Source organism: Staurois parvus, unplaced genomic scaffold (assembly GCF_062004578.1).
Source record: "Staurois parvus isolate SC_StPar_1 unplaced genomic scaffold, SC_StPar_1.0 ptg000686l, whole genome shotgun sequence".
NCBI classification, from domain to species: Eukaryota; Metazoa; Chordata; class Amphibia; order Anura; family Ranidae; genus Staurois; species Staurois parvus.
In genome coordinates this window covers 4,634,285-4,777,251 of record NW_028318482.1, presented here as the reverse complement: position 1 = coordinate 4,777,251, position 142,967 = coordinate 4,634,285, and the positions used below count along the sequence as shown (strand labels likewise).

Sequence of the window (142,967 nt, the reverse complement as noted above, 5' to 3'; positions counted from 1 at the left end):
CACTTAGCGGAGCTCTGCAGATACACTTTTTGCCGGCTTGGAATTCTTCTTATTTTCATCCTACTTCTTCTTCTTCTTCTTCATCCTCATCCTCATCCTCAGAAGAAGAAGAAGAGGATGAGGATGAGGATGAAGAAGAAGAAGAAGAAGAAGTAGGATGAAAATAAGAAGAATTCCAAGCCGGCAAAAAGTGTATCTGCAGAGCTCCGCTAAGTGTATCTGCAGAGCTCCGCTAAGAAATAGCGGAGCTCTGCAGATACACTTTTTGCCAGCTTGGAATTCTCCTTCTTCTCATCTTTCTTCTTCTTCTCATCCTTCTTCCTCTTCTCATCCTTCTCCTTCTTCTCATCCTTCTCCTTCTTCTCATCCTTCTTCTTCTTCTCATCCTTCTCCTTCTTCTCATCCTTCTTCTTCTCATCCTTCTCCTTCTTCTCATCCTTCTTCTCATCCTTCTCCTTCTTCTCATCCTTCTTCTCATCCTTCTTCTCATCCTTCTCCTTCTTCTCATCCTTCTCCTTCTTCTCATCCTTCTCCTTCTTCTTATCCTTCTCCTTCTTCTCATCCTTCTCCTTCTTCTCATCCTTCTCCTTCTCCTTCTTCTCATCCTTCTCCTTCTCCTTCTTCTCATCCTTCTCCTTCTTCTCATCCTTCTCCTTCTCCTTCTTCTCATCCTTCTCCTTCTTCTCATCCTTCTCCTTCTTCTCATCCTTCTTCTCATCCTTCTCCTTCTTCTCATCCTTCTCCTTCTTCTCATCCTTCTTCTCATCCTTCTCCTTCTTCTCATCCTTCTTCTCATCCTTCTCCTTCTTCTCATCTTTCTTCTCATCCTTCTTCTCATCCTTCTCCTTCTTCTCATCCTTCTCCTTCTTCTCATCCTTCTCCTTCTTCTCATCCTTCTCCTTCTCCTTCTTCTCATTCTTCTCCTTCTTCTCATCCTTCTCCTTCTCCTTCTTCTCATCCTTCTCCTTCTTCTCATCCTTCTTCTCATCCTTCTCCTTCTTCTCATCCTTCTTCTCATCCTTCTCCTTCTTCTCATCCTTCTTCTCATCCTTCTCCTTCTTCTCATCCTTCTTCTCATCCTTCTCCTTCTTCTCATCCTTCTCCTTCTCCTTCTTCTCATCCTTCTCCTTCTTCTCATCCTTCTCCTTCTTCTCATCCTTCTCCTTCTCCTTCTTCTCATCCTTCTCCTTCTCCTTCTTCTCATCCTTCTCCTTCTCCTTCTCCTTCTTCTCATCCTTCTCCTTCTCCTTCTTCTCATCCTTCTCCTTCTTCTCATCCTTCTCCTTCTTCTCATCCTTCTCCTTCTCCTTCTTCTCATCCTTCTCCTTCTCCTTCTTCTCATCCTTCTCCTTCTCCTTCCTCATCTCCAAGGGCATTTAAATTAAAGGTACAGTGTTCTGCACTAATTTAAAGGCTCTCTGAAGCCTAGAAACCCTTTTTATAAGTTAACTTCGTAGCGAATTAATTCGCATCGAATTGAATTTCGGCCGAATCGAATTTTTGAATAATTCGCTCATCTCTAATTATTTTCAATGGATTTTCATTAGTAAACCGAAAATTACGTTAACCGAGGTGTTCGTAAACCGAGGTACGCCTGTATTATTATTATTGTACAAGATTTGTAAAGCAGCACCAGTTTGTACAGCACTTTACAATATGAAGACAGGCAGTACAAGTACAATACAAATCATGATGATAGTAGGGTCAGGTGGGCTCTGTTCATGAGAGCTTACAATCTAGTTGGCTTCTATGCCGATCCAAAGGCTCCACTGCTGCTTGAGTCACTGACCTCGCCCTTAAGAATTTCTGACACTTTTTCTGAAATGCATTTACAAAATGCATGGTCTAGGTCTAGGAGTCAAAACTGTTGACACCAGACAAAGGCAGCTAACATGCATCCAGGGGTGGACTGACCATTTGGAAACTCGGGCACTGCCCGAGGGTCCGGGGTCAGTAGAGGACCCCATGAGATGCCCCTGGTACCTTTTTCATAGGCTTTTTTGAGTTTGGGCAAGGACACAAGGGCCCCATGATCCCCTATTGCCCGGGGGCCCCATGAGTTGTCAGTCCGCCCCTGCATGCATCCCTGTAATTTACTCATGCAGGGGTCACTATTAAATGGTAAAAGAGTGTCTATATTCATTTCAGTTTAATTTTATATATTAATGTAACCAGCCTAAAGTAAAGAGCATTACTGTGCAAATGTCTTAAAAGCCTTGCTAATAACTTTCAGTATATATGTACAATTTATTGCTCATTAAGCATGAGCACTGTACTTCCAGTCTGGCAGATTAGTAAAATGGTTATGCTTTATCTTTCCTATCTTGGTGCAAATATATGGGCAGCTGTTTATTAAGCTTAACTTATGTCACATAAAATAAACTCAATAAAAGAGATCTGACTATATACTGTACATGGGCAGACTGACAACTTATGGGGCCCTCAAGCAATAGGGGATCATGGGGCCCCTGTGTCCTCACCCACACTCAAAACACACCCAAAAAAGCCTATGAAATGTACCAGGGGCATCTCATGGGGCCCCCTACTGACTCCACGGGCCCTCGGGCAGTGCCAAAGTGCCCAAATGGTCAGTCTGCCCCTGATACTGTACAATCCAGAACACAATAATTCACAATTGATCACCTCATTTTGGTTGTTCAGCAGAGTTGCTGATTGCACCGCCTAGCACACAGAAAAACTCTACAGGGAGCACACACACATATTTCTATATATAAAATATGAACAAACAAGCAAGAAAAACATAAAAACACTAGGGCTGATTTACTAAAAGCAAATAAACTTTGCAGTCTGCAAAAGATTACTCTGAGTGGCACAAATGCTACTGGGGTAAATGGAACACAGCCCTAGGCTTGCGAAGTCAACTTCTGCACCATCAGTGTGGCTTGTTACAGTCTCCATAAGGCTAGGCTCACACCTATGCATTTTCCGCAGCATTTTGCAGAAACGCACTACAGTCCATTTAACATGATTTCCTCTGAGACATGTTCACATCTCCGAGTTTTCACCCAGTGCATTTTTTGGAAAGGGTCAGGGACTTTTATAAATGCAAAAAGTTGCATTTTTGGTTCTATAGACTTCAATGGAGATGCCTCAGAAAAGCATGAAGTGCGTAATTGCTGCATTTTAATCTGCCTAGCAACAAGAAAAAAAATGCAAAACGCATCAAAACTGTGGCAAAAACACAAATCACATTGCAGAAATGGATCAAATGCAAACTGCATAGGTGTGAAGCTAGCCTTTCCCTAGGTTCACACTTAAGCGTATTCCGCAGTGTTTTGCAGAAATGCACTACAGTCCATTTACCATGATTTCTTTGGGACAGGTTGACATCTCTGCGTTTTCACCTGGTGCGTTTTTTGGAAAGGGTCAGGGACTTTTTTTAAACGCAAAAAGTTGCATTTTGGTTCTATAGATGTCAATGGAAATGCTGCAGAAAAGCATGTAGTGCATTTTTGCGACATTTTGTATGTGTTTTGCGTTTTAAATCTGCCTAGCAACAAGGAAAAAAAACCTGCAAAATGCATCAAAAACGTGGCAAAAATGCATGCGCAAAAACACTGCAAAACGCAATGCAGAGACGGATCAAAAGCAAACTGCATAAGTGTGAACCTAGCCTTATACAGATGTAAAGAAAAAGTCACAGTGAGACCATGCCCATGTTCTAAAGAGATCTGACTATATACAGTACAATCCAGAAAACAATAATTAATCATTAATATGCTCATGTTACTTGTTTAGTAAAGTTGCTGATTGCCCCACCTAACACACAGAAAACCTGTAGAGGGAGTACCTGTAATTTTTCATATAAAATATGAACAAAAGCAAGTTAAATATAAAAACAATGGGTGGATTTACTAAAGGCAAATAGACTGTGCACTTTGCAAGTGCAGTTGTACTAATTTTGCCAATAGCTTAGTTTAGCTGTGCTGATTTCCATAATCTAATCATGTGCACAAAAATGTTTTTATTTAATTTACCTTACACCTGAATGGATATTCTTTACAGTGAAGCTTTACCACATTGACATCTTCACTTGCAAAGTGCACAGTCTATTTGCCTTTAGTAAATCGACATCATTGAGTATTTTGGAAACCTTCCCTGGTTGGTGATGACAGGTACTGGCACCAAGCTGAAATGTTTAAGTTGGTGTTTCAGTAAATATAAGACTGTGTTGTGGCCAAATGAAATACATGATTAACTGCTGAGCTGTGGCAGTCAGCGGTACAGAAGTAAGCAAAGTAAAGTTAACTTTAATAACATGTTTCACCCATGTTCGGGGTGTAACATGTTACTAAAGCAACAGCCCTGCATCCCCTAATCCCTCATTGTGACAGTGGGCAGGGGATCCTCTCCCCTCATTGTGACAGCTGTGCAGGGCTCTGCCCACGCAGTCATGTCATTCACAAAGTTCTTGAGGAATGAATGAACTACAAGTCCCATCTGCCACTAAGGCAGATGGCTTGTAGTTAATAATGAACTGCGAGGGTACTGATGAGCACTCACGTAGTTCATTGATCTTCCTGCACATACGGGAGGCATGGGCAGACAGCTGTACTAAGTGTCTGCAGGAGCCAGATGTTACAAAATGCTCTGAAGGCTTTAAAAAAAAACCCCACATTTTTTTACTTGGAAAAAAATCCACATTTACCATTATCATTTTTTTTTTTTTTTTTACTAAAGTGAACTTCAAATGGGTTGTTTAGTCTCTCATTAGCTGCCACTTCTTCAATGCACTCTTTTTTCTCTTATTGTGCCAGAAGAGACCTAACATTTAACTTGAAGGTATAGATGCAGAAGTGTGACAATGGCTTGACCTAATATAGTTAGAATATAAAGTTACTAGTCTGTCAACATAATAAATAAATATTGTGTACATTGAGAATGAATACATGAGCAGGAAAATGTGACAAAGAGTAAACTTACCCTCTTGCTGTTCCCTATAGGAGGGAAAACAAGTAGATAAATTAGTAAATAGCATAGGTAGATATCTACAAGTATGAAAACAAACTGAAAGGAAAAACATATACGAACATAAACATACATATAAAATAAAACATGGCAGCTACCAAGCAACCAATTAAAAAAGAGTTGTAATAAATTAGCACATTGAAGTACTAACATTGGTAAATGACACTTCCATTGTATTTTTCATGTGTTTAAACCTGAAGTTTAGTCTGCTTTTATTTTGCTTTCCGATTCCTCCTTTCCTCCCTCATCAACATGCTAATGGCATTTTTTAAATAAGTATAGTCTGTGGGCTGCGGCGTTGACCACCCTAGCTGTTAAGAAGAGAGTCCAAAAAACCTGTGTCACTCATAAACCCACTGAAGAAAATGGTAACAAAAACATAAACATACTTGTAGTGCACCAGGGTTTATGAAAGGACTGAATACATGAAACGAATGGCATTTTATTCAGACATATAAATGTGCATTGTGGCCCAAATAACAACTCATGAGTCCATGTCTGCTGCAGCGTGGTTGCGGGAAAGAAAACTGTATAATATATGGTTTGCTTTAGCAAAAATAGGCACATATCAAATGATACCATGAAAAAAGACATTGTTAACATCACTACTGATGGCGATGGAAAGACCTGCTAAGACCTTTGAAGCAGGTCTTAGCTAATTGTCTCATTCTTTGAGCACAGCCTCATCAATGAATAGGGATTATTGGCAGGTGCAGTTAGCTTGCCTGCCCTTAGGTGGCTCTGTTGCTGTGGTATGGGGAAATCTATAAGTAGGTGTTAGCTCCCCTTTTAAAGAATTCCCTCCTCTAGTGATGTAATGGGTGAAGTTAGTGCCCATATAAATGCCAACTATGGGTGGGGCCCAGTCAGTGTTGGATATGGGAACAGGGCACCCCAGAACTATAAAGACGTAATCATGAGCTGAGCTGATTTAAAGAGCCTTGTGCAGATCCTCTAGAATGGTGCATATGGCCTTGGGGGCCTGGACAGAGTCTTCTTAATGTGAATGACAGTGAAACCTAGGCTTTGATATCATCAGGGAGCGTGCCTGGCTGGAATAAGCTATAAAAGGGACATCTGGAAAGAGTGACAGTATGCTAATAGAAGGACCTTGCTCCCCTGATCCTCAGCTGTGGGTCCTGTGGTTCTGTGGCTTTATTTTACAGATTAAGGCCTCTGGCTAGGGATTTCCTGACGGGCCAGGAGAATGACACAATATGGCAGACAGTTATTGCAATAAAAGGTGGGTGGTTGTCCTATCTAAGAAGAAGCATAACTAGACTGGTACATTCTGGTGCCAGCATCTGGCCAATCACAGGTTCCCTACAGGATGTTAAAAGAGAAGTATGGACAAAGCTTTTCAGTCATATTTCTCTTCTTGGTCACAGGAGTGCATTTACTTGTGCTCTTCTGTGACCCAGAATCAGCCCACTGTCAGCTGACATCACTGAGTTGCTCCCCTCTTTGGACGAATCCCAACAATAATGTCAGGATGCACCCAGATGCGTCTGAGAACCTGCTCTCGGCTGAGCACTGGAGGGGCAGAGCAGAGAACGGTGATTGACAGCCACAGCTCTCTGTTCAGAGCTGACTGAGAACTGGGTGATCAGTGGCCATGTGATCACTCAGTTCTCGGATGTAGAACCGGCAGGGCACAGCTGCAGCATGGGACTCATGCTGCAGCAGGGAGGTGTGTATGTATAGTGTTTTCTTTTTTTTAATTTCCACACTTTGCCTTTAAATATAAATCTCAGTAATGTTAAATTTCCTTTGGTTAATAATGTTATTAATTTGTAATCATGAGTTGATTACATCCCTTCAAATTCTCAAAAACATTGGCCATCTTCCAAAGGATTAAGTAAAGTGCATTGCTTCAATGGTAATAAAAAAATAATAAATATATAATACCCACTTACTGTATAATGTGTGAATAGACATAACCTATGTCTTTATATGAGACCTTAAACCATATTGTTCACATCCAGGGGCGGACTGACCATTTGGAAACTCGGGCACTGCCGAGGGCCCATGGTCAGTAGGGGGCCCCATGAGATGCCACTGGTACCTTTTTCATAGGCTTTTTTGAGTTTGGGCAAGGACACAGGGGCCCCATGATCCCCTATTGCCCGGGGGCCCCATGAGTTGTCAGTCCGCCCCTGTTCACATCTAGTGAGTGTGCATTTGGATTATTACAGAAGATGGCACTGTCAACAGACAATACAGGGGTTTCTAGGGTGGCACTTGTGTGAAGTATGATCTATTGACCACGTATCACTGGATTGGCGTTCTTTAACTCTTTCTCACAAGGGCTTTTATAGAATACATGATTTTGACATATAACATCTCATTTTGCATCATAGCACATTTTGGCACTAGTTGCACTTAATAGTGTAGGTTTAATTTACATACCCATTTTGTATGTTTTATGAAGGAAGGTTCATGAGGCACTTGACATTTTTTATTCACTATTGCACTTTTGTATATCTAATTTAAGTCACATATACAGCAGTTGGTGTTATAAGCTTCATTATCTTTTGTAATTTTAAGGTGTCATATATGGGTTAAGGTCGCATATAAAAATATAGGCTATGTCTGTTCACACATAAAAGGAGGATATTGTATATTTATTATTATTTCATATTCCTACTGAAGTACTGCACTTTAGGACCCTTTTACACGGAATGATCGGGTCCACATTTCTGTCCGTTTTTCAGGTGGACCCGATCGGACCATGCATTGCCCTCTATGGAGCAGGGGATGTAAATGGACATGTGTCTGTTTACACCCCCGGCATCCGATCCGATGCTATCTGCTAAAAATCCCCATCCATCTATTGGATTGGATGACAGTTGGATGTAAATTTGGATGATATGATTGGATGACAGGCGGTTCATTTACATCAGACCACCCCATAGGGAACAGCAGGCATGTCTGCTCTGCACAAGCGTAATGGACATGGACCTGTCAACCACCTTCTCAGCGAGGATCAGCAGACAGATCCCCCACTGAGCTGTTCCCGTGTGTTTAAAAACATCTATAGGTAGCAGCTGAGGAATTAATTCCCACATTTATATCTATAAGGAATGCAGATGCTCCTATCCATCTTCCAAAGGCTAGTAATGTAATGTATTCATGTAGGCTTAGAATGTTACAGATAGTTCTGCTTTAATCAAAAGACATGGAAACATACTGTAAGCTGCTGAATATAATCTCAGAGAACTAAAAGCCCAAAGACCTAATATTAGAATGCTGGTGGTCAACTGAAAGTCCCTTCATAGGGATGGAGCCAAATAAATTGTATAGTTCACTTGACTGTTAAAACATATATGCATATTCTAAATGCCCCACTTAATTTTTAATAATGACGTATGCCATTGTAGCACTACCCTTGTAAGGGCTGCTGTATTTGAATTGGGTTCTTCTAAGCTTTTCATGGCCAGTCAACACGCATTTCCCACACTTTGCACACTGGAGTCAGTAAACAGTCATCAAGTTCGGTTTTGTGATTTTATTGAGGGGTTAAACTTGGATAGGGTCTAGGGATATATGGGATGCCCGAGGAACTGTAGAGCATGAGGAAAACTCCTTAGAAACCATGTACAAAGATTCGGATTAGCAACAGTCTCTTCTTGAAGAGCACTAAAGGCTCTTAGGTGTACTTCCTTAGACCCCCGATGATTCTTTCTCTTCACCCAGCCCGCTGAGGGTATCCCTGAGCAAGGAGGCCCAAGAGCTGCCGATTGAACAGTCCCAGATGAGAAGCTAGCTGGATATTGCACCTGACGGCCCTCTCCCCTTATCTGGCCCAGGGGTTGTAAGAGTACTCACACTGTCCTCTCCTGTTACCTTAGTGGGTCGTTGATGGCTGCCTTCAGTCATTACGCTGGGCTGGCTTCTTTCCTACTACACAGGCTGTTATCCCCAGGAGACGATGATGCAGTGGTGATCCTCTTCTCCAGCAACCTGCCAGTAGGTGGGCTCCCCTCCCTGAGGCCCCCTCCCAGGCTCCACACTCCAACCTTCCTCAATCCATCTACCACCCAACACTGCACACCTCCCCCCAGGCTCTGCCACATTTGAGGATTGCCCTGGTCACCATGCCCAGTCTCCGACCAGGGGAATGGCTAGGGTCCCTCAAACATGCAGATCTGGGCCTCCTCCCCTACTCCACCCCTCTTTCAGAAAGCTCTCAGCTTTCTGGAAAGGTGGGAGGGCTCCAGAAGCCCTAATCTAATAGAACCTCCCAGCCTGTCCTGAGGTAACATCACTACCTCACTCCCCATGCTGACTCATCCCCAGGCTGCTATTCAGCCTCTGTCTAACAAAAAGCTACCTAACTAACCTGGAGGACGTTACACCATTATCAATATTTATACTTTTCTTTTAACATTCAGCAAATGTCCATTATGATTTAATCCTAAAGTTCAGAGACCTTATTTTTCCAATGGAAATATACTGTTTAAAGTACAAACATTTTACCAGATTTTAAGTTGTCAGCATTTTTCCAGATACTGCAGATAAAACAATATTTTATGTGGTTATAAAAGGTGACTTACTCATAATCCACTTCTTCTGTGTCAGACATGTTGTCAGGCGCTGAGCTCACCTGTAGATAAATAACTAGAGTTTAGAAACTCACAATTCATTAGGGATGATATTAATATAAAGACACCACAATGAAACAAGTACTGAACAAAAGCTAATATTTTTTTTACAAAACAATATTTCTAGAATTAAAGTTCTTGTGTCTATACTTACCTGCTGTGTGCAGTGGTTTTGCACAGAACAACCTGGATCCTCCTCTTCTCGGGTCCCCCGCAGGCTCTCTTGGCCCTTCCTTCATTTTGGGTGCCCCCACATCATGCAGCTTGCTATGGGGGCACCCGCTGCTCCGTTTGTCCATTCACACACGGAGCCTTGGCTTGGCCCCACCCCCTCTTTATTCTCATTGGTTCACTGGGTATGACTGACAGCTCCCGCTTCTGTCTCAGCCAATGAGAAGAGGGAGTCCCAGAATAGCTGAGACTCCAGTGCACATCGCTGGATTGAGAGGGGGCTTAGGTGTGTATTAGGTCACGGCATAGCCGGGGTGCATGTGCCCCCTACATGGAAGCACTGAATCATGTATTGGATCCAGTGCAGGAGAGCCGCTCCGCAACCATACTTCTACGTCAGAAAGTCAGAAACAATGGTGGGAGACCCCAGAAGTAGAGGTTTGGAACTGTTCTTTGCAAAGCCATTGCACAGAGCAGGTAGGTATAGCATGTTTTGTTACTAAAACAATGTTCCTTCGGTCCTCATGCACACTGGGCATTTTAAAAACGCATCTATTGTACTGTATAGAGTCACGTTAAAAATGCAAGTTTTTCCGCATTTTTTAGGGTTTTTGTATCAATGTTTAGCCGTTTTTTTACAGTTTTTTTCCTGCGTTTGCATTTTTTTTTACACAGAAATAATTTTTGCTAAAAAAACACCCAAAACACAGGTATTCCGCGTTTTTCCGCATTTTTAAGTATTTACCAGTGTTAGAGCATTTTTAGTCCTCATGCACACTGGGCGTTTTGATAATGCTAGTAACATTAGCTGTGTAAAGTCACATTAAAAATTTGAGTTTTTCATCTTTTTTTAGCATTTTTGCATTAGTGTTTAGCGGCGTTTTCCCAAGTTTAGCAGAGTTTTCCCGTGTTTTTCTGCATTTGCGTTTTTTAGCGGTTTCTTTTGACCAAAAAAAATGTCCAAAAACACCAGTTTGCAGCGTTTTAATGCATTTTACCGTGTTTTGCCAAGTTCTTCAGCTTTAGAGTGTTTTTCCAGCTAAAAAACTCCTCTAAAAACCCACTAGTCCTGGGTTTTTTTTTTGCCAGCCAAAAACGTCCCAGCCAAAAAACGTTGCTTACAGCCTATGTGTGCATGGACACAGGATAACATGCTTGGGGGGTTTACTAGCTGTAGAAAAAAAACAACAAAAAACATCAAAAGCCAAAAACAGCAACTGTAAAAACGTCCAGTGTGCATGAGGACTTACAGCTAAAGAACTCCTCTAGAATCCCACTAGTTCTGGGATTTTTTCCCAGCCAAAAAATGGCCCTGCAAAAAAAAGCTGATTAAAGTCTATGTGTGCATGGACACATAGGATAACATGCTGGGGAGTTTACTGGCTGTAGAAAAAAACACCAAAAGCCAAAAACAGCCGCTGTAAAAACGTTCAGTGTGCATGAGGACTAAATCACTTTAAGTTAGAACATTGTATCAATTTAACACACACGTTAATGAATTCCAACGTAGTTTGCAGTCAGCAGAGATACCAGACTTTGCAGCAAGCTAATATTCCATTTATCAGAAAGGATCTCTTTCTAATATGCAATACTCAATTTATAAATTACACTGTAGATTGTGAATATCACAACTATAATACAAAAGACACACCACCTGTCTTCTGAAGTGTCTGTTTGGGGTCAGCAATGTATGGGTTTTAAAAGTACAACTAAAGGTTCCTATATGAAAGTTTACATAAGTACCAAAGTAACTATGTGCTGACAGGCCTCATAGAGTAAACAAAAAAAATCCTTTACCATCTATGACTGAGCCAAGTTCTCCATTAATTGTGTCTCAGACGTTCCCCCTCCCTGACACTGCAGCTCACTTTGGGAGGGTTTCAGTAACAGAGGCAAGGTTGTCAGTCCAGAAAGCAGTGAGCAGGACTTGGTGTGGCCAGCTCAGGGGCGGACTGACAACTCCTGGGGCCCCCGGGCAATAGGGGATCATGGGGCTCCTGTGTCCTTGCCCAAACTCAAAAAAGCCTATGAAAAAGGTACCAGGGGGCCCCCTACTGACCCCGGGCCCTCAGGCAGTGCTCGAGTTTCCAAATGGTCAGTCCGCCCCTGGGCCAGCTGCTGACTGACATACTTCAGACTTGTGAATGAGTAGTGATAACACTGATAGCTCTGCCCCTTGCAACACTTTTTTATTCCATTGTAGTGCAAGCAGGCACAGCCTTCATGGCACAGGCACAGCCTACATGGCACAGGTACAGCCTACATGGCACAGGTGCAGCCTACTTGGCACAGGCACAGCCTACATGGCACAGGCACAGCCTACATGGCACAGGCGCAGTCTACATGGCACAGGTGCAGCCTACTTGGCACAGGCACAGCCTACATGGCACAGGCACAGCCTACATGGCACAGGCACAGCCTACATGGCACAGGCGCAGCCTACATGGCACAGGTGCAGCCTACTTGGCACAGGCACAGCCTACATGGCACAGGCACAGCCTACATGGCAACTTTGCTCTGAATTCAGAAGCAGTGCAGCATTTTTGCCACACCTTCACAGGAAGCTGCATTCAACGGGCTTCACTAGCAGGCTCAACAGGTATTTGTGGGACTTTGCAGAAAACTGTAAGTGTAGATGTACTTATAATTAAAAGAGAAAAGAGAAGTTGAGTTTTTTTAGACTTAGGCTCTGAGACTGAGAACTGAGCGCTCGAAGACCAACTGCCTTTCCAGACATCTGGGTGGATTCCGACTTTAAAGTCAGGATCTTTTCCCAGCTTGGACCGGCTGAGTGATGTCACCTGATGGAGCATTTTAGCCCGCTGTCAGATGAAAACGAGTCACAGGGTTGCAGGAGGATCTGCACTCCTGTGATCCACAGGAGAAGTAGTCAAACAAGCTTTGGTTGTACTTCTCCTTTAGGTGCTGCAGTAGTTTTGGTAAACTTATGGTAAGTTTCAATATATTACACTTTTGTTTTTTGATTTAATACTGCTTTAAGCTTCAATGAGGTTACCACTGCTCCAAAACAAGCAGCGACTCTATATTTAACAATCTCCCAATCAGTGCATAAAGTTTTGTTTCAGTCCTCATGCACCACTTGATGGTGTTTGAGCTTTTTTTTCTGCCTCTAAATGCCTCTCCAGGTTAACCTATGTGCAGGGGCGGACTGACCATTTGGGAACTCGGGCACTGCCCGAGGGCCCTGGGTCAGTAGGGGGCCCCATGAGATGCCCCTGGCACCTTTTTCATAGGCTTTTTTGGGTGTGGGTGAGGACACAGGCGCCCCATGATCCCCTATTGCCCAGGGGCCCCATGAGTTGTCAGTCCGCCCCTGCCTATGTGTCCTTGCACATATAGGAGTTTAGAGGAGCTTAAAGGCAGACAAAAAAAAGAGAGGAGCTTTTGAGCATAAAAAACACACAAAAGTGCCTTAACAGGCATAAACGCACATAAACACACATTAACATTAAATAAATAAATAAATAGTGCAGCGCTAAACCCTAAATCTAAAGTAAATATATATATATAAATAAATACAAAATCAATATATATCATATAAAAGTGCGACAGTGCAAATACAGTATTAATTAAATAAAGTGTAACACGTGTATTCCCTCCGGGAATAATCAAAGTGACCAAGTGATCAATTATATTTTTATATATATATAATATAATATAATTGATCACTTGGTCACTTTGATTATTCCCGGAGGGAATACACGTGTTACACTTTAATTAATACTTTATTTGCACTGTCGCACTTTTATATGATATATATTGATTTTGTATTTATTTATATATATATATATTTACTTTAGATTTAGGGTGTAGCGCTGCACTATTTATTTATTTATTTGACTCACATTGGTAGGAGGTTAAGTGTCAGCAGCTATAGGGATAGGGCCTCATTCTTAGCGTAGGAAGTCGTTTTATAATTTACACATTAACATTAGGTGCATTCCCATGTTAATGCGCTCTGAAGGCCAGAATTCAGGAACCGGTGTAAATGTGCATGAACGCACATAAACATGCATGCAAAAACACAGCTTTTCCTGCATTTTAGCTGCTGCTAAACTCCTCTGGGAGAAAAAAAGAGCCAATAGACTACAGTGTGCATGAAGCTTTATTGTTATGGGCATATTTGGTAAGGGATCTGAATTTGTCATTAATGCAATCCTAAAATCTCAGCTTACCACAGAGCCAGCCACAAAGAGAGATACGTCTAACAGCTGCATTAAATGTCAGGTTTATTTTGAAGATGTGTTCTTGCTATTGTGATATGCTCCTTTGTAATCTCACATCTCTTTATATATAACACATTCCATTCTTTGGTGGGTTTTAGTGATGCTGGTCAGCTTTATTCCTCAACGCTTGCTATAAAACCATGATTCACATCATCACATTCTTGAACAAAGCTAGAGTGATCATCTTACCAAATCATTTGTTCTAGCAGAACATATATTTTTAGTACACAGGTTCTGTCAGTGGTCTGCTCTACTTTAATCCCCAACTGAGCATGGTATGTATCTGCGCTGTCTCCTTCCCCAAGTCCTGATGAGGCCCTCGCTGCTGCTATTCCATTGCAGTATTCTCTGTATATTACTGCTGTGCTTGTGGACATTCACAATGTCCCTGTTCACTCCGTGATTAACCCTTTCCCTTCCAACACCGTTTTAGTGGGTTTTTTTTGTACATTTCAAAAATAATTTATGGCCTGAAGATTACCAAAACCCGCAAAACATTTTATATTTTTTGACAACCTGGGGAATAAAATAGTGGTCATTTCAATCTTTTAAGTAGAACAGTATTGGCACAGCAGTCAACTGCAAAATGTCAGTAAAAAATACACTAATGTAAACGCAATATATTACCCTTTTTTTTGGGGAGGGGGGAATGTAAAAGACGAGGTTGTGCCAAGTAAATACCCAACATGTCAAGTCTTAAAACTGCATGCGCCCGTGAAATGGCAACAACCTTTGGTAGCCTACGTTTTCCACAGGTGATGCTTTAAAAGCCTCTACAGGTCAGTTTAGTGGTAACCATGAAGAATGGACCATAGCTTAGTGCACAGGTGTCAAAAACAAGGCCTGTGGGTCGAATCCGGCCCTCCAGGCCATTTCATGTGTCCCTTGCTCTCCTGCAGGTACCCCCTTGTCTCCGCCCCCACTCTGTCTCAGCAGTCGGCAGCAGAGAGGTGAAAGTAACTCCTCTGCCAAATCCTGCACCTCTCAGTGCAGCTGCAGCACCCCGTTATCTCTGCTTCCCCTGGTCCCAGCATTCAGCAGACTCTGGTAACTGACTCCACTCCTCCTCTGGTCCTCCTCCAGACCCTGCACTTTCTGCTTTCTAGCTCTGCCCCCAAAGGGGGTGCACGCTTATGTTAGGGAGTGTGTGGGATTCTTGACATCTGATGTAATGGGGGGTGGGGTTCTCTGGACATCTAGTCTTACAGATAAAACCGGCCCTTTGTGGGCAACCATAATTCTGATACGGCCCGCTATGAAATTGAGTTTGACACCCCTGGCTTATTGTGAAGTCTTAGGAGCGTGGCTGTTCATTTATCTGCATTATTTTGGAACATGGACAGCTCCGTTCAGCCTGGCACATGATTCTGAAAAGAGACCGCGGGTAGTGGAAGCTTAGGAGCAGAGGAAACACATTGTTTCCGATCCTGAATACTTTTAAATTTAAAATAAAATGTTCAGCTGAAGCTTACACTTTTTATGCAGTTACAGCAACCTTTTTTTTTTAACCTTTTGGGACAAATAATTTACATAAATAAGTAAAAACTGTCCATTGTAAGCACCACTGTCAATGTTTAACTGTTTATCTCAACTCTCTAGCTGCATTAAAATAGAACTCCCGTAAAAACGTTTATTTTCCCATGCAGTGGGGCTGTACCTGCACTGCATGGGTTAGGTGCTTTGTCCAGGGGTTTAGGGAAAAGCTATACTTACTCTGTCCTCCGATCCTTTGGAAAACTGTACTCCCCCACATCCAGTGGTGGACTGTTCCTGCCATCCTCATGTCCGGAGTCGGTCTATGGCCTTGATGACAGGAACAGCCAATTCACAAGACCGCTAGTGTGCAGAGGGGGGGCAGGAGTGGCGGGGACCAGTCTTGCGCTCACAGAATCGGTAGATTAGGTAAGTATATCTTTTCTTTCCGAGCCCCAAGACAAAATCAAGCATTTAATCCATGCAGTGCTGACACATAACTGCCTGGAATTGTTCTTTAATAAATAGCAGACCTACTGGTCAGATCACCAGGTGTGAAAAGCTATAAAAAGAAAACTAATGCAGCCTCCACATCTAAGAATTGGTAAGTTGCAATATATTTGATCTGAATTCCAGGTATGGCTATTACTGCATAGTTGCATTGCTCCACCTTGCATGTTCCATGTTCCATACCTGGGTGATCCCTGTGGAAGTTGGAAATCCCTGTAGTAGGCACCACTATTACAGTGATTGCTGCTGGCTTCTGAGTCCCATGCTGAGTGGGGCACTATGAAAATGCAGTGTTCTATGAACGGGGTCCTGTGCAAGCGACTCCTCTGTATTCACTAAGTAACAGGGCAGCTGCTTGGAATGGGAACCTACGGGATTGCTTATATCCTAATATACTGTATGTCTATCTTTTTTTTTATCTGAGTGCTGCAGCAAGGGTTAATAAAAACCTGCGCTACCAGTCTGGTCTGGCACACCCCACTAGAAATGACCATTTTTGTGGGGCATGAACAGTTATGCTGCTGCTTCAGAGATCGCTTTGCATTTTCTAAGTTAATGCAAAGCATTTTCTGTTTGGACAAGGTGGAGAGGCAGTCAGTGAAGTCACACTCTCCACCTTATCCAATCAGAGAATGTTTTGCATTCATTGAGAAAGTGCAAAGTAATCTAATGGCATCCATGCCCAGTGGCTGACCTCCTGTGTTCAGAATGCATCAGGGTGGACGCTAGGCACAGGACCAGGAATAGCAGGGCTCCAAAGGAGAGTTATGAGCAAGATGGGAGAGAGGGATTGCTCCATGGAAACCCATTGTTTGGTTTGGCCAAATAGTGTAGTTTAATGTCAGAAAGTGCTATTTCATGAGTTTTTGGTCTGTGTAAGATTGAATGTTCAATTCTGGCCGGTCTAGACAACCAAACAAATTATTCAATAAGGATTGTATTGATTTGAAGAAATTCCTGGGGATATGAATTGAGATTGTTTGGAGAAGGAAAAAGATGCTAGGCCCATCACTAATTAGGGTCATTTTAGACAGGAGTCAATTAACCCACCAGCATGTCTTTGGAGTGTGGGAGGGAACCAGGGTACCCAGAGGATACCCATGCAGGCACAGATAGAGCATGCAAACTCTTGGCAGGTACTGCTGTGGTTGGGACTTGAACCTGTGCTGCTAGGGGGAAGTGCTAACCACTTAGCCACTGTGCTGCCCTAAAGTGTGTCCAGCAGCGATCACCAATAAGAAATGGCTGTGCAAAGAGCCATGAATAACTGTGTCAGCCAGCAGCCTGGTTGCACCTCAGACTGTCCAGGAGCTCAGTGATGCCTTGGTCCAGATCTGGGAGGTAATACCCCAGGACACCATCCGTCGTCACATTAGCAGCATGCCCCAAGGTTTTCAGGCATGCATACAGCAACGTGGGGGCCATTCAAACTACTGAGTACCATTTTGTGTTGCTGCAATGAATTTTCAGAAAAGTGGACTAGCCTGCTGCATCATTTTTTCACTTTGATTTTCGGGGTGTCTTTGTCTTTGTCCTCTGTAGGTTGATAATTTTCATTTCCATCAAACAATGGAGCATCCTTACGTTCCTAACACATCACCCAGTCCATATCAGTATAGATATCCAGCACAATATTTTTCCCCATTGATCTGATGTGTTTTCAAAGTGTTCCTTTAATTTTTTTGAGCAATATATAATTTATTTGTTCTTAGGTTTAGTTACTCATTAGGTTAAAAAGTGATTGGTTATTATGGAAAATGCAGTTTTTCATTTCTCAAGCTTTTATGTATCTGGTCACCTATCCTTTTCAGTAAGGTAGTGTAGAGCACACTGGTTGTTGTACTTTACAAATAACATTTGAACAATCCTATTGAATAACCCCTCACCACAGAAAAATGTCAGGAAGATAATTCATGAAAACTGGCCATGTTCCTAGAATAGTCTTAATGTTCCTATTAAAATCCATTCATCTGTTTAATTAAATGGAATTCACAAATGTTAATTGCTGTGTTCATCACCCTTTATATTAGCAAGTAAAGGTGCTAATTGGGCAAAGTTATTTTCAGTTCTTTGATATCTAGATTATTTTAGGCTTGTTGCTCACAGGTTTAGCTAAGAATAACATGTCTGATGACTTAAAAAATGTCAAAAGTGAGGAGATCATCCATTTTTGTTTCTTTTTATATGTTTTCTTTTCAGTTGGCTACTGTTGGTTAATGAAATAACGTCTTTAAAACCATTGTATGCCTTCCAACCTGGACCTTGTGTTTTTCACCAGCATAAGATGAGCATTGATCATGTAGTTTCATAGTCTCAATTGTTGCCCTGTATATGCAGCCAATAATACAGTAAATCTTTACATTCATGTATCACAAGTTTCAGTTTGTGTTCAAACATTAGGCATGCAGCATGGAACAGCAAACGTTAATACATGACCTTGCTTTCAATGTGAAAACTGACACTACCTGTGAACAAACTACAGTATTTTCTGGCGTATAAGAGTACTTTTTATACTTAAAAATATACCCCAAAAATTGGGGGTCATCTTATACGCGGGGTATAAAATGTGAACCTTGAGTTTGTTTGGGTCAAGCTGGCTGGATGTGTGGTAATACTGTACATACAGTATACCGCGCTGAGCCAAGCTGGCTCAAAACAAATGTCCCTATGACAGATTAATTTGTCAGCCCGCTGGATGTGCGGTATATACAGTATACTGTGCTGAGCCAAGTGGTTTCAAAATGTACCAGTACGTCCCTACTGTAATCAGCCCACTGGATGCGTGTATGTACGGTAGCTGCGGCTACATACAGTATACACTGGGCCAATCACGGCGAGTGATGTATTCTACTAATGAATACAAAGCCTGCTCGGATTGGCTGAGTCAGAGAGGTGGGCTGATGATGTCACAACCTCAGCCAATCCGAGCAGGCTTTGTATTCATTAGTAGAATACATTGCTCGCCATGATTGGCCCAGCGTATACTGTATGTAGCCTCAGCTACTGTACATACACACATCCAGCGGTCTGATTACCGTAGGGACGTAGCAGTACGTTTTGAAACAGCTTGGCTCAGTATACTGTATATACCACACATCCAGCAGGCTGACAGATTAATCTGTCATAGGGACATTTGTTTTGAGCCAGCTTGGTTCAGCGCGGTATACTGTATGTACATTACTGCACATCCAGCGGGCTGTATATATACTGTGTACTGTATGTAGCCAAGCTACCGTATTACCGCACATCCAGCGGTAACCATCTGATTTGGAATTTGATCCATATGATGACTGTCTTACAAATGTATCACAAGATGTCATTCATGAACTTATGATGTCAGAGGATGAACATGAGGATTTTGAAGGATTTTAAGTACCAGTAAGTCATAACCATTTCAATTAAAAAATCTGATGTTTTTAAATGGTGTTGCCTCGGAAGGGGGGTAGTCTTATATGGCGAGTATAGCCCAAAACCTATGTTTGAACTGGAAAATTAGGGGGTCGTCTTATACACCCAGTCGCCTTATACGCCGGAAAATACGGTACATATCCCACAATCCAATTTCAAAAAGTAAAATCTCTGTGCATACTGAAAACATTATCTAACTCTCAGGTTTGTTATTCTTTATAAGTGCAGATCAAGAATACTAGAGAGAGCTACAAATGTTGAATAGCTTGAGAAAAGAAAATTGCTGTAAGTATGAGCAACCAAAACAGAACTGATTTGAGGACAAAAAGAGCTTAGGGCAATGTTCCCTCCTGTAGTCCACCACCATCTTAAAATAAAATTTTATGTTACAAATGAATTGTACCTTGTGATGTTGTTGAATATGATTCAGATTTATGTGCAAGAATAATTGTGTTAGGGAAAATGTTAGTGCTCCTTTAAAGCATGTTCACAATGCAGCAGTTTATGGGTGCTTTGCTGGCAGCTCTGACCCCTGTAACCAACAAATCTAAAAGTGATTACTGGGTCTCTTGGCTTTGCAGAGAGGAAGGAAGCTGATAAACGTGTCAATTTATATAACTTTATATCATTTGTGTATCCCCTCAACCAGTGAGTCTTTGTTCCTTCTGTTTCCTACCAGCAGTTCATAGTGCCATTAAGGCTTGTCAGTATTTCTCAAGCTCTCATTTAGGATCCTCTTCAGATCATCTATCCATAGTCCCCGATGGTGCAGATTGTGGAGTTTATGTGATAACGCTGGCGCTGATCTGTGCTTCAATTTACCTTAAGTGATAGACATTATGCTGATGCTCCCTTATGCTCCCTTATGAGGGGTCCATTATGCCCTACACTTACAGTATATCTTCAGTTTTCCAAGGTTGAACTATGCTGGTCTGTTTACACAGCTCTACAGCTCAAGCTAAAATTTACAGTCGGAGTGAGAGGAGTGATTAATCACTTCATCAAAGATCTTCAGTTAGGCAAAGGAAGCCTTGGGTCAAGCCACTACTTCTGTAGGCTATTTACATAATCAGTAGTGCTCAGGGAATCCTTTGCAATGCATGTAAAGATTGTGTGTGTGTATATAAATATATATACACATACATATATATACATACACTCACACACATATATATATATATATGTGTGTGTGTGTGTGTGTGTGTGTGTGTGTATATATATATATATATATATATATATACACACACACATACATACATACATATATATATATATATGTATGTATGTATGTATGTGTGTGTGTATATATATATATATATATATATATACACACACACACACACACATACATATATATATATATATATATATATACATACATACATACACACACAGTTTTTGTAAATAGTCAACAGAAGTAGTGGTGTGACGAAAGGCTTCCCTTGACTGACTGAAGATACAGTATTTGATACACACACAAAACATGGCTATAAAAATTCAGATTAAAAAGCTACACACTTTAAAAATGACAAGAGAACCAGTTTAAGATAACTGATCAGTTCTTTGGCCAAAATAAGCTAAGAGTGGAGATGATGAAAAAAAAAATACAAAACAGCCATGGAGGCATAGCTTGGTAACTCCTTTGCCACTTCAATGAAAACTCCACATCATAGCTAGAATTTTCATAATCAACACCAAAGACTGCTAGATTGTTCATGGTCGACATCATAGACAGGTAGCTAGACTTTTTAGAGACAAAGATTAGATATGTTTCCATATTCCTCTTGGCACAGGTTTCCTTTAAATGTCTCTAAAGGGTATGGTTGTGGCATTTATGAGCTCTTCTCAGCTTTATCAACCCAGAGAAACATTAATTGAGATGAACCAATTCGACTTGATGGCTGGCGTCATTAGTGATGATCTCCCCTTAGATAATTTGTACATCTAAGATTGGAAGATAAGCTTTAAAGTGTTTCAATATTTATCAGTGAAAATGTTTGCTGTGCTTTGTATCAGAACGTTATAGATAAGACCTGCATTACAAAAAAATGGCCATAATGTGATGTTCTGTCAATACTTTGAAATCATTCCCTTGCTTCATATTACCTGTACATGTTTCATTAATTTGAGCCTATAAGTATGACATACGAGTATGGCATAGATACATGAATTACAGTATGTTTTCTCTTTTACATAGATTAAAATATTTTGCTAACATTGAGAATATTAAAAGATATGATGCTTATTAACTTACCTCCTAGACGTTTTCACAGTGACAATGGAATGAACTGACAAAGCAGGCACACTAATTCCAGTTTTGTAGTTGGGCTGGCCTATAGCAGGTGTAAGAGTTTGCTGGTAGAAACCAGACACCACTGTTCTGTACACTGAGATTGTATTGGATAAGTGGGATATTAAGAGTCAAAATGACAAAAGTGAAAAGCTGCATGTGCTATATACTATTTATGTCAACAGAATCCAATGTTATGATTAAGTTTTATTAGAATAAAATATTGAAATGTAATCTTTAATGGCAATTCCATCTAACTTTCTGAACATGACACTGTATGGGACAGCAGTGAAAGAGAGAGAGAGAGAGAGAGAGAGAGAGAGAGAGAGAGAGAGAGAGAGAGAGAGAGAGAGAGAGAGAGAGAGAGAAAACTATATACCTATCTTCATCTATATAATCATAGGCTACAGTAAGTATACCAAATGGAAAGTCTTGATTTTTCAACATATTTGAGCAGGAAAACATAAAATCTTCATCAGATAGTGCCAACAGGGTAAAGGTCATATACATGAACAAATGACACATTTTTATGATCTAAATTAAAGTGGTAGTAAACTTTATTTTATTTTTTTAATTGTTGATAGACAGAATATTGATGACAGAAGAGACTTCTGTCAGAAACACTTTCTTCTGTCTGTCAGCTGTCATGTACACTGAGCTGCACATGCGTAGTTCAGCGAACATTTACGGCCCCGATCTGTTCCTCTGCAATGTGACTCCCATGCGCGGGAGTGACATCATCATGGCCCAGCCATTCAATCTGCTCCAGGCATGGAACCTGGAAGGAAAACCGGGTGAAGATGGAAGCGCCCAGTACCCGCCAGATCGATCATAGTGCAGTGCTAGAGGCAGGACCATCTTTAAGGAGCGGCAAAAGGGGAAGCTGCCCAGGGCCCAGTCATTGTTGTGGGGCCCAAAGCAGCTGCCTCATATTTACCAACTGTAGTGGTTTACAATCCCTTGTACCTTGAAGTCTTTTTTTTTCGGACTGTGTCTGATATCTCAGTGTGAAGTACTGTCACTTACACTGGCCATCTCTGTCCTGTTGCCATGTTCAAATGACTCACATGTGCAGACCATGTCAGCATTCACATGGAAATAAGGCAGTATTCATATGTAAATAGCGGCTGCAATGTGGCATTCATATGTAAATAGCTTCAGCAATGTGGCATTCATATGTATATAGTGGCGGCATTCATATATGTATTCTGCCCCCCCCCCCCCCCCCCCCCCCGAGGTTCAATTCCAGCCACCAACACCTCTGCTGGTGGTCAGTATAAATTCCCCCTTACATTGGTGGTCAGTATAAAAATGTATTAGTTGTTGGTGTAAAAGCCCCCATTACATTGGTTATCAGTGTAAATTCTTCATTACATTGGTGGTCATTGCAAATCCACCATTACATTGGTTATCAGTGTAAATTTCCCTTTACATTGGTGGTAAGTGCAGAATTGCCCTTACACTGGTGGCCAGTGTAAATCCCCATTGTTCATCAGTTTTACTCCCCCCTAACATTGGTCCTCAGTGTAGAAATGTATGTCACCTCCTATCCCCATCCAGCACTGCCACTGATCCCATCCACCCAAAATACTGCCATTGATCCCATTCCCTCTTCAGCACTGTCACTCATCCCATCCCCCCAGCACTTATTCCATCCTCCCTACCATTGCCACTGATCCCATCAACCCTCCCCCTAGCACTGCCACTGATCATACCCTCCCCTCCCCCCCAGCATTGCCTTTGATCCCAAGAGTCCTATGATTTTTCTGTCTATTGGTGGGTCCCCTAACCTTCTCAGTCCATGGTGTGCAGGCAGTGAGGAGATGATGCGCTGTAGCCTTTAGCAACAAATCAGTGAGACGTAATTAAGTGCTGTAACCTCTAGCAACCAATCAGTGAGTGGTAATGATGTGCAGTAACCTCTAACAACCACTGGGTGAGTGGTAATGATGTGCAGTAACCTCTAGCAACCAATCAGTGAGCAGTAATGTTGTTGTGCAGTAACCTCTAGCAACTAATCAGCAAGTAGAAATCATGTGCTGTATCCTCTAGCAACTAATCAGTGAGCCGTAATGTGTGCTGTAACTTCTAATAACCAGTAAGTGAGCAGTGATAATATGCTGTAACTTCCAGCAATCAATTGCAATTGCTGCCTGATCTGTGGCAGTAAAGTGATTTAGAATTTAGCTGCTATTTATTGTATATCTCAGAGCAGGTGGAGGGCAAAATTGCATGGGGGGGGGGGGCAAGAAAATGTTTGCACAGGGTCAAATCACTATAAAACACAGCCCTGGCTAGAGGACTCAGTTTAAGAGGTAAGTCTGACATAGTGTGGTAATATACTGTGCATACTAGCATATTATGGCATAACCCACCTGGGGGCCCCTAAAGAGAAGAAATAACAGCAAACTTTACTACTGCTTTAATGAAAATACACATTTATGAAAAAATAAGCACATCCCTACATTTACCCCTTCTTCCAAAGAAATTAGAACAAGGTTAATATGTAAATGATTGGAGCCTGAGATGACAAGAGGACTGCCCTTACACCCCTGAGCCAGACACCAGTGGAGTGTAGCACATAAAGTGAGAGAGCACATAGTGGCATGGGTGCAAGAAGTCCAGTACATGGAAACTTCCCTAAGAAGGAAGTTTTGGCTGTGAGGCCAACAGGAAAGTCCCTGGGAGCAGCTAGACCAGCTGGCAGCTGTCTGGGATACTGGAATACACAGTAAGCTGAATGCAAGGTCTGGGCAGGTGGTGGTCAGTAGCTAGTAGAGAGGAAAGTAGAAAGCAGAGGGAAAGCAAAAACAGGCTGTACTAGTCGAGGTCAAACTGGTAATCAGCAGAGGCAAACCATGGATAGGAACTACTTAAAGTCAAAAGCAGAAAGGCAGGGCATAGACAAGTACAGGGGTAGGCTAGGTCAGCAATAGGGAAGCAGATCTCACTCAGAAACTGGTTAAGGGTTCACGTCGCAGGGTTACAGATGAAGACCATCCAGTAACTATCTGGTTTAGCTCTTTTGCTTAAATAGAACATCTGTACTAAGATTGGGATTAGATGTGCATGTCTGTGCAGCATGCCCATATGAATTAGCGAGTCTGCACAAATGTGCATGCACACATACACTCTAGAAAGTTTGCTATTGGGCATACAGACAAACATCAAACCTTCTGGAACATTGTGCAGAAGACTGATCCATCAAAGATAGAGTTGTTTGGTCACAGTAACAGTAGATATGTTTGCCACAAACCGAAGACAGCATTTTGGTGAGAAGAGCCTTATAACAACTGTGAAGCATGATGGTGGAAATGTGGTGGTGGAAATGTTATCATTTGGGGTCACTTTGCTGCTTCAGAGCCTGATCGGCTTGCAGTCATCGAGCAAACTATACATTCTGCGTCATTTCCAAGACTGCTTGATAAGAACACAAGGCCATATGTCCAAAACAAGAAAAGAGAAAATCTGGAATCCGCTTATATAAAAAATATATTACATAAAGTGTCGGGAACAAAGAAAAGTTAACACGTTTCATGCTTAGAACTAGCGCATACTCATAACCTCACATACACAAAAAAATAAACAACATATATACACTCCATATGATTACGGGACTGCCCTCACCTGGTCACAAAACTCCTCCCCACCATGGGAAACACAGAATTCCCCAATCAACCAGGTGGCACAGCTCCCAATGCTCATATATCACATCATATCGTGTAACATCAGTTTGCTCAAAACAGAGAAGTTTGTTCAAAAAACAGAAAACACCAGAAGAAAACATCCATGCATCCATGCATAGTACAACATTATATTAAAAAGACAAACGGGATAACCCAGTAAGTTTATTATAAACCCTCAAAAGGTAAATCGAAATGGATGCATGGACCATAACCTGGTGAATCCACACTCATTTTACAGTCCTTTAAAACAAGCCATATTTGTATCAAAAATAAAAACAAACAATACAACACCTTACAGACTCTCATAATGTATCCACAATATGAACAAAGAACCTTTTTCCGCCTATTGTGTGGGCTAAGATGTATATTACTGCCCACACTACAAGGAAAAAGCCCCCCACCAGATGGATAATATCTTACCACTAGAATCCTAGGATAAAGATGGTATTCCCAAATACTGTAATAATTGGAGTATATACGTAAAGGAAACAACCTCAATCACCGAAAAGGTGTACCATTTTTCCATACCAAGGTACTACAAACTCTGATCTACTTGAGGTATACCCACATGGTCAACTGTATATTCATACATGAGTAGACGCAATCAAAATGGTACTACCACTCATGATCACATATTGTGACACTCCCATTCCCTATATGTCGTCTTATTGTACCATGGCAAGTAATCTGTTGTATTTATCCATAATAAACATTTTAATACATACTCACCAATTGTGAAGTATACTTGAATATAAAAATAAACCAAATGAACAACAAACTCAATAAAAATGCCTTTAATATAAAGATATATAATTACTCATAAAAATGGGTCAAATGCCACTCACAATTGAGGCCTGCTGGAATTCTAGTCTTCAAATGGAAAATTCAATGTGCCTCTCATTTGCACAATATCTAAATCGATCCCCCCACTCTCTTGGGAGTAGTAACTTTCTCTATTGCCTGCATGCGGATGGCCATGGTATTACCCCCATGCTTCTCATTAAAATGCTTGGCCACACTTGTGTCATGCCTCTTCAAAGTGTCATATGTATGGTTCCTCAATCGATCTCGTAGCCGCCTGGTCGTGCACCCTACATACTGCACAGCACATTCTGCACATGTGATCAAATATATAATGTTCCGTGTGCTGCAATTTAAAAGTGATCTTATATTATATTCCTTGCCACTACTAGTGGACCTAAATTTATCTCTTAGTATAATTCTAGGGCAACACAGACACTCATTGGCTCCACATTTAAAGTTACCCTTAAAGGACATCCAGTGTGTCGCTAGCTTGCATACTTGAGAAGCAGCTAGTAGAAAGATGTTGGCCCAAAGAGGGAGCTACAGTCCTTTTAAAGGCAAATGGGCACCAGAAACTATTGCATCCTACGCAACCTGCGGCCATGCTGGGTATTGGTGACAGTGCCCATCTTCGCTTGATGCTCTGACAGTGACCCTCCCAAGGGGCAGCCTCTGGATGCCTAAATGGGCTTGTTTTTCTGAGAATCTGTGAAAAAAGTTTAGCAAAGGTTTAGGGGTATGCACATTGCTTGCAGGTTCCCAGGAATTTTCTTCTGATGAATACCCCTTCCACTTAATACGGTACTGTACTTGCCTTCCCCTTTTCCGACAGTTCAGAATGGATTCCACTTCAAATTCTCTCCAAAAATCTCCAAATATTTTTCTCCAACCGAAACTGGAGCAGGAAGAGGCTCTTCCCTGCCAGGAAAAGGACTGGATACAACTGGTTTCAGCAAGGACACATGAAAAACTGGGTGAATTTTATAAGAACTCCGCAATGCTAGCTCTAATGCTACAAGGTTCACCTCTCTCTTGATTTCAAATGGACCAATGAATTTTGGCTCCAGTTTTTGAGAGGGACAAGAAAGTTTCAGGTTTGCTGAAGAGAGCCATACCTTATCCCCAGCCTTCAGAACAAGATTTCCTCTCTTCTTTTTGTCATAATACTTCTTGGAGTCTTCCTGTGCCTTCTGTATGGCCCTTTGGAGTGCCTGATAGTTAATTTGAATGAAATTCAGCCTGTCCTGGACTGCAGGAACTGGTGCCTCTGGAATGACATTTGGCAAAAAGGTGGGGTGGAATCCATAATTTGCCCAGAACGGAGACTGGTTGGTAGCAGCTTGCACAAAATTATTATAGGCAAGCTTGGCCCAGGGAAGTAGGGACACCCAGTTGTCCTGAGAGAAGGTACAGAAATATTGAAGGTACTGCTCCAGACTTTGATTAGTTCTTTCCGTCTGATCATTGCTTTGGGGATGGTATGCAGAAGAGAGGCAGACCTCAATCTTCAGGGCCCTGCAAAGAGTTCTCCAAAATTTAGAGGTAAATTGTACCCCTCGGTCTGAGACGATGTTATTCGGTAATCCGTGTAATCTGATTACTTCTTTCACAAAGGTATTAGCTGTATCCATTGCAGAAGGTGTGCCAATCATGGGCAAGAAGTGAGTCATCTTGGACAAACGGTCTACTACTACTACTAAGATGGTAGTGAGTCCATCTGAGGGTGGTAAGTCTACTATAAAGTCCACGGATATCATTTTCCAAAGTTGATCCAGAACTGGCAGTGGCCTCAACAAGCCCCAAGTTTTCATATTTGTGCCCTTACTACTCAGACATGTAGTACAGGAGTTGACATAGTCCTTGCAATCTTGCTTTAAGCTAGGCCACCCACCAGTGCCCAGCAGTGCCCCCCAGCAGTGCCACCCATCAGTGTCCAGCAGTTCCACAAGTCAGTGTCCAGCATTGCCACCAGTCAGTGCCATCAGTCAGTGCCATCCAGTGCTGCCTATCAGTGCCCATCAGTGCCACCTATCAGTGCAGCATCAGTGCCAGTTCATCAGTGCCACCTATCAATGTCCATCAGTGCTGCCTATCCATGCCACCTCATCAGTGCCGCCTATCAGTGCTGCCTATCAGTGTAGATTCATCAACGCACATCAGTGAAGGAGAAAAACTACCTGTTTGCAAACTTTTATAATAGAAACAAAGAAAATTTTTTTTTTGTTTACAGCGCAAAAAATAAAACACCCAGTGGCGATTAAATACCACCATAAGAAAGCTCTATTTGTGTGAAACAAATTTTAAAAATTTCATGTGGGTACAGTGTTGCACGGCCGTGCAATTGTCATTCAAAGTGCGACAGTGCTGAAAGCTGAAAATTGGCCTGGGCAGGAAGGGAGTAGAAGTGCCCAGTAGGCAAGTGGTTAAAGAGGCTTTCTTGGATTCAGTACATTGATTAGAGGCTTGCTTGAGTGATATCTTCAAGTCTGGCTGAATCAGCAGGAAATTCTGTGAAGATAGAATGGTATCAGGGTCTATGTCTTTGGGGGTTTCCGGAAACATTCGGGAAAGGGCATCTGCTTTCCCATTTTTGGACCCTGGGAGGTATGTGATATGGAGAAAAACAGTGCCCAATGGGCTTACCGAAGCCTCAAATGTTTAGCAGTCCTGAGATACTCTAGGTTCTTGTGGTCTGTGAATACCATAATGGGATGAGCAGCCCCTTCAAGTAAATATCTTCATTCTTCTAGTGCATTTTTTATGGCCAGCAGCTCCCGGTCACTTACATCATAATTTCTTTCTGGTTTGCTTATTTTTTAGGAGAAGAAAACCACTGGATGAAGCAAGGATTTAGGCCCTTGACGTTGAGATAGGATCGCCCCTGTGGCTATTTCTGAAGCATTGACTTCTAAAACATAGGGTAAGGCGGGATCTGGATGGCGCAGAAATGAACAGAGACTTGAGTTTGTCCAAGCCCCTTTGGGATTCTTGAGTCCACTGGAATCAGGCATGCTGGTGTGTTAATTGAGTTATTTGAGAAATGATCATAGAGAAGCCTTTCACAAATCTCCGGTAAAAATTGGCAAAGCCCACAAATCTCTGGATGCCTTTCTTGTCAGAGGGGACTGGCCATTTGAATATAGCATTCAGCTTCTGTGCGTCCATTGCAATTCCATCTACGGATAGGATTAGGCCCAGAAACTGAATGGAAGTTTTTTCAAACTCGCACTTTTTCTGCCCTAGAATAAAGTCCATGCTTTCTCAGAGTTAGCAGAACCTTTTTTACATGTATTCTATGGAGTTTCAGAGAGGCGGAAAAGATGAGGATGTCATCTAGGTAGACAATCACGAAGTTGTCTTGGAATTCTCGGAAAATGTCCTTCATGAAATGTTGGAATGTAGCCGGGGCGTTGCATAGACTGAATGACATGAAAAGGTATTCGAAATGCCTGAAGTGGGTTCGGAAGGCTGTTTTCCATTCGTCCCTCTCACGGATACAAACTAGGTTGTATGCACCCTGCAGATCAAACCTTGTAAGTAGAGATGAGCGAATTATTCAAAAATTCGATTCGGCTGATTCGCCGAATTTCAGGAAGAAATTCGATTCGATGCGAATTTATTCGCTATGAAGTTAACTTATAAAAAGGGTTTCTAGGCTTCAGAGAGCCTTTAAATTAGTGCAGAACACTGTACCTTTAATTTAAATGCCCTTGGAGATGAGGAAGGAGAAGGAGAAGGAGAAGGATGAGAAGAAGGAGAAGGAGAAGGATGAGAAGAAGGAGAAGGAGAAGGATGAGAAGAAGGAGAAGGATGAGAAGAAGGAGAAGGAGAAGGAGAAGGAGGAGAAGGAGAAGGAGAAGGATGAGAAGAAGGAGAAGGAGAAGGATGAGAAGATGGAGAAGGAGAAGGATGAGAAGATGGAGAAGGAGAAGGATGAGAAGAAGGAGAAGGATGAGAAGAAGGAGAAGGAGAAGGATGAGAAGAAGGAGAAGGAGAAGGATGAGAAGATGGAGAAGGATGAGAAGAAGGAGAAGGATGAGAAGAAGGAGAAGGAGAAGGATGAGAAGAAGGAGAAGGAGAAGGATGAGAAGAAGGAGAAGGAGAAGGATGAGAAGAAGGAGAAGGAGAAGGATGAGAAGAAGGAGAAGGATGAGAAGAAGGAGAAGGAGAAGGATGAGAAGAAGGAGAAGGAGAAGGATGAGAAGATGGAGAAGGAGAAGGATGAGAAGAAGGAGAAGGAGAAGGATGAGAAGAAGGAGAAGGAGAAGGATGAGAAGAAGGAGAAGGATGAGAAGAAGGAGAAGGATGAGAAGAAGGATGAGGAGAAGGATGAGAAGAAGGATGAGAAGAAGGATGAGAAGAAGGAGAAGGATGAGAAGAAGAAGGATGAGAAGAAGGAGAAGGATGAGAAGAAGAAGAAGGATGAGAAGAAGGAGAAGGATGAGAAGAAGGAGAAGGATGAGAAGAAGAAGAAGGATGAGAAGAAGAAGAAGGATGAGAAGAAGGAGAATTCCAAGCCGGCAAAAAGTGTATCTGCAGAGCTCCGCTATTTCTTAGGCTATTTCTGACAGTTCTGTGACATTCACTCCATACAGCGGTTGAAATGACATGAAAAGGTATTTGAAATGCCTGAAGTGGGTTCGGAAGGCTGTTTTCCATTCGTCCCTCTCACGGATACAAACTAGGTTGTATGCACCCTGCAGATCAAACCTTGTAAGTAGAGATGAGCAAATTATTCAAAAATTCGATTCGGCTGATTCGCCGAATTTCAGGAAGAAATTCGATTCGATGCGAATTTATTCGCTATGAAGTTAACTTATAAAAAGGGTTTCTAGGCTTCAGAGAGCCTTTAAATTAGTGCAGAACACTGTACCTTTAATTTAAATGCCCTTGGAGATGAGGAAGGAGAAGGATGAGAAGAAGGAGAAGGAGAAGGATGAGAAGATGGAGAAGGAGAAGGATGAGAAGAAGGAGAAGGAGAAGGATGAGAAGAAGGAGAAGGATGAGAAGAAGGAGAAGGAGAAGGAGAAGGAGGAGAAGGAGAAGGAGAAGGATGAGAAGAAGGAGAAGGATGAGAAGATGGAGAAGGAGAAGGATGAGAAGAAGGAGAAGGAGAAGGATGAGAAGAAGGAGAAGGAGAAGGATGAGAAGAAGGAGAAGGATGAGAAGAAGGAGAAGGATGAGAAGAAGGAGAAGGATGAGAAAAAGGAGAAGGATGAGAAGATGGAGAAGGAGAAGGATGAGAAGAAGGAGAAGGAGAAGGATGAGAAGAAGGAGAAGGAGAAGGATGAGAAGAAGGAGAAGGAGAAGGATGAGAAGAAGGAGAAGGATGAGAAGAAGGAGAAGGAGAAGGATGAGAAGAAGGAGAAGGATGAGAAGATGGAGAAGGAGAAGGATGAGAAGAAGGAGAAGGAGAAGGATGAGAAGAAGGAGAAGGATGAGAAGAAGGAGAAGGATGAGAAGAAGGAGAAGGATGAGAAGAAGGATGAGGAGAAGGATGAGAAGAAGGATGAGAAGAAGGATGAGAAGAAGGAGAAGGATGAGAAGAAGAAGGATGAGAAGAAGGAGAAGGATGAGAAGAAGAAGAAGGATGAGAAGAAGGAGAAGGATGAGAAGAAGGAGAAGGATGAGAAGAAGAAGAAGGATGAGAAGAAGAAGAAGGATGAGAAGAAGAAGAAGGATGAGAAGAAGGAGAATTCCAAGCCGGCAAAAAGTGTATCTGCAGAGCTCCGCTATTTCTTAGGCTATTTCTGACAGTTCTGTGACATTCACTCCATAAATGGATCCATTTAAGGAAACAAATAGATACAATGTTTCAACCGCTGTATGGAGTGAATGTCCCAGATCTGTCAGAAATAGGCATCCTCTTCTTCTTCTTCTTCTGAGGATGAGGATGAAGAAGAAGAAGAAGAAGTAGGATGAAAATAAGAATAATTCCAAGCCGGCAAAAAGAGTATCTGCAGAGCTCCTCTAAGTGTATCTGCAGAATAGAGGAGCTCTGCAGATACACTTTTTGCCGGCTTGGAATTATTCTTATTTTCATCCTACTTCTTCTTCTTCTTCATCCTCATCCTCAGAAGAAGAAGAAGAGGATGAGGATGAAGAGGAAGAAGAAGAAGAAGAAGAAGTAGGATGAAAATAAGAATAATTCCAAGCCGGCAAAAAGTGTATCTGCAGAGCTCCTCTATTCTGCAGATACACTTAGAGGAGCTCTGCAGATACACTTTTTGCCGGCTTGGAATTATTCTTATTTTCATCCTACTTCTTCTTCTTCTTCATCCTCATCCTCTTCTTCTTCTGAGGATGAGGATGAGGATGAAGAAGAAGAAGAAGAAGAAGAAGAAGAAGAAGTAGGATGAAAATAAGAATAATTCCAAGCCGGCAAAAAGTGTATCTGCAGAGCTCCTCTAAGTGTATCTGCAGAATAGAGGAGCTCTGCAGATACACTTTTTGCCGGCTTGGAATTATTCTTATTTTCATCCTACTTCTTCTTCTTCTTCATCCTCATCCTCAGAAGAAGAAGAAGAGGATGAGGATGAAGAGGAAGAAGAAGAAGAAGAAGAAGAAGTAGGATGAAAATAAGAATAATTCCAAGCCGGCAAAAAGTGTATCTGCAGAGCTCCTCTATTCTGCAGATACACTTAGAGGAGCTCTGCAGATACACTTTTTGCCGGCTTGGAATTATTCTTATTTTCATCCTACTTCTTCTTCTTCTTCATCCTCATCCTCTTCTTCTTCTTCTGAGGATGAGGATGAGGATGAAGAAGAAGAAGAAGAAGAAGTAGGATGAAAATAAGAATAATTCCAAGCCGGCAAAAAGTGTATCTGCAGAGCTCCTCTAAGTGTATCTGCAGAATAGAGGAGCTCTGCAGATACACTTTTTGCCGGCTTGGAATTATTCTTATTTTCATCCTACTTCTTCTTCTTCATCCTCATCCTCTTCTTCTTCTTCTGAGGATGAGGATGAGGATGAAGAAGAAGAAGAAGAAGTAGGATGAAAATAAGAATTCCAAACCGGCAAAAAGTGTATCTGCAGAGTTCCTCTATTTCTGACAGTTCTCTGACAGCTCCTTCACATGTACAGTGGTTGAAACATCTGTTTCCGAATAAAAACATCTGTATCCTAAATGGAAACAAATAGATACAATGTTTCAACCGCTGTACATGTGTTCCTTCTGTCAGAGAACTGTCAGAAATAGCGGAGCTCTCTGCAGGGACACTTTTGCCGGCTGATCGGGAAAAATCCGATTCGCGCACCCAAAGTAGGCAAATATTCGGATTCGACGCGAATCGAATTTTTCCTGAAATTCGTATCGAATTCCGGTTCGCCTGGTTCGATTCGCTCATCTCTACTTGTAAGGATCTGAGCAGTTCAGAACCTCTTGGAGAGTTCAGGAATGAGAGGGAGTGGATATCGATTCTTTATGGAAGGGGACTCCAAACTTTCGGTTTGTGGCCATTGGGAGTTGAAATTGTCCTGGTGTCAGTGGGAGTAAACAATGCATCTTTGGTATTAGTGGGAGGAACAGTGCCCCATTGCTGGTGTCAGTGGGAGGAACAGTGCCCCATTGCTGGTGTCAGTGGGAGGAATAGTACCCTATCGTTGATGTCAGTTTGAGTGCCGCATCATTAGTATCTTGAATCAGTGGGAGGAAAAGTGCCTCAAGGGCCGGATAAAGGCAAGTAAAGGTCTGCAGTTTGGAGACCACTGCTTTATGATAATCCTATTAAGCTCCCTATAGTCCACACAGGGTCTTAGGGTGTGATCCTTTTCCTCAACGAGAAGATTGCAGCACCAGCAGGAGAAGAGGAAGGACGAAAAAATCTCTTTTCCAGATTCTCGTTGACATACTGACTTAAAGCTTCAAGTTCTTTCTATGATAGAGGCAAGATGCGTCCGGATGGGATTTCAGCCCTGAGGTAATTCGATGGGGCAATCATAAGAGAGATGAGGTGGAAGGATATCAGCCTTTCTTGTCAAAAACATCCAGAAACTCTTGATATGTGGGTGGAACACTCAGGTTGGCACTCAGTACAGGCTGGATGGTCAAAACTTGTGGAGTTTCTGGATTCAGGAGAGGAGCAGCACTGAAGAAAGTAAGTGGAGGTGAAGGAGATTTCCCTCCTGGCCCAATCAATCTGTGGATTATGGTCTCATAGCCACAGATTGATTGGGCCAAGAGGGAAATCTCCTTCACCTCCACTTACTTTCTTCAACACTGCTCCTGGCTTGGAAACATGGGTGAACAAAGAATTCCTGATGGCCCGTCTGTCAAGGTGAAAATTGGTATAGTCTCTTGTGTAACAGGGCCTGAACTAGGCATAGAACCATCAGCCAGATGTACCTCTATTCTTTGTTTCTTAGTGTTGAGGAGAATATGCAATTTCTTTGCCAATGACAGGTCCAGGAAGCAGCTGTATGCATCAGAGTCAATTATTGCCAGGACCTTGACCTCCCCTTCCGCCACCTGTAATGAGACAGGAAGAATAAAGTCGGGGAGACCTAGAGACCTGGAAATATGTAGAACTACTTGGAGAAGACTTACTGTGCCTCACAGGAAAGTTGCGCAGGAAATGTCCAGCTCCCCCACAATACAGAGGTTGGATTGCCGGCAACGTTCTCACTCGTCAGGTATTAGAGCTGAGGGGACCAAGCCGATTTTCATGGGTTCTCCTTCTGTAGTAGCTGAGGTGGAAGGTGCAGGAAAGGGTGTAGAAATAAGTGGGACTTTAGGTAACATCCATGTGGGCCTAAATGATTGTCCAATTTGACCACTGCAGGTGTCTATCAAGCTGGATAGCCAGTTGGATGAAACCCTCCAAAGAGGTGGGAGTTTCCACCTCTGCCAATTCATCTTTAAGGGCTTTAGATAGTCCCAACTGGTACTGGTATCTGAGGGCAGCCTCGTTCCACCCCATATCTGCAGACCATCTGTGGAAGTCCACTGTATAGTCATCTACTGGGCACCTGCCCTGTTGCAAGGTATGAAAAGCGGCTTCTGCAGTAGCCATGCATTGTGGACTATCGTTGAGTAGTGCCATGGCTTCAAAAAAATGCAGTCACAGGATTAAGAACAGGGTTCTTTTGTTCCAGCAAGTGGTGAGCCCAGAACTGAGGTTCATCGGACAATAGCGAAATATTGAACTCCACTTTTACAGTCTCTACAAAAAAAGTTCTTGGTTGGAGGGCCAGATATAATAAGCAGGCATTCTTGAAAGTTCTGAATTTCCTTCAATTACTGGAGAAGTGATCAGGAATTGGTACCCGTGTGTGAGGAACATGCTGGCCGTAGCGTATCTGAGGCTCGTAGCCACACAAGAATGCGCAGGTGCTCATACTGTTTTGTGCGGGCATGCAGATTTGCGCACACATATGCGCATGCACAGGTGTGCGCACATGGGAATGCGTATTGGCTAATTCTGGTGCCTATTGGCCTATATAAATGCAGCAGTTGCACTAGTGAATTGTTGTCTGACCTGCAGCTCTCCCTGTGTTCCTGTGTCTGTTCCTGTATTGATACCCATGATTGACCTGGCTTGTCCTGACCCCGCTTGAACGTTACCTGCATTGACCTCAGCTTGCTTCTTGGACTTCTTGTCTCTGCCTACGGTATCTGCCTGATCTGCTTCATTGCTGCTGTCATTGGCCTGTTATCTGACTTGTCTTCTGCCTGCCGTCTAAGCCTGACCTGTCTGCTGTTACTAATCTGGCCCCTCTGACCCTGCATCTAGCTTTGCCTGCTACCAGCCTGCTGTGCTGTGTCATCTGCCCGCTGTCAGCCTGCCTGCTATCAGCCTGCTCTACTCCGCAGACTACTGGACTGATCAGGCACTCATACCCAGTTGTGCTCTCATGGCTGCTGTGCCAACTTCGGTGGCCCCTGAGCCGGAGCTGTATGAGAGGCCTTCCTCTACATGTCAGGCTCCCTAATGAGGTACATGACACCGTGGTTCTGGGGATGAAACAACCACAGTGGGAGCAGAGGCTGGGCATTCATGGGCTGGTGGAGTGGTTGCTGTAGTAGCAGAAGGTGGACCTTGACCCGAAAGAGTAGTGGACACAGTTAGGTTTTGCAGATGACCCTCCAGCTGGAAGCACCCTTCCTGAAGACTCTTCACTGCCTAGGTAAGGTTGGCAACATGTTGGAACAGAGCCTCAATCGGGGAAGCACCTCTGTTGGCCACAGACATACTGGTTGGATGATACTGTCATGTACCTGGTCAGAGGCTTGAGTGCTGAGAGGGCTCTCCTTGAGGCTGAGTGCAGACCACCCCTGAAGGGGATGTTCAGCTCAGAGATGCATGGGTTGCCAGCTGTCTGGAGCCTGAAAAGCTGGGATGAATAGCTGAAGAACTGATGTCCCCAGATGTGGCAGGCAGAACTTGGCAGCAGGTATATGTTCCCCAGATATGGCAGGAAGAACCTGGCAGCAGGCAGGCATCAGAGTGAAAGTCAGGCCAGCGGTCATGCACAGGAGATCAATCAGAAGCCGAAGAAAGAACAAGGTCAGGAGCAGGCTGAGGGTCAAACACAAAAGATCATGCAGGAGCAGAGTCAGTAGAACAAGCATGGGGTCAGAGCTAGAATAGAAGATCAGACTGGTCAGAGGCAATCCGGGTCGGCAATAGGAAATCAGATAATCACAAGGTAAAGGCACAGGAACACAGGGGGCTGATGATCATCCAGCAAATAGTGGTCAGAGCTGCAGTCCTTTTCGCACCTGAGTGCGCGATTACACCAAGCGTGCGCCTATGCGCATGGAAGCGCGCAACATGCGGCCATGCTGGGTATTTGTGACAGTGCTCATCTTTTTTTGCTTGATCCTCTTACAAATTGGTCCTTTGGGGGGTGTTTATACTGTCCTGGGATTTTAGGGTCTCCGAAAATGTGAAAGGTAGTCAGGAAATCCAATGCGAAATTAACACCCCTTAAAAGCCTGAAGGTGCTCATTGGATTTTGGGGTCTGTACATGTCTAAGCTGCCAAAAAGTCTCTCACATTTGGTATCCCCATATTTGAGAGAAGTAGCAGAATGTGTTTGTCAGGGAAGACCTACCCATAGTGCAGGTGAAGTTCCACGGCGCACAAATATGCACACGCGCAGAGTCCTTACTGGCCAAACAGATGTGCAGGTACCTGGACATCAGCGAGCACACGTGCGTGCGGGCGCACGCCTGTCACTAATGCTGGCGCCAAAAGGGCTATTTAAACTGGTTGCAGTAGTTGTCCCATTGCCGTATGGTCTTTTCCCTGCTCGTGTTTCCTGATTCCAGTGATTGTCTGGCGATACCAAACCAGCCTGTTCCTGATCTCCGCTTGATTGCTTCCTGCCCTGACTTCTGGCTTGTCTTTGGATTATTCTTCTGTCTCTGTCTTATTGATCTTCCATTACTGACCTGGCCTGTGACCTGGCTACTTTTCCTCCTGCCTCTGTAAGCCTGATCTGCCTTACTGATACCGAACCCGGCTCGTCTGACCCTGCATCCTCAGCACGCTGCGCTCGAGTATCCATCCATCCCGCATGGCTGCATCGGAACCCTGCTCCTGGCCTACAACTCATCAGCTCACCTGCTATTACTGGACTGATCACAGGCACTCATACCCCACCGTGCCCCTGCGACCGCTGTCTCACCCTCAGCAGTCCTTGAGCCGGAGTTGTACGGGAAGCCTGCCTCTTCACGTCAGGCTCACTATCCAGGTACATGACAGTGTTTTGGGGTGTAATTCCACATATACCCATGGCATGTGTGAGAAATATCTCTACCGGAAGCTGTGACGCCACCGCGCATACACTCATATCTACAAGGATTCTGGAAATTGTAGCTTTACATGTATTTCTATGTACAGTTTTTATGTAAGTGTTTTTAACTGGTTTTAACCTCCCTGGAGGTATTCCCGAGTGTAGCTCGGGGTAGAGTTTCAGTACCACAAGCGGTAACCCCGAGCTACACCCGGGAATACCATGCGGCGTTGTTCAGGGATTCCCTGCAGCACTTACCTTGTCCTGCGCTCCCGCGATGTCCCTCCTGCAGCATCCCCGGCCATCTGCTCCGGCCGATTCCGGCATCCGGCTTCCGTGTTCCGGTCCCTGTGACGTCGGGACGTACGGGGGTCGGAAGCGGCGGCAAATTTAAAAATTTTAAAAACTGTCATTTTTTTGTAAACGAATAGTACATAGTAAAACATTGCTGTTTTAAAGCATTTCACATACATATTGTCCCTAGTGCTCTGTCCTGTACCCTGCCTGCATTTTGACTGTTCTTTCTGCCTGGAAACTTAGAAAAGTCCATGGCGTCCAAAAAGTGTCCTTTTAGGTCAAAAGCGGTTTTAGACCGGCTAGAGAACAGCGATAGTAAATCAGAACCACTTGCAGAATTGAGTGATAATGATTTGTGTGGAAATTCGTCATCAGACACTGAAAACGATTTTGCGACTTTGCTCAGCGATGTGCGAACTTGGCACTATATTTCAAATTTCATTGTTTTTGATTTGATTATATTATTGACTTAAATTTATTATTATTATATTATTATTTTTATTTATTAAATTATAATTTATGATTTCGTGTTTCAAGTTTTATATCCGGAATGTTTACTAGACTCTTGTTCGGACAGATTTCAGTGAGTTATTCCTAAAAATTACAGGCCTACAATAAAAAAACGACATATTCTCATGCAAAATAATGGTACCGCTTTCAGTACCAAAAATCTGAAATAATGAGACCCGCCAGGGAAGTTAAGTAAAGCAAATGTTGGGTTTACACTATTGGAAGTGGTTTCTTTGCATTTTTTATGTATAATGTTCTGGCCCTGACTGAGATGATGGGAAAAGCGGTCCTGAGAGTTGCCAAGTCCTGTGTTAATAAAAACAACAAATGTTTTTCGACTTCTCATATGAGGGCAACAGTCTCCCTGGTAAGCCTCAGAGTGGTTGATGGAGAACATGTGGTGTTTGTTTATACTTCTTGAACCTGTGAGGAAGATTACACTTTTCTTGACATTTTCAATTGCTCAGTATGAACTCAGTGGTGGAAGTTACTGACTGATGATATTATGAACTTTTGTGTCATTATTTTACTGATCTTATTTTTTATTTATTTCACCTCTTTTAAGTGCTGCGCTTTTTTATTAACATACTAACACATTATGGCATAAAGCTCTGGGGACCCAAGTATTTAAAAAAATATAGCAGAGTTTAATTCTGCTTTATTAAAAAAAAAACTAAAAAGACCCACAATGTACATCCACTTTCAGTCACATTGTTCCATAATGTAGATCCATATCAACCAGGAGGCCCACCAACCCACCAAAAGGAAAAAAATGCTACTTGCTAATGCACGACTGTTCCCTTTGCTTCATTCCTGCTGAATGACAGGTCCAGCAGATGACAGCTCATGTATATAAATGGGTGGGATCTCTCGGGGGATATTACTGAACTTAATTAAAAAGGACCATATATTGTCAATGACATCACTGCAAGTGGAATGTGTGTATGAAACTTTGGGGGGACCTCACACCTTTTTATAAGGGTTCCCCATAAAATGTATATCAGACCTGAATGGCCTGGTACAAATGAAGGGGGAACCCCATGCAGTTTTTTTTGGGTGTCCCCCATTAACATCTGTAGCAGACCATTATTTAGGATAAAGATCTGGTATAGATGAATGGAATCCCTGGCTATTTGTTTACAAATAGGACAAAGCAGCCAAGAACTTAAATGTTTCCAGCAATTTAAACAAATGTTTTTATTTTTAAATGTCTGTATTGCTGTAGTAGGCAATATATATACCGCAGTACCACTTCACATTCAGGGTCAGGGCATCTCCCAGGCATGTTAATTAATTGATATTTTTTTTCCTTTTATATACTCCCTAGGGTTATGCCCAGCCCTCCCTCCCCCCACACACAAATGACATATGCTTGGCAATCCTTTGCCTATTAGCCTGAAAAATGGCCAGAACCAATTTTTAACATTCAGTTCCCCTTTACTTCAATGGAGTTTGGATTTGGCACCCAAACTATGTTCACCAAACCCTGCTTAAACTAAATTCTGATTAAACTGACACTGTCAGTTGCTACAGGAGTAGTTATGGAGCCCCATGATTTGTAGTTACACCCCAGCTTGAAGGGATACCTACCTCCATTATTATTATTTTTTTTATTAATTCCAAATTCTTGATTGCAACACAACGAACAAAACTTGAAAAAAGTACAACAAAAGGTTCTATGATAAAAAATTAATCACAAAATGCAGATGTTGAGTATATTGTGCACTCTTGCACAATATACTCAATGAATGAATGATCAATGAATTCAATGAATGAAGATAAAAGAAAGATAGGTCCCTCAGACACATAAGAGGCTATTAGGAAACTACCATCCAACATCTAACAAAAACTGAAAAATTACTTTTTGCAAAATCAAGCCCTTAAAAATTATTGTTTTTTATTTTTAATAGTTCATTAAGGAGTTAATTCCTCATTTAAGGAACTAGTAAGTGGCAGAAAATCATTTAGTTTAAGACTGATCCTTTATATTGTGGTGGAAACATTACCAGTAATTTGCCAAATCTTTCAAGAGGCCTCCTTTATTAGAATAGTCTGGTAACCATTATGTCTGCATTGTATGCTCTGTGTTACAATGATAGAATAGTGAAAGCCTGTCATGTAACATTGTTTAAAAACTACAGGGATGAGACTGTAACTGGACTCCAGGCAGCTGCTGGACAGAGTGTAAATTTAGCTTGTAGCTTGGATTCTGATAATATTGGGGGATTATAGAAATCCAAGAAGCTTAGATTTCTTTATCAGCACTGGTCCAAATGGCAAGTTTTTCAAGTACAATCATACATTAGGAAAGCTTCATGGTTACATCATGGAGTACAAACTTAGAGGTCTATAAGTAATGAAATGTCACTGCACAATTCAACATAAATACATGCATTCCTTCCTATTTATTTTATAAACGTAAGCTTTGCCTGTACTACTATTGCATAGATAGGAGAATGGTTAAGACCCTTGTCAGTTTTTTTTTCTTTACAGATAGTGTCCCTTCAGGAAAATTTCTAATCACTTCTTGTCTCAGAGACACAATGGGAATTAAGGGGAAAGTATCACAATGGAAACATCTTTTGGAAAGTTATGGATAGAATAAGTACCCATTAGATTTCCTGTCTGTTCCTATGAAAGTTCTAACATTTGGATTCACCTTCTCTACAAGTGTCAGTGGAAACTAGGACACATATAGAGAGCAAATCACACCACAGCAAGGATAAGCACATTTTCCCAGGTTCCTTTTACTGGGGTTTGGACAGCCCTGTTTGAAATTCAGTAAATCCAAACTGAAACCCACTAAAGTCTATAGGAGCAGAATACTGTTTGGGATACCTTAAAATGGAATTCCAGATAAAACCTAACTACTGTTAACAATGCTCCCTCCTACCTCTTATCACCTATTCTGACTAACCTGTGTAAGAAAGATCTATATACTTATAGATATCTGTATAATGTATTTGTAAACTGAGCGGTCTGGTCACGTGATCTCCCCTGTGTCAGTCAGAGGCCGCTGGAGGGGAGAGGAGAGAATGATCAGCAACAGCTGTTTATGGCTGGGAGAGATGACATCACCCAAAGGCTCCTATGGCTCATCCATTGTTATCCCTCCTTCCTCTCCTCTGCAGCTGCCATTGACTGATAGTGGGGAGATCATATGACTAGACCGGAGCGGCCTGTAAATAGGAAGAATACAGGTTTTTCTTACACAGGTTAGTCATAATCGGTGTTAGGAGGTGGAATGGGGACATAAGAGTAGTTAGGATTTACTGGAATTCTACTTTAAAGTTATACAGGTGTTATGAAACAGTACAATGTTTCAGAGACAGTCTCAGTGACAGCATACTCTGGCAGTGGAACTGATTTTTTTTTTTCCATAATAAATTTCTCTAAAAAAAAAAAAAATTAGTATACATACAGTGTTCTGCCAACACAAATACAATACAGTCATTAGACTACAGCAGTGGGAAAAGTAAGTATATAGAAGTTAGGACCACCAACTAGTACAGGAAACATACATGAGGTCGAGACCCTAACAGAGCCCAATAGATAACCAAAAGTGTTCAGAAACCAGAAAGGTATATAAAAAATTATATATATATATATATACACACACACACACACATTCTGTACATACACACACACTATAAATCTAAAAGTTTTGGGACACTCATCCAAATCATTCCAATCACCTCCATGGCCACAGGCATATAAAATAAAGCACCTAGGTATGCAGACTGCTTCTATAAACATTTGTGAAAGAATGGGTCGCTCTAAGGAGCTCAGTGAATTCAAGCGTGGTACTGTGATATGTTGCCTCCTGTGCAATAAGTCCATCCATGAAATTTCCTTGCTAATATTATTCCATGGTCAGCTGTTAGTGGTATTATAACAAAGTGGAAGCAACTGGGAACAACAGCAAATCAGCCATGAAGTGGTAGGCCACATAAAATGACAGAGCAGGGTCAGCGCATGCTGAAGTGTACAGTGAGCAGAAGTCACCAACTCACTGCAGAGTCAATAGCTAAAGACCTCCAAACTTCATGTGACCTTCAGATTATCACAACAGTGGTAGAGAGCTTCATGAAATGGGTTTCCATGGCCGAGCAGCTGCAACCAAGCCTTACATCACCAAATGCGGTGTGGAGGGGGGAAACAGAAATCTCCTAGGCCAAGCCATCCATTAGTGGAATCAGCTACCCCCCACCCCAGTAGACTGGGAGCCAAGGGTAAACATTACTCTCCCCCCCACTGGCTGGTTTAGGAAGTTTAGTGATTTTTTCTACTGTGGCAATGTGTCAGGCCCCAAAAAGACAGGATACCCCTAAGTCAGTCTTTATTGAGTGGCAGAGAGATGTTTCCACTCCAAGGGGTCCAATGACATCAGGGGTTCTGCCATGTAGGAAACTCAAAAACCCCCTCTCCACTGGGTGCACCACACCTGGTTACCGATCTTCATTTTTTCCTTGAGGGGGAACACAAAACAGCACCGGCCGATGGGCTAAGACACCAAAAGAAGAAGGGGAGGGGAGTGATCTAGGGAAGGAGAGGGAAAGATAAATAAATAAATAAAAAGGGGTGTAGCAGCACGCAGCCGTGTTAACTATCCAAAATAATATGGGGTTCACAAGTTACTAGAAGCGTCTCCTCTCCAAAAAGAGAAACAAAAACGAGAGGTCAGGGTCTCCCAGCAGGGAAGAAGCACAACTATCCCGCTGAGTGGGGAAATGTAGATACAGGACATGTGTCACATCCTTCTAAAAAGGTGTTGATGCAGGATGTTAAAACGAACACAAGATAGCAGTGTCCTGCAGAACAGTGGTATTTACACTCTGTAGAGCTGCAGGACTTTCCGGTGGAACAGTGTAGTAAATAACTACATTTCCCAGAGCAGCTGGCGTGTGAGCGCAGGCATATATATGTGAAAGCCCAGGAGATGAGGCACAAAGTGAGTGGGGAGAGATATGGATAGAGTAGTGTGCTGACTGCGAGAGGGACAGAGAGAGAGGAGGCAAGGATTATCTGCTGATCACTGACCTTGCTGCATCGTGAGAAGAGCTGATCTGCTAGCAGGTGACTGGACAGAATGCTGCCAGTGGGACAAGAGAGTGTATGGAGGCCTTATTGAAGGAGAGAGCGAAACCGCCAGCACTCGTCAGATGCCATCTCTCAGGTGAGAGATTCCAAGCTTTATCAGGGACAGGGGACACTGACATCTGCTCCACCTTTGCTATTTTCCTGCACACAGTTTGTCAGGGTGCGAGGGGCCAGACACACAAGGAGGTGCAATTAAAGGTAGGTTTATTATACAAAAACAAGACAGAATCTATGCAAGTCCAACAGCAACAGCGGATGACTTGGTAGAACAGTAGCCAGGAAGGATGGTCGCCAGAGCCGGGGTCAGAAGCCAGGAAGGATGATCGCCAGAGCAGGGGTCAGAAGCCAGGAAGGATGGTCGCCAGAGCTGGGGTCAGAAGCAAGGAAGGATGGTCACCAGAGCCGGGGTCAGAAGCCAGGAAGGAGTCTTGCCAAAGCCGAGTCGGTATCCAGGAGAGCAATGAGAAACTAAACAGGAGCTGTGCAACAGACAGGACACGAATGCAATGGACAGCTACAAAGAGCAGACTTATATGTGATAAGCCGCCACCTCCTGGGGGAGGAGCCGCAGAGGGCTGAAAGCATAAAGGATCCCACAATGCTTTGCAGACACCTAAGATGGATGCCAGCACATGGAGCAGCACAAGCCCTGAGGAAAGGTAGGACCTTGACACAGTTGCGGACATTGCACATAGTTATTAGAAATCGCAGCCTAGTTCCTTAAGCTGCTATTATATGACCACACTTAGCACAGCCTTATCATCAGAACTGATAGCAGGACAGTCAGTCCACAGACTGAACCACCTCTGTGTTACCATAATAATCAATTCACCCTACTATGGAGGCCTTTTTCTATTGTGCCAATAGTCTTGCAGTCCAGAGAAGAGTTGCCCTGTGCCAACAATCACTTTTACCAGCTTGGTCACTTTAGATTCACTAGTGTTTAGTGCCTTAAAGGTACATTACAGCAGTAAATTGCTGTTTCCAGGGGAAATGCTGTTCTTCCCTCTTTTTATTTTATTGTTCCTCAGAGAATCATAATCCACACTTTTCACTGTGCACCAACTGGGCCCCATCATGTGCACAGAAGACTCTTCACTGCCTTTAAAGGACATTGGTTGTTTTGGGGTAAAGAGCTCTATTTATATATTAGACTATCTCCTTGCCATCAGGGCCTGGGGCCCCAAAGTGAGCTAGTCTACTTGTTTGATAGTTCTCGCTGCTCACTGGGGACTGTAAGACCACCTCAGGTTGAAGGTATTGGGCTAGTTTCTGAAAGCAGGCCTGACAACACAAACTGAAATTCTGTGATAAGTGTTGTTTTTTCTTAGTTCAAACGTATACAGTAACATATGATTCTGCACATGCCAATTTTGTTTATGCTGTGTAGCCAAGCTACAGTATATTGAAGTTTGCAATAAACCTCTTATTTGTTTTCTTCCATAGGTGTGTGACTTTACTTTCTGGTGGTGATTTATTCCAGTTAAGAGTGTATTGTGGTGTTATCAGCAGGGGCAGATTGACAACTCATGGGGCCCCCTGTGTCCTTGCCCAAACTCAAAAAAGCCTATGAAAAAGGTACCAGGGGCATCTCATGGGGCCCCCTATTGACCCCGGCCCTCGGGCAGTGCCCGAGTTTCCAAATGGTCAGTCCGCCCCTGGTCATCAGGGGTTGGGCTTTCAGAGAGGGGTCAGGGAGCCCAAAAATAATGCATCATCTCCTAAGGGGGTAGTGCTACACAACCAATAACAGAAGATCATCTGTGGAGTAAGTACTCACAGCCTGGAATGCACCAAGCATCAACATTGCCCGGGGTAAAGTCTAAAATTAAAACAGCCCGTAGGCATTAAATAAATACTCCGCCTACCACCCCATCCCATTCAGATGCAATGTTAACATCTGTCATGCTACAGAAAAAAGACAAAACTCAAGCATGAGGGGTATTAACTTGTACTGCAGTCAAACATGCCCGGCAGGCTGCTAAGGAATCCTGCAAATGGGTCCTCCGCAGTCTGATCAGGACACAACCTGGAATACCAACACAACAGTCCCTGAGCCAGCAAAGGCACAACATCTCCAGCCCCGAAGGGGAGAAGGATGAAGAGGGAGGAGCAGTGGGTGAGAGAGCAGTAGGAGGAGAGAACCATAGTGAACAATGTAACTTGCCAAATTATGTGTGGATATTAGGTATCCTTTCAAATCCCTCACAGCGCCCTCGGGAACTTAAGGAAGCCTCAGTGTGGCATTTGGTATTAGGTGAACAACACAAGGGGCATGAAAAAATGTGGTCATTGCAGGTGTTATAGCTATCCAGCGCTCTCACCCACGGCCCACACCACCCATTCAAAGATTACACAAGGCCACAGCAATCGGTCCTTAGACAAACATTAGATGACCCCATAGTGCCAGGAAGCAACAGTTACAGAGTATGCACTAAATAAAATAAAGAAAACAGGCGGTGATGGATAGGCCAGAGCCAATCCACCTCCTTCCTCCTCGCCAAAACCATCAGCCAGTCCACCAATGACCAGGGGGGCTGCTCCTTCTGCTTATCATATGGAAAATCTTTATTTTTAACAAATACTTCCTGTTCTCATTGAAAGGGAATAATTAAAACAGGTGCACTTGCATTCACCCAATAGATGGCTCCCTAATCAACACAATGATGATATATGATATACAGAACACCTTTGCACACTGGAACTGACTGCAATGTTTCTATTTCTCGCTCAGATAATGCGACCCCAATGCTGATGGAGAGTGGCAGGGTAGGAGCAAACAAGGATGCTGTGCAGGCGCCCAACATCCTCATTATCAACCGATGTCATTGGTTGTTAGGACACTTGTGGCTGGAAGACTGTAATGGTGCTCAATGAAAACGTGTGACTTTGTGTAACAAAAAGGCAGGCGTGATCCACCTGCTGGCTTTGTATACATTTTTTGGGCAATTTTTAGGCATTTTGCCAAGGCACAAAAAATGCCAACCACCCCAACCTATAACTGGCTTTCACAGCAAGGTGCACATGGAAGGGCAACGCACATCGCAAAGAAATAAAAGATTTCCCAGCACACTTACCAGCCAGTCTGCAAAACAACTGAATTGACTCTGTTTATCAGTTTACATTAAAAACAGAAGGTTTTGTTTGAAAACAGTTGCAAATATATGTGTAAACCACAGTGCCCACGACAAGGGACCTCTGTATATACTGCCATCCTGAGGGTACTGCAGGTTGACTGAGAACCCTGGTTAACCAGTTCCCAACAGTGCTATAGCCGAAGGATGGCTACAGCATGGTTGTCCAGTTCTGGGACGATGTCCATGGATGTCATTTTGGAGCACACCCCCTGCGTGCCGCTGATGATCGCTTTGTCCTACGGACACAGCTGATCACCTGATACAGTAAACGGCCAATCACGGCGGCATTTTACCAATGGCACAGCAGATCACTGGGTAAATATAGTTGCCAGTTATAGGCTGTACTTTCCTCACGCTGTCACAGCATGAGGAAAGTATTGCCGACAACCGGCAATTGTCAGCAAAGGGACCAATGCCCATCAGTGCCACCCACCTGTGCCCTGCAGTGCCACCCACCTGTGCCCAGCAGTGCCACCCACCTGTGCCCTGCAGTGACACTCACTTGTGCCCATCAGTGCCACCCATCAGTGCTGACCAGCAGTGGTGCCCATCAGTGCCACCCAGCAGTGCCGCCAATCAGTGCTGCCCATCAGTGCCACCTATCAGTGCAGCATCATCAGTGCCAGCTCATCAGTGCCGCCTATCAATGCCTATCAGTGCTGCCTATCAGTGCAACCTCATCAACGCACATCAGTGATGGAGAAAAATTACCTGTTTGCAAAATTTTATAATAGAAACAAAGAAAAACTTTTTTTTTCCAAATGTTTTGCTCTTTTTTTGTTTATAGCTCAAAGAAAGTTCTATTTGTGTGAAAAAAAATCATAAAAATGTCTTATGGGTACAATGTTGCATGACCGCGCAATTGTCATTCAAAGTGCGACAGTGCTGAAAGCTGAAAATTGGCCTGGGCAGAAAGGGGGTAGAAGTGCCTAGTAGGCAAGCGGTTAAAGACTGCACTAAGGTCATGTGTTAACCTGTGTAGTGCCATGCCGCATGCATCATGTTTGAAACAAAGAGAAACTTCTGATAGAGGAAAGTTTCAGGAATGCATGTAAATAGCACGCAATCTTCCACTCATGGCCAAAATGCGCTGCTATTTAGCAGATGAGTGAGCCAGAAGGCATTAATTCTTAATGGCAACCCTACACATCTGAAAATGCAGTGTGTTTTCAGGTGCGCAAAACTGCATTGGGCTGCAGCACCATGCACTTTCATGCAGCTGCCCAGCAGGTGCGTTTTGGAAAAAAGGTTGGGGACCACTTTCCTGCATTTCCCGCAGGTGCAGCAGTTCGCTCTATATCTGTTATAGTCAATATCAGTAATTTGTTTGCCTCTAATGTCTCACCTTGCAATAGACAGAGTACATTGAGTGGCACTGGAAAGCAGACCTTTGCAGTAACATACATTGAATGTTTATTGTTAACTGTCCTCTTTTTTTCTCTTCAGTCAGCTGTTAGTTGGAGACAATTGCACTGTGCTCTTTGTAGGCAGAACGCTGACAATGGTTGGTATGTGGACTGTGCTCAGGGGAACTTTCAGCACCTTACAGAAGGCTTTTCATAGTTAAGAGAGTTGATGCTCTGCTAAACTGAACCAGTGGACCTCACTGTCATAGAATGAGGGACTTGGCTTTTGTTCAGACTGTGCATTGTATTGTAGTGATATAAGTTTCATGAAAACTGCTGCAATAAATACAGGATCAGTAGGATTATAACCCATATTTAGACATACTTTCCTTGGTGTGCAAGGGCAGCACGGAGTTTGGGTGTCTGAAATATAAACTTGAAGACTTTACTTTGAGATTTCTAAAGAAACTGAAAATATAAAAAAAAAGCCAGGAGTAACAATGATAATCTGCAGATGCAGAGTCAATCCACTCAGTTTTTCTGCTAGTGGGCAGTTTGTAAAAAGTTGCAATCTAACATCTTCCACCTTGGGGAAAAGGTGTCAATCTTGGTAGCATTTTAAGACCCCCTCATTTCCCACTTATCAGTTTTACCTAAACTTGGACCTCAATAGAATACAGTAAAATTAATGGCATATCTGACAATGCAGGCTTTCGAAAATGGATTTGGGAGCTTTATTTTGGATCTTGACCTACAGGTTGCTCAACACTTACAAACGCACTGTATGCATATATAGAGGGTTTAAAGGTAACATAAGCATTACAAGACCACGAGGGAAGTTGCTCATGGCATTACCATTGTTATGCCCTCTAGCTTAGCTCAATAGAAATTTATTGTTTTATTTTTCTAGGCAGAGGCTGAGTAGCAGCGTGGGGTGAGTCAGCCTATGGGTGAGGCAGGAGTTCACCTCAGGACGGGCTAGGGAGGTCAGAGCTCCAGGTGCCCTCCACCTCTACAGAAACCTGAGAGCTTTCTGGAGGAGGGATAGAGGAGGGAAGGAAGCTCAGATTTGCATGCCTTAAGGACCTTGGCCAATTCCCTGGCAAGAGGCTTGGCATGGTGACTAAGCCAACCCTTTGGAATCACAGAGCCTGGGAGTGGCAGGAGAGTGTCAGGAGAGTGTCAGGTGGAAGATGGAGTGAGAGGCTGGAATCTGGAGCCTGGGAGGGGGTCCAGAGATGGAGCCTACCTACAGGCAGATGTTGGAAAAGAGGATCTTGACTGTACCACTGTCTTCAAGGGAAGATATCCAGAGCAGCAGGGAAGGAGTCAGCCCTGCAAAAGGCCTGAAGGAGGCCACCAACCCATTAAGCTATCAGTGTTGACAGTGTGAGTATTTTTACACCCCCTGGGCCTCATAAAGGGAGAGGGCAGTCAGGTGGAAAACCCAACTAGCTTCTCATCCTGGGCTGCTGTGCTAAATTGGCAGTTTCTGGGCCCACTTGACCAGGGAATACCCTCAGTGCAGCTGAGTGAAGAGGGGAATTCATCTGGGGTCTGAGAAGGTACATCAGAGAGGTGGAAGGCTCTTAACCGCTTCCCGTCCAGCCGTTGTATATAAACGGACGGACAGTGGCAGTGCAGGGTCAGGTTGCCATTTATAAACGGCCTCCCCGCACCCTGCTTGTGCGTGCTCCCTGGGAGCGTGCAGCACCGCGATCCGGTGCCCGCTGTGTCCTCCGGGAGGGGAGGTTCAGCACCACACACCATTCTTGTCTCCCATTCTCCTCTTGGCACCGGGCAGTGATCTGGGAAGGTTCCATGCTTTCCTAGGGTTCACAGATTCTCTGGATCTGGAGATCTCGGACAAACCCCAAAATTTAGCACTAGCCCCCTAGAAGTTGCTGGATTATTTTTGGGCTCTCTGTTGCTCTGGACCCCTCTCTGAAAGCCCAAACCCTGCTAACACTACAGTACACTCTTAACCAGAATAAATTACCACCAAGAAGTAAACTCACACACTGATTGGAGTAAACTGGTAAGAGGTTTATAGCAAATTGTAAATGTAGCTTGGTTACACAGCATAAACAAAATCAGCATATGCAGAGTCATTTGTTATTTGTGTCAACTTTAAACAAAGAAAAGACACTTATCACAGAGCCACAATTAGTGTTAGCAGGTCTGCTTTTATAAACTAACCCAATACCTTCAACCTGAGGTAGCTTTATAGTCCCCAGTGAGCATCAGAAACTATCAAAACAGGCAAGGCTAGCTCACTTTGGGCCCTCAGGACCTGATAGCAGGGATGTTGCCTGAAATAAAAGAGCTTTTTACCCCTGACATAACCAATGTCCCGTTAAGTGCAGCGAAGAGTCTAATGCGTGCATGCTGGAGCCAACTGGTGAACATTGGGAAAAAGTATGAGTAGTGATTCTCTGAAGAACAGTGCAATAAAGCAAAGGAGGAACAGCACTACCCCTGAAAGTGGCAGTGGACTGGTGTAATGTCCCTTTAAGTGCACTGATCACTAGTAGATTTGAAGAAAAAGGATGTTGAGCTGGCAGATGTTATTATTGATACACGGCAGCTCCTCTCTGGACTGCAAGACCATTGGCACAATAGAAAAAGGTCTCTTAAAAGGATAAATTGATGATTATAGGGACATGGCTGTGGTTCGGCCTGCGGGATGGCTGTCCTGCTATCAGTGCTGGTGTCAAGGCTGTGTCAACTGTTGTTAAGCAATAGCGGCTGAAGGAATTAGGCTGCAACTTATAGTGACTGTATGCAATGTCTGCACCTGGGTGGAAGAAATAGCAACTATGGAGCAAGTGTCAGTGTTCCTTTCCCTAGGCAAGGCTTGGCACACTCTCACCTGAGGGATGACATCTGGCGGATTCTTGTGGTCTATCTCTCTCTCCATATGGGGCCCACTCAAACTTTCCATCTCGCCGGCAGCATTACATCCAAATCACCTGCTCTCAGATCTGCTCTCTGGATCAAACGGCAAGGTCAGCAATCAGCAGATTCTCCTTGCCTCCCTTCTTTCTCCTCCTGGTCCAGTTCTCAGGCGATCAACACACTCCTCTCTCTAGATCTCTCCCCTCTCACTTCCTGTCAAGTCTCCTGGCTTTGATATATATATTCCCCCACCCACACACCAGCTCCTCTGTGAAATGTAGTTTCTAATTGTCCTGCGATTCAGCATACACGTTCCATAGAACTGTTCTTCAACATGTCAATGCCACTGTTCTACAGGACACTGCCATCTTGTGTTGGCTTCAATATCCTGAATCAAACATTTATAGCAGGGTGTTACACTAAAATATGAGGGAATCAGTTTCAAGAAGTGTTTAAACATATGATAGAACAGGACTTAAAAATATGAAAATATATAAATAAAAAACACAGAGCCATATAAAGTAGGAATTAAGGATTTGGAATAAAAGAAATATGTAGTGATTCACCAGGCAGATAAAGGCGGTGAAATTGTCATTCTGGAGAAAACAGATTACGAAAAATAAATGGATAGGTTGTTATATATACTAGACACTAATAAACATTACCTGGAAATCCAACACACACAAGCTAAAAGTGAAACTAAAAAAAATTAGTGAGGAAAGGCAAACAACTGGGGATCCTTACTAGCAGAGAAGCAAGATATCTAGTACCCAGGGCTCCTAAAATTTCAACTATATATTATTTGCCCAACGTTCATAAACATAGGACCTCCAGGTAGGCCAGTTGTGTGTGGAATAAATTAATTGTTCTTCAGAGTGGGTGAATACATAGATTTTTTTCTGCAGGAATTATATGATGAAAAATGGGGCTTATTTAGGAGATAGCAGAGAATTCATTATTATTTTGAAGGAAGTTAATGTTGAAGAAGGTGATTTACTTGGGACCATAGATTTCAACTCATAAAATACCAGCATTAAACAAAAAGATGCATTAGAGGCAGTGAGGTGGGCTTTAGAGAAGAAAACAACCTTGAAAAATAAGCAGAAACCGTTTATTATTGAATTGCTTGAATTGGCAATGTAGAATAGCTATTTTTGGTATAGGAATGAATTTCTCCAACAACAAAAAGGTGTTGCTATGGTAGCTAAATATGCTCCCAGCATTGCCAATCTGCTCATGGGGAAATGGGAAGAGGAGGAGATATATGGAAAGTGGCCAGATGTTATTATTATTATTATTATGGGAAGGGAAGAGAGAAGAATTTTGAAAGATTTTTTGAACATATAAATCAGAATAGATATGAATTATCTTTTAGCAGAATACGGGACAGCAAACAAGTTAATTTTGTAGATTTAACACTTTCTAAGGAAAATGGCTTAATCTTTTTAATATACTTTTTTTAAAGACTGTAATCATTTTATTCCCACTAGCAGCTGTCACCATAAAAATTGGATCCAGGGTATCCCAAAAGAACAATTCAAATGGATAAGGAAAAATTGCACACAAGACTCAGATTTTTATGCACAAAAGGATATAACGATTGAAAGGCTTGTGGAAAAGGGGTATGATAAAAATGAGCTCAACTGTGTGAGAGACAAATTTATTTGTAGGATTAAGATGGACTGTTACATCTAGAAAGAAATTAGGAGAAAGGTTTTAAAGAAGTACATTTCATTCCAGATTATAATCTGTAAACTATAGTTTACAATTTAGAGAAGTAGGAAAGATAGTCATGAAATATTGGCCCATTCTGCTTTCTGCATCCACTTAAAAGAATGCTTGACTTTTTTTGAAAAGAAAGATTTTGTAAGATGCAATATGAGTAAACCTAGGATGACAATGAGACAACCAAAAAGGAAAGAAAAGTTAATGTCCTGTTAAATTAAGAAGGAGTATACGATCAGAGATTTTATCTCAAGCAATAATACTCATGTGATCTATGTGTTGGAGTGCTCTTGTGGGCTCCAATATATAGGCAGGACTAAAAGGAGCTTACATGTAAGAATAAGAGAGCATATCACCAATATAAAAAATGGTTATACCAAACATGGAGTGTCAAGACATTTAAGAGAAATAATAATAGAGACCCAAGTTTTCTGTTTTTTAATGGAATTGAATGTGCCAGGTCCAATTGGAGAGGAGGAGATGCAATCATTGAAATATCCAAAAAGAAACAAAGTGGATGCATGAACTGGAATCTCTGTGTCCTGGAGGTATGAACATTGATATAGATCTGAACAGTTTGAAAAAAAGTTGAAAAATATTTTTTTACATACAATTTATTTTGCTTTTATATACCTTCATATTTTAAAGTATGTTTAAAGCCAAAACTTATTTTTTCAGTTTTGGATAGAGTAGGAATATTGATAAAACCCCACCAAATTTTACATTTTTGAGTCACTGAGAAGATTTCCCAGGTAGGGACACAGACTGCAATAAAATCTCAACATTTCTCTAGTCTATCTAAAAGTAAAAAATAAAATAAAAAGCTGCTGTACATGAGCCAAAAAATGCACATTTTACAGTTTTTATTTAATTTACTTTTTAACAGCAAATAATATACTAGGATGTAGCAATATAACAAATGGAAGCAAAATGCATTTTAAAAAGTGTATTTGTTAATGACAGATTGACAGAAGTGGTGTGTAAATGTAATTTGGAAAAGGTGAGTTTCTTTTAAATTGATAAAAACATTTTCAAGAAGGGGCACTGGATCCTGCAGGGTGATGGCTGATCCATCTTTTGTCCTGTGATAAACATACAAAGGATAAAGGTTACTCTTTATTTATATAATGCTGGCATATTATGCAGTTCCTTAAGATGATTTCTTAAGCAAGATATCCAAAGTAACTTACAATATGTGTCCTCCCTGCTTCAAGGAAATTGTTCTAAATCTGTGCACAAACAAACATAGATAGCAAAGAGAAGTAGAAGGTCATGCACAACTCCTATTTTTCTTTTTAATTCTTTCACTTGTTTAAGTATATGATTTTTCATATAGGGTTGTTGTTTTTCAAAAAAATATATTGGTGGTATGTTAAAGGAAGTTTGGCATGAAAGAAAAAGAATCAGTGTGTTCCAACCCCGTCATACTCCTGACATGTACAAGTTGCTAATCAATACATCAGTTGTGGTACCTCCAGAAGAGGAAGGCACCCTCACAGTGATGAAGACAAGATGGGTAACGGGGATTCAAGAATATTGATTAGCTGAATATAACGTAAGTCATTTCAGCATAAATCCGGCAAATTTTACTGAAGTCTGGATGCTGAATCTGAAACTCATTAAAGTCAATGGGAGTCGAATCTTAGAAATCAGTAATGGCCATTTTCTAGACTAATAGGCAAGGGATTGTCAACCAAATGGCACGGGAGGATGGGCACTTCCCAAAGGGGATATATACCAATGCAAAAAAAATTTGTAAAAAAATTAATTTTGGTGGGAAGCAGAAATTTTAACAATCCTTAAAGAGAAATATTAAACAGTGACCCATCTGTACAATGTATACTAACTACTACAGAAAAACTGACATTTACAAAGAAAAAGTTCCAGTAAATGACAACTCCTTGCTGCTTCATTATATGTTTGTAAACAAACAGCCAGGGAATCACTTCACCTATAACAAATCCGTTTTATAGATGATAGTATAGCAAAGATGTCAAGACAGAACCTGTGCAAATTAGAATCATGAATATTAAGGGGAACCCCAAGCAAAAAAAACAAAAAAAAATATGAGTCCCTCCAAAACCCATACCAGACACTTATCAAAGAAAGCAGTCTGGCAGACCAGGAAAAGGGTAGGTGAATAGAAACCTCACCACCACCTAAACCAGGGAATCTTGCCAGGGGGAATCCCTGTTAATGAGAACAAGGAGCTCTTCCCCACAACTATGACCTGGTGGTTGTGGGGATCTGTGGGGGGAGGGGGCTTATAAGAATTTGGATATTCCCTTTAAAAATTTGGAGTGTTCCCCCCCAGATAAAGCCCCACCTAGTACCCCTTTCCCATTCACAAAAAAAGGAAACAATAAATAAATACACTGATACATTTTTGACAAGTCCTTTATATAAAAAACAATGTTCCACAATGAAAATCCATCAAAAATCACTTTGTTGGTGATGCAGGTTCTCATCAATAATGTCCCATCCCATTGCTTATTCATTGAGAATGACAGCTCCTGGTCCCTACAGCATAATGTAAACAAAGAAGTGGAGTATTCTGGGTGATGTAATTGACCAAATATGGACATGGCCATATTTGGTCAATGATGTCACCCCGGATATCACAACTACGCGTTTAAATTTAGCTGTATGGGTCAGGAGTTGTCATTCCTGGTGAATAAGTGACGGAATTGGACATGTCAGTGGATTTTTACTACCACGGGGTGATTTGTCAAAAAAGTGTGTCAACATGTTTATTTACTCTTAATTTTTTGTTAAAGAATAAGGGCACTATGTATGCCTGCGGATGCTGGCTCCCCACCAACCAGCTGTCACATTTAGTAGTGGTAGTAATACGCTACTAAATGTATCACTTCCCACTGCAGCCGGGGGTTCGGCTCAGCTGAACACCCATTTAGTTTGACCATTCACCAAACCCCTGAACAAGCGAAATTTGTTCAGTACATATGTTAGGACCAAACTAGGAGCTCATCCTTATGCGTATTGGCCATCTCTGCAAGACTCCAGAACCCACCATTTTCTCTTCCCTATGTAGGTTCCTCTCTTTTCTGGAGATACTAGTGCCAGAGATTATGCAAATGCCGTGCTAGTCTTTTAAAGGCTAGGCAGTGGGAAGGAGGAATTCCACTCGACTAAGATATAAACCCATTTAGTTTGCTTAAGCACTGTGTATTATAAACAACTGCAATCTTTTAAAATAAAACTTGGTTTTCATTTTTTTTCATCCTTTAATGTATCTCTGTGCTGCTGATATCCTGCAGCCATTTGTTGTCTATATGCATACACAGCAGTAAAGGCTGTATTGCATTTTTTTTCAGGACGGGTATACTGATGGTGACAAAAGTGGTCCATGCTTGCATAAGGTGTGTGGAAATGACCACTTCTAGTCTCCATCAATAGTCAAGGTAACAGTACAGAGGAAAAATTTGCAAACAAAGATGGAGTGTTGTCACCCTATAACAGATACCTGAACAAGGACCTTCATGGTACAGTTACCATGAATGTGCTATTTTCAAATGTGGTATTTTTGTCTTTCAAGCAATGATAAACACTTGACCAGCACAGATCAGCATTCACACAGAGCAAATGTACATGCACTTTCACTGGGCAGATTGCAATGTGAATTTTGTATAAATATACCCAAGTATTAATTTAATTAAACTGGAGATCTAAAAATATTGGAGATGAGGTTTGACTTCACAATAACACAGTAAAGCACATATGATGTTTAATCAATTGGATTAAAATACATATTTCTAATATTTTAACTATTGTCATTTCAATGTAAACAGTGATAAGCAAAATTCTTTAATATCCAAGCAATGTTTTTCTAACTTACTCCATGGCAGGATATAAATGGGTTCACTCCTCCCTCTCCTCTCCTACCCCATAGGATGCCTCTCCCAGCTTTCCTTACCTGCCTGCAATAAACCTGTGACTGGCCACCAGTTGCTCACCAAGTGAAGCCCTCTCTTTCCTAACCCAAAATAAGGCTCTTTGTATTGGTGTTGTGACTGGCATTTGGGATTGTTGCCTTGCTAAACGCAAATCTGTTCCCAGAAGTGACACCATGGCTGTGTAGCTTTCTGGCATGTATACTCTGACTGATTCGAATGCCTTTTACTGCTTCTGAACACGCAGACTCTGCATCTAATTTTCCCTGGCTGATATTTCTGTGGGTCTAATTCAACCCCTTACGAAGGCTGGAAACCTTTTTCTGAGATCCACAGTGGCTTGAGACAGAATGAAGGCACCTGCCTGGATGTCATGTGGACTACATGGAGTATAAGTCCACCTTTGTTAAGAAGAAAAAAAGGAAAATAATGATGGTGACAATCCCCTTTGGATGATCTATGTACATTGTATGAGATTATCTAACTTGTTGAAGATTCATACCTTTTTTCTGTTCTGAACAGATAACAATTTGTTCCATCACATCCTGTTGTCTGTATGGCAGAGTCTGGTTTATAAACCACCTGATGAAATCTTAGTGCTCTGATGTGGGAAGCTGCAGTGCTGACATCCCTTTTAACAGTAGTTAACCCTTTAGTGGTTTCCTACCAAACTAGATTTATATTCCATCAAATTTTGAGGTACAATTGTTGCTCAAAAGGCTACCTATTTCCATCTTCTAATAGCCATATTTTTTGAGAAGCACCTCTGTTTATCAGTGGGTTGAGACATTATGCAGCTTGAATGCCTACTACAGGGGTTTGGCTGGCTAGTCAATCAAGAAAAGGGTCATCTGACCCATACACAAGGCATTGTGTGTATCTGAGAGCCCAGTTTAGTAAAAGATCAGAATATGTTACTTCTGCTGCTACAGAACATACCAGTGGTAACATGCTGGATTGTCCTGGCTTTCCTCTCTTCAGCCTCTGAATGCCTGATTATCATGACCATGGTCTCTTCTGTGTTATATTAGAGTGAGGTCAGTGGAGGAGGCACCCTTTCCAGAAGGGTTTTTCTCCAACGGTGTACATGCACCAAACTATTCAAATCCCACAGCCAATGATAGTGAGCCTTTGGTGAGAAAATCTACTCAGCTGCCAAACAGTGACCCAAGGTCAATAGAACTTTTCTGTTGTCTTGATAAGTCTGGATTTCCAGCTAGCCTTTTGCTCCTTGTACCTTTTGCTACCTGACAGTAGGTTCTCTGGTCTCAAAAATGACAACATGACAATTGTGTACTACACCAAGAGGTAAGTGGGAACCTGCAGGCTTATTCTACTGAGAAAGCTAGAGTTGGCCAGACCTGGGCAGAGAGGAATCTCTCCAACATTTCAGCAATCTATATGCCCAGGATTAAAAATCTCTAGGACAGGGTGTGCCAATTGGACAAGCAGTGATCTCTACTAGAGATGAGCGAATCGAAGTAGGCGAAGTGGAATTCGCTTCGAATATTAGAAAAATTTCGATTCGATCCGAAAATAAGCAGACTTCGGATGCGCGAATCGAAATTTTTCCTAAAATGGCGGCGACATGTGCGGTGACGGAGCGGGGATGTCTGGGAAGGCGCGCAGACAAGGCGCGCTGACCCATAATGCATTCATTCATGACATGTGATCGCATTAGCCAATCAGCGGCCAGCCAGCCAGCACTGTGTAATGGTCGAGCTATAAATGGCGGCCATTTTAGAATTCTCCATTTGCCTCCAGTCATTCAACAGAGGCAGACCTGGCTGTATTCAGGGAGAGAGTTAGGGACACAGAAACGTTACTTAGGGACACAGAAACGTTAGTTAGGGACACAGAAACGTTAGTTAGGGACACAGAAACGTTACTTAGGGACACAGAAACGTTACTTAGGGACACAGAAACGTTACTTAGGGCCACAGAAACTTTACTTAGGGACACAGAAACGTTACTTAGGGCCACAGAAACGTTACTTAGGGCCACAGAATCGTTACTTAGGGCCACAGAAACGTTACTTAGGGCCACAGAATCGTTACTTAGGGCCACAGAAACGTTACTTAGGGCCACAGAAACGTTACTTAGGGCCACAGAATCGTTACTTAGGGCCACAGAAACGTTACTTAGGGCCACAGAATCGTTACTTAGGGCCACAGAAACGTTACTTAGGGCCACAGAAACGTTACTTAGGGACAGACACAGAATTGTTACTGAGGGACACAGAATTGTTACTGAGGGCCACAGAACTGTTACTTAGGGCCACAGAAACGTTACTTAGGGCCACAGAATTGTTACTTAGGGACAGACACAGAATTGTTACTGAGGGACACAGAATTGTTACTGAGGGCCACAGAACTGTTACTTAGGGCCACAGAAACGTTACTTAGGGACACAGAATTGTTACTCAGGGACAGACACAGAATTGTTACTCAGGGACAGACACAGAATTGTTACTGAGGGACACAGAATTGTTACTGAGGACCACAGAACTGTTACTTAGGGCCACAGAAACGTTACTTAGGGCCACAGAAACGTTACTTAGGGTCACAGAAACGTTACTTAGGGCTACAGAAACGTTACTGAGGGCCACAGAACCGTTACTGAGGGCCACAGAACCGTTACTTAGGGCCACAGAAACGTTACTTAGGGACACAGAATTGTTACTGAGGGACAGACACAGAATTGTTACTGAGGGACACAGAATTGTTACTCAGGGACACAGAATTGTTACTGAGGGACACAGAATTGTTACTGAGGGACACAGAATTGTTACTCAGGGACAGACACAGAATTGTTACTCAGGGACAGACACAGAATTGTTACTCAGGGACAGACACAGAATTGTTACTGAGGGACACAGAATTGTTACTGAGGGACACAGAATTGTTACTCAGGGACAGACACAGAATTGTTACTGAGGGACACAGAATTGTTACTGAGGGACACAGAATTGTTACTCAGGGAACATAATTGTTACTCAGGGACACAGAATTGTTACTGAGGGACACAGAATTGTTACCGAGGGACACAGAATTGTTACTCAGGGACACAGAATTGTTACTCAGGGACAGACACAGAATTGTTACTCAGGGACAGACACAGAATTGTTACTCAGGGACAGACACAGAATTGTTACTGAGGGACACAGAATTGTTACTGAGGGACACAGAATTGTTACTGAGGGACACATAATTGTTACTCAGGGACACAGAATTGTTACTGAGGGACACAGAATTGTTACTGAGGGACACAGAATTGTTACTCAGGGACAGACACAGAATTGTTACTCAGGGACAGACACAGAATTGTTACTGAGGGACACAGAATTGTTACTGAGGGACACAGAATTGTTACTCAGGGACACAGAATTGTTACTGAGGGACACAGAATTGTTACTGAGGGACACAGAATTGTTACTCAGGGACAGACACAGAATTGTTACTCAGGGACAGAGACAGAATTGTTACTGAGGGACACAGAATTGTTACTCAGGGACACAGAATTGTTACTGAAGGACACAGAATTGTTACTGAAGGACACAGAATTGTTACTGAAGGACACAGAATTGTTACTCAGGGACAGACACAGAATTGTTACTGAGGGACACAGAATTGTTACTGAGGGACACAGAATTGTTACTGAGGGACACAGAATTGTTACTCAGGGACAGACACAGAATTGTTACTCAGGGACAGACACAGAATTGTTACTGAGGGACACAGAATTGTTACTGAGGGACACAGAATTGTTACTCAGCGACAGACACAGAATTGTTACTCAGGGACAGACACAGAATTGTTACTCAGGGACAGACACAGAATTGTTACTCAGGGACAGACACAGAATTGTTACTGAGGGACACAGAATTGTTACTCAGGGACACATAATTGTTACTGAGGGACACAGAATTGTTACTGAGGGACACAGAATTGTTACTCAGGGACAGACACAGAATTGTTACTCAGGGACAGACACAGAATTGTTACTGAGGGACACAGAATTGTTACTGAGGGACACAGAATTGTTACTCAGCGACAGACACAGAATTGTTACTGAGGGACACAGAATTGTTACTGAGGGACACAGAATTGTTACTCAGGGACACAGAATTGTTACTCAGGGACACAGAATTGTTACTGAGGGACACAGAATTGTTACTGAGGGACACAGAATTGTTACTGAGGGACACAGAATTGTTACCGAGGGACACAGAATTGTTACCGAGGGACACAGAATTGTTACTCAGGGACACAGAATTGTTACTCAGGGACAGACACAGAATTGTTACTGAGGGACACAGAATTGTTACTGAGGGACACAGAATTGTTACTGAGGGACACAGAATTTTTACTGAGGGACACAGAATTGTTACTGAGAAACACAGAATTGTTACTCAGGGACACAGAATTGTTACTCAGGGACAGACACAGAATTGTTACTCAGAGACAGACACAGAATTGTTACTCAGGGACAGACACAGAATTGTTACTGAGGGACACAGAATTGTTACTGAGGGACACAGAATTGTTACTGAGGGACACAGAATTGTTACTGAGGGACACAGAATTGTTACTGAGGGACACAGAATCGTTGAATTAAAGAGTATGTCAGACAACATGCATAGGAGTGGCAGAGGAGGCAATGTTTTAGGAGCGAGCAGACGTGGCAGCAGAGGAAGGGGTCGAGGCAGCACTAGTCGCAGCCAGAGGCCAGTGCTCCCGGTGTCATCCAGCGGTCGTGTCTCCACCGACAACCCTGCCGTCATCGATTGGTTGGCTCGGTCGTCTTCCTCTTCCCAGGTCACCTCTGACACCTACAGCCAACGGTCGGTGGGTACGTCAGACACAACCGTTAGTTGGCATGGCCCGGGAGCAAGCCCACTGAAATCACGTGTCCTCGACCTGCCCCTGTCCTTTGGTGTTCCCTCACCAAGCGAAGTATCGTATGCTGTGGGCTCAGCCCCACTGTACAGTGAGGAAGAGCTAACAGAGGGCGGTCAGGAACGGGGGGAGACATCCGCCTCTTCAGCAGCCAGGCGAAGAAGTAGTGGCGAGGAGAGTGGCTCGGTAGCCGGTCTAGAGACAGGTCTGTCTCCTGACCCACACGCAGCCGAGGGGGCTAGTAGTGAGGTGGAGACCCTAATTGATGATGATGAGGCTGATCGCACTTGGCAGCCTCGTCGTCATCAGGCTATTGCTTCCGCATCATCAGGAGAAGAGGGTGGCAGCTTGGCAGCGAGCAAAACAGTCGGTGGGTTGCCCAGGAGGCAGCAGGGTCGCAGCAGTGTCAGTGGAGGCAAACGGCCACGGAGTACAGCACCAGCTCCACTGCAGCCTACCACCACGGCCAGTAGTGGTGCCGGTGTGCACGGAGGAAGCAGCAGTCAGCCAGTGAGGAGTATCGGGGGCAAAGTTTCCTACTCGGCGGTGTGGCAATTTTTTGTCAAGCCGCCCGAGGAAGTAAACGTAGCCATATGTCGACTATGTGGCCAGAAAGTCAAGCGTGGCCAGGGGGCCCATGTTGGGACTACAGCGTTGCGGCAGCATATGCAGCGTCGCCATTTGGTGGCCTGGGAAAACCGTGATAAAGATACGGCGGTTCTGCCCGCCCCAGCCCCCGCTCCATCACCCGCTCCGTTACTTGCTCCGTCACCCGACGTCAATCGCCCTCTATCAGCCAGTCAAGGCTCCAACACCTCTGCTGAGGGGAGTTGTCACTCGTTGGCATCTTCCGCTCGTTCTGATGCTCCTTCTCCTGCTACTCCTCTTCACGGATTCCGTCAGCAGTCTTTCTTGGAATCCGTTTCCAAGAGACAACAGTTTGCGAGCACGCACCCGACGGTGCAAAAGCTGAACGTCCTCCTGTCCAAGTTGCTGGTGCTGCAGTCCCTCCCTTTCCAAGTGGTGGACTCAGCACCTTTCCGAGAAATGATGGCTTGTGCCGCGCCGCGGTGGAGAGTGCCAAGCCGTCATTTCTTCGCCAAAAAGGCAGTGCCAGCCCTGCATTCACATGTAGAAGAGATGGTGGGCCAGTCTTTGAGCATGTCGGTCTCTGCCAAAGTGCACGGCAGCGCCGACGTATGGAGCTGTAACTACGGTCAGGGACAGTACATGTCATTTACGGCCCACTGGGTGAACGTGGTGCCGTCACAGCCGCACCAGCAACTTGGACAGGTCACGCCGCTTTTGCCTCCACGTTTGCACGTCCTTGGTCCGGCAAAGATGTCCGCCTCTACCACCTCTTCTTCCGCCGTGTCCTCAGCCGCCACCCCCGTGCCAAGTCCCATTACCCGACCGGCATATCACATGTGCAGGGCGCAACGGTGTCACGCTGTGCTGCACCTGGTATGCCTTGGCGAACGTAGTCACACAGGGGAGGAACTTCTCAGTGTAATGAACAGAGAAATCGACAGATGGCTGTCTCCGCGCAAACTTAAAATCGGAACCATGTTGACCGACAACGGAAAGAACATGGTGTCTGCTCTGCGTCAAGGAAGGTTGTGCCATGCGCCATGCATGGCTCACGTGTTCAATCTGGTTGTCAAGCGGTTCCTAAAATCCACCATCCCACTGCAAGACATCCTTAAAATGTCACGTAAACTTTGCATGCATTTCAGCCATTCCTACACCGCAAAGCACACCCTCCTTGAGCTGCAGCGGCAGAACGGAATTCCACAGCATCGCCTGATCTGTGACGTTGCAACAAGGTGGAATTCAACCCTACACATGTTAGACCGCCTTTACGAACAGCGAAAGGCCATCACCGATTTCCTGATGTTACAAGCGGATAAAGGTACTCCCCTGTGTAACTTCGATGTCAGCCATTGGCAGCTCATGCGTGACACCTGCCGCTTGCTCAGGCCCTTTGAGGAGGCCACGCTATTCGTGAGTCGGCAGGACTATGGGATGAACGACGTCATTCCTCTGTTGCATGTCCTGGAACAAATGCTGTTAACAATGGCTGGTCAGGGTGCGGTAGACGTGGTGCACAGATCTCAACGCCACATGACCCCTGTGGGGGCAGGACAGGAAGAAGAGGAGGAGGTAGAGGAGGACATTTGTGCTCAGGAATTATTGAGTGAAATGGGTGGTTTTTCCACTCAGCGGACAGGAGTGGAGGAGCAGGAGCATCTGGTAGAGGAGGAGGAGACAGAGGACCCAGATGCACCGTGGCAGTATGCTGTGGAGATGGAGGCAGGGAGTCCCTCGCATTCCTTGGCACAAATGGCCCATAGCATGCTCGGTTGCTTGCGTAGCGACAGCCGAATAATAACCATCAGACAGAGGGATGACTTTTGGCTGTCCACCTTGTTGGACCCTCGCTACCGTTCAAAAATGGTGGCCTTTTTCACACCTGCTGAGAGGGAGGCCAAAATAACGTACTATAAAAACCACCTATGTAGTCAGTTGGTCTCTGCCTTTCTGCGCCAACGTCCATCCTCAGACACTGTGGGCCCTGTGCGCTCGCGTTCCGCTGCCATGGCAGCAGGGGAGGGGTGGGGTGGTAGGAGCAGTGGCAGCTCCACCAGCAGCGGCTACCTCAGTCTGCAGTCGATGATGAGTAGCTTTCTTCACCAGCGCAGTGAGGAAACTACTAACCAGCCGCAGCAGCAGCATCAGGTGGACCTGGAGCAGGACCTCAAACAACAGGCTTGGGCCTACTTGGAGAGCACCCTGCCAACCGAGGTAGACAATCCCCTTGACTACTGGGCAACGAAACTTGACCTTTGGCCCCAACTAGCTGAATTTGCCCTTGAAAGGCTGTCATGCCCGGCCAGTAGCGTGGCATCGGAGCGCGTGTTTAGTGCGGCAGGAGGTATTGTAACTCCGCGGAGGACACGACTGTCCACCCAAAGTGTGGAGAGACTCACGTTTGTGAAAATGAATCAGGCGTGGATTAGTCTGGATTTCAAACCACCAGTTCCTGACACAACTGACTAAATCCGCCATGAATCATGCCCCAAACATGTGCCACTTTCAGGTCTCCTCACACTGCTGGTGTGTTCCATTTTTTGTCATAGGGTGCTGGCAGATTACGGGCCTCCCATAGCTGCTGCCAGGCCCCTAATCTGCCATGGGCCCCTATACCGCCTCCTCATGCTGCTGCCAAGTCCAGAGTCTCTCATGGGTCCCTGTACGGCCTCCCATTGCTGCTGTCTCCATCGCCACACTCTGCCATGTGCCACTTTCAGGTCTCCTCACACTGCTGGTGTGTTCCATTTTTTGTCATAGGGTGCTGGCAGATTACGGGCCTCCCATAGCTGCTGCCAGGCCCCTAATCTGCCATGGGCCCCTATACCGCCTCCTCATGCTGCTGCCAGGTCCACAGTGTCTCATGCCATGTGCCACTTTCAGGTCTCCTCACACTGCTGGTGTGTTCCATTTTTTGTGATAGGGTGCTGGCAGATTACGGGCCTCCTATAGCTGCTGCCAGGCCCCTAATCTGCCATGGGCCCCTATACCGCCTCCTCATGCTGCTGCCAAGTCCAGAGTCTCTCATGGGTCCCTGTACGGCCTCCCATTGCTGCTGTCTCCATCGCCACACTCTGCCATGTGCCACTTTCAGGTCTCCTCACACTGCTGGTGTGTTCCATTTTTTGTCATAGGGTGCTGGCAGATTACGGGCCTCCCATTGCTGCTGCCAGGCCCCTAATCTGCCATGGGCCCCTATACCGCCTCATCATGCTGCTGCCAGGTCCAGAGTCTCTCATGGGTCCCTGTACGGCCTCCCATTGCTGCTGTCTCCATCGCCACACTCTGCCATGTGCCACTTTCAGGTCTCCTCACACTGCTGGTGTGTTCCATTTTTTGTCATAGGGTGCTGGCAGATTACGGGCCTCCCATAGCTGCTGCCAGGCCCCTAATCTGCCATGGGCCCCTGTACCGCCTCCTCATGCTGCTGCCAGGTCCACAGTGTCTCATGCCATGTGCCACTTTCAGGTCTCCTCACACTGCTGGTGTGTTCCATTTTTTGTCATAGGGTGCTGGCAGATTACGGGCCTCCTATAGCTGCTGCCAGGCCCCTAATCTGCCGTGGGCCCCTATACCGCCTCCTCATGCTGCTGCCAGGTCCAGAGTCTCTCATGGGTCCCTGTACGGCCTCCCATTGCTGCTGTCTCCATCGCCACACTCTGCCATGTGCCACTTTCAGGTCTCCTCACACTGCTGGTGTGTTCCATTTTTTGTCATAGGGTGCTGGCAGATTACGGGCCTCCCATAGCTGCTGCCAGGCCCCTAATCTGCCATGGGCCCCTGTACCACCTCCTCATGCTGCTGCCAGGTCCACAGTGTCTCATGCCATGTGCCACTTTCAGGTCTCCTCACACTGCTGGTGTGTTCCATTTTTTGTCATAGGGTGCTGGCAGATTACGGGCCTCCTATAGCTGCTGCCAGGCCCCTAATCTGCCATGGGCCCCTATACCACCTCCTCATGCTGCTGCCAAGTCCAGAGTCTCTCATGGGTCCCTGTACGGCCTCCCATTGCTGCTGTCTCCATCGCCACACTCTGCCATGTGCCACTTTCAGGTCTCCTCACACTGCTGGTGTGTTCCATTTTTTGTCATAGGGTGCTGGCAGATTACGGGCCTCCCATAGCTGCTGCCAGGCCCCTAATCTGCCATGGGCCCCTATACTGCCTCCTCATGCTGCTGCCAAGTCCAGAGTCTCTCATGGGTCCCTGTACGGCCTCCCATTGCTGCTGTCTCCATCGCCACACTCTGCCATGTGCCACTTTCAGGTCTCCTCACACTGCTGGTGTGTTCCATTTTTTGTCATAGGGTGCTGGCAGATTACGGGCCTCCCATAGCTGCTGCCAGGCCCCTAATCTGCCATGGGCCCCTGTACCGCCTCCTCATGCTGCTGCCAGGTCCACAGTGTCTCATGCCATGTGCCACTTTCAGGTCTCCTCACATTGCTGGTGTGTTCCATTTTTTGTCATAGGGTGCTGGCAGATTACGGGACTCCTATAGCTGCTGCCAGGCCCCTAATCTGCCATGGGCCCCTATACCGCCTCCTCATGCTGCTGACAGGTCCAGAGTCTCTCATGGGTCCCTGTACGGCCTCCCATTGCTGCTGTCTCCATCGCCACACTCTGCCATGTGCCACTTTCAGGTCTCCTCACACTGCTGGTGTGTTCCATTTTTTGTCATAGGGTGCTGGCAGATTACGGGCCTCCTATAGCTGCTGCCAGGCCCCTAATCTGCCATGGGCCCCTATACCGCTTCCTCATGCTGCTGCCAGGTCCAGAGTCTCTCATGGGTCCCTGTACGGCCTCCCATTGCTGCTGTCTCCATCGCCACACTCTGCCATGTGCCACTTTCAGGTCTCCTCACACACTGCTGGTGTGTTCCATTTTTTGTCATAGGGTGCTGGCAGATTACGGGCCTCCCATTGCTGCTGCCAGGCCCCTAATCTGCCATGGGCCCCAGTACCGCCTCCTCATGCTGCTGCCAGGTCCACAGTCTCTCATGGGTCCCTGTACGGCCTCCCATTGCTGCTGTCTACATCGCCACACTCTGCCATGTGCCACTTTCAGATCTCCTCACACTGCTGGTGTGTTACATTTTTTGTCATAGGGTGCTGGCAGATTACGGGCCTCCCATTGCTGCTGCCAGGCCCGTAATCTGCCATGGGCCCCCGTACCGACTCCTCATGCTGTGACGTTGCAACAAGGTGGAATTCAACCCTACATATGTTAGACCGCCTTTACGAACAGCGAAAGGCCATCACAGATTTCCTGATGTTAAAAGCGGATAAAGGTACTCCCTGTGTAACTTAGATGTCAGCCATTGGCAGCTCATGCGTGACACCTGCGCTTGCTCAGGCCCTTTGAGGAGGCCACGCTATTCGTGAGTCGGCAGGACTATGGGATGAACGACGTCATTCCTCTGTTGCACGTCCTGGAACAAATGCTGTTAACAATGGCTGGTCAGGGTGCGGTAGACGTGGCGCACAGATCTCAACGCCACATGACCCCTGTGGGGGCAGGACAGGAAGAAGAGGAGGAGGTAGAGGAGGACATTGGTGCTCAGGAATTATTGAGTGAAATGGGTGGTTTTTCCACTCAGCGGACAGGAGTGGAGGAGCAGGAGCATCTGGTAGAGGAGGAGGAGACAGAGGACCCAGATGCACCGTGGCAGTATGCTGTGGAGATGGAGGCAGGGAGTCCCTCGCATTCCTTGGCACAAATGGCCCATAGCATGCTCGCTTGCTTGCGTAGCGACAGCCGAATAATAACCATCAGACAGAGGGATGACTTTTGGCTGTCCACCTTGTTGGACCCTCGCTACCGTTCAAAAATGGTGGCCTTTTTCACACCTGCTGAGAGGGAGGCCAAAATAACGTACTATAAAAACCACCTATGTAGTCAGTTGGTCTCTGCCTTTCTGCGCCAACGTCCATCCTCAGACACTGTGGGCCCTGTGCGCTCGCGTTCCGCTGCCATGGCAGCAGGGGAGGGGTGGGGTGGTAGGAGCAGTGGCAGCTCCACCAGCAGCAGCTGCCTCAGTCTGCAGTCGATGATGAGTAGCTTTCTTCACCAGCGCAGTGAGGAAACTACTAACCAGCCGCAGCAGCAGCAGCATCAGGTGGACCTGGAGCAGGACCTCAAACAACAGGCTTAAGCCTACTTGGACAGCACCCTGCCAACCGAGGTAGACAATCCCCTTGACTACTGGGCAATGAAACTTGACCTTTGGCCCCAACTAGCTGAATTTGCCCTTGAAAGGCTGTCATGCCCGGCCAGTAGCGTGGCATCGGAGCGCGTGTTTAGTGCGGCAGGAGGTATTGTAACTCCGCGGAGGACACGACTGTCCACCCAAAGTGTGGAGAGACTCACGTTTGTGAAAATGAATCAGGCGTGGATTAGTCTGGATTTCAAACCACCAGTTCCTGACACAACTGACTAAATCCGCCATGAATCATGCCCCAAACATGTGCCACTTTCAGGTCTCCTCACACTGCTGGTGTGTTCCATTTTTTGTCATAGGGTGCTGGCAGATTACAGGCCTCCCATTGCTGCTGCCAGGCCCGTAATCTGCCATGGGCCCCTGTACCGCCTCCTCATGCTGCTGCCAGGTCCAGAGTGTGTCATGGGTCCCTGTACGGCCTCCCATTGCTGCTGCCAGGAGGCAGCAGGGTCGCAGCAGTGTCAGTGGAGGCAAACGGCCACGGAGTAGAGCACCAGCTCCACTGCAGCCTACCACCACGGCCAGTAGTGGTGCCGGTGTGCACGGAGGAAGTAGCAGTCAGCCAGTGAGGAGTAGCGGGGGCAAAGTTTCCTACTCGGCGGTGTGGCAATTTTTCGTCAAGCCGCCCGAGGAAGTAAACGTAGCCGTATGTCGACTATGTGGCCAGAAAGTCAAGCGTGGCCAGGGGGCCCATGTTGGGACTACAGCGTTGCGTCAGCATATGCAGCGTCGCCATTCGGTGGCCTGGGAAAACCGTGATAAAGATACGGCGGTTCTGCCTGCCCCAGCCCAGGGTTCCATTTTGTCATAGGGTGCTGGCAGATTACGGGCCTCCCATTGCTGCTGCCAGGCCTTAATCTGCCATGGGCCCCTGTACCGCCTCCTCATGCTGCTGCCAGGTCCAGAGTCTCTCATGGGTCCCTGTACGGCCTCCCATTGCTGCTGTCTCCATCGCCACACTCTGCCATGTGCCACTTTCAGGTCTCCTCACACACTGCTGGTGTGTTCCATTTTTTGTCATAGGGTGCTGGCAGATTACGGGCCTCCCATTGCTGCTGCCAGGCCCCTAATCTGCCATGGGCCCCAGTACCGCCTCCTCATGCTGCTGCCAGGTCCACAGTCTCTCATGGGTCCCTGTACGGCCTCCCATTGCTGCTGTCTCCATCGCCACACTCTGCCATGTGCCACTTTCAGGTCTCCTCACACTGCTGGTGTGTTCCATTTTTTGTCATAGGGTGCTGGCAGATTACGGGCCTCCCATTGCTGCTGCCAGGCCCGTAATCTGCCATGGGCCCCTGTACCGCCTCCTCATGCTGCTGCCAGGTCCAGAGTGTGTCATGGGTCCCTGTACGGCCTCCCATTGCTGCTGTCTCCATCGCCACACTCTGCCATGTGCCACTTTCAGGTCTCCTCACACTGCTGGTGTGTTACATTTTTTGTCATAGGGTGCTGGCAGATTACGGGCCTCCCATTGCTGCTGCCAGGCCCGTAATCTGCCATGGGCCCCAGTACCGCCTCCTCATGCTGCTGCCAGGTCCACAGTCTCTCATGGGTCCCTGTACGGCCTCCCATTGCTGCTGTCTCCATCGCCACACTCTGCCATGTGCCACTTTCAGGTCTCCTCACACTGCTGGTGGGTTTCATTTTTTGTCATAGGGTGCTGGCAGATTACGGGCCTCCCATAGCTGCTGCCAGGCCCCTAATCTGCCATGGGCCCCTGTACCGCCTCCTCATGCTGCTGCCAGGTCCACAGTCTCTCATGGGTCCCTGTACGGCCTCCCATTGCTGCTGTCTCCATCGCCACACTCTGCCATGTGCCACTTTCAGGTCTCCTCACACACTGCTGGTGTGTTCCATTTTTTGTCATAGGGTGCTGGCAGATTACGGGCCTCCCATTGCTGCTGCCAGGCCCGTAATCTGCCATGGGCCCCCGTACCGACTCCTCATGCTGCTGCCAGGCCCGTAATCTGTCATGGGCCCCTGTTGTCGCTTGTTGGCATATTCCGCTCGTTCAGATGCTCCTTCTCCTGCTACTCATCTTCACGGATTCCGTCAGCAGTCTTTCTTGGAATCCGTTTCCAAGAGACAACAGTTTGCGAGCACGCACCCGACGGTGCAGAAGCTGAACGTCCTCTTGTCCAAGTTGCTGCTGCCAGGCTCGTAATCTGTCATGCGCCCCTGTACCGCCTCCTCATGCTGCTGCCAGGTCCAGAGTGTGTCATGGGCCCCCGTACCGACTCCTCATGCTGCTGCCAGGCCCGTAATCTGTCATGGGCCCCTGTACCGCCTCCTCATGCTGCTGCCAGGTCCAGAGTGTGTCATGGGTCCCTGTACGGCCTCCCATTGCTGCTGCCAGGCCCGTAATCTGCCATAGGCCCCCGTACCAACTCCTCATGCTGCTGCCAGGCCCGTAATCTGTCATGGGCCCCTGTACCGCCTCCTCATGCTGCTGCCAGGTCCAGAGTGTGTCATGGGTCCCTGTACGGCCTCCCATTGCTGCTGTCTCCATCGCCACACTCTGCCATGTGCCACTTTCAGGTCTCCTCACACTGCTGGTGGTTTCCATTTTTGTCATAGGGTGCTGTATGGCCTCCCATTGCTGCTGCCTCCACCGCCACACTTTGGCTCCACACTCTGGTTTTGGCCCCGTGACTGCCCAAATGAGTGAAGTGTGCGGTGATTCTAAGATCGACGGCACTCATCTGCATGTCATACTGACTGTCAGTATTATTTCTCTTCCCCAGCAGACTCCAAGGGCATTTAAATTAAAGGTACAGTGTTCTGCACTAATATAAAGGCTCTCTGAAGCCTAGAAACACCCTTTTATAAGTTAAATTCGCAGCGAATATATTTGACTCGAATCGAAATTTTTTCACGAATTCGCCGAATCAGTCGAATGGAATTTTTGAATAATTCGCTCATCTCTAGTCTCTACATCCAGGCTTCTACAAGTAGAGTTTTTTTTATAAGGGGCCTATTCCAGCAAGGCCTGGAAGTGGATGCTCTGACAAGTCAGGAGACATTTCCTAAGTTGTATTCTTTCCCTCCAGTCCTCACCATGTTCAGATTCTTAAGGTGGATGGAAATTCTAAGTCTAACTATTCTTAAAAAAGTTCCCTCCTTCATCCTCCTACCTATGCTGCTCCAGTCCAGTGATACTGCAGCTCCATCTCAGTGAGTACTGAACAATGGCTTGGAATTCCGAAAGCTGCAACATCACTCTTAGGCTCCCATGGCCTAACTGTTGTCACAGCTTCTTCCCTGCAGCAGACACTTACTGACATAGGGAAGCCAGGGTTGAGGGATCATCTGACTAGACCAGATTAGATTAAAAAATAGGTAAGTTCATGAATTTTATTTTAATGGAGCTTAGGCAGGATAGGTAGGATGGGGAGGGTACATTTTTAAGAATAGTTAGACTTAGACTTTCCTTCTGCTTTAGGACTACTATTATAAACAACAGAAACCATTGCAATCAACAGGGCTTGGTTCCCACTTCTGCTTCAAGCTCTGTTATCAGGACCCAGTTCCTTTATCTATCAGATGAGATATTCTGTTGCAGGGTGCAATACTCCACCGCTGTTCTCTTTTCCGTTATTGGTATCAAGAGGAAAAGACTAACAAGCCTTGGCTGTTTCTCTGAACTGATATCTCTACTCTTGGACAATGGTACAGTAATATAGTTTACAACAGGATTTGAGTGAAGTGCGTCTAGTTATGGCTGCATCTGACTTCTCTTGTTTCAAACCTCAGGTCCACTATTTTCAGGACTTCTTACAGACCAGCCTGAATATTGGGCTGATATTCAACAGAGTGCAAATCTCAGCGCTCCCAGCCTTCTCTAATATCTTGTGGGCAAATTACCCCATTCCCATCCTGTTCCTTAATAGGGTGCTGCTTCTTAAACTCCACAGAGATTAAAAACTCCCAAAGTGGGATTTACCACTTGCTCCTAACATACTTTCTAGCTCCAGATGGGATCACTTTTAGCATACTTCGAGTAAGACTAATCTATGAAGACAGCCTCTCTAATAGCTAACACCACAGCCAGAAAGTTTGCAGAGCTCATGGTCCTAGGCTATGAGGGACAGTTTCTGTTGTTCTGTCCATTTCAGGAACTGCTTACACCCATGCTGGGAAGTGATCCAAAGTGCTTTGGCACACCAAAAAATTGTTCTCCCAAAATGCATGGACTACTAAGGATGACCGGTTCTATTCAACAGATGTCAAGATAGTTCAAGCTCACTGGAAAGCATTGACATCGATTAGACCATCTTTGTCAAAATCTCTTGCATAGTAAGAGTTAAGGAAACATCATCCCGATTCATCTGCATTATGCTGGCTAGCCAACTGGCTTCTAAGGCTAAAGGTGTGGCTCTTACAGAAGCAATGACAATGCACTCAAGCAGGAGTGGGTGGACCTTGTGGGCTTCCTGTCACGCGGAACCATAATTGTAAGATAATGGTGTGGCCAGCCATTAATACCTTTAAGGCTCACTGAGGGAGCCATAAAGTTTCTATTAACTAGAGCTATGAATGAAACCCTACTTTTTCTGATTCCCATTCTTGTTTGTAGCTAGCTATTTTCCATTGGTATGCTGCCATTTAGTTAGCTTAGATTGTTTCCTCTTGTGCCAAATTGTATTGTAACTATAATGTCTACCTTCATTTTGTAAAGCACTTAACAAACTGTTGGCGCTATATAAATCCTGTATAATAATAGTAGTCAGAAAAACAGAAAATTGTTATTAAATACTTACTGTAATTTTCCATTCCTGATTAATTCCATTGCATTTGTGTGATACCATGGAGTTAATCAGGATTTTTGGGGTTTCTGAGAGAATCAGAGTACTTGGAAAAAGCCAAAAAAGAAAGGAAAAACATAAGGAAAAAAATCGACCAAAATACATTGGCATATTAGTTACAAGAGCCGCCAGGTATATGCTACACTCTGCAGCCACCTTTGATTTCTAAGTCAGGCAAAAAATTTAGATATGTTTTTGTTTTATAAGAACATTCTGTACATTGTTGGTGTGCGGATTTCTCCCAGGAATGTAATATTTTGCTCATTTAATCTCTGCTATTGCCTGCAGTTTTTTTTAATATTGCAACAATGGACTAGGACTGATCATATGACTGTAGTAGTACTCATTATTTAAGTGGAAATACCTGCAGGAAATAAGAAGGGAGTGGATTTATTTTGTGAGTTTCAGTACAGAAAGCAGCAGTAACATCACAATTAATTTTCTGAAATACTTGCAATGTATTGTTTGCATCTAAACAAGGAAATTTGATGTTACATTTTACCAAAAGACATGAAAATGATTTTACAGTTTCCTAAAATACGACTATTTTCATTTGGATTGTACACAATGCCAAAAGACTAATGTAATAGAAAAAATGAGTAATAGTGCTGTAAGTTCTATAATAGTAGTGGAGCTGAAAAGCAGAACAATGTAGGAGTGTAGAGAATCCTGCCATGAACTTGATGTTAGGCCAGGCCAGCTGTGGCTGCTGTCATGTAGAGGCCTGCAACATCCTGGGGACCAAATATATGATGGTTTACTTGTTGATGGACATTATCCTGATACCTTGCTAGCAGTTGACATCCAGTATTAAGTCATTTATTTTGCTACCAGCTGTTTGATTTTGCCATGAAATGCCAGCTTGCCATTGCCATGAACACCAGACACACAGGATGATATTACATCAAAGAAGGTTTTACAGTATACATAAATAACCGTTCAGCTGTAATGGTACCTTTTTAAGACTGCACAGTGCCAGAGGATTCAAATTTCTTTTTCCTGCCCTCCATTCCGCTCAGGGCATCAACATTTTTTCTCCAGTCGCCAACTTCCAGTTTATCCTGTGTGACACAGAGAAAAACAGACATAGTTCTTAATAAAACACATGTTTACACACTGTAGCCAGTTTCACATCTATCCATATCCACTTTATTAATTTTTTTTTTTCTTTTAGTACATTTTTACCATTCATTATAACATGTTTACATTATTATGTTGGGCAACACAGTATGAAGATTCAGAAAAATAGACAAGCCTCATTTTTCAATGCTTGGCGCACTGCAGAGAACTGAACATGCTTTATTGAATAACAGTTTTTTTTATGACACAAGCATTGTTTTGCTATTTAAAGCATGTCTTTTCTCGGATCAGGAAGGAATTTATTTTTCCCCTCTTGGAGCAAGTTGCACCATGCTTATAAGGTTTTTTTTTGCCTTATTTATCACAAGAAACCCAAAGTTCCCCCAAAACCGGACAGTAGGTAACGACTGTAAATGTGATAACACTACACAAACCACATGCACAAACTAATAACTAAGCTGTCACCACCCACAAATTGCAGACTTGTGGGAAAACTTGCTCTTGACATTTCTAGGTCAGTACATTCTGTCCTTAGGGCTCCTTTCAGTTTTTTGGGGAGTAAAAAAAAAACACGCAATGTTTTTGACACAGAGCGGGCTGCTTGGCCCTGTCCCCCACTCCCTCAATGGCACTCGCTGCTATAAATCTGCCCATGGAGGAGGGATACAGCGGCAAGAGCTGCTGCTCTCGTGCACATCGATAGATTTTATGGGGCTCAGGTAAGAATAAGGGGGGGCTGGGGGGAGTATACAGCACAGAAGGTTTTTCATCTTAATGCATAGAATGCATTAAGGGGAAAGTTATACTAAAGAGGGTAGAGATCTGTTCTGGGGAGATGTAGTAAGGGGAGACCTGTATTGGGTGGGAAGATCTCTACTGTGAGGAGCTGTACTAAAGGGGGGGGGATAGTTATACTATGGGGGATATCTGTACTGGGGGAGCTGTACTGAAGTGGAGATTTGTAGTGGGAGAGAAAGATCTGTACTGGGGGAGCTGTAAGAAGGGGGATCTGTACTGAGGGAGAGCTGTGCTAAGGTGGGGAGGCAGCACTGGGGGATGTGTACTAATGGGAAGCAGTACTGGAGGATATGTACTAGCAAAGAAGGTGTGGAATTCTACTTGGGAAGCTATACCAAGGAAGGGGGGGGGGGGGCAGAGCTCTACTGACAAAGAGGGTGGTGAAATTTACTTGGAGAGTTGTACTGAGGGGAAGGGAGGGGGGCCGAGCTGTACTGGGGGGATTTGTACTAATGATGAGAAGCTGTACTGGAGAGATCTGTCCTAAGGGCTGTTTTGGGGGGAAGCTGTACTAAGAGGGGAGAAATCTGTTCTGGGGGAGATCTGTTTTGGGGCTGCACTAAGCGGGCGGGAGCTACACTGGGGGGAAATCTCAACTAGGGGGAGCTGTACCAATGGGGAAATCTGTACTGGGAGAGCTGCACTAAGAGGGGGGAGATCTGTACTGGGGAAGATGTGCTAATGGGGGAAATCTGTACTAGGTGGTAGCTGAACTAACAGAAAGGCATGTGTACTGGAGTGCTGTATTGGGGAATGTACTAAGGCCGCTGTATGGGGGGAACTATAAGAGGAGATCTGTACTGAGGAGGAGCTGTACTAAGGGGGGCTCTGTACCAGGAGGGACATCAGTCCTGATGCAATCCTGACCCTGATACTCTGTGCATTATGTGCCTCTGATCCTGGCCTCTGTGCTTTACGCATTGCAGATCTCTGAATCGTGTGCACTGAACACTTGCGCTGTATGCAATAGAAACTCCTGACCACTGCACTCTGTGCAGTATGCGTTCCTGACTCATGCACTCTGTGTATTATGTACTCCTGACCCCTTCAGGCTGTGTGTTACATACCAATGACCCCTGTGCTCTGTGCTTTATGCACTCCTGACCCGTTCTATGTTCTATGCTGTGTATTTCATACTCCTGTCCTTCATACATACAGCACAATTTATAATATATTGTACAGCAATTGCTGGTTGCTCAGTAGTTAGTGAAGTTCTTCTTTAAGGTAGGTATTGTGCAGAAACGCATATGTAATGAAAGCGTTTAATCTTTTACAAATTATTTTTCTGAGATTTAAAGCTGTTTGTTAGACGTCTGCTTGTGGCGCAATCATAAAGAATATTTTTTGGGTACAAGAAGTTGACTTCTCTTCACCTGGAATACTGTACTTGTTTGTGGTCCTGAACACATCCCAAGCAAAGGTTTGCAATCTAAAGTAGAAAATCAAAGCTCATGTTCTAGAATTAGGGTCAATGGGACATCCCACAATTAGATTTTCCATGAGAGTTGTAGGCTCCATGGTAGCCTTCATTGAGGTTATACTATTTGCACAATTTCATTTGAGACCTCTCTGACACAACATCTTGTTAACCTGGAGCAAGCTTGCTTCTTTTCTTGACCTACCCAGCACCTGTCCAGGCAAGTAAGGAATTCCCTAACTTGGTGGATCTCCAGTCCAGCCTTAACAATAGGGGAATATTTCATTCCTTATCAAAGGAAAGTGATGACAGATGCCAGTGTTTCAAGAGGTTGGGGAGGAGTGTTTCAGTCCCTCATGGTCCAGAGAATATGGTCAAGCTTCTCATCAACATCCTGGAGCTCAGATCAATAAGAATGGGTTTGGAACACTGAACTCCCCTTCTGCAAGGACAACCAATCAGAATGCATTCAGACAATACTACAGCTTTGGCCAACATCAATGGTCAAGGGGGCATCAGGAGTCATGCAGCCATGAAGGAAGCAAGAGAGATCTCATAGGTGGAGACTCAATATCCAGTGATATCTGCAGTCCACATCCCAGGGGTAGACAATTAGAAAGCAGATTACCTCATCCTGGATAAAGGGGAATGGACAATTTACCCAGTCTTCAGTAACGGAGAACCCCGGATGTGAACATCCTGGCGTTCAGATTCAACAACTACCTCTGTTTGTGGCCAGGAACAAGGACTCCCTAGCGCTGGCATCAGATGACTTGATAATCTTCTAATCTCAGTTCAGGCTAGTCTATACACCCCTCCCCCCACCCAGTGCAAATTCTACCTCATCTAATACACAAGATAGGGCAAGAGAAGAAGATGGTGATTTTAATTGAATCAAACTGACCAAGAAGAACCTGGTACACAGATATACTCAGACTACTAGGAGATGACTTCTAGTTACTACCCAATAGGAGAGACCTGCTGTCTCAGTGCACTGTGCTCCATTCTGCTTCGCAGTCTCTGGCTTTAACAGCATGGCTATTGAAGCCCAGGTTTTGAGAGAGAGAAGAGTCTCAGAGCCTGTCATTTCTACCTTGCAAAAAGCAAGAAAAGCCACTTCCATAAAGTTTTACCATTGTACCTGGAAGTACTGAACTCAGGCACTTCAAGCCCAGAGATTACTCATTGCATTCTGGCCTTTTTAAAACCTTTATTCAAGGTGTATCTCACACCGAATGTCCTTGAAGCGTCCATTACTTTGGCATACTTACACATGGTGCCATAGGCATATATAATTATGTACACTCTCTTAAAGTTTCACTTTTTTTTTCTCAGTTTAACTAGAACAAATTCTGTTAAACTATACAGCATATCCAATAACAGAAAGAGTTGTGGCCTCGACAACTCTTTAAAGTGTTACTAAACCCATGACCCTTCATTCACTATATCTGGTCTCTCACAGTACACACAACATGGAAATGCAATATTTTAATAAATATAAACTGCTAAATTTTTCATCAGCAGTTAGAGCAGCCATGTGACTTCTATCAGTGTCCAGCAGAGAACTAGTTAAAGCTTGTAGGAGGAGTTTGCATTCTCCCCTAACTGTGCTATGTGGCTGCAGGACCCCTAACCCTGTACCTGGACAGTGCTGATTATCCTGTGCTGATCACATGCACTCGCACAAGAAAAAAAACTCTCTAGCAATACACACCAAACTGAACATGTGCAGCTTGCCCCCAAGGCTCTGTTGTATCAGGAGATGGACTGGGGACAGTAGAAGAAGGAGAGGATCAGAGAAGACAGGATCAAACATCCTTTTTACACAATGCATAGAATTAACCCCTTAGGTTCCACAGTGAGCATAACAAGCATACTTTACTGCATATACAGACTGATTTTACTGTTGTGGGTTTAGTAACACTTTAATTCACAGATTATTTGCTAGATGTATCCTCAAATGTCAAGAGATGGAAATGCAAGGGAAACATACAAACAAAATAACTACAATTTGCACTTACCTTATCTGTATCATCTTTTTTGGCTTGCTTGACTTGTTTTAGGTTGGCTCTTAGATCCATGGCTGCCTTGTGTTTTGTGCCCAGAAGTGCTCGCATCATGGCATCTGCTGACAAGCGTACCCTCCGCAGTGTTGGGCGTTTGAACTTCCCTCGGAGGTCCAAAATCTTCCGATTCAAGTCCTCAATCTGTGCAATAAAAAGGCAACATTTTAGATCAGAGCTGAAAGTTTCTGTTTACTTAGAAAAACAATGACACCTGTCTATTTAGAGCAAAATGAGAGTACCTTCTGATAGTCCACCCCCCAGCAAGGTTTTCTCACCAATCCACTCTCCCGCACTGTTCCCTGCTGCTAGAGTACACCGTATGTATGTTCCAGTGTTGAAGCTTACAATGGTGGATGATGTCACTGCCACCTCCTAAATCCACCCTTCCACGACCACCACCACATGACAGAGTTTGAGCCTGGCGATTAGTTGATGAGACCCAAGCACTGTCACATAGGGGAGATACATGTTCTCTAATACCTGGAACCCCTAGTATTTTAGAGCATCAGTGTGAGAGCTGTGATGGAGCAAAGACGTGGCAAGAAAGTGTGGGTGGGTGAGTAAGATGGCAGGTATTAATGTGGGCATTGTGTTTATGCATATTGTTACTATAGGCACTGTGTTTATGTGTGAATTAATGCCCAGTACACATGGAGTTAATTGTGTGCATTGTCTGGAGGCAAGAAAACTATTGAACGTATAAAAAGAAGTGTTCCCTGGGGCGTAATGCTTTTCGGACCCATGGAAGAGCAGGAGAGGCCACACATCCTAGGATGTGATTGTTAGTGGAGGATGGAGTCCACCTGTAATGAGACCTGACCTCAGAAAGTGTTAAGAGTCAGTATATGTGTGGGAAGAGTTTGAGATAAAGGTACATACACCATTGTACACTATTATACATATCATTTCCACAGTTAAATCTTTATATAGCAGTCAAGCTACCAAAAAGGGGATTGTCATTGTTAACTATGGAGAAGTTGAATGACTTATGTTCAACTAATGGGCCCATTGCTTCTCTCAGTCTTCTGTAATGGAGATGACTGTGTAAATGATACCTCTTACCCAAAGCAATGTAACATCTTGTACCAACATCATGAACTACACTCAGAAAATAAGTTTATTTATTCTGCAAAGTCTGGTCACTTAATGAAGATACACTTGTGTGTGCCATCTCAATGTGTGTAATGAGGGGAATGAGGATTAGTCAGTACAGGACAGGGATGGTGGTGGCCAGTGATAGAGGTTTGCAGTCAGAAGGGTGGTTTTGAGCCTGTCTAAACATGCTCTTTTCAGTGGCAGGTCCCTACTCTATGGCTGACGTGATACAGAACCTTTCTAGGGACAGGGCCTGGATCATGAAAGAAGCAAGGTCTTGCATGTGTGTGGTGTTCCCTTCCAATCCTACAGGTTGGAGCAAGATTAATGTACTGTACTGAAGAACTAGTAGAGGGTATTTAGTGTTCTTCACTGTTGACTTCAAAATGATCTGTGGTCTGGTGCCTGGACAGGTAGGAACAGACCAATGTCATCGGCTGACAAGGAGTCATGATCCTTTTGGTTCCTCTGGTGTGGAGCCTGGGAAGATTATTTACCATATGGTCATCTGCGGGTGACAACCCTCATTGTTATTGTTGTACAGGGACAGAGGGCACATGCAGGATGGTTCCCCATGTCCCTGGGCAGTGGCACCTGTGGCCATCACCTACAACAAGCACACTTTTGCTGGGTGGTAAGCTATCAGGATATAGTGTCACTTTACCCTAAAAGGGCAAGTAATTATGTCTCATAAATGCCATTGAATGATTATAGGTGTTAACACACAGCCTTTCATTTCAGATTAAAATAAAATTTGTACATTTTTTGGCTCTATCAGATTTACAGTTTCACATTTTACAAATCACCATTGATATGTACAGCATAAAAATAGATTATTTAAAGTGCTATTAAACCCACATCATTAAAAACTGTCAGCACATGCTCTATTACATGCTGTTCATACTCACTCATACTCACTCAGTCACTATGGGATTTGTTTTTTGTAATCTGCAAAAAAACCTGGTTGATCCTGCTGCTCAATGTCCCTCTGTGTCCCTGCTGCAAGCGGAGATTTAGCAGACCAGACATTGCCACATCTACTGAGCATGCTCCAGTTTCAGATCCCTTTTAAGCTGTTATTTCCTCCTTTTTCTTATCTGAGCAGCCCACATGACTATAGGGTCAGACACTTGGGTGTATACACTCTGATAAATGACAGCCCACTTCCTCCCTCCCCCTCTATGCCCAATAAAGACAATGGGGGTGGAATATTACATTTTGAGTGATGGAAGCATCACTTCCCTGTAATTCTAAGCATATACAAACAATAACCATCAAATTAAATAAAGATATGTGCAACATAGCACAAAAACAAAGCACTGTCAGCTTTGTTATGAGGTTATACTTACCTGCTCTGTGCAGTGGTATTGCACACAGTGGTCCCGAACCTCCTCTTCTGAAGTCCTTTTGCCAGTGCTCTACTGTGGGGGCACCTATGCAGGCATGTTTCTGAGCAGGGCTGTCTGTGCCCATAGGCCCACACAGCCTGGCTCAGGCATGCCCCCCTGTTCCCTCCCCACAGGATTTAACTGACAGCAGCAGGAGCCTGTGGCTCCCACTGATGCCTGTGTCTCCTGTAAAGAGAGGAAGAGAGGACAGTGCCACAGCACTGAGAGGGGGAAAGGGGGGAAGTAGTATTAAAGAGTTTTTACCGCAATGCAGGGAATGCATTCAGGTAAAAAAAACGCTTAGACTTCAGAACCACTTTGAATATACTTACATGCATTGAGCTCACAGAAGTAACTTCACATGTGTCTAAAATACTAATTGCAATTCACTGAAAAAATAATTGGGTTGAGCGAGGATTCAAACATGAAAATAATACATTTTAATTAACCAAGGAGACAATGTACCAGATTAATGTTTTTTTTTTGCCATTCATTGTCTGCTAAACCCTTAAAACTAACAACTAACTGCAGCAAATGCAAAGAGACTGGTTCCTGAAACAGTGAACACATTACCTTGCAGGTACTAAGGCTACATTTTAGGGCCATTGAAAAGGCATCCTTTCAGAGGAAGGAGGGAATTTAATTCAATTAACACCTTTAAACTAGCACAAGGAACTTTAACAATTAAGAGCTCCATACTGTGGTTGATGGTATTGTAATTATGACATAGAAAAACAGTTGTTTGTGCACATTAGCTATCTTGCAAGAACAGAGACATGGGAAGTTAAAATGAGAGAAGCAGATACGAAACTGGGACTCCTTTATATCATAAAAAGCAACTTCCCTTCAGGATGTGGTTGTAATTTTAAGAAAGATACTGTGGCATCATATTAGACTGAGGCATAGATAAGAGCCAGAGTTCCCATTGTCAAATTTAACCTCTCCCCACATTAATGACGCAAAAACATTTGTGCAGAGAGTTGTGAATTTCAAGTCAGGATAATTACAATGTACACACAACAGCCACTTTATTAGGTACACCTGTTTAATTGCTTAGTAACACAAATTGCTAATCAGCCAATCACATGGCAGCAACTCAATGCATTCAGGCATCTAGATGTGGTAAAGACAGCTTGCTGAAGTTCAAACCGAGCATCAGAATGGGGAAGAAAGGGGATTTAAGTGACTTTGAATGTGGCATGGTTGTTGATGCCTGATGGGCATGTGTGAGTATTGGCCAGCATATTGCAAACTTATAATACTGCTGATCTACTGGGATTTTCACACACAACTATCTCTACGGTTTACAGAGAATGGTCCGAAAAAGAGAAAATATCCAGTGAGTGGCAGTTGTGTGGACGAAAATGCCTTGTTGATGTCAGAGTTCAGAGGAGAATGGGCAGACTGGTTCGAGATGATAGAAAGGCAACAGTAACTCATGTCAGTATGGACCAAAATCTCTGAGGAATGTTTCCAACACCTTGTTGTATCTATGCCATGAAGAATTAAGGCAACTCTGAAGGCAAAAGGGGGTCCAACCCGGTACTAGCAATGGGCACCTAAGAAAGTGGCCAGTGAGTGTAGTATATATTGTATGTTCGAAGTCGTTCGAAAGTTTAACTTTTTTTAACTTAATGCATTGCCTGCACTAAGGTAAAAAAAACACACCTATTTGTCCCCCCATTCCTAAACACTTACTTGACTCCTCTTACTGGTCCTCTGCAGGCCCAGCTGTAGCCCTGCTCACCTCTCCTAGTCTTACAGGAGTCACTGAGGGCAGTGGGAGCCATAGGTTCCTGCTGTTGTCAGTCAAACTCCTGGGATGAGGGAGCAAAGGAGTGGCCTATATGCACTGTGCGTGTCTATGGACCCACACAGCCTGGCTAAGGAGCATGCCTGTATGGGTGTTCCCATAACACACAGCTTGCTAAAGGGGCACCCAGAAGAAGAAAGAGTTCCACCTTTCTTATTTTAAAAAATAAATTAGCCTTTGTTATCTCTTTAATAAGGCAATACAAAGGACAGGCATCATATAAAAAATGCAGAAATCAATAGCCACAAGCAAGTATACATTTTATTGAAACTAAATCAACTAAGAACTTATAATAATTTATAGGCAATGAATACAACATTTTTTCATAGTATCACTTTTTGGTACTTCCTTACTACCTTAGACTTAATTTGATGAGTGTTTTGTAACCTGCCAAGCATCCCTCCAAACTCTGGGTTTGGTAGAGTGTAAGGATCTCAAATGTTTAATATGCTGCTATACAGTATGTAGGCATGACATTGCATTAATGCTATTGCATAAAAAACATCAAATGCCTTATGACTTTTATCGATAGATGTCTCCATCTGGCCCCCTACTAAACCAATTCAGGAGAATAAATGTCGTAGGGAACTTTATTCCATCGAATGAAAAGTGCAATGACAAAGTGAAATAAAAACACTGACCGTATAATGGGAATTCAGGAAGGCCACCAGCGGTGGCTAGACGTCCAGTTGCTGTAGCCCAGCTGACGTGTTTCGTGCTATGCACGTAGTCATAGGGTACAGGGCTTACTTTAAGACCATTATACGGTCAGTGTTTTTATTTCACTTTGTCATTGCTCTTTTCGTTCGATGGAATACAATTCCCTACGGTATCTCGCTATGTGGTCTCCTTTATTGGTCCCTATTCATGAGGGACATTCGCAGAGGCTGCATTAAGGGTGAGCCCCTATGGTGATACGCATCAAGGACCGCATCAGGATACTTCCCAGTCACATGCAGATGTGACTGGGAAGTATCCTGACCTGACCTGATCTGGGAGGCGGATGACCTAAACTATACCTATTGAGATAGGTTATATCTCAAATGCGTGTTAACATGCACTTCTGGTGAGTGCGCATTTCATTTACATTGAATATCTGCCACTTGGACTAACTCTCCATGCATGCTTATCGGGATCATACAGGATCCTCACGTGGGCAATACATCTGGGACTTTTTTTTGCACTTTACTCACCTATTGGTGACATCATTTATGCACATTTATTTGTTTATTTTCTTGATTGATCTGGTATTGCTGATTATCTATACCTACATACTGAGTATATGTTATCGATTTATTCATGCTGCACATTTTTTAAAACTGCATCTTCTCATTTCCTTATAATAATGATGAGATTTATGCTGCATATTTAGTTTTCAGCGCTGCACCTTCATATTGAGATTTGCATTGGAAGGTTCTGTTCGGTTGCCTTTTTAGGTGTTTCAGCGGCTATTTTTCTTTCAGATAGCGCTCGCATATTTACTTTTTACAAGGAGAATAAATGTGTAGAATGCTGTTCTGGTAACACAAAAACTGCCACAACCAGTACTGGTCTTACCTAATAAAGTGGTAAGAACAATGTGGAAAATACAGTAGTACCACTCAGTCAGAGTTCATATATTACTGATCTAATGAAAGTAAATAAAATTTTCTCTTTAAAGAGATATTAAACCCACAAACAAAATGTACTACATTACAGATTGCCCATTTTTGGATACGGTGGCTGCATTCCTTTTCTTTTTTGGGGGGCTTTTTTCCCTTTTTTTTTCACCAGCTCATCCACCCAGTAAATCCGTTATTTATTATCTTCCTTCAACAGACTACATGTCCAGAAAAAGTGGCAGTTAGAGGGTTGAGATGAACCATTTAACACTGACAGGGGTGCTTACGATGATCAGCTTTTATTAATCTATGTAAAACCATTATCCCAAAAGGAAGAAAAACTGTTGCTGTAACTGCTTAAAAAACGTTAGCTGGAGTACGGCTTTGAATTTTTAGTCACGTCCATCTAAATCTGTTAGTACGTATAACTTTACCCTCTCCCCAAATTGGCAATGCTGCTTTCCAAACAGTGAAGACACCCTAAGACAGAAAGTGTGTTACTGGCCGAATTACCAGGTAAAGTGGAGGACGAAAAAAAAAAGTAATCCAGTCACCACATTTAAAGGTTGGTAAACTGTAATATAACTTATGTTTTTGGATTTAATATCACTTTAAAGGATAAGTTCACCTTTAGGAGCATGCTACATATTACACCCATACTAAGGGTGTAACATGTAACAAGCTCCTATGCACCCACCTCTGGCCGCCAGCGCTCCCCTCTCTGTGACAGCAGGCAAGGGTTCTTCTCCTCACAACCACTGTCACAATTGGAAAACAATGTGGCCGTGCCAAAATTTAAAGTGTTACTAAACTCAGGACTCTGCATTCATTCTCTCTGGTCTCCCACAGTACACATAATATGGAAATGCCATTATTTTAGTAACTATCAACTGCTAAATACATTTTCTCATTAGCATATAGCAGTCTTGTGACTTCTATCAGTGTACAGCACATGTTACAGCTTGTAGGAGGAGTTTTCATTCTGCTCTAGGAGGATGTAGGACCCCTAACTTCTGACCCTAACAGTGCTGATTGGCCCTGTGCTGATCACATGCACCATTCCAAGAAAAAAAAAACCTCTCTAGCAATACACACCAAACTGAACATGTGCAGACTCCACATGATATGTCTTATCAGGAGATACGAGGGGGGCACTGAAAGAAGGGGAGGATCAGAGAAGACCGGATCAAACAGCCTTTTAACACAATGCAGAGCATTAACCCCTTAGGTTCCACAGTGAGTATAACAAGCATGCTTTACTGCATATACAGACTGATTTTACTGTTGTGGGTTTAGTAACATTATAAGTATTTACCATGAATATTCATGGAGCTATACAAACAATTTGTGTCACAACTATAGTCAGTTATGAAGTGTTTCTTTTTTTGTGTCTTAGCAAATAGCATGATGTAAAAGGATAAGTTCATCTTCAGGAACATGTTACACCCATTTTCAGGGTGTAACATGTAACATGTTCCTGCTCCTGTGGCCTTTCAGGGATTCACTGCATCTGTGTGGCAGCAATACAGGGAGAGGTTCCCTGTACCAGCTGTCACTTTTTGGAAAGAGCAAGGCCATGCGGGGCTCTGCCCACATTGCTGTATCATTCATTCACAGAGTTCTGTGAATGAATGAATTACAAGTACCGACATAATTTGGTGCTTTCGGTTTGTAGTTCTCAATGAACTACCACGTCGCTATTCAGCACTGTAGTATTTCATTGAGTCTTCATCTCATTGTGTTACCACTTGCCCTGATGATGTACGAGCAAAGAGCTTACACTGACAGTCCACGATCTGCTGATTGACAGTAAGATGCTTTCCAGGCTCCTACAAAAAAATAGTATATGTACATTTTTTTACTTGCAAAAAAATGTCCATTTCTTATTTTTTTTAAAGGTGAACTTATCCTTTAAAGTGATATCGTTTATTGGCCATCTCAGTTATCAGAAAAGCTTTTGAAAAAATGTTGGGTTGTTTGATAAACAGATCTGGTTCTTTCTATATATGTGATTCTTTTCTCTATACAATATATATATATATATATATATATATATATATATATATATATAGTATATCTATCTCACACACAAGTTATTTTTAGAACTGAAAGTATTTAAATTTACTGTGTTTGTATCATTTATGTACTATAGTATGTATACAATACATACTTACATATTGGCCTTCTGTATACAATATTTACATTTACTAGATAGAAAGCATTGACCAGCATATTGCAAGCTTATAAAGAGAGAATTAGAGCCATAGAGCCACCTTGTGGTTCATTTAAAAAATAGTTACACATGACAGTTCAAATGAAATTTCCTGACCATTACGAAAATGGCTACCATTCAGAGATGTTATATGATTACTGTAAAGCTTCCTTTTTTCATTTGCTGAGTATTTTTTTTTTACCTATGAAGATGTTCAATTCTATATACTTGTAAGAAAGATCAACAGAATATCCTGCAAAGTAACTTTGCTTTTTTTCTATTCCTCTTTTGTTCAAGTTTTTTTTTTCATTTTGTATTCTGTTCTTACTATAGGGTCGCATTCAACGCACATCATTTGCTGAAGGACATTTGACAGAGCCTTGTAAACCCATTTCATGCACCTTATATATCTTTAGTACAGCCAGTTAATACCTTGAAATTGAGATGCCAAGTCTTGTGTGCTTATTACAATACAGAAAAAAGTTTCTTCAACTTCTTCTAAATCTTCATTTGTCAAAGTTGGTATTTTAACAGACCAAAAATGAATGGATTGCCAAAAGGGCCTTTAATGACATTGTAGAAATTATATAAGGTGTTTAACTACTTATTGTGGAAGTTGTTCTAATTTTTTAGGAGGAGATCATTGCTGGTCTAGCATTAGTACTCAGAAATGTAATAGCACAGCATATGTCCAAGACCTGCTTTCACAGAGATTACAGTCTTTTAGTGTAGTGTGTTATTTAACTCATACTTTAAATAAAATAATCAGGCCATGTTGTTTATGACTTGGCCATTTATGACCAAGGCTTCATCAGACGTCTTTTGAAGACCCTGGGCTAGTAAAGGTTATTGATGTCCTACATTCATTCCAAGTGCATTACAGCAGGCCTGTGTTTTGTAAAATGTGTCACCTTCCATGAACGCCTACTACAGACATGAGATTTAAATCAGACCAATTTTGTTACTGACTTATGACTCTGTGACAATTATGAAAGTGAGGATGGCACAGGGTTTAGTGCTACTCCCCTGTTCTCTTCATGCGGTGTAGGGTTTATCAGACCTCACTATCATCACAGCGCTGTTATAACAGTGGGAGGTGATGGGATCAATCAGCAGACTTTGAGTGCAGATGTGGATCACCGATCTCCACAACTGGAATAGCTACTGTGCAAAATCATGTAATTGCAGATTCAGGTAAGTAAAGAAGGGTTTTCTATGCATGGAGCACCAGAAGAGCCTTTAGGCTTGGTTCATATCTGTGCAGGTGGTGCGGCTGCGGATCCACACAAAAATCTGTGCAGCCGCTCCACCCGCACAGAGGAATGCGGACCCGCGGGTGGGTGCCATTAGTTCTAATGGCACACCGCGGGCACTGGAAACTGCAGCCATACTGGGAACCAAGGTTCCTGTGCGGGATGCGTTTTCAGAAGAAGTGCAAGAACTTCTTCCCTGCGTGTCACAGTGCACGGGAGTCCATTCAAATGAATGGGCTCCCATGCCCGTGCGAAACGCGGCCCACACGGCTGTATATATGTTAACCAGGGGTAAGTAATATTGTTGGAATGATAGAAAGATAGTTATAAATTGAAAATATGGTTAGTTAAGTCAAATTTGTTTTTGAGTTTATCAAAGGAAACAAATGCGTTGCAATCCTAAAGGGCATGTATAGCCAGCACTTTTTTCTATATTTAGTTGCATATGAAAAGTTTAGACCCCTAATTTATTGCTGTCTGTGTCCCTGCTGGGGAGGTTCACACTGTCAATTTATCCTGGTGACCATTGTCAACAAAAAAAGGTGATGGGAAATACAACATTTTACAATTGTCACCAGATAAAAAGATGAAGGGAAATCTTCTAATGGGAACATGTGTTTCTGTGACAATTGTGTGAGAGTGGACATTTCTGTCACTTTTTGGAGGCTTACTTTCACTTCCTGTTGTGCTCTTCCGTCACAAACAGCCAAAAATAAACTGAAAAGAAAGGTCTGGGCTATACACTTCAAAGCAGATGTAAACATTTAACCTTTCCCACCCCAATTGCATCCTGGAGGTCTTACAAACCTTCTAGATGTAGATTGAACTAAATGGGGCGTTTAGATGAAACAGTCTCGATTTGCATTCTACATATATAAAACTGATCAGATTAATGGGCACACTCCCTTTGATAAAGTGTGTGTAACGAAACGCGTTAGGGAGGTGCCCCTAACCATTACTAGCACACCGCACGGCCCTTATGGACGGCCGGTGGCAGTCTTGGATTTTTAAATGTAAGTGTTATGTTCATTTGACTTTGATGTCATTTTCATTTTGAGTAATAAAATTACTACACCATTGGAGCCTTTCTTCTCTTGGGCTTGCTTTGTCCCTGCGAGCCCCCCTTTTGAAGGTGTTTCCTGACCTGACGAATACATATGTGCATGATCCCCCTGGTGGCTGAGACCTGTATTGCTGGAGACTGGTTAACCTGTCCTGGATGTATGACACCTGGTGGTTGCTTCTGCCCTGATGACTTCATCCATTTGCAGTGTTTCCAGATCCTGAGCACCTAGGAGTAGGTCTTATATAGTCCAATGCGCAAGTGATTGCACTATCTGGTTAGTGCAATATATATCCATTTTCCACAGCCACAGGAGTCACGGAGTTTTACACTATATAGCTTTATTGACTTTCTCACAATTGTCACTATATGCACCTTTCCAGGATTCACACATGAGACTGTTCTGTATAGTCTTCAGCGTTGTTAAACGCCATTGAAACTTTGTTTTATATGTTTTTTTTATCTTATTTATGATCACGGTCATTTGCGATTACACATTGTCCTTTAGTGCTGCATATTTTATACTTATATAGGTTCACACTGTCAATTTATCCTGGTGACCATTGTCAACAAAAAAAGGTGATGGGAAATCCAACATTTTACAGTTGTCACCAGATAAAAAGGTGAAGGGAAATCTTCTTCTAATGGGAACATGTGTTTCTGTGACAATTGTGCAAGAGTGGACATTCTGTCACTTTTTGGATGCTTACTTTCACTTCCTGTTGTGTTCTTAGGTCGCAAACAGCCAAAAATAAACTGAAAAGAAAGGTTTGGGCTACACACTTCAAAGCAGATGTAAAAATGTAACCTTTCCCACCCCAATTGCATCCTGGAAGTCTTACAAACTAAATGGGGCGTTTAGATAAAACAGTCTCAATTTGCATTCTACATAATATCTGTACCTGGTGCCAGATTAGGACTTCAACATCTAAAAATACATGTAATTATTACAGAAATTTAATTATTGGGGTGCAAATTGTAGCAGATTGAAACACTGGGGAGATGTTTCGGCAGGTACATCATTTAAAGGGTATTACTATGTTAGCTAAATTTAGCAATGTTTTTTAAAATTAAAAGTGGAGTTCTGACCCCCGGCCCTCCGCCAATGAAAATTTAAAGCCTGCAGCTACAAATATTGTGGCTGCTGACTTTAAATATTAGGGCACTTACCTGTCCAGGGATCCAGCGGTGTCCTCACCCCGAGCCAATTCTTCAATCAGCTGTCCGGTGCTGGTGCCGCCATCTTCACAAAGGGAAAATGGCATTTTTCTACTATGCATGCGTGAAGCGCGTTGCGCATTGTGAATGGGCCGCAGTCCTCTGGGACCTGTGGTAGAGGAGGAGGAGAGGAGGCAGATAAGCGGAGCTTCCATTTTTGGGTGGAACTCTGCTTTAAGCAACTCCAATATGCTACAATCCTAAATTTAAATACACCAGTGTATCTTTTCAAGGCAATCATTTTTGCTGTAGGGACTGAGGGGGCTGATGTATTAACCTCTTCCTGTCCGCCCATTCTACATAGATGGCGGATGGCAAGCAGTGTACCTGTACATCAGCCCGCATTGATGGCTCCGGTGATTGGTGTGTCGCCCGGACCGCTGTGTTCAGGATGATAGAAATATATCAGTATGAGAGCAGAAAGAAGCAATCCTGCAGTGTGCGAGTGCGCAGCAGCCTGTCAGGGTGCTTTTACATTCACACACTGCAGTGCCAGCCACCCCAGTGCCCCAGTGTCCCCAATCACTGCCCCTCAATATCAATAATAAATAATAATAACATCCCCATATGCCATACCAATGTCCTGATCACCACCATGCCAGTGTCCTGATCACTGCCATACCCCAAACCAATACCCTGATCACTGCCATATGCCATACCAGCACCCTGATCACCTCCATTCACCATACCAGCACCTTGACCACTGCCATTTGCCATACCAGCACCCTGACCACTGCCATTTGCCATACCAGTGCCCTGAACACTGCCATACCAGCATCCTGATCACCGCCATACCCCATACCAGCATTCTGATCACCCCATATGCTACACCATCACCCTGATCACTGCCATACCCCATACCAGCATTTTGGTCACTTCCATATCCTATAACAGCATCCTGGTCACAGCCATACCCAATACCAGCATCCTGATCACCTCATACCCCATAACAGCACCCTGGCTACTGCCATACTAGCATCCTGATCACCGCCATACCTCATACTAATGTCCTGACCACCACCATACCCCATACCAGCGTCCTGATCACTGCCATATGCCATACCAGCATCTGGCATTTTAGGATCTCAACTGATCAATTTTCAAATATACATCCTACAGTTTGTAGACTTTCACACAGACTAAATAATATAAACTGTTTTGGGTTATTTTTACCCCAAAAATTTAACAGAGTACATTTTGGCCTACACTATCCATTTACAAAATTTTATAACAAAAACTAAGCAAAAAATTATTTTTCTTCAAAAGTTTCGGTATTTTTTAATTTATATAGCAAATAAGAAAAAACCCAGTGGTGATCAAATACCACCAAAAGAAAGCCCCGTCTGAAAAAAGCATAACAATTTCATATGGGTACAATGTTGTATGACTGAGTAATTGTCACTCAAAGTGTGATAGTGCTGAAAGCTGAAATTTGGCTTGGACTGGTAGGAGGTGAACGTGTCTGGACTTGAAGTAGTCAGACTAGCATAATGTACCATAGCTAGGTCAATCAAATAGGGGTACAAGGGCAGTGCTGTCTCATTCTACTCTTTTTATGATAATATAGGTAAATTATGTTACTGGCATATACACAAACAATGGGAGTAGTGCACAGGAGAGGCATCCATGTAAGAAAGCCCAGTCCAAATCACATATTAAATTTTACAGCCTGAAGGTAGTGCAATTCAACGGTGTTGAGGGCCTTGTGGATGTCAAGTGATATTAATTCTGCAGATTTGCATTACCCTGACCACACACTCAGCAATTGTCAGGCAATTTCAATCACTATCAACCCTTTGATTGCTAAAATTATCATTGTAACTTTCTATCATTTAATTGTTTCATTTGAAGCTTTTAGTAATAGTTTGCATTGATTTGTTCAGTAGTTTTTGTGACTGAAAAATGCCATGTGTATGGCCATAATTAGTGTTTAAATAGGACTTATGCTAGGCATAGATGGGGGGGGGGGGGGGATCTTCAGGCAATATTTACCTATTTCAACTAGCTTTGTACTGCAGAAATGGCAGATTGGCTGATTGCCATATGGAAGGCCAATATTTATGCCTTTTCTACTCTTCCCTAACATTTTCCTCTCTAGGATTGTCACATATCCACCTTTGTGCACTTTCACTCCTAACTTTGGAACATTATAATTTTTCTAACATATTACGAGTACCCTGGCAATGAGTAGGTCTGGTTAAAACAGGGTTCTTGTTTAAAGGGGTTCTGTTAAATAATGCCTGAACTTTTATATTATAGGTTCTGTACTATTATATATTAAGTTCAGGTCAACTGAAGGCATGCGCATGGCAGTGCTCAATATCAACCTTCCTACATATTACGGGCTCATATCTTATTTCAGTATTACACACCGTTCCAAAAGCAACTTGTCTCATGATGTTATTGTTATAGCAGCAATTTGTCTTCTATCTAAACAATAGGGATCAGTTAAAATTTTGGTGTGAACACAAGTTTGGACAAAGCCCTGTCTGTTCAGGGGTAATGACAAATGCCTGGCAATAGCAGAACATTGTTGTCATGGTCAGGGTCAGGTTCGAAGACCAGTAGATATAGCAGAGAAACTCCCACCGACCAGCAGGATGAGTACACAAGCAGGTCACTCTGACAGATGACGTGGGCTCTAACCAATCTTCACCAGAGCACCTGATGGTGGAGATAGGTTTTGCTGCATGCTAGTGACAGGTCGTGGTCCTCAGGCTCACCCCACCACAAGGTGAGCAAGCTGAGGTCCAATTACAGATATAGCAGGTAGGAATAGAGCAGAAGAGTAGTCAGTAAACAATCTAAATTGGAGAGCTACAGCCAGGCACTGCAGAGGTCACAGGTTCAGATCTGGACCCTGACAGTCATGTATAATAACAGCATTACCAACACTGTTATAAATGGCAGCTTCCTGCTGTCAGTGGTTGTTCAGGATACTCCCTTTCATCATACTATACCAGGCCACATGCCCCCAACATGTGGGGAGGTGGGGGGATTTAAACATACAATGTCAGTTTTTGCTGTGGTAAGTTGTATACATCATACAGATGCCTCACTTCACAGGCAGGGTCAGGTATCTCCCAGGCATGTTATTTAAAGGAATTTTACATTTTTATTGTTCACTTTAAGCATTACCAAAATCACTGCTCCCAACCAAAATGAATTTAAAATGGTTTTTGCTGTGGTAGGACAGTGCACAGCCTAACATGCCATTTGTTTCACAATCAGTTGCCTATTAGGACCATAACAAATATCAGTTTTCACCTTGGGCTCCTATTGATTTCAATAGGGTTCAGAGTCTACTTCTGAACCTTAGTAATGTTCACTGAGCCAGCCTCAAACAGAACCCAGGTGGATTTGGCTCATCGCTATTAAATATCATTGCAAAGCATATCCACATTACTTGAACTGGGACTTGCATTTAACTACTTCCCGACCGCCCTATAGCAGATATACTGCTATAGGGCAGCCGGGGTGTGCAAAATCACGTATATATACGTGATTTTGTGTTTCCGGGTAGGAGACACAAGCGAGCCGCTCGTATGCCCTACCCGCGCAGCAATTCACGCCCGTAGCTGTCAATCACCGGGATTGCATGCTGATTACCTGCTGGCACCCTGTGATTACCGAGCATCTCTGACAGGGAGGAGGACTGCTTTGTTTGCTAACAGTCCTCCTCCATGTCAGCTTGGTACACTGCTCTGGATGGCTGTGCACAGCACAGCCATCCAGAGCAGTGTGCTTACAGTAAAGCACACACACTGCCCCCTAAGAAAAACACTCCCGACACACAATTAACCCTTTGATTGCCCCTCACGTTAACCCCTTCCTGCCCAGTGGCATTAGTACAGTGTCAGTGCTTTTTTTTTAGCACTGATCACTGTATTGCTGTCACTGGGGATGTCAGTGACACCAAGTCAGTTCCCCCCAGTGCCCGCCGCAGTCCCGCTATAGGTCACTGATCGCCACCATTACTAGTAAAAAAAAAAATTCCAGTATCTATACCGCCATTTGTAAACACTATAACTTTCACGTAAGACAATTTATTTACACGTATTGGGATTTTTTTTTGCAAAGACATGTAGCATTTTCACCTAAATGTATGACGACATTTGATTTTTTAAATTTTTTTACTGGACATGTTTAATAGCAAAAAGAGAAAAATATTGTTTTTTCTCAACATTGTTGGTCTTTTTTTTATAGTGCAAAAAATAAAAAGCGCACAGACGATCAAATACCACCAAAAGAAAGCTCAATGCATGAGAAAAAAAGGATGTAAATTTCATTTGGGTGCAGTATTGTATGACTGCGCAATTGTCAGTGAAAGCCATCGGTGGGCCGTAACACAAAAAATTGCCTGGTCAGGAAGGGGGGTAAATTCTCGGGAGGGCAAGTGCTTAACAATGACAGGTGTAACTTTAGAAGTAGTTTACAAACACTATGTAGAAAACAGTTGTGGAATTCCAACTACAACAAGTATATCTGTAGATGAGACAGTGCCTCTAAGTGCAGACTGTTACAATTTATTAGTAAAAACAGAGGTAGGTACACTCACATTTTCAGAGAGAGACAAGGGCTCATATGTAGTATGAGTGGCGGGGCCATCTGGATGTCAGGCTCAACACTGGGGCACGGTGGATGCACAAGCAGTGTGGAGCAGAGAAGCTAGCGCTGGTGGGCACCTCTATCCAAGAAAGCCGAGATGGAGTGCATTGTGGAGCACAGGCATCTGTGGACGTTGCGGCGTTGTGACGTCACACAGGGGGAAGCAGAGAAGCACCTTGCTGAGCCATGTAGTTCTATGAAGTGCCCCATAAGCCACCCACTCAGCCTATAAATAACCCATTTCTGTTGCTCGTAAGATAGCTTGACAAAGCAGTACGCATGTCCGATTGTGACTTCGCACATGCTCAGAAATGCGCTGCTTCTTTGCTTCCCCCTGGGTGACGTCACAACTCCACAACATCCACAGATGCCTGTGCTCCATGGTGCGCTCCATCTCGGCTTTCCTGGAAAGAGGTTCCCACCAGCTTCTCTGCTTCACACTGCCTGTGCATCCACTGTGCCCCAGTGCTGAGCCTGACATTCAGATGGCCCCACCACCCATACTACATATGAGCCCTTGTCTCACTCTGAAAATGTGAGTGTACTAACCTCTGTTTTTACTAATAAATTGTAACAGTTTACAGAAGAGGCACTGTGTCTTCTTCTGTTTTACGTGTTACTGGAGCTTCTGCTCTCTACACAGCTTGCCAAGTGGATGGACTGTTTTTACACTGGATTTTTTATTGGACAGGCTATATAATTTATTCACTACCACCCTGGTTCTGTGCGCCTGTTATCACTATTGTACAACTATAACAAGTGAAACACTACTCCCTTAGGAGTTGCTAGAGATTTGGTCTGCTTATAGTTCTGCACAGCCAGTCAAAATGCAGTTCCTTCAGACCTTGCACTCCAGAAACAGTAAACAGTCCTTGAACTTGGTTTTTTGTATATTATTAGAGGATGACAACTTGGATGGGGATGAGGGGTACATGGGATGCCCAAAGAACTATAAAACTGAGGAAAACTTCCTGGAACTATGTACCAATAGTCAGAAAGGGTTTTTTCTTTTTTTTTTGGATAGTTAGCCAGCCTCTCCTTGTGTACCACCTCGGACTCCAGATTAAATCTCTTCACCCAGCTGCCTGAGGGAATCCCTGGCAGAGGGTTCCCAGAAGCTGACACCTTAAATGAAAGCAGTCCCAGATGGGGGCTAGTCAGGTTTCCCAGCCGACTGCCCTTTCCCCTTATCCGGCCCAGTAGGTGTGGGGTTACTCCTTTAGTCTCCCCTGTAAGCTTATGGGTTGGTGGCTGCCTTCAGGCCTTATGCTGGGCTGACTCCTTCTCTGCTTCCCAGGTTGTCCTCTCTCAGGGGACAGTGAGGCTGAAAGATCCTCTCTTCCAGCTCCTCTGCCTACAAGTAGGCCCCTCTCCTGGACCCTCTCCCAGGCTTTAAACACCATCTTGCTCAGTCCATCTTCCACCCGAACGCTCCTGCTGCTGAGTAGGCTCAGTCACTGTTAAGGGCTGTCCTGACCCCATGTCAAACCTTCAGCTTGGGGATTGGCTAGGATCCCTTGAGAGTGCAGACCAGCCACTTCTCACCCCTGCCCACTGAATTCCAGAGACTCCTCCAAATCCCTAGATCAAAGGTAAGTTCCAAAGAGCTGGTTTGCAGAGCCTCTCAGCCCTGACCAAAATTTGACCCCCTGTGACTATTCCACCAGGCTGCTGTTCAGCCTCTAACTAAAAACAACCATCTAACTCCCCCTAGCTACCTAGGAGGGTGTTACACAAGTATTAAAATAAATAAATTCCAACAGGCAACTGGGGGTTTCTGTAACTTGCACTTAACGTGTGCCTAGTATCAGATATACTTTTTCTTATGAATGTATGCTAATTATTGTGTATGTAGACCACAAACAGGTATATAAAATTTTTTTAGGGATAGAAGGATAATTTTCTAAATTATACTGTTTCTTTATATTTTGTAACATGTGTACTCATATATACCTATTCATGCAGGTCTGAAAAGTTACTGATGGGTCAGTTTTAAATGCTTTTAGTACTTATTATTAACCAAGTTATTTTTTATACATGACAAATTGTACAGTACCTCAATAACATTTTTATTCACTTTAGCTTCCATGTCATATCTTTCTTCATCCACAACATCAACCCTGGCATGAAGCTCTCTGCACATATCCTACAAGAACAAGAATGAAAACCATTATATAACAGCATAATCACTTCTCTTCTGATCTAAAAAAAAAAAAAAAGTGGCGGTTGTTTTAAAATAGCATTCCCAAGCACTAAGTCTATACGTCATATGATGTGGGGGTAGTTGTGTTTTAAGGACATGGAAGCCCACTTTTATTTAAACACAAAAGCAAAGTAAAAGTTCCAACAAAGATTCCCATGCAGATGATTAGTACTGTACTGTAGATAATGATCTATTTAAAGTCTTTGCAATTTTATGTTGAGGTACATTATTCTGAAATTGTTCAAACATTTTTTGATGCAGCTTTTCACACCTTTGGTGGACCTCTGCCCATCTTTACTTCCTAGACAATCTGACTCTCTAAGATGCTCTATTTATACCAAATCATGTTTTGACCTGTTGATATTCAACCTAATTAGTTGCAAATGTTTTTACAGCTCCTCCTTGTTTGTACCACTTACTTTGCCAGCTTTTTGTTGCTCTGTTCTAACTTTTTGAGACAAGTTGCTGCCATCAATTTCAAAATTACCTAATTTTTTTCTTGAAATGGTACATTTTCTCAGTTTAGGCATTTGATATGTTGTAAATTTTCTATTGTGAATAAAATATGGGTTTATGAAATTTTCAATTCATTACAGTCTGTTTTTATGTATTTTACACAGTGTCCTAACTTTTTTGGAATTGGGGATGTATACAGTATAAATGACATATGAGTTGAAAGCAGTAGTAAACCCAAAACCAAAAATTTTATATATTGCTACTTACCAATCCTTATACTGTGATGGCTGCATTAGTTTTCTTTTTTAGGCCTTTCCCCCTCTGTTTTCACCTGGTGATCTGGTCAGTAACACACCTCCTGTATTAGAGTACCTCCACTCTGAATGAAGGAGCAACAGAGAAACCTTTGCACAGCATCATTGTCAGTCTGGGGAGGAGGGGGTGTTAGATGTACTAACACATTTAGATACACTAACACATTGAAGCTGAACTCTGAAGTTATGCAAGCAGTTACAGCAACAGTTTTTTTTTTCCTTTGAGATAAAGGTTTTACATAAATGAATAAAACCTGATCATTGTAAGCACCCCTGGCAGTGTTAAATGGTTAGTCCTAACACTCTAACTGCTACAGCGGCAGATTTACTGATTGGTTCATCAGATGAAAATAAAGGAAAGAATATGTAAAAAAGAAAACGAATGCAGCTATGACATGTAAGAATTGGTAAGCTGCAAGATGAAAAATGTTTGCTTTTGGGTTTAATATTGCTTGAATGTTTTACAGACCTTTTACAGAACTGTTTTCAGAGCTCCCAACTCTGAAATTTCTTATTGTTTATTACCATTCTTTACCTGAAGCTCAGAAATTGACAATCCAGAAAGTTGAAGAGGTTCACAGCGCTCAGCCAAGACTCTCTCTTTCTCTTGGGCTCTGGCTTCCTCTTCCTGTTCCATCTCATGCTTAGCAATCTGAAGCATCAGACCCTTAATCAAAATAAAGAACATTTACCATTATTCTGTCCCACATGTTTACTAGTGGTTTATGTCATATCCTACAACAATGACTATATCCATATGTTATGTACAGTATGTATTTGAAAATTTTTCAATAAAAAATCTAATGTTAAAAAAAAAGCATTTTATATTCTCTTATTGACTTCAGTTAGGCACCCACCAAAGTAAATTCAGTAAAGCAAATTCTGATGATTGTTATGGGTTACTGTATTGGTTCAGAAGGATCCAATGATATCCTTGCTATAGTTGCTATAAGTTACTGCACTTTGCGCTGTTGATTAAATAATCCATGTTGTATTCCAGGACAAATTTTATAGCTATAGCATGTCCATCCAAAAAAGAATCAATGACATTATTAGAGATACACAGAGATCAAAGATTAGCTTTAGGGATAGCCAGGTTGACCATTACAAAATTGTTAACATTTATGATGAATACTTGAGGAGCAGTGATTTTACAAATCCTCACTTGCCCACTGAGCCCTGGTTCACAATGATGCGATGCGGAATTCGTAGCATTTTCAGTGCCAATTCCGTACTGCATCAGAATCGCACCCAGTTCATGCGAACCGCTGCGGGTGTGTATGTTAACAACACCCTGAAAGCGGTCCGCAAAACGCGGTGCAATGTGCAGAATCGTATCGCATAGGTGTGAATACCCATGCAATCCGATTCTAGTGCGGACCCAACAAAGGGTCCTGCACGTTTTTAGTGCGGGTGCAGTGCAAATAGAGCCATACAAAATGTACGGCTCCAATCGCACCGCACACAAATCGCATGTGATTTGCACAGGAATGTGGTGCGGTTCCTGTGCGAATCACATGCAATATACCGCACCGCATGTATGTAAACCCAGGCTAAAGGACATAGAGGTAAGACACTACCTCCACTATCTTTGTATATTAAAACACTCTCCCATTATGTTATTCATGGTTTGCTCTAATATATAAAAAAAGAAAATCACATTACCTTCAACTGCAGTTTCCGGGATGCAGAAATCTTTGGTTTTCTCTGTTAAAAGCAAATCACATTTGTTACATTATTTAGACAGTATCAATGACACAGTAATGTTATTGCAATCAATCAGAAAGCAGTGTTCCAGACTATTGGTGATCAAAGTAAGAAGTGGGAGAAGGGCTCCCTTGCCCCCTCTTCAAATCTATGCAGTTTCTGACAGCTGTGTTTGCTCGGGCATAGCAGCTCATTCATTTCAATGGACTGCTATACCTCCTGAAAATGTAGGGAAAAGGTCCCTGCACCTTTTACAAAGACTCGGCAGTGCAGTAAGGTTCCCAGTAGAGGAAACCACGCTGCAATGTCCAGTGTGTGGGGATGCCTTTTAGAATAATGGTACCCCCATGCATCTCCTAAACAGTAGCATGTTTTTTTTATGCGGGTGCGGACAGGCATGCAATTACACTTCTTCCCGCACCTTCTCTGATATAAACCTAGCCTTACACTGGTGGTCAGTGGAAGAAAAGCCCCCATACATTGGTGGTCAGTGGAAAGAATACCCCTTTGTCCTCATGCACACTGGATGTTTTTACAGCTACTGTTTTTGGCTTTTGACATTTTTTTTTCTACAGCCAGTAAACCCCCCAGCATGTTATCATATGTGTTCATGCACACATAGACTGTAATCAACGTTTTTTGGCAGGGACATTTTTTTGGCTGGAAAAAAACCCCCAGAACTAGTGGGTTTCTAGAGGAGTTTTTTAGCTGTAAAAACACTAACGCTGAAAACTGCAGCAAAACGGGGTAAAATCGTGGCAAACCGGCATTTTTTTGATATTTTTTTACCAAAAAAAGCTAAAAAGCGCAAACGTGAAAAAAACGCTGCTAAACACTAATGCAAAAACGCTAAAAAATGCTGAAAAAGTCACATTTCTAACGTGACTTTACACAGCTAACGTTAACAGCATTATTAAAATGCCCCGTGTGCAAGGAGCCTAATATTGTTGGTTAGAATAGTTCCCTCTTACATTAATGATCATTGGGACTGCTAGCAACCTTAGGGGGAGCCATAGCCTTCCGCATAACTCTCATTGCATTTGAAAAATTGGAAACCACCAAATCAATCTGGTTATCACCCTCCTGCGCTATAATCTATATGCTATCAGCTCCATGCACTTTCTTTCCTGTGATATAAAATATGTGAATGTCTGTAAGGATAGCTAGTAGACAAACTATACATTAAGGTTCAAGTTCCGACGAGCAGCAGTCCAAATGCGACCCACAAGGACTAATCTGAGGTCACATTACATCACTGTACTCAATAGGATTAAAGAACAGTCCTAAAATACAAATGCTACTGATTAATACTGTTATTCCAGAATGAATACCAGTTTATCAAGAAAAACATTAGATTTTTTTCTTGATAGGATAGAAATGAGAATACTTTTAAAGTTAGCAAACCCCGTCAGTTCTCACGTGTTACCAGGCTGGAAGCTGTCTTGACCAGTTTGAGCAAACCTTGTAAAAAGACAGCTTTATTTGCTGTTAGCACAAAATAACAATAATAGAAATATACAATATATATATCTAGCTATCCTCTTGAGGGCTGCTGTGTTTCTGGGTCCCCCTAAGCTTCGCACAGCCAGGCAACATGCATTTTCCCCCTCTTGCATCCACAGTCAGTGAACAGTCCGTGAACTTGGTTTTTGTTATTTTATTAGGGGAAATAACTTGGATGGGATATTAGGAATTATGGGATGCCCAGCTTGACTGAATCAATGCACGAGGACAACTTCTTTCCTATTTACAGAAAAAGATCCTCGACTATTCTCCTTGAATGCAGTCAGTCCTTACAGATCAGTAGCAAAAGTTCCTTACCAGCTAAGGAATCTTAGGCCCCTCTGAAAGTTAGCTCAGATTGTTGCAAACTACATGCAGCATAATCTCCTCTCCCCTTTAGAACTGCTCCCAGTTCCACAGCCTGCAGAGACCTTCTGGCTGCTCTGAAGATCTCTCAGGACAAGGATAAAGGGTTAGGCACAATGCTGTCCTTTGAAAGCTTGCTACACATGGCAGTCTCTCCCCTTGTGAATCCCTGGGTGTGCTGATGTGCTCACACTGTCCTTGCTCCCACTGCTCCCAGGCATAAATTCTGTTCATACCGTGATGCTGAATGTATTTTCCTAAGACAGCCCAAGCCCAGTCTGGAGGCCCGCCCCCCCCCAAGACCTAGGGGATCCCTCCCAGGCCACTGAAAGTTTCCTCAGCACTCTATCTTCCACCTGACTTCCCTGTTAGCCTAACTCTCCCATATTTATGGTTTATCCCCACCACACTACCAGGGCCTTCAAGCCTGGGATTGGTTAGACTCCCAAAACATGCAGATATAGGTCTCAACCCCTTCCACCCACTGGCTTCTGGAAGCTTCCATGGTCCTCCAGAACCAGGTGAGGCAATAGAGTCCCAACCTGCTCAGTCACCCAGCCTGACCTGCAGTAATCCGACCTAATTACAGATTCACACAGGTACCATGAGTCATACGACAATACATTTAGCTACACTAAAACTAGTAGCACACTAGAGGGCTCTCTCTCTCTCCATATTTTTTACATATTGTAGTTCTTTGATGCCCGTGTATTATCAGGATTGCTATTATTTGTCCCTGTATTGTCAAGCACAGTGGCTAAATGTTTAGCACTTTCACCTGGCAGTACTAGCGTCTTTGGTTTGAATCCCAACCACGGACCACATGGCTGGAGTTTGCATGTTCTCCCTGTGTCTACATGGGTTTGCATAGGTTGCTGCTGTGAAGCCATGGAAAGAGGTGATTGCTGCATCTTTGCTCTTCTCACCTGAACAGACTGCTCTTGCCATACAATTGCCCGTTCTGCTTGTAGAGTCATTTGTAAACACTTCACTCTGTTACAAACAGTAAGATGCCTGCCTTAAAGAACACCCAGCATTGCTAAAATCAGCCCCACTTACCTCCTTCTGACTACAGCCCCCCTCAGTGCCCCCTCTCCATCTGCAGAGCACCAGTGCCTCCCTTCTCGCTCCACAGGGCATTAGTGCCCCCCTTCTCCCTCCACAGGGCATCAGTGCTCCCCTTCTCCCTCCACAGGGCATCATTGCCCCCCTTCTCCTTCCACAGGGCATCAGTGCCCCCCTCACTCCGCAGAGTGCCATTGCCCCACCTCTTCATTATGCAGAGTATCAGTGCCCCCCTTTCGCTCTACTTGTGCTAAAGTAGTTCTTGGGTCACCTTTATTAAAAAAAAAAATGCACAGATTTTTGCAGGAGCATGGCAGGTGCATTGCAAGACCCCTACATACGCTTCCTCTTCCTGTTGTTGTTAATATTTATTTTTGTTAACTTTATTCTGCATAAAACATTTAACAGTGTCATTTCAGAAGATCCTTTATGAGGGCGTATTTAGGGGCAGAATTAGGTGTGGGGCAGAGTAGGGGTTGGGTGGGGTTGGTGGGGAGTAACCCTTAGGGCCAGGCTAGTAGCTCAGGACTTGAAATTTTGAGTCCTGATGTGTATATATACATATATATATATATATATATATATATATATGTTAATTTTAATTTGTGTTGATTTGTGGTCAAAAATTTTGCTAGGTGCTACGTTATTCTGAAGGGTCTGAACACAGATAGTGTACTTTATTTTTATGTGTACCACTATTACACCCTTTTATTTGTTGCAACATGCTGTTCACTGACTGAATGCTAAGGGTGGTTTGGGGGGCATCGCAGAGCTCAGAAAATAACACGGAAAGGTTAAAAAAAGTGGATAATTTTTTTGAAACAAATTTCAACTAAGCAGGGCCACAATGGGAAATTATTGGGGCATTTCATTGAAATTTTGGTAAAGGCAAAATTGGTAATTTTACAATGAAATGTATTTTGCCGTAATCATATCACTTGCTACCCTGGAATATCGTACCTTGGCATGAGGCTCGGTGGCATAGGAACGGTAGTTGGCTGATGATTTCCGTCGGATAAGTGGTGGAGCCGTGACTGGAGGAGGTACAGGTTTGGATGGCTTTGGTTCTTCTACTTCTTCTTCTTCTACTTCTTCTTCTTCTTCATACTCTTGTTCCTCCTCTTCATACTAGATGGTAAAAAGTTATGATTTTATTTCTAAACATCTGCTAAGAGAAAAGACTGTATTGGCTTTCTAATCTAAAATCATACGCACTCCACTCTAAATAGTGCAAAAATCTAGAAACTCCTTATAATTATACAAAACTATAATGTATATAAAAACATGAAGTGTGAATATCCTCACAAAAATCAAACAAATCGCTCTGCTGCTGCATTATATCCCCCATATATACGCTTAAAGCAATAGATTCAGTAATCATTAAATACCAGATGATATTGCGCTATCAAGTTTTATTTTCATTTTGCTGAGTGCTGATTCCCTTTCAGTTGCCCAGCCAGACTTTGCTGATTCCCTGGCCACTGCCCAGCCAGACTTTACTGATTACCTGGCCTCTGCCCAGCTGAACTCTAGTACAAAGGTTAGGTTCCCGCCTGCTGATGGGTCTGAAATATCAGAGTTTCCATTATTGTCACATGGCTTGTATGGGTTACCTGTTTGGTCAAAGATCCCTATCGTTGCCTGTCTGAGTTCCTTTGGCAGCCATTGGCCCCCTTTGCGCCAGTGTCGAGTGGTCCTGATACCCACTTTGAATGAGAGAGCTGCACTCACTATTACAGCCCCAGTAGTAGAGGTCTTCTGGGGGAACAGCAGAGTTCCATTTGAACATTGCCCTGACCTAGGCAGTATCCCTGTCATCCCAGGTGTATTAGGGGACCCAAGCTGGGTAACCTGTGCCTTGAGTAGACTTGCATGGTTGTTACAATGTGGAGCAGTCTCTAGCAACCCAGTGTATGGAAGGTCCAGTTGTGATGGGACACCCTGGAATCAGGGTACCTGTATGGACCAAAAACTCTGGTGGTAAGCCTTGAGGTTGTTTTTGGAATCCTAGCATTAGGACATTTACTACAAAAACACACAGGTGATCAAATACCACTGAAAGAAAGCTCAATTCGTGGGAAAAAACCCCCGCAAATTTTATTTGGGTGCAGCGTTACATGACCGTGCAATTGTCAGTTAATGTGACGCAGTGCCGTAATGCATAAAAATGGCCTGGTCAGGAAGGGGGGTAAATCCTCAGGAGGGCAAGTGGTTAATCACACAGGTTCTAAGGCTAATTTAATGCAGACAAGGCACTAAGTGAGTTTATTTACCACCTTAATCAGCCACAGAACCTGTGTAATTAACCGGTTTTAAAGGGATGAGGTGACAACCCTAGTGAGGAGATGACTTTGTTATTTGTAATCCATCAGAAATTAACCACTTGCCTACTGGGCACTTATACCTCCTTCCTGCCCAGGCCAATTATTAGCTTTCAGCGCTCTCACACTTTGAATGACAATTGCGCAGTCATGCAACATTATACCCATATGACATTTTTATCATTTTTTTCAGACAAATAGAGCTTTCTTTTGGTGGTATACTATTTAATAACCGCTGGGTGTTTTATTTTGCGCTATAAACATAAAAAGAGCAAACAATTTAAAAAAACATTTTTCTTTGTATTTATTATACAATTTTGCAAAGAGATAAATTTTCTCCTTCCCTGATGTGCGTTGATGAGGCTACACTGATAGGCAGCACTGATGGGCATGGATAGGCAGCGTTGATGGGCACTGATGAGGTGGCACGGATAGGCGGCACAAAGGGCACTGATAGGAGGCAGTGATAGGTGGCACTGATAGGAGGCACTGATAGATGACACTGATGAGCTGGCACTGATGATGCTGCACTGATAGGTGGCACTGCTGGGCAGCTGTGCTGGGCAGCACTGATGGGTGGCACTGCAGGGTGCAGGTGGGTGGCACTGCTGAGTGGAACAGGTGGGTGGCACAGGTGGGTTGCACTGCTGAGTGGAACAGGTGGGTGGCACAGGTGGGTTGCACTGCTGAGTGGCACAGGTGGGTGGCACTGCTGGGCACAGGTGGGTGGCACAGGCGGGCAGCACTGATGGGTGGCACTGCTGGGCACAGGTGGGTGGCACTGCTGTGTGGAACAGGTGGGTGGCACTGATGGTTACAGGAGGGGGGCACTGCTCAGCACAGTTGGATGACACAGGTGGGCGGCACTTCTGGGCATTGATCATCAGTGCCGATCCCTTCGCTGACAATTGCAGGTTTTCGGCAGTATTTTCCTCACGCTGTGACAGTGTGAGGAAAGTACAGCCGATAACCAGCAACTGTATTTACCGGGTAATCGCTGTGTCATTGGACACAGCTGATCACCTGGTAAAAAGCCACCGTGATTGGCCGTTTACCGTACCATGTGGTCAGTTGTGTCTGTAGGACACAGAGATCACCTGCGGGGCCAGGAGCGCCGCTGGGGGCGCGTCCTGGAATGACGTCCATGGACGTCGTCCCAGGATTACACAACCGTGCTGTAGCCATCCTTCGGCTATATCGCAGTTGGGAACCAGTTAAAGGATGATTTAGGGTGTAACGTGCAACCTGTTTAATCAGTCATGTCCCCCCCCGTCTTGGATGGCTTTTAGTTCTCAATGAACTGCGACGGTGCTGGTGAGCGCCCTCATTGTTCCTTGATTTTGCTGCATTTCAGTAACTGTCTGCCCACATGGAAGGTACAGGCAGACAGCTATACTGAGAGTCTGCAGGAACCTGACATTGCACCCATGTTCTACTGATCACAGTTGCAATGCTTTCCAGGCTCCTGCATGAACAAGTAATAAATGCATATTTTTTTCCTGCAGAAATATGTGTATTTATTATTTTTTCCCAAAATATGAACTTAGCCTTTAAATAAACAGGACTTACATCATGTGCTTGGGAATTCTGAGCTGAAAATACTCTGTGCGATCATGTCAAAGAGGAAGGTAGGAGGTAGGAACACAGTGGGTTTGATTCACTAAAGGCAAATAGGCTGTTCACTGCAAGTACACTGAAAATGCAGTTGCTCTACAAGTGAAACTTGAAAAATTAGAATATCGTACAAAAGTTAATTTATTTCATTAATGCAACTTAAAAGGTGAAACTAATATATGAGATAGACTCATTACATGCAAAGCAAGATAGTTCAAGCCGTGATTTGTCATAATTGTGATGATTATGGCTTACAGCTCATGAAAACCCCAAATCCACAATCTCAGAAAATTAGAATATTACATGCAATCAATAAAACAAGGATTGAACATAGAACAATATTGGACCTCTGAAAAGTATAAGCATGCATATGTACTCAGTATTTGGTTTGGGCCCCTTTTGCAGCAATTACTGCCTCAATGCGGCGTGGCATGGAAGCTATCAGCCTGTGGCACTGCTGAGGTGTTATGGAAGACCAGGATGCTTCAATAGCGGCCTTCAGCTCTTCTGCATTGTTCGGTCTCATGTCTCTCATCTTTCTTTTGGCAATGCCCCATAGATTCTCTATGGGGTTCAGGTCAGACGAGTTTGCTGGCCAATCAAGCACAGTAATCCCATGGTCATTGAGCCAGGTTTTGGTGCTTTTGGCAGTGTGGGCAAGTGCCAAGTCCTGCTGGAAAATGAAGTCAGCATCCCCATAAAGCTCGTCTGCAGAAGGAAGCATGAAGTGCTCCAAAATCTCCTGGTAGACGGCTGCATTGACCCTGGACTTAATGAAGCACAGTGGACCAACACCAGCAGCTGACATGGCTCCCAAAATCAACACAGACTGTGGAAACTTCACACTGGACTTCAAGCATCTTGCAGTGTGTGCCTCTCCATTCTTCCTCCATACTCTGGGTCCTTGGTTTCCAAATGAGATGCAAAAGTTGCTCTCATCAGAAAAGAGGACTTTGGACCACTGAGCAACAGACCAGGTCTGTTTTTCTTTAGCCCAGGTAAGACGCTTCTGACGTTGTTTGTTGTTCAGGAGCGGATTGACAAGAGGAATATGACATTTGAAGCCCATGTCCCGAATCCGTCTGTGTGTGGTGGCTCTTGATGCACTGACTCCAGGCTCAGTCCACTCCTTGTGAAAGTCCCCAACACTTTTGAATGGCCTTTTCCTGACAATCCTCTCCAGGCTGCGGTCATCCCTGCTGCTTGTGCACCTTTTTCTTCCACACTTTTTCCTTTCACATAACTTTCTATTCATGTGCTTTGATACAGCATTTTGGGAACATCCAACTTCTTTTGCAATTACCTTTTGAGGCTTTCCCTCCTTATGGAGGGTGTCAATGATGGTTTTCTGCACAACTGTCAGGTCAGCAGTCTTTCCCATGATTGTGATTCCTACTGAACCAGACTGAGAGATCATTTAAAGGCTCATGAACCCTTTGCAGGTGTTATGGCTTAATTCGCTGATTAGAGTGGGACACTTTGAGCCTAGAATATTGCACCTTTTCACAATATTCTAATTTTCTGAGATTGTGGATTTGGGGTTTTCATGAGCTGTAAGCCATAATCATCACAATGATGACAAATCACGGCTTGAACTATCTTGCTTTGCATGTAATGAGTCTATCTCATATATTAGTTTCACCTTTGAAGTTTCATTACTGAAATAAATGAACTTTTGCACGATATTCTACTTTTTCGAGTTTCACCTGTAGGTCTGAGGGGAAGCTCTGAAATGAAGGGAAGCTCTGCTGATTTCTATCATCCAATCATGTGCAAGCAAAAATGCTGTTTTTTGTTTTCCTTGCATGTTCCCTCAGATGCACTTGCAGTGCACTTCCGAGTGCACTTGGAGTACACTTGCGGTGCACAGCTTATTTGCCTTTAGTAAATCAACCCCAATATATTTTTGGCACATCAACAGTTATTTTTCTGTACTTGCAGCATTTTTTAGGGGAAATATTCATGTACTACAATCTTTTTGCCTTGACATACATTTCAGGTTCATTGGACAACCTAATATTGTTTCAGTTTCTCAATATCACGAATAATAAATAAAATCTGAAATGTTTTGCTTCAAAATATATAATTTGTTAAAACAAATAATCTTTAAATAGATTTTAATATGTTATACTTGTTTATTATTGATTTTTATATTTAATAGCGCAAGACTATAATCTCAGTGCTAACTAGAAATGCTCTGGGCTATCTCCCTTATGACTCATAGAACTTCTCCATCTGTCATTTTACATTATAGTGACCCAATGAAATGTTAGATTTGTTCTAATTTAATACTACATGTAGGACTACCCCCTTAAGGGTCTCTGAGTTACCTTCGGGCTCCATGTTTCTCTTGACCCCACTCTGAAAGCTCAACCCCTGCTGACACCACGTACACGTCTGGCCAGAGTAAACTCTCTCAATATTACCAGAAAATAGACACACACAAGTTTGAGTGAACTTATACTTTGTTTATATTAAGTGAAGTATGAGAGCAGCAAAGCAGCATAAAATGATAGGCCTGCAATAATAACAGTTATAACCCTTAGTAACTTTGAGCAAAGGCCAGCACAAACAGAACAAAAATCTCAATCAGTTCTGGACGTCCTGTAATTCAGATTTGAACCAAAGGCCTCAACTCTGAGATGCTTATGTCCCCAGTGAGCAAAGGAAAACTATTAGAGAGTAAAGCTAGCTTACTTTGAACCCTCAGAAGCTGATGACAAGGTTCAAATCTGAAATAAAGAATGAGCTCTTTAACTAGGAAGGTCAAAGTCCCCTTAACTGCAGTGGAAGATCTTCTGTGTGCTTGTTGGTGCCTAGTTGGTGCACTTCAAGAATTAAGATCTCCTTGGCTTCAACAGGTGGGAGTTCTTCAAAAGGATTTATGCAAGCACAAGCACTATCCCTTTAAGTGATATTTAACTTGGGCAGTACCCCTTTAAGGCACAAAATGAGGTGCAGATTTTAAGCAAGAGGTTTAAAGAGTGGGCAGAAGCACTTACTGACAAAGAGTCAATTCCTCTCTAAGTAGCAGATGGCAACAATGACTAGTGCCTTTAATAGATGTGAACCAATTACAGAGAAGACGGCGGTGTGGCTTGGGGGCAGACACTGCAGTATGCCCTGATGACTAGATTATGATGGAGATGTGTTTGCTACAAGGTTGGGTGAACTAGGCCTCAACTTCTGTAACTTGTGAAAATGATAGAGAATGGCTGATGCAAGAGAATGCCAGTGACAACTTAATTGGCTGGAGATTGGGACTCTCTCACACGATCTGTGGCATCATCCCAGTTGCTGGTGGTTTCACTGCAGACAGGGGCCCTCAGCGGTTCTGCGGTTCCTCCTGTAGAGTTTGTTTCTAACTGCAGCACTCCGGGTCACTGGCTGACAGGGTAGGTCTCCAGATTCTTTGGCAATGTCAGCGGTTGGCTGTTTCTCCCTCTTTCTCCACTCTCTCTCTCTCTCTGGCCTGGCCCAGTCCTCCAATGTTCTCCCAGCTCTCTTCCTGTCTTCGTTCCCAGACTTCTACATTTATATGTCCTCACCCACACTCCAGCTCCTCTGGAAAATGCAGTCCCCCACTTAGCAGCCTTTTAACAAAATCCTGCAGTTCATCCTACAAGATCCATAAAGCTTTTCACCAGAGTTTGCGCCACTGAGTTGCAGGACAATGCCACCTTGTGTCTCTTTGAATAATAGCAGGGTGTTACATACATTTCATACTTTTATAAAATAATTCTTTTATACAGTTCCAAAATTAATATTTTTTACTCAGCGCAAACTTTATACATTTTAAAGTGGAACTTTAGTCCCTTAGAACCTTTTTTTAAAAAAAAAAAAAAAAACATGTCATACTTACCTACTCTGTGCAATGGTTTTGCACAGAGCAGCCTCAATCCTCCTTGGGTCCCCTGCTGGCACTCCTGGCTCCTCCCCCTTGATCAGTGCCTCCAATAGCAAGAAGCTTGCAATGGGGGCACTGGTGCGCTCCTAAGTCCATTAGACACATAGAGCCATGGCTTGGCCCTGCCCCCCACTCTTTCTTCATTGGCTTGCTGGCTGTGATTGACAGCAGTGGGAACCAATGGCTCCCACTGCTGTATCTTAGCCAATGAGGAGGGAGAGACCAGGGACAGCCAAGGCTCCCGTTCACATCGCTGGATTGAGAGGGGGCTCAGGTGAGTATTGAGGGGGGGCTGTGGAGGGAGCAGCACACAGAAGGTTTTTTATCTTACTGCATAGAATGAAACACAGCCTTTAAAACCCAAAGTGAAAATCTACTCCAATACAAAGAGAGAAAAAAACAAATAACTGTGTACCTCTAGAAACCACATACAATCCAGCACTAGAAGGAATAAGAAAGATAATCAAAGATTTGCAACCCATCATAAAAGAGGATGAAACTATGCAAGAAATATTCCAACAGCCCCCAATACTGGCATTCAATCCTGGCGTAATGAAGATGTTGGAGTGACTGATGCCATGGCCAGTGGAATATAAGTGAACCAGGTACAATAGTGGGTCCTCATCTTCCCCAGCTTGTGTTTTCTTAGGTTGCGGTAAACCTGGCTAGACAACCTAATCAGTTCCTGCAATGACTCAAGGATACCTACTTTGGCGAACTCGTCCTTCAATTGCTCAGAAAGACCAAGATGAACCGATGTTTATAAATATTCACTACGGAAATCTGAAGTACATTTTTCCACAGGCCTCTGACCCTAGGGGAAATTATGGAGAGCAGACCCAGCAGTAGTAGTTCAACACAAAACTTAAAAATCTGGCCAGTGCCTCAAACAGAGAAGAGACACTGATCAACATCTTGTTTTCCTACCTCATAATACGAAAGGCCCAAGCTTGAGGCGTCCCTTGCAGTAGAGAGATTATGCTACCTACTTTGGTCTGCTTCTCAGTGGTCCTTGAGTGTAAAAATAGTACAGGAGATAAAAACTTTAGAAAACTTTGAAATTACTGTGATCCCCTGAGAACTGATCAGGAAGAGGGCTCTGATGTGTGTGGCATAGATGTGGTAAGAGCTGCTGTGGCCAGCAAGGCATTGGATATTGCAAGATGGGGTGACATTAAATCCGTTGTTTTGATATGCAGCTTCATTAGGGTGACATGATATATTCCATGTAAGAAGGTCTGGTATGCTGAGATGAGAGCAGGAGTGGACTGACCATTCGAGCACTCGGGCACTGCCCAAGGGCCCGGGGTCAGTAGGGGGCCCCATAACATGCCCCTGGTACCTTTTATAGGCTTTTTTGGGTGTGTTTTGAGTGTAGGCAAGGACACAGGGGCCTCATGATCCCCAATTGCCTGGGGGCCCCATGAGTTGTCAGTCTGCCCCTGGATGAGAGGGAACATTATGACATGAAACAGTCACCACTTTTATATCAATCATGTCCACACACCTCACTGGCTATAGTCCTCAGAAGATGCTGCTGGGAAGTATTGAGGTGGCATTCAGATCCTAGCAATGGTAAAGGGTACAATCTATCCTTACCTGGAAAATTAATATATACTGAAAAGAAAAAAAAAGAAATGCAGACACCCTTTTACTTTTATAAGCTGGGTGTTGGAACCTTAGCAGCACATTATATACTATACACAGGTAAGCCCACCTTGAATTTTTGAAAATTTGGCCCCATCATTTCATCAGAGAGACAGCATTTTGCAAATTTACGAACAATTTCTCATCTGCAAAAATTGGCAAACTCATCACAGACAAAGAGAGCGCTATTTTACACTGCCCACTTTCTTTAACCGTAGTACTTTTGGTCCAATTAGTTTGTCATTAATTGGCTAACAAGTCACATCTGGTCCTCGTACAGACCACTCTTAATGGTAAAATAATGACTTGTTAAAATAGTAGAACAACTCACCGATAGGTTTTTTAGGTATTTGGAAATAACTGTTAAATGACAGAAAAATGTTTTGGTTTACTGAAATCAAAATGTTTTCAGTATCATTTGTGTTTGTTAGTTATCGCATTAGCAGGAGAAATATAGACTAATAAAATAGCTTACAACTTTCTATTTCTATTATGTAAAATATTTTGTTTTCTAAATCAATGGTTCTAAGGCATACTGAACTGAAGCCAAGCTCATGCAAAATACTTACTGTTACGTCTTCCCTGCAAGACAGAAAAAAATAGTGTGAAAATGCAGACCTCACTGTAATAATAACAACAAAAACTTCCTTTAAAAGGTCTATATACTTGTTAAAAAGACTTTACAACTTAAAGAGTAACTCCATATTTGTTGAGAAAAAAATAAGTTATGTAAATTGCAAGGATTTTAACAAACTTTGTTATAGATTCCAACCTGTTTCTGATCTGAAGGAATAATAGCCCTTTGTTAGATCATGTCCTGTGGACAGTGATTCTGGATGGGAGTAATTAATTCATTTTATTCGGTTGCTGCACTTTGAGAGTTCTTATGAATATAGTTGCAGTGTCTACATCCCTTTAGAAGTGAATAAACTTAGGGAGTATCTGACCAAAAATGAATTTTTTGTTGCAGAGGATGCCTAAAAACTTGACTTGTATCTTAATGCAGAGTTCTTCATACTAGCAGGAAATTAAATTTTTGAAGGCATTCTATACACCCACGATGTACAGAACACTTCCAGATTGCAATACTGCAGTGGAGTTTACAGAAAATTGCAGTGCTGCAGTTTAAAAAGGAAAGTTATTTTTTAGTATGGTTTGTGTAGCAATTGTATTTGCTATGTTAATTATTTAATTAGTTATATTTTGTTTTCCACAAATGTGGAGTTACCCTTTAAACAACTATAAAACTATATAGCATTTTGATTGCTTTTCTGTAATTATCGGTCTTAAAATGCATACATCCAAAACTGATATTTCAGGTTTTGCTAAATATCAGTGGGCCAATTCAGGCCTAAATAAGAGATGTTCATTGGGACCCCATTCACACTAGGGTTTTTTCAGATCGCGGGTAGAATCCCCACATTTCTGCCCACGATCTGAAAATGCACTGTAAACATTTTGAAAAATGCGAGATCACGTTTTCAGGTGCCATTCATTAGAATAGTAACTGTTTTTGATGTGATCGCTGCATGTTTTTTGCACGCTGCAAAGGCGATCGGCAAACAAAATTGTGGGATGAGCAATGCCCAAAAAAGGTTCCTTTTATGGGCGTCGCGCATTCTGTGATTTTAATTGCACAATCGTGGCGCATTTGCTGCCTGAATAAATGCACCGCAATTGCAGCAAAAACCTGCATTTTCAGGTGTTAGCACTTTAACAGCATGTTTTCAAATCGTAAGCAGAATCACAGCAATTCCGCCAGCGATTTGAAAAAAGCTAGTGTGAAGAGGATCTCAATGAACATCTCTTATTTTTCTCATGGACACATATTGAGCATTGCCAATCCTGAACTTAAAGCTCTGCCCATGTAACAGGTTGTTTGATTCTCTGAATAACACCCTGGTCACATCGGGTGCAACTTGTCATGCGATTCGCATGCCATGCGACTTACAAATCGTATGCCAAGTCGCATCCTATTGTTTGCAATTACAGCGGTCAAATCAGTGCGGTTCCAACTTGGTCGGATCCGCACCGATTTCTAAAGTAGTACATGTACTACTTTTGGTGCGATTTGCATAGACATCTGTGTCAGATGTCTTGCAAATCGCACCTGAAATAGGCTTCTCACCCAACTTTGAAATCGTGCGATTTCACTGTAAGTCGCACAATTTCAAAGTCGGGCTTGATGTGACCGGGGGGTTGGATTGGTTATAAATAGTACACAATGATGTCTACTGCAGATTGATCTTACTACAACAGGAGCAGTGAGAACGGTGAGGCAGAGCCACATACTCTGGGAAATGCTCATGCTGGTTTTTCTATAAGGCCTAAGCAGTCAAAGGATGGTTTAGTGCTATCAGAACATCAGTATCACTTTTGGGTGGACTGGTCCTTTAAAGAAAATGTATATTATATAGGGCACGCTTGTTGGAGCCCAACCTCTGTAGCTGTAAGATAGGAGCCTATTGAGCATGCTCCGAAATGCATTACCGCCCCCTTCACCTGCTTCATCTGACTCTGCTCTCCAAGCATCATTTTTGATGCACAGGCACATCCTGGACTCTACTTCCTGATCCTATAGACAGAGTTTGCTGCTGGACTGCTGGATGTCCCACCTGGATCTAATTACCACACCATGAGTCTTTTTAACCGTTTATCTTGTAAGTTCAAATTTTCCATTGTTTACTGAATAAATTGTCAATACTGCACTTAGAGGCGCCTTCCTCTCTTTTTCTTGGTCCTTTAAAGATAAGCTGTAATATTTGTAGTCAGTTTAATTTTTTGAAACTTTACACATTTCTTAGCTGATATTTGTATATTTTTTAATTATTAGTAAAAATATTTTTATATTGAAATAACATTCTCGGCAGGATGCATCCTTAACACCCATTTTAAAAAGCATGCTATGGTTTCCTATAGAGTAATGCTCAGTGGCGTTAAAATTAAACAAAGCACATAAATATAAAGTATGTATAAATTTGCCCAATAAGAGCTTACAGGATTGTAGAAGATCTTAGGTTAGAAAGATCATTAGGTGGCAGGTGTTGTGCATGCACGGCCAGTTGCCTTTGAATGCTTATATGTCGCTTTAGACCTCATCCTAGTCATTCCATTTCATAGAAGATTTACAAAATGTAAGCTTTTCTTTGAAGCTTGGCACATGTAAGTGTGCATGGTAATAGGTAGGGCAATTCAGTATAGACTTTTCCCTAGAAGGCCTCACACCTGGACACTCCAGTGGGTCTATGGTTGATGCTGGTGCTGGATAGGAAATAAATGATTAATCTGCTGGAATGGTCAACACCACTCTTTTAACTTGGCCCCCATTTGGATAATCTTTTTAAAACATGGACAAGCAAAAAAAAGGCTTTTAGAGTTTATAACACTGAGTATAATTTTACTATAAAGGTTTAAATGATATATACAAAAGACAAGGTAATACTTACCCATCCGACATCTTTGCTTTGTCCCTAGAGGAGAAACAAAAATTGAGTGAGGAATTTGTACAGCTCAGAAATGATCCTTTCATTATAAGAAAAGTATACGTTCATGACAAATGTGATATTTTTAGGCAGAACAGGATTTATTGATGGCTTGCTCCATTAGGGCAGTAGAGTCTTTAAATCATCCTTTCTCAACTATTTTATTACCACAACCTTTGAAATAACTTTCAGAATCTTAAGAACCCCTGACAATAATAACTATACTACAGCTTACGGTGTATTCGCGTGAATATTATGTTGCGATATAAGAGTTGATTAAAGAATAAGATTAATGTGACATACTTGCATTTGTGTTTGCGTTTGTACATGCAAGTAATGGGTAGAGCAGCTTATTCATTTCAATGGACTGCCTTTCCCACGAAAAAAATAGGGAAAGAAGTCCCTAACTTTTTTTTTAAATAGCACCGCACTGAATTTGCATGGTGCTCTGCAGCCATGCAGTTTAGAGTGTGTTAAATCGCTCTGCGGTTGGCGATGCACAAAAGGTGCCATTAAGAATCGTGGCACCCCAGCACATTTGCTAAAGTGCAGCGCAAGAAACTGTAGTGTTCCCTCACATTGATGGTCAGTGGAAATGTGCCTTCTTATTGGGGAGTATTTACTGTAAGGAAAACAAGGCATTTGCCTTGGGCGGCATTTTTTAGGGGGGGGCGGCACCACCCCCTGGAAGAAAGGACTCACGTGACAGGTGACAGATGATGGGGACCAGGTGAGGCACTGCCTAAGCTCCACCATAGGATCCGAGAGAGTCTACAAACTTCTGGAGGGTGTAGGTAGAGGCTGACTCTTGTTCCCGCACAAGGATGACATTGGGGATGGCCGGCTGCTTTTATTACGGAGAGGTTCAGGTGAGTGCTGGAAGAACACATCTCTCTGTCTGTGACTCCAAGGATGTTTTCTCTCTCTCTCTCTTTCCCTCCTCTCTCTTTTTATTTTTTATTTGGGGGGAGTGCCCAGTTTTTGTGTTGCCTAGGGCAGCACAAAAAAATAAAAATACTGCCTCCTTACACTGTTGGTCAATAAAGTCTCCCCTTATACTGTTGGTCAATGAATGCTCCCTTACACTTGTGATCAGTGGGAAGAGCCTACTTACAATGGTGAACAGTAATAGAAGGGCATCATAATACTGATGAAAATTGGAAAGAATGTGCCTACCATTAGGTGGTCAATAGTCAGAATGCCCTCCTTAAAATAGCGAAAAAGATTACTTATCTGTGAGCCAGGAATTGCTCATTGCTCATGGAACCTCTAGTAACCTCTGCAGGAATCCTGCTTTCTTTTTTGTTAATTTTTTTATTTTTCAGTTTATCATTACAAAGAACATATTTGAGATCACACATGCATTGTATAAAATAGTATCATCAATAAGATGTATCTACAATCACAGCTTACATCTTGTTAGGCTCCTTCCTTCTTTTGTTTTGCCTTTTTTATTTCAGTCTGTGTCCTTACAAGTATGTACTGTCTTATTCTCACTTGTTCTTTATTGTTGTTGGTTTTTTTGACCCAAGGGGAAGTATGGACATTCTTCAAACGTTGTTCATGACAGCTGATATAACTGCCTTGAAGAATTACTTATCTTACCATATATTAGTGGTCATCCAAGCCTCTTAGTTAGTTTTCTCCTTCTTGCTTTGGGCGAGAAAACTCATGTGTACGTTTGTTTTAGGATGCATATAGCATTTGTATATTGCATACAATATGTTGCTGATTTGGCTATTGGATATTCCTCTTTCCATAGCCTATTTAATAAATAATAAAAGGAATGCGCTAATCAATATAAAAGTGTCACAAAATAATAAACTAAATCTATAAAAATAAATATCCACAATTCATATATAAAGTCCAACCACCATAAAGTGATAAACAATGTAGCAATCTGTGTATAAATAAATAAAGTCCACAATTCTTGTATCAAATCCAGCCACCATAAAGTGATAAACAATGTAGCAATCTTGTATAAATAATTGACAACGTGAAGGCAATCCACCACCGAATTAATTAAATAAACTCACCAGAGCGATTTGCTGATCAAATTATAAATCAGCATAATCGCTATTGCTCTGGGAGTGATGATCTGTTTGAAGTATCCAAAGGTATGGGAGCAATACTCTGCAATCAGCCAGCATGGATGAAGGAACTTTCTTAAGAAACGAACCTCCTCTCTCTCTCTCCATGAACGTTCTTTAAAACATAGGCTTTATTGAATGTCAAAGCTCCGCCCTACGCATTTCGTCTTTCGACGTCCTCGCGGGGCTTAATGGAGATGTTCCTTGAGGCTGTCGGCTGGATCACCGCTGTGAACGAAGCTCGTCCTGGGATTGACAGAGGCGGTTTATGCTGGTGTTGGCTTAGACACCTTCTTTTAAAAACTCACAAAGAAGGTGTCTAAGCCGCACCAGCATAAACCGCCTCTGTCAATCCCAGGACGAGCTTCGTTCACCGCGGTGATCCAGCCGACAGCCTCGAGGAACGTCTCCATTAAGCCCCGCTCCGTGAGGACGTCGAAAGACGAAATGCGTAGGGCGGGGCTTTGACATTCAATAAAGCCTATGTTTTAAAGAACGTTCATGGAGAGAGAGAGGAGGTTCATTTGTTAAGAAAGCTCCTTCATCCATGCTGGCTGATTGCAGAGTATTGCTCCCATACCTTTGGATACTTCAAACAGATCATCGCTCCCAGAGCAATAGCGATTATGCTGATTTATAATTTGATCAGCTCTGGTGAGTTTATTTAATTAATTCGGTGGTGGATTTCCTTCATGTTGTCAATTATTTATACAAGATTGCTACATTGTTTATCACTTTATGGTGGCTGGATTTGATACAAGAATTGTGGACTTTATTTATTTATTTATACACAGGTTGCTACATTGTGTATCACTTTATGGTGGTTGGACTTTATATATGAATTTTGGATATTTATTTTTATATATTTAGTTTATTATTTTGTGACACTTTAATATTGATTAGCGCATTCCTTTTATTATTTATTATTTATACCTATTGAGCCAAGGTTTGCAGCTGTATTGGAGATACAAGTGTGTGGCGCTTTTTCTTAGTTATTATTATATCCATAGCCTATTTGCTTATGTTTTTTTTTACTGTCATCACTGAATTGACACATTTTCAACACATGTACTTTTGCTGTCTTTGTACAACTTGGAAACTTAAATAAACATATTTAAAAAAAAAAAAGGTTATTGCACACCCAGTTCTCAGTTACTATGATGTCAGTGAAGAGGTGACAGTTCAATATGATGCCAGTGAAGGAAGACTCAGAGCAACACTATTGCAAAATTGTCACCCAGCAAAATGGCCAACCAGTCACCAACAGAGCAGAGATATGCGCAGATAAAAAAAGGAATGCCTAGGCATTGTATATGGTTGTCAGAAATCTGACCAGTATATACATACACTATATTGCCAAAAGTATTGGGACACCCCTCCAAATCATTGGATTCAGGTGTTCCAATTACCTCCATGGCCACAGATGTATAAATTCAAGCACCTAGGCATGCAGACTACAAACATTTGTGAAAGAATGGGTCACTCTCAGGAGCTCAGTGAATTCAAGCGTGTACCAGGATAGGTTGCCACCTGTGCAATAAGTCCATCCATGAATGAAGTGGTAGGTCACATAAAATGACAGACTGGGGTCAGCGCATGCTGAAGGGCACCGTGTGTAGAAGTCTCCAACTGTCTGCAGAGTCAATAGCTAAATACCTCCAAACTTTGCATGGCCTTCAGAATAGCACAACAACAGTAAGTAGAGAGTTTCATAGAAAGGGTTTCCATGGCTGAGCAGCTGCATCCAAGCCTTACATCACCAAGTGCAATGCAAAGCATTGGATGCAGTGGTGTAAAGCATGCTGCCACTGGACTGTAGAGCAGTGGAGATTTATTCTCTGGAGTGATGAATCACACTTCTCTGTCTGGCAATCCGACGGACATGTCTGGATTTGGTGGTTGCCAAGAGAACGTCGCTTGCCTGACTGCATTTTGCCAAATTTAAAGTTTGGTGGAGGAGGGATTATGGTGTGGGCTTGTTTTTCAGGGGCTGGGCTTGGTCCCTTAGTTTCAGTGAAGGGAACTCTTAAGGCATCAGCATAGCAAAACATTTTGGAAAATGTCATGCTCCCAACTTTGTGGAACAGCTTGGGGATGGCCCCTTCCTGTTCCAACATGACTGCGCACCAGTGCACAAAGCAAGGTCCATAAAGACATGGATGAGCGAGTTTGGGGTGGAGGAACTTGACTGGCCTGCACAGAGTCCTGACCTCAAACTGATAGAACACCTTTGGGATGAATTAGAATGGAGACTGTGAGCCAGGTCTTCTCGTTCGACATCGTGCCTGACTTCACAAATGCACTTCTGGAAGAATGGTCAAACATTCCCATAGACACCCTCCTAAACCTTGTGCACAGCCTTCCCAGAAGAGTTGAAGTTGTTATAGCTGCAAAGCGTGGCCAACTTAATATTGAACCCTACGGACTAAGACTGGGATGCCATTAAAGTTTGTGTGTGTAAAGGCCGGCGTCCCAATACTTTTAGCGATATAGTATATATAGATATATATATATATACACACACAGAAAAAAAGCATATCAATATGCTTCCTTCTCTAACATCCCAGAAAGAAATACACGGTCCTCTATAATTAATAGGGAGATGTGCATGGTCTGTATGTGTGTATAAGTGGGTCTGGGAGGGAGGGGTATTCTCTATTTCCATATTGAGTTATCATAGTCTTGGTGTTCCTGGGACAATCTGCATTTTAAACACAGAGACATCAAAGGACAACGACATAATATGGTTGGCAAACAATTAAAAGTGGAACTACACTGCATCTGAGCACCACAAACCAAAAACGCTGTTTAATACATTTTTAATATTCAAAGAAAACTCACCCATCCATGTCTCCATGCTTTCTTTTGTTGAAAAATCACTTTAAAAAACACCCCCTAGCATTTCTGTCCATGGCCATCTTGAGTAAGGGCAGATGATTCATGTAGCATTTACTTCCTGCCCTTAGCTCAGGCATGCAAGCAGGAGAGGGTGTGCTTAGTTAAGAAAACCTCTCCTCCCCTCCTGAAGACTCCTGGGATGTATGACATCATTTGCCTCTTAGATTGTTAGCTCCAAGGATCAGGCCCTCCTAACCCTCTTGTATTGAACTACATTGTTGCTGTATTGTCTCCCGTTATATATTGTAAAGCGCTGAGCAAACTGTTGGCGCTATATAAATCTTGTGTAATAATAATAATAATTTGCCTAGGCATGAAAACCAGAAAGCAACTGAAGAAATGTAAAAAAAAAAAACAATAAAACATGCAATTGTGATGTAATACCTATCTATTTTCTAATGATAGCAGCATAAGGATTAAAAATAGTTAATGTTGATTGAGAGAGTGAAGTTCCACTTTACAAATTTCAGAGTAGCTCCACATTCAACTTCAGGTTGCTATGTAGCTTACATATCTACTGTCCTCCATCTAAATATATTTATTTTCTTAAGGATATGTAAATCAAGGGGTCATTTTTCTTATTGCTGCTGTCATTCTCTGGTATTTCCTTTCAAACAAAATATATGTCATGACCAATACAGCCCCAGGCCTACAGAATTATCAGGGCCTTAAATATGCTGCATGTCAGGATAAGAGTTCTAATTACAGAATGACCTTGTTTAGTGATACAGTTATTGGAGATATCACACCTCTTAGCTATTAACCATAATTACCTTTCAAACTTCCCTGCACATCTCCATATTTGGTCCAGCTGGCAGGCTTTAAAGCAGAAAATAGATAAGAGGCATCAAGTTCCTTCTGTGTTTTTTTATCTGCTAAATTTCTGTTCTGGATGGCATGTTAGCTTGTAGAGCCTGTAGGGGACTGATGCCCTTTAAGTGTCTGATAAGCCTGTGACTACTGATTATATTTTAAAGTGTATTTCCACTTTTTCAGCCAAATTGGGATAACAACTACTTTATATTTATTATATGTTGCTATTAACATAGCATAACTTAAATTGTTACTAAACCCAGGACCCTGCATTCACTATATCTGGTCTCCCACAGTACACAGAACATGGAAATGCAATTATTTTAAAAATAAACTACTAAATACCTTTTCTCATCAGAGGTTAGAGCAGTCTTGTGGATTCTATCAGTGTTCAGCCAAGCACTAGCTAAACCTTGTAGGAGGAGTTTTCTTTCTGCTCTAGGGGGATGCAAAACCCCTGACCTCTATCTGACCAGTGCTGATTGGCTCTGTGCTGATCACGTGCACTCTCCCAAAAAAAAAAAAAATCTCTAGCAATACACAGACTGAACATGTGCAAAAGGCCTACGGTTCAGTCCATCTGATTAGGAGATAAGAGATGGTCGCTTGAACAAGGGAAGGAACAGAGCAGTCAGGATCAAACAGCCTTTTTACACCATGCAGAGGATTAACCCTTTAGGTTCCAAAGTGAGTATAACAAGCATGCTTTACTGCATATATAGGCTGATTTTACTGTTGCGGGTTTAGTAATACTTTAAAAACAAATTTTTTAAATGCTGGCTACCTTTTTAAGTGCTTTTTACTTGCTTTAAAATCCCCTCTCTGATTTGTAATGTTTAGCAGGGGGCTGTGGAGTAATGTTTAACATAATTAACCCTGTCTGTGCTGTGTTCACAGTTGTCTGTCCCAACAAAGGTTTCAAAATTTAGAATCTGCCCTCCTGCATTCTATATTATTGAGGGACAAGTCAGTGTGTGTGGGGGCAAAGACACTGTAAGACTGTCCAGAAATTCTTAGAATCAGCCATAAACCTCCTCCTAAAAAATATCTAAAAGGTAAGAAATGGGAACACATAACAAACAAATAGTGAGGTGGGGATATGCTTTAACAGTTCATTAACCTCAAAGCGGTACATTTTTTTAATGGAAATATGTTGTTTTTCTATTGCAGGCCTGTAATTTTTAGGAATAACTCACTGAAATCTGTCCGAACAAGAGTCTAGTAAACATCCCGGGTAGGATAAAATTTGAAACACAAAATCATAAAAAATAATAACATAATAATAAATTTAATTCAATAATATAATCAAACCAAAAACACTGAAATTTGAAATAGAGCGCCAAGTTTGCACATCAATGATCTTAGTTGCAAAATCGTTTTCAGTGTCTGATGACGAATTTCCCCCACGAAACATTATCACTCAATTCTGCAAGTGGTTCTAATTTACTATCGCTGTTCTCTAGCTGGTCTAAAACCGCTTTTGACCTAAAGGGACGCTTTTTGGACGCCATGGACGTTTCTCAGTTTCCAGGCAGAAAGAACAGTAAAAATGCAGGCAGGGCACAGGACAAAGCACTCGGGACAAAATGTATGTGAAATGGTTTGATACAGTAATGTTATACTATGTGATTCTAGTGTATTTAGTGAATGTCACTTTTTGACATTTTTAAATTTCCTCCGGTTCCTTCTGCGTACGTCCCGACGTCTCAGGGAACGGAACCCGGAAGACAGATGCTGGACGGAGGAGATGGCCGGGGATGCTGCAGGGGGGACATCACGGGAGCACAGGACAAGGTAAGTGCAGAAGGGATCTCACAGCAACGCTGCAGGGTATTCCTGAGTGTAGCTCGGGGTTACTGCTTTTGGTGCTGAAACTTTACCCCGAGCTACACTCAGGAATACCGCCAGGGAGGTTAATGTTCATCATAACTTAAAGTGGCTGTCCTGTATTGAATAGCCTGATAATTTGTTTAATCAACTAAGCCATTTAGGGTCACTTTCCTGAAGACAAAACTATCTTGTATCGAAGCAAATGACTAATGATCTTCAAACTGGACAAAAAAATCAATTTAGCCAACTCATCATTAAATGTGTACTCAAACTTTATAAGCAAGGCAAGCTGGGCACAGCCTTGGGGAACCTTTGCCAATGCGAAAAAAAAAAATGATGAGGGGCCATTTTATACATCCTAGAGCACAAGGAAACTACAAAAGACATTTAAACTACAAGTTGAATGCCTCAGTGTCTGTTCACACTGGGCCACACAATAAAATGCAGGGTCTTAAGCTGGCCAAACACATATACATTTTCGTACAGGAATTTTCTTTTCAAGCATATTCTTTTGATTTTCTAATTGTTAGTAGGGTCAAATCGATGTTTGTTTTTGACCTCTGTGATGGGAAAATTTGAAGGGGCAGGAAGTAAAACTTTTCTCAATCAAACAAATTTTCGACCAGTATATGTGGTTATCGGTCAGAAATTACATTAATTTTAAAGTTGAATGTTAAAAGCAAAAGACAGTTTTCGAACAATATTCGTTCATTCACCGAATGTTCAAAGAATTTTCGTATGACTTTTCATATGAATATTCTTGTCTGAAAATCTACATATGTATGGCCAGCCTTACTGTTCAGGCAGCTATCAGTGTGAAGGCTGGGAGGGGGCAGTGCGGTGCACATTTAAGGGCATCACACAGTGTACTTTTTTTTTCCTTCTAACTTTATTGAAATGTAAATGACATTTCATTCATTTCTATGCACCACAACTCAGAGGTGGTGCATAGAAATGGACAGTATGCTGAGCCTGCAGGAGACCTCTGGTCCATGGCTGAAAAATGCATATAGTATCAACAAGTAAATATGATATACTGCATCTTCCAATCTATTTATTAATATTAGCAGCATAAGGATTAAAAATAGTTAATGATGATGAGAGAGTTTGGTTCCAATTTAACCGTTTGCCACTCCCCCCTACAGTAGTTATCCTGTGAGTGGGCGGCAGCCAGGGGCGTATCTACTGTGAGGCAAACAAGGCGTTTGCCTAGGGCGACAATTTTTTGGGGGCAGCACCGCCCCCCTGGAAGAAGGGACCTTTTGAGCAGTGGCGGACAGCAGGAAGATCGATGTGGGGGAGATCTGTTGCAGAGTGACGATCGTGTACCTCTCCCTCCAGCAGCTGATGAGCCAGGACCAGGGGACAGCCTTTAGCAGGGAGAGAAGTGCTGAAAGAGTATGGAGGAGGTGAGCTGTGATGTCTTCTGTGGGCTCTCCCTCCTGTCATCCATCCGGCAGATTCCACTGACACTTCGTATGGGACTGCATGGAGATCAGCAGAGAGAGAGAGAGGGAGGAAGAGAGGGAGGGAGAAAGAGAGAGCGGGAGAAAGAGGGGGAGAAAGAGGGAGAGGGAGAAAAAGAGAGAAGGGAGGAGAAAGAGAGAGGGGAGGAGAAAGAGAGAGGGGAGGAGAAAGAGAGAGGGGGGAGAAAGAGAGAGGGGGGAAGATGGAGGGGGGGAGGGGGGAAGAGGGGGAGGAAGAGAGAGGGGGGAGAAAGAGAGGAGAGAGGAGTGGGGAAGAGGGGGGGAAGAGAGAGGGAGAAATAGAGAGAGAGAGAGAGAGAGAAAGGGAAGAGAGAGAGAACAGAAAGGAAGAGAGAGAGAATCATATATACATACACACACTTATTGAACTCTCTCGCTCTCTCATAGGGGAGGGGGCGCAACATTTTTGTGTTGCCTAGGGCAGCACAAAATCTAAATGCACTACTGGTGGCAGCTCCAGACCTGGCAACATACCAGTATGTTGCGCCTTTTCTTCTGGGTTCAGGGCGCGCAGCCAATTTGGCAGCTGATTTCAGCCAAACGTTTTGGTGGAAGTCAACTGGTCACGCGTGGGCAATCACAAAACTGTGTTTTATGAAAAATGATCTCTCTGTTTTGTCTCCCTGCAAAACAGGGAGAAAAGAACAGAGATAGTAAAGTACATCAGTACACATTGTTAGGCACACAGTTAACCCTTCAATTGCCCCTAGATGTTAACCCCTTCCCAGCCAGTGTCATTGGTACAGGGACAGTGTACAGTATTAGCACTAATCACTGTATTAGTATTGCTATTGATGCCAGTGTCAGTTGGTGTACCTCCCAGCCAGTGTCAGCTAGGTCCAGATCGCTCACCACACTATCAGAGTTCCACTATAAGTAGCTGATCACCGCCATTACCAGTATAGTATCATAGCTGTGTAAATTCCAGTATATATACCATAGTTTGTACAAGCTATAACTTCAATACAAACCAATAAATATACACTTATTGGGATTTTATTACCAAAGATATGTAGCAGAATGCATTTTGGCCTAAATTTATGAAGAAATCTGTTTTTTTTTTTGTTTTGTTTTTTTAATTGGATATGTTTTACAACAGAACGTAGAAAGTTTTTTTCAAAATTTTTTTTTCATTCATATTGCAAAAAAATTAAAAACCCAGCGGTGATCAAATACCACCAAAAGAAAGCTTAATTTGTGTGAAAAAAAGATTACATTTTAATTTGCATACAGTGTTGCATGACCGTGCAGTTGCCAGTTACATTAGAACGAAAAAATGAAATCACAAACCCCAGCGCCACAGAAATATATAACCCCAAAAGATATATATATAGGTATGAACTGCTGCTGTACACAAGTGCAATGCACCAAAAAATATAAAAACAATATAAACAGCGCAATCCAGAACCTAAAAGAATAAAAATGCAAATGAGAAATAATTAAGAAAAATCCCACTCAAATAATTGTGAAATTAAAAGAGTGTCCAAAAAAACATAAAGTCCTTATTCCCAAAAAAAATATTTAATGTGTTTCCACCATAAGCCAAAAAAACCCCCATAAAAGTCCTCCCAAAAAATTGATTATTTTGTTGTTTTTGATGTGCTTCCACCATCCACCAGTGCTTAAACCAACATAAACTGCACTCACCATATACTGGTGAATTGGATGCCTTTTAGGACTTTTAGGGATCCTATACCCTCCTTTTACCACCTCCAGAACTCCATTCCACCACATAAGACCTTGAGTACTCCTTCTACTACCTCCCGACTTCTCCTTCCAGACAGACTCCAAGGCAGTGTAAGGAAAGAAACATATATAGTGTAATATTGCTAATACCCGCATATAGTGCTATAAAAAACACCAGGACAGTCACATTTTAAAAGATAAAATAAAGCATTATTTATTGCCTCCAACCGGCTCTCATAATTCCCTTATCATCCAGGACAGCATCAGAAACCTCACAGCCTTGGCAGAGGGTGACAGAGTGTATACAAGCACAAAGATGGCCGCTTGGAACGCACCGCTCGGCATGCGCTCCACTCACCGGAAGTTGCGTAGGACGTTAGACGGGAGACCGGAAGTGCGTCGATGCGTTTCGCCCCTCCCACAAGGCGTTTTCAAAGACACACACCACCAGTCTCAAGCCGCTTATATCACACAAAAAAGACCCTCCCCTCTCTTCTCATAGGTAAATTGGCATTAATGAATAATATAACACGCTGTCATCCTATGCTCCCATACCGTGGAATTCCTTCACATAATCTCCAGCAAATACATAGCACCAACCCATTTCCACAATCAATTAAGCTGTACCTTAGTATGTATATTAATCAATACAAAATTGGTCCCAAAAACTCTCTTTTGTAACCTCAATATTTAGGCCAATGAAGAACCTTAAACATGTTAGCAATTAGCTTATACCCTTAAAAAAATCTTTATTGAATATACACTTAATAAATGAAACATTTTACAAATATATATAAAAAATATATAAAATATAATAATATGGAATAAAATAAAAATATAAAAATAAAAATGAAAATAAAAATGAAAATAAAAACAAAAATAAAAAAATAAATAAATGAAAAATAAACAAATAATAAAAAAATGAAAAATAAAAATAAAAAAAATTATATAAAAAACGAAAATAAAAAATAAATAAATCATAATGAAAAAATAAATGTTAAATATTACAAAATTTGCACTCAGACAAGCTTTTACCAATTAGACAAAAAACTATTTATGTCAATATCTGCATTTAACCCTTTGGGAATCAACGTCCCCATTTGGTATATCCATTTGGTTTCATTTTGCGAAATATTTTTGACCATATCACCCCCTCTCCATGGGGTATCAATTCTGTTTATCCCACAAAACTTAAGGGATGATGGATCCCTGTTATGACATACCCTATAATGATGTGACAAGCTGTGATATTTATAACCCTTTTTTATATTTCTAATAAGTTTCCTTGTAGTTCTACCTATGTACTGGAAATGACAAGGGCATTCCAGCAGATAAGTAACATAGGAATTATCACAAGATATAAACTTCTTAATTTTATATGATGATCCATTAAAACAAGATTGAAAATTGCCATAATTCCTCTTGTTATCCCCTTTCATGTTTTTACATGCTAAACACCTTCTGCATTTGAAAAAACCGACCCTATCCAGGAAAGTGGACACCTTCCTAGGTACGTCGGGAACATTTTTAACCAGTCTAGTTCTTAACGTTGGTGGTTTCCTATAGATCAGGGGTGGCCAACCTGTGGCTCTCCAGCTGCTGCAGGACTACAAGTTCCATCATGCCTCTGCAAGTCAGTAACTTCCCATCTTTGCAATGCCTCATGGGAAATGTAGTTCCACAACAGCTGGAGAGCCACAGGTTAGCCACCCCTGCTATAGATGAACAATGGTTTCCTGGGTAACTTATTTAGGACTTCATCCCTCCTCAGAGTCAACCAGTGTTTTCTAACAATCGTCGCCACCAATTTATATTGACTCGAGTAGCCTGTAATGAAAGCCAAATCATGTATCTTCCTTTCCTTATCCTTCTTTTCCAACAGATCATCTCTTTTTATTTTCTTTACCTGTTCTAGTGAGCCAGTTAAAACATCCTCTTTATAGCCCTAGTCATAAGGGGGTAAACCCTGGGGGGAACGTGGATAAAGCAGCAGAGGCAGAAATTTTATAAATAAGACTTTTACTAATCTGTTACACATTTATCTTAAACTCAGTCACACTTCTGTTTTGCACGGACTTCTTAGAAGAGCTAATCCGTAAATCTGTGTATTTATTGTTATAATAAAAATAGAGCAAAAATGTAAAAGTGTGATTATAATATAAAAAATTACTTTTAGCCTAAGAAACCACAGAGCGGGAACATGCTATCTACCACATCCAAAAGTTAGCAAGTATTTGGCCTCTTTACTTACTGGGTGATACCATTTGGATTTTTTATAACCAAAGAATGCTTTGATTTTCTCAACGAATGCAAAGTGTTCACTGATTGGACAGAGTGAGGACGCAAGGCGCTGATGTCACACTCTGCGCCTCATCCAATCAGAGAATGTTTCTTGACAAAATGCAAAGCGTTTTCTGAATGGCGCCCATGCTGAATGGCTGACCAGCTGTGTTACAATGCAGCAGGACAGCCACTCTGCATGGGACCTGGAAGCAAATGGAGATCACTGGTGCAGTGATGCCTACTACAGTGATTTTCAGCTTCCAGGGGCATCCCACAGGTATGGTAAATACATAGTTACATTAGTCCAAGCTGGACCGATGTAACTATGTTGAAAATCCCATACCTAGATTTCTTCTTTAACCACTCCAGGAACCACTCAGTGGCTTAGCTCTGGGGTGCACAATCCAAGGATTAGGACTTCAAGTGGTAGGCACAAGAAAATTGTTGTGAATAACGGTAGTGAAAAAGACTCAGGTTTCATGTGCACCAAGATCTTTACATGGCTGTTTCCTCTATTAAGTATTTCAACAAAATGATTCAGTGCCGCAATATATCATTTGTTAATTCAAAGCGAAACAATTTCAATAAAGTAATAAAAAAATAATTAAAAAATAAAAAAATAAATAAAATGTCCAATGTTGTTTAACATAATTCCAACAGCTTCCTTTAAAGCTTGGATCGATCCTAAGGATTGCTCCACACTCCCAAATGGTTCCATTGGATTATACTGTATGATGTTCTTAAAATTCAATAATTCCCGAGACCGTGTTCAAAGACAAAAGATTAACCCATTACAGTGCTTTATGTAATAATCTAAAAATGTATTTGCAAATATTAATAAAAGATACACTCACATGATAATGTGCACTCCTTAGATAGCAACAGAGGCAGTATAGGCAATATATATGCAGTCTCTATTCACAGGACCATCGACATGTACAGTTGCAAGAAAAAGTATGTGAACCCCTTGGGATTACGTGGAGTTTTGCATGAATTGGGCATAGAATGTGCTCTGAACGTCATCTAAGTCACAACAACAGAAGAACACAGTCTGCTGAACATAATACTACACAAACATTAGATGTTGTCATGGTTTAATTGCACATAACATGTAAACATTCACAGTGCAGGGAGGAAAAAGTATGTGACGCCCTAGCTTAATGACTTCTCCCAGAGCTAATTGGAGCCAGGAGTGAGCCAACCTTGACTCCAATCAGTGTGATGATATTGGATGTGTTGCTGACAGCTGTCCTGCCCTTAAAAAACACACACCTGTTTTGGGTTTACTGGTTTCAAGAAGCACTGTCTGATGTGAACCATGCCTCGCAGAAAAGAGCTCTCAGAAGACCTACGATCAAGAATTGTTGACTTGCATGAAGCTGGAAAGGGTTGCAAAAGTATCTCCAAAAGCCTTGATGTTCATGTGTCCACGGTAAGACAGACTGTCTACAAATGGAGAAAGTTTAGCACTGTTGCTACTCTCCCTAGGTGTGGTCGTCCTGTAAAAATGACTGCAAGAGCACAGCGCAGAATGCTGCATGAGGTAAAGAAGAATCCCAGAGTGTCAGCTAAAGACCTACAGAAATCTCTGGCACATGCTAACATTTTTGTTGACACATCTACAATAAGGAAAACATTAAACAAGAATGGAGTACATGGGAGGACACCACGGAGGAAACCATTGCTGTCCAAAAAGAATATTGCAGCACGTTTGAAGTTTGCAAAAGAGCACCTGGATGTTCCACAGCACTACTGGCAAAATATACTGTGGACAGATGAAACCAAGATTGAGTTGTTTGGGAAGAACACACAACACTATGTGTGGAGAAAAAAGGCACAGCACACCAACATCAAAACCTCATCCCCACTGTAAAACATGGCGGAGGGAGCATCATGGTTTGGGGCTGCTTTGCTGCCTCAGGGCCTGGACGGATTGTTGTCATGGATGGGAAAATGAATTCCAGAGTTTATCAAGACATTTTGCAGGAAAACATATGGCCATCTGTCCACCAACTGAAGCTCCGCAGAGGATGGGTGATGCAACAGGACAATGACCCAAAGCATACAAGTAATTCAACAAAACAATGGCTGCAACAGCACAGAATACGCCTTCTGGAGTGGCCCAGTCAGAGTCCTGACCTCAACCCGATTGAAATGCTGTGGCATGACCTTAAGAGAGCGATTCACATCAGACATCCCAAGAATATTGCTACACTGAAACAGTTTTGTGAAGAGGAGTGATCCAAAATTACTCCAGATCGTTGTGCAGGTCTGATCTGCAACTACAGGAAATGTTTGGTTGAGGTTATTGCTGCCAAAGGAGGGTCAACCAGTTTTTAAGTCCAAAGGTTCACATACTTTTTCCTCCCTGCACTGTGAATGTTTACATGTTATGTGCAATTAAACCATGGCAACATCTAATGTTTGTGTAGTATTATGTTCAGCAGACTGTGTTCTTCTATTGTTGTGACTTAGATGACGTTCAGAGCACATTTTATGCCCAATTCATGCAAAACTCCACGTAATCCCAAGGGGTTCACATACTTTTTCTTGCAACTGTAGAAACCTTTTACTACCCCCTTAAGCCCTGGTTCACGCCAGTGCAACTGCAGGTGCGACATGAGATTTACAAATCGCACCTGAAGTCGCATCTAATGTATTTCTGTCACTGTCTTAGTACGATTTGAAGTAGTGTGATTTCAAAAATAGTTCCTGCACTACTTTTTTCCAATTTCATTGCAACTTGCGATGACTTCTGTTAAATGAAGTCGCAAGCCACAGTGAAATCAGAAGGTACAAATCACACTGATCTGCAGCTTTGGAATCGAGCTACTACAAGTGAAGTAGCACAATTTTAAAGTTGCATTCAGTGTGAACCAGAGCTTAGTGTTGGCGATTGCTCCGTTTAGGTGTTGGCATCAAGTGTAGTTACTTTCTGCCCTACTTCATAGGATTGCCTGCTACATCACCGGCTTCGCCCCTCTTAAGCCAAGATCTTAAAATCCCACTGCCAAGCCAAAATTTTACATTAGGAAATTCTAATCAATATGTTTTTTTAAATTCATATGTATTTTTATTATACATATAAAATTAAACAAACATTTTTTAATCAGAGTATAGCATCAAGTCAATTACACTCCTGGGATATTGATCTGGTCAGTTAAGTAGCAGAGGGGGTTGTTAATCAGTTTCAGATGCTTTGGTGTTAATGAAATTAACGACAGGTGCACTAGATGGGCAACAATGAGACAACCCCCAAAACAGGAATGGTTTTACAGGTGGAGGCTACTGACCTTTTTTTGTATTAGCAGGCCTGCTTTTCAGAAAATAACCCAATACCTTTAACCTGAGGTGGTCTTACAGTCCCCAGTGAGCAGATAGGACTACCAAACAGGTAGATTAGCTCAGTTTGGGCCCTCAGGACCTGATGGCAAGTAGATAGCCTGAAATAAGGAAAAGATCTCTTTACCCCAACACAACCAATGTTTTTTAAAGGCTATATTATTCATCAGACACCTTGCATTTTTCACTTTTTGGTGTTTATTGATGTATGTTATTATCAACATTAAATGCCATATGGTTCATAATGGTATTATGTGATTCACATGAAGTTCGTGATTGAGAATTGCTATTTTATATTTTTTTAGTATTTTTTAGCGCTGTGCAAGCACTCACTACACCCTGCTTGTTTTATCTTGGAGAACTAACCACAGATCTTCTGTGGATGTCAGCTGCCTCAAATCCTTCTCTCTCTTCATGTAATCCCAGGGAGACTTGATGGTATTGAGATCAGAGCTCTGTACTGGCCAAACGATCACTTCCAGGACTCCTTAGGACACTGAGTTCTTAACTATATTGGCTGTATATTTGGGGTCGTTGTCCTGATGAGGAAAACATTTGGGGCCAATCACACATCTCATACAACGTGGAAACAAGGCTAAGTGACTCAACTATGCATGAAAACACAGGAACTGGGGTGCAGAAAAATGACAGCAGGTACTCTGGACTGACAAGTCAAAATCTGAAATGTTTGGCTGCAGCAAAATGCAGTTTTTTTTATGAAGGGCTGGAGAGCAGAACAAAAATCAGTGTCTACAGGCAATAGTGAAGCATGCTGGAGGTTTCTTGAAAGTTTGGGGCTGCAATTCTGCAAATGGAGTTGGAGATTTGGTCAGGATCAATGGTGCCCTCAATGCTGAGAAATACAGCCAGGTACTTATCCATCATGCCATAACCTCAGGGACACATGTGATTGGCCCAAAATGTATTTTGCAGCAAGACAGCAACCCCAAACATGCAGCCAATGTCATTAAGAACTACCTACAGTGTAAAGAAGAACAAGGAGTCCTGGAAGTGATAGTTTGGCACCCACAGAGCCCAGATCTCAACATCATAGAGTCTTTCTGGGATTACATGAAGAGACAGAAGGATTGGAGGCAGCCTACATCCACTGTGGTTAGTTCTCCAAGATTTTGGAACAACCTACTTGCCAAATTCCATCAAAAACTACAAAACTGTGTGTAAGTGTACCTGGAAAAATGTATGGCGTTTTGAAAGCAAAAGGGTGGTCATACCAAATATTGATGTGATTTTTATTTCTCTTCTGGTCATTTACTTTCCCTTGTGTTAATTGATAAAAACAAACTATGAACACTTTTATTTCTAAAAGCATTCTTCATTTACAGCATTTTTTCACAGTTGCCTAAAACATTTATACAGTACCGCATTTGTTTTTCAATTAATGTTCAGCCACACCCACAATTGAATGCCCCACCCATAATTAAAATGTTACTCTGCCCATACCATGTTTCTGGACATACAGGAAAAAAAAGTGTCCCTAAAAATCTTTGGGAAATGCTGGCAACTATGCATGTGCCCTGTGGTCAAAGTTCACTTCAGCAGAAAGCATCATCCCCATCTTGATAATTTTTTGAAGATTTGGGCCCACAGGTAAAGCAGAGTGGTAGTGCTAATATACAGAATTTGCTAGGATTGTAAGGGAAGGGGAATATAAAATAAGTCAGGGGTGGGCAACTGTGGCCCTCCAGCTGTTGGTGAACTACAAGTCCCATCATGCCTCTTCTTTTGGGAGTCATGCTTGTAACCGTCAGTTTTGCAATGCCTCATGGGACTTGTAGTTCTACAACAGCTGGAGGGCCACAGTTGCCCACTCCTGAAATAAGTATACAGGAAGTGCATTTAGCCTTCAAAATTTCAAGGGAAAAATCCATGTAGCATTACTGCTTGATATTGCACTTTTAGCAGGTAAGTGATTCTGCAGGTTGGTGAATCATGTCTGTCTATAGAATAGAGATTTTCTAACTGGAGAGCACAGAATCTGGTGCAGCTGTGCATGGTAGCCAATCGGCGTCTAACTTCAACTTTTTCAATTAAGCTTTTGACAATAAAACCTGGAAGCTGATTGGTTTCTATGCAGAGCTGTACTAGATTTTGCACCTTGCAGGTTTAGTAAATACTCCCACTGTGTCAGTTCAGAAAAAAAGTAACTTGCTTTCGTTTGATTTTAGGTTTGTCGAGCGACCTCGCTATTACTATACTGTTTGCATGTAGAGGTTTTCATTATTTATTTTTTTTATATAGTTACATAGTCAGGTTGAAAAAAGACATGTCTATCTAGTTCAACCAGTGGGAAAAAAAAAAAGAATAAATAAATAGAAAGCCTCCATATGCAGAATCCTACACCCACAGTTGATCCAGAGGAAGGCAAAAAAAAAAAACAATAAAGCATGGTTCAATAAATTCTGTAGCAACACTCTATTTATTAAAATCTTATGTATCTCTAGGTTCACATCTATGCGTTTGTAAGACCCGTTTTTTTTAGAGCTTTTTGTGTTTTTTCTTCATGCACATTTTTTATGTGTTTTTAATGCATTTTGCATTTTTGGGATGTGTTAAAGCTGCTAGAAGGAGGTGTCTGTTCTCATAAATGAATGCATGAACATGTGTTTTGTCATGCGTTTTTGGAGCCGAAAAAGCATTGCTGCATGTAAAAAAGTACCTGCACCTTTCAAAAAATGCTCTGGTGATAACTGCATAGATGTGAACATGACCCATAGGAACAAACGTCATATGGAATGTAGTGTGTTTCTGCAAATCTGCAAAATGCATATTCCTAAACAATAAAAATTGTGGTTTTAACAGGCCATAGTGAATTTGTTATTGATTAATTAAGCACAAACTATTTTTTCTTATTTCCTCGCTCCATTAGGTTGTGCAAACTTGCCACTTATTTTTATTGTGAGCAACAGATATTCTTTGATATGAAAGTTATCATTGAAAGTTACCTACATCTGCATGATCAGTTTTCCGCAGCTATGACTACATTTCAAATTGTTGATGCGGAAATAATAGCTAGATTGTAGTCTGGGACCAGGATATACAGAACATTGCCTAAAATAGGGTAAACAGTATAAGAAAATTGGGGGAACATTTCCACGCGATTTTCTGATAATGTATACACAACTTTCGACAGGTGAAAGTTTCAGATCTTCCAAATGAACATTTCCAAAGGGGCAAACTCGCAAAATTTTCTCACACGTGAACAGAACTAACAATTTTCATTTAATGTGTACTGTTTTTGTACGAGAAAAATCAGATATGAAAGACTGCACATGATTGGAAACAATAAACAACAATACAACCTATGTAGAGTGTTTCTACGTCAAACAAAAAAAAGCTTTTGTCGTTCGAGTATTTTCGTACAATTTGTACCACCCTCGGGTACAACATGCTGCCAACAATATAGGAAATCCTATAGCGTGTACCCTACTTAACACAGACATTGTTTTCTCAGAAGTAACTTACAATACAATCTTACTGTACATAATAAATACCCACTGTTCACACACACACCTGCTGCACATATACATTCAGTATGGGGTAACCAGTGTACAGTGTCCTCTGTAATGGCATATAAGCGCTAATTGTAAGGGGGTCAGTGATCTCTATACTACTATTCGCTACATATTTGCTAGTCCAAAACTGATCATGATAAATTGGGAAACATTAATAATAATAAATAAATAAATGCAGTGGTTTCTTTCTCATTATAATGATTGTTGGTTTTACCTGAATATCTCAGATGTTCCAGATAGTAGAATAAGGTGTGTTCTCTTTGAAGGGTTCTAGGAGAAAGAAGCTGAACCAAATAAATCAGTACCTCTTATAATGATTTGGAAAGCAGACCTCTCCTTGTAAGGTAGGGGCAGTTAGATCTCTTCAGCTTGTTATCTTGCTGGCTTCCTTATCACACTCCATTATGCCAGAAATTCCTTTGTCCACTATAGCAGGAAAAGTATCTGACTTGTGATGACAGCCAGCCATTTGACTTTATCAAAAGATACGTGCAGAATGGTGCAATACTGACGTTGTATAAAACATTTCACATTAGTGATCACTGCTGGAAGGGAATGTATCACACATAGTGTTCTGAGTTATTACAAAATGTATCTGTGATTTTTGATGTGACTATTTTGTATTCAATATAATTAGATGTGCATTTAATCAGGATCAAATATTGTGCATTTTGCCACACAGGGGAAAAGAACTAACCCTAACTCCACTACCCAATGGGATTCATTTTCTGGATCAAAGTATTCCCCTTTTTTTTTTTAAAAAAAAGAACAGCTTTGTAAATAAAGAGTGTATACTCTGCTTAAGATGAAGGGAATCCCTAGCCACTTTGGTGTCCGTTTATGAAACAGAGAATAGCTGCGATTCAACAGATCTCAGCTATTCTCTGGTCATTCACAGTTTATGACACCCAGGAGATCATGTCAGCCCTTCTCTGGAGATCTGTGTTCTCCCTCCAGATTCTCCAGCCCAGAGCTGGAGAATCGGAGGGACCGCAAACTAAGCAGTGATAATTTACCTCTGTTTAGTAAACTGATCTTTTACTGTAATCTCGCGAGATTATAGTAAAATGAGCCGTTTTCCAGAGTTTGTAGACCGTTATCCAGCGTTTGGAGACCGTTCTGCCTTCGCTCGGAGAACTGCTTCATAAACTGCATTCACAGGAGAACTGAGCAGCGATCTATTACCGCTGGTTCATAAACGGACACCTTAGTTTACAAACTCAAGTAAGTGACTGAAGCTGTCAATTGACTGCAATTTAACCACCTCAATCCTGCGCTATAGCTGAAAGATGGCTACTGCACAGTTCTCCCTGCATGCCCCTGAGCTGCGCATCAGGCGTGCCCAGTGACCACTGTGTCCATTGGACACAGCTGATCATAGATCTGCGTAGAGGACCAACCTCAATGGCCCTTTACAATGTGATTAGCTGTGTCCAATCATAGCTGATTACATGTAAACAGACTTGCCGGCAAGGCTGTCAGTACATGGTTTACACTGAGGGCACTGATCACCAGTGCTCTGATGATCAGTGCAGTTCCAGCAGTGCCAATCAATGCCCATCAGTGCAGCATATAAGTGCCCATCAGTGTAGTATATCAGTGCCCATCTGTGCCTCCTCATCAGTGCCCATCAGTGCAACTTATCAGTGCCCATCAGTGCCGCCCCATGAGTGCCACCTCATCAGTGCAGCCTCATCAGTGCCCATCAGTGCAGCCTCATCAGTGCTACCTCATCAGTGCAGCCTCATTAATGCCCATCAGTGCAGCCTATCAGTGTCATATATCAGTGCCCATTAGTGTAACACAAACTAAGAAAAACATTTTCTTCAACATTTTTGATATTTTTTAATTTGTTTAGCAAGAATAAAAAACCCAGTGGTGATAAAATAACACCAAAAGAAAGCTCTCTCTGTCTATCTATATGTGGAGGACTTCTGAAGACAGGCAGGTGGCTACTGCTCGCACTCTGTGCTAGTTCATTTGCTCCTCAATCCTCTCAGCCCAGACACCTGTCCCTTTTTATATGCACAGGACCAGTGGATGAGACCTGAAAAGCCTGTGAAGACAGACCTGAGAATGGCAGCAAAAAGGCATTAACTCCATCCCTCCCGACTAGGGTAGCAACTAACTAGCTACTAGTAGGCTATCTGCCTACATGCTGTCATTTTTCCCGACCCCAGCAGAGATGTTTTCCACCCCAATCCTATGTTTTCGTGCATAGTTGAGACTGCTGTCTCTAAGCCAATGAGAAATGAGAGAGCCTCTGCTGTCATACGTATTGCTAGATCAAGATCAGGCTCTGGTAGGTATAAAAGGGGGCTGGGGGCGGGAGCTGCACACAGAAGGCCATCTGCCAGCAATGAAAAAGTTAATCATGTCAAAACTTTCACTGCTAGAAGAACCCTGGTGACTGGATGCAATTAACCCAGTGGTGGAACTACCTGGGTTGCAAGGTCACACTTGCAACCAGGCCCTGGTGTTCTGCCACCATGGGGGGTGGTGGGGGGGAGATGGCAGGAAGGGGGCCTGCTGCGGGACTGTAAGAGTGGCAGACATTTTCATTTTTTTTAGGCTGGAACTACACCCATATATTTTTCCCCTGATGCGTTTTCCATTGAAATCAATGCAAGTGCAATAAAACATAAGTTGACATGCGTCACAATGTCATATGTTTTCAGCGTGTGTTGCAATGCACTTTGTATTGGATGTCAACACATCATAATGCACATCAACAAACATTTACATGCTTCTTGGTGCGTTTTCATGCTTTATGATAAAACATAAGTCAACAGACGCATGTTTTCAGCGTGTGGTACAATCAAGCAGATATACTGACAGGTCTGCGGGGTACGGTTCCTGCATGGCTCCAGTGATCTGCTGATCACTGGTGCAATGCTTTACAGGCTCCTGCAGCCAAAAATTATTAATGCACATTTTATTTACCTACAAAAAATGTACACTTATTATTTTTAAGCAAAAGGTGAACGTATCCTTTAATACAGTGATATTATACACGGTCACTGGACTAATGATGCTGGCTGGAAAGAGGTTAACATCTAGGGCGATCAAGGAGTTAAATATGTGCCTAACTACATGTAATGTGTGTAAAGTGTGATGCTTTCACTAACATCTCTTTGCAGAGATGAGAAACAGAGAGATCATCGTTTCTGTACAGAGCTCTGTGTTGATTGTCAACACAGAGCTCTGGGCTGTAATTGTACACAGCCAATCAGCAGGTCCTGGCCGTAGATCATTGGCTGGGACTTGCTGACAGGCTCCCACTATGTACAATCACAGCGGGTGCCGGCATATACACTATTTTGACAAAGCTATCCAGATGCCTGTCTTTACACGCACAGGAAACGTTAATGGCATCCCAGTCTTAGTCCGTAGGGTTCAATATTGAGTTGTCCCACTCTTTGCATCTATAACATCTTCAAGTCTTCTGGGAAGGCTGTCCACAAGGTTTAGGAGTGTGTCTATGGGAATGTTTGTCTAATCTTCCAGAAGCGCATTTGTGAGGTCAGGCACTGATGTCGGACGAGAAGGCCTGGTGCGTAGTCTCTGCTCTAATTCATCCCAAAGGTGTTCTATTGGGTTGAGGTCAGGACTCTGTGCAGGCCAGTCAAGTTCCTCCACTCCAAACTCACTCATCCATGTCTTTATGGACCTTGCTTTGTGCACTGGTGCGCAGTCATGTGGGAACAGGAAGGGGCCATCCCCAAACTCTTCCCACAAAGTTGGGAGCATGAAATTTTAAGCAGAGCAGAGAGAGGTGACTGACAATCAGAGATCATCGGTCATGTGATCACTGAGTTTTAACCCTTAGAGCCGGAGCTGGCTCTAGAGCTCCATCCACCTAGCTATGTATTATATTATATTTACACTGCTCAAAAAATGAAAGGAACACTTTTTAATCAGAGTATAGCATCAAGTCAATTAAACTCTTGGGATATTGATCTGGACAGTTAAGTAGCAGAGGGGGTTGTTAATCAGTTTCAGCTGCTTTGGCGTTAATGAAATTAACAACAGGTGCACTAGATGGGCAACAATGAGGCGAGCCCAAAACAGGAATAGTTTTACAGGTGGAGACCACTGACATTTTTTTCCGTACTCATCTTTTCTGACTGTTTTTCACTAGTTTTGCATTTGGCTAGGGTCATTGTCCTTACTGGTAGCATGAGGCGATACCTGGACCCTACAGGGGTTGCACAGGCAGTCCAACTCTTCCAGGATGGCACATCAATTCGTGTCATTGTCAGAAAGTTTGCTGTTTCTCCCAGCACAGTCTCAAGAGCATGGAGGAGATTCCAGGAGACAGGCTGTTACTCTAGGAGAGCTAGACAGGGCCGTAGAAGGTCCTTAACCCATCAGCAGGACTGGTATCTGCTCCTTTGTGCAAGGAGGAACAGGATGAGCACTGCCAGAGCCCTACAAAACGACCTCCAGCAGGCCACTGGTGTGAATGTCTCTGACCAAACAATCAGAAACAGACTTCATGAGGGTGGCCTGAGGGCCCGACATCCTCTAATGGGCCCTGTTCTCACTGCCCGACAGCATAGAGCTTGATTGGCATTTGCCATTGAACGTCAGAATTTTCGCCCTGTGCTTTTCAGAGATGAGAGCAGGTTCACCCTGAGCACATGTGACAGACTTGAAAGGGTCTGGAGAAGTCTGAAGAACGTTATGCTGCCTATAACATCAATCAGCATGACCGTTTTGGTGGTGGTTCAGTGATAGTTAGGGGGAGGCATATCCATGGAGGGATGCACAGACCTCTACAGGCTAGACAATGGCACCCTTACTGCCATTGAGTATCGGGATGAAATCCTTGGACCCATTGTCAGACCCTACGCTGGTGCAGTGGGTCCTGGGTTCCTCCTGGTGCATGACAATGCCCGGCCTCATGTGGCGAGAGTATGCAGGCAGTTCCTGGAGGATGAAGGAATTGATACCATTGAATGGCCCCCACACTCGCCTGACCTAAATCCAATAGAACACCTCTGGGATATCATGTTTTGGTCCATCCGACGCTGTCAGGTTGCACCTCAGACTGTCCAGGAGCTCAGTGATGCCCTGGTTCAGATCTGGAAGGAAATACCCCAGAACACCATCCACAAAATGTTCCTTTTTTTGAGCAGTGTATTATATGCAATTTATATTGAAGCTTACCAATTCTTAGATGTGATGACTGTATTTGTTTTCTTTTTTAGGCTTTCTTGCCTTTATTTTAACCTGGTGATCCAGGCAGAAAGTCTGTTGTTTTTCAGAAGCACAAGCTATCCAGCAAAATGTAGCACGTTACATGGATGGGACAAACCATTTAACACTGATAGGAGTGCCTAAAATGATCAGCTATTATTTATTTGTGTTAAACCTTTATCCCAACAGGAAAAACAAAAAAACGTTCGCTGTAACTGCTTATAAAGTGTGAGCTGGAGTTTGGCTTCAACTTGTTAGTATATTTATAGCGGAGTTCCACTCATGCTGTCAAAAAATAAAAGTCAGCAGCTACAAAAACTGTAGCTGCTGACTTTTAAAAAACAGCCACTTATCTGTCCCCCAGTGTGTCCCTCGCAGCCCGTTTCACCGGCCGTCCTGTATTCCAGGAGGCCGGCATCTTCAGTGTGGGCGCTGGGCTGTGACTGGTTGCAGCTTCACAGCCAGGTACCCACTGCGCATGCGTGAGTAGCGCTGCACTTTATGAATGGTCCTGTAGTCTTCTGGGATCTGTCATGTGAACCAAAAGACTACAGGGAGGGAGGACACCTTCCGCTTCCGATTGCCTAGGCGATCGGACCGGAAGTGGGAGCGGATACCTGTCAAATTCGGGTACCCGCCCCCCAAAGGTGCCAATTCTTAATGGGGAGCGGGGGAGCAGTCCTTAAAGCTGAACTTTCCCTTTTGGGTGGAGCTCCGCTTTAAATCCACTAATACATTTACCTCCCCTACCTGCACAGACTTACATTACTGCTGTCTGCTGTGCCCCCTGTACTCCTTCATCCAGAGTTGGGGCATTCTAATACAGGACGTGTGTTACTGGCCAGACCACAAGGTGAAAACAGAGGGAGAAACGCCTAAAAAAGAAAACGAATGCAGCCATCACATCTTATGATGAGTAAGCTGCAATATAATCAGGGGCAGACTGACCATTTGGAAACTCGGGCACTGGCCGGGGTCAGTAGGGGGCCCCATGAGATGCCCCTGGTACCTTTTTCATAGGCTTTTTTGAGTTTGGGCAAGGACACAGGGGCCCCATGATCCCCTATTGCCCGGGGGCCCCATGAGTTGTCAGTCTTCCCCTGAATATAATACATTTTTAGTTTTAGGTTTAACATGGCTACAGGGCAGGCTGGTAATGAAGTGGTTAAGCTGTTTGCGGGCGTTCATTGGCTGAGCTCAGGAGGTTGTAATCAGAGAGCCAGATGATGGATGGGGAGAGGAGGGCTATGTTGGAGGACCTGCAGGAGACAGTTTATTAAGCCTTGCTATACAAGGCCAGGTTGAGCACGTGCGGTGAGGATATGATACCATGCAGAGTCATTAATAAACACAGAGACGTCTTATAGTCTTTCCTCTCTGCCATAGAAACAACAGGCACAAAACAGTCAGCAGCCTGCTGTCACCATGGCGACGACAAAGCTTAACGGCGCGCAATCTAGCTTGCTAGGTCCTATTGCTTTACAGCCGCCTCTCCTATTCCTAGTTGTCCCTGTCAATCATAGATATTGCGTTCTCATTGGACGGCTCTGTGCTTCGTTAGGCTGAGCCGTAGGAGGATGAATTGGTCATTTAAACGATTGGTTGAGGCTGTGTAGTTGGATTGTACTTGTGTGCTGTTTGGAAGCCCCCAGAACACTGAGTGTGAGTATGTGTGTTGTCCTCCTGTATGTATTACACTGAGCGCCTATGGCAGCTGTGCTAATATCTGACCGTTGCTTTCCAGGCTCCATGGCTTCTGGAGGGAGTGGAGACGTTTATCCGACTCTATGGGGCTTCAGTCCTGCCCTGGACCTGCAGATGCATTGTGAGTGAAGTTTACTGAGCTATGAGTTCTGATTCCAAATATCCGGGTGTGTAAATGGTGAGCACAGTCCAAGCTCCTGAGCTCACCATACACCATACAATCTGATTGGACAATCTCCTATAGATCTGCTCTCAGTAGGCTGCTTTCACACTTCTCTGTTTTCTTCTGCTTTTGAATTAAAAAAATAAGCACTTTACTGTGTATTCCTATGAAACTCTTCACGTTGATCTGTTGGTGTATTTTTTTTTATTTTTTTTTTATCGTGCTTGATGCATTTTTGGTAAAGTTAAAAAAAATGCACCTCTCTATTGAAAGCAATGAAAAACACGGCAATAACTCACCTGTGTTGTGGTTTAAGTCATATGTTCTTTTCTTTTCCCTTTTTATTTCAGGTACTTATATAGCGCGTCAATTTACGCAGCTCTT

At 42.9% G+C, this 142,967-nt stretch overlaps 1 protein-coding gene and 1 long non-coding RNA gene across 4 annotated transcripts; one reads left to right on the top strand and one right to left on the bottom strand.

Annotated features, from left to right (window-relative positions):
• Nucleotides 1–53,358: 53,358 nt before the first annotated feature.
• On the bottom strand, nucleotides 53,359–135,811 carry TNNI3 (troponin I3, cardiac type). Of its 3 annotated transcripts, none has more exons than XM_089652585.1 (11): nucleotides 135,729–135,811; nucleotides 115,517–115,540; nucleotides 112,640–112,652; nucleotides 103,542–103,709; nucleotides 99,606–99,647; nucleotides 98,476–98,607; nucleotides 97,024–97,113; nucleotides 78,672–78,857; nucleotides 74,311–74,416; nucleotides 54,126–54,164; nucleotides 53,359–54,017 (listed from the first exon to the last, which is right to left on the bottom strand). In XM_089652585.1, the coding sequence occupies exons 2-9, from the start codon at nucleotides 115,525–115,527 to the stop codon at nucleotides 74,315–74,317; spliced, it is 744 nt and encodes a 247-aa protein (XP_089508711.1). In that variant the 5' UTR covers nucleotides 115,528–115,540; nucleotides 135,729–135,811; the 3' UTR covers nucleotides 53,359–54,017; nucleotides 54,126–54,164; nucleotides 74,311–74,314. The 3 variants fall into 3 exon arrangements, with proteins under 3 accessions (XP_089508711.1, XP_089508710.1, XP_089508709.1); XM_089652584.1 differs by lacking the exon at nucleotides 54,126–54,164 and adding an exon at nucleotides 131,933–132,082 and having other exon boundaries at nucleotides 135,729–135,771; XM_089652583.1 differs by lacking the exon at nucleotides 54,126–54,164 and having other exon boundaries at nucleotides 135,729–135,809.
• Nucleotides 135,812–142,266: 6,455 nt separating this feature from the next.
• Nucleotides 142,267–142,755, top strand: LOC149447465 (uncharacterized). The gene is made up of 2 exons (XR_016305879.1): nucleotides 142,267–142,378; nucleotides 142,461–142,755. It is a non-coding gene; the product is annotated as an uncharacterized LOC149447465 (long non-coding RNA).
• Nucleotides 142,756–142,967: the final 212 nt, after the last annotated feature.

Coding starts and splice junctions, on each gene's coding strand:
- TNNI3 (XM_089652585.1), bottom strand. Junction 98,608..99,605: donor CCCGGAAACTGCAGTTGAAG/GTAATGTGATTT, acceptor ATTTTGATTAAG/GGTCTGATGCTTCAGATTGC. Junction 74,417..78,671: donor AAAAAGATGATACAGATAAG/GTAAGTGCAAAT, acceptor TGTGTCACACAG/GATAAACTGGAAGTTGGCGA.